The sequence below is a fragment of the Pinus tabuliformis genome, chromosome 9, assembly GCF_031772625.1.
Source record: "Pinus tabuliformis cultivar Carrire ecotype Pingquan chromosome 9, CPIR1, whole genome shotgun sequence".
NCBI classification, from domain to species: Eukaryota; Viridiplantae; Streptophyta; class Pinopsida; order Pinales; family Pinaceae; genus Pinus; species Pinus tabuliformis.
This window is the reverse complement of record NC_142307.1, coordinates 1,072,408,070-1,072,552,248: the sequence shown is the minus strand read 5'-3', so window position 1 is coordinate 1,072,552,248 and position 144,179 is coordinate 1,072,408,070.

Genomic DNA, 144,179 nt, shown 5'->3' with positions numbered 1-144,179 from the left:
TGATGTGGCCCCTTCTGAATCTGCTACTGTTGCACTTCCTTCTCTTGTTGGCGCAGCTCTTGTTCTTTCCGGAGTTTCTCCCTCATCTCATATAGCTCCTTCTATGCTTCTTCCATTCTCTTCTTATCCCTCTACCTTCGCACGATTCACTTTTCACATTGCCGCCTCTTCTGTTGAATAGCCATAGCTTCTTGTTCTACAAGTGGATCTACTTGAAACTTGCAGCTTTCTTCCTCCTCCATGCGGTCGACAATCTTTCTCTTCCTTTTGTCTCACATAGGTATGCTTGGCCCTGTTGCCTCTGCTGCTGCTACTACTACTAATGTTCTCTATGATGCTGCTTCATGCTGCTGTGGTAACCACTCGACAACGAAACCGGCCTGTTCATTGGGACTAGAGGAATTGTAGCAATACCTCCATGAGTCCTCCTTGGCCTAACGACATGCCCCATGGATCCAATTGAACTGAACTCTCATGCAGTGATCCTTCACAATTAAATGTGGGTCATATGGGTTGAAGCTTCGAAGGTCGAATGGGTACTTCTTCATCTGTTCAGCTTTGACATCCACTTGCTCGATTCTTTGGATCTCGTATAACCCAATCCACAATGGAAGAGTGGGCCAAGGTGCCTTCTTCTTCCGCTACAACCTAGTTGTCAATCCTGCTGAGATATGATACACTACTTCCTGCATGATAAGCACATCCAAAGAAAACTTTAGCAGAACATGCTAAGGCTTCTCCGCATTGAACACTCGGATGAATGTGTCGTCCGGTGAGGCATACTAATCTGCAATTCCTAACAATTCCTTCATCGCTTCTTCTGACATGCAGGATGGATTCTGTTCGAATATCAACCTGTACACTAGGGTGACAAGATGGTCAGAAAGCCATATGATCACTCCTCCGAAGCTGCATTCGGACAATACCTTGAAATACGTGCTCACAATAGTCTCTGCCAGTGACCATACCCACTCTAAGCCTAGGAGCTCATGTTGGGCACAAACTGCATCTAGAATGTAGGAGGATATGTAAATATCTGCATGCATGCCTTCAGGTGACTGTTGAGCCTTCGTGACTTGCTCCTTCAGCTGATCAGCCAGTATGTCGAACCAGTTGCATGGTCTTCCTTCTCTAGCCAGTTGGTCCAGTGGGACCACCCAACTCTGAGGAAAGGTCTTAGTGCTCCCTTGGCCACTCAGTTGATATGCGAATATGACCAAGTATTGGTATGCCTTCCTCAATATCTTCATCTTGTATATCTGATTGGGGGTCATCTTGAAACGAGCTGGCTCCTTTACCCAATCCTTCATAATGTCTCTAGAGTGGCCTTTGCTATTGGGAAAGTTGAACAGGGGAGTCATGATAGTCATGGGCTCAGTCATCTGATACATCTCATCGTAATCTCATTCCCAGAAGGTTGCAAGCTTCATCCCACTGACACTGCGCAAGGTCATCATCTCGAGGTCAGTGTGAGAGACGATCTAGTGAATCATGTTTGCGCATGGGAATGTGGGGTATCTGCATGAAATCTAGTACAAGCTAGACTTATGAACGTTCACATACACCTGACGGCCTTCAAGGTCTTCCCCAAATGTACTTTCTAATTTTTCATTCACCCCATGCCACCTCAGTTTGATTTCCTTGCTTATAAATAGCTTCGTTTCTTCATAGATCAGAAAACCAGAGGAAAGCTACTCAGTTGCTACTCCAGCTGCCATACCATAATTTTCTTGAGATCCTATTCTCTTGGAAGCCATTGATATAGATGAACACCTGAAAGATCTGGAAACAAGTGACATGCATGGCAAGAAATATGTCAGTGAAAACAAAGCGAATCCGGGGAAGGACACATCACATACGTGGGAAACGGATGAGCAAGATTGCGCAAATTTCACTGGGAGGCTGAGTGACTAGCTTCCAGAACTATGTAAAATGAATTATGGGCTATCTGGGAGGCTAGACTAGTTACTGGATCTGTGAAATGCACAATCCAGTTGAGCAACTAGCTGTTGGGATTGTGCAATGTGCAATTCTAGCTAGGAAGGATTGCTGGCCTAGGGACAAATTTGCGCAATTTCCTAGGCCAAGCTGCCACTGACCTCCAGGAATGTGCAAAACAATCAAGGAGGATAGTGTTGGGCTAAAATGTGCAAATCTGGAGAGGAAGGTGAGCCTTCCTTCCCTAGATTGCGCAATGCAGTTTTAGTGAAGGTAGAGACCGGGCCAAGGTTGGCCCGACTCGCTGATGGGCAACTGAAAGCATGTAAGTCAATGAAATGCATGGCAACACTAAGTGATAGCAGAAGTGATAAATAGTGCATTCAAAACATGAATGGAAGATTCAACAAATAGATCAACATGCATGTGGATGAGGTCGTTCGCCAGTTGGGCAAACGCCCGTGCAAAATAGTTTCATGCATGCAACAACAGTGAGATAGCAACAAAAATTGAAACAAAGCTAGGACAAGCTAGAATATATGTAAATGACATTAGGTAGTCAAATAAATCAAGAAAACAACACTCACACAACCGAATACACAAAAAGCATCAGAAATGCTAAAAAAGACAAGTTGAGGCCACTTACCTGTGAATAGCTGAGTCGGATGTGTCGACGAGTCCTGGATGTTCTGTGGGATGTTAGAGCTCCAAGATCGATGTTAATGAATGAGCTTTGATGTTTCGAATAAATAAGTTTGGTCTCATGATGTGCATGCCACAAATCTCGGAAAAAGTGACACTTGGAGGGAAACTTCTAAAACAACTTTGCATGTAACCCCTGGCTGCTAAAAATAGCTCCCCGAATCATGGGATGCCTTTTGCATGTTGTCTCTTACTATTCTATGAAGATCAAGTCATGCACGCATGCAAGTCAAGTATCCTTGGTCCCGAGTGGAACTGGTCAACCGGACAGTTCATGCATGCGAGTGCTCAACTGCTCAGGAAAAATGTGCATTCCTAACTAGGCGCTGGGCTGAATACCCAAGGAGATTGCGCAATTTTTGGGCAAAGCAGCTAACCGCTGCCTAGATTTGTGCAAATCCTAGGTTGAACAGCCTGTTGCTGAGAAAAATTGTGCAAATCCTGTTGGGAAGTTTGGCTGGTAGGATTGCGCAATCATGGAGTGCAACAGGCTGTTAGAGAGGATTGCATAGTTCCTGGAGGGAAGGTTGGTTTCCCTCTAGGAATGTGCAATTTTTAAGGGGAAGATTCTTAGCCTGTAGCTAGACCAAGTCCGGGTAAGCAACTGGTGAGGCGAATGGATCAACTCTGATCGACAGGCTACCTTTGTGCGAGGAAAACACTGAAGCTTGAGTACTTGACGAAGCAAGACAACGTGTTGTGTAAGGTTGGTAGGGAGGCTCCAAAACATGCTAAGGAAAAATTTTGGACAGTGGTTGTAGCTGCTACAACAGAGTCAAAAGTGGTTATAGAAATATTCAATACCTCTGATTTATTCTCAGCCTAAACATGAAGCTGATTCTTATCAATAACCTTATTTATCTCTAGAATTACCACAACCCTGTCAACAATGGACATTTCCTCCAAGTCCGCTGGAGATTTTTCACTTAAGAATTTGATCATTTTTCTAGCTCTTTGTTCTTCTTTTTGAGTTTCTTTCTTGCATGCATCTAGAACTTTAGGAAGAGTAGAAATTACTGCCCTTTCTTCTGCAACAACCTAGAAAAAATTCCATGTAGACTATACTTGTTAGATGATATCGTCCCAAATGACCTGTCTAGCATCAATTAGCAACATATTCCCTTTCATCCTATATTTAACTCCTTTCCCTCCTCCTGATTTTTCTTGTACTCTTTAGAAATTTGTTCTACCTCAAATTTGGTTGATTTTAATTACTTTTTCTTAGTAGCCAACTCTGCCTGAAGCAAGGTGATTTGATCTTGAAGTTTTTTCATTTTTTGTTTCAGAAATGTTAAGCTTAGTCATCACCTTTATAAACTTTTCTCAAGGATCATCTGATTTGGTAGGAACTACAATTGTGCAAACATTGTCTCTAATAGTGTGTTATAGGTCTTGAACCTTCTCCTTCAAGGATGCTACCTCTTTGTTCCTATCAATCAACTGAAACTTTACCTTTTCCTTTTTCCACATAAGCTACTTCATCAGTGTGCACAGGATCTACTGTGGTCATCTTTAGCTTATGTTTTATATATTGGACTTCAGCCTTTGTTCCTTGTATTAGGGATTTAATTGCCTCTCTTTCCTCTACATTTACACCTAGTTTGATGATCAACTCTTTGAAACCCTCATTCTATACATACATGGCCCTAGAATGTGCCTTTATTACTTGATTATGTTAGAGTTTGTTTCTAGAAGTTTCTCTACTTTGTTGATTGACAATTAGGCCTTGCTCAAATCATGACATGTCATCTCACCAACATTCTTATGTAAGTTAAGCTTGTCATGCAAAGGGACATCTGCAGTGTTAAGGGATAAGTCCACAGTTTTAAACTCAGCCCCTGTGGGGAGTAATTTAGAAATATGATGCAATAAGGAAAGCTTGAGATGGTTCTTCCCTAGGTCCATTGCTGAAAGCAATCTGGTCTAAGAAGAGTATGATACTTGTTTGGTTAGTTGAACCATCATCACTCCCTTTTCTCTTTGACTAGTTTCTCCAATTTTGTGATAATCTTTTAATGCAACATCTAGAACAGAAGAAATCCCTTCCACTATAGGCACTTTCAGGTCTGTGAAGCAGGATGGTACAATCTACTTTGGGTTTTCCAGGATCATGTGAAAACCTGGTTGATTAGAGGTGCTTCTTGTTAATTTCACCTATATTTACTCTTCATTTTTAGGTTATATCCTAGCATTATTTTATGTTTGTAGCTCCTCCACATCTATATCTATTCATTTAGGAGTATTCCCTTTCAAATTTTTCTCTTTGGTTGCAGGGGTCTCAATCTCCAATTCTAAACTGATGGGCCAGGCCTCTTGATTTTCCTTCCACTCTATTTCAGGCCAGCTTTCATGGGTATATGGGGCTGAGTTGAAGCTCTTTCTCCTATCATAAACAATATTATGGGGGTCATATTTCCATCTTTCTTCCAACTCAAAATGGAACTCCTTAATCTTGTCTTAACAAAAGCTAGAGCTTGGCTAGAATTTACAATGAAGGGACCCACAGTATTTCCTAACTTGGACATGTATCCTTTACACCTATGAAGTAAATGAACTTTGTCCACATATAATCTTTGTATGATAAATTTCAGTGTGGAAACCTTCATGGGCATAAAGATTAGCATTATATAGGGTTTCTCATCAAATCCATATATAGCCCGATTTCAGTAAAATCCTCAAACAAATACAAATCACCCACTTTTGCATCCTTACTCAATTGTAGTAACTTCTTATGTTGTGGGAGGATACTTGGAGGTGGTGTACCATTTAGGATAGTGTAGGTGGTTCCCATAAAAGTGGACAAAAAATAAAATAAAAAAATCCTTGATTTTCATGCTTTCTTTTGACTATCATTAGGAGAATTTTGAGGTCTAAAATGGAACTCCTAAGGAAATTATAAAATAATAGTGGAAATAATAAAATATGATTATATTACTACATCAAAATTTTAGAGGAAAAAAAGAAAAACCTATTTTTTCAACTCGGATTTTCAACTTCTATCCTTGTAGTTTTACTCAAATTTCAAGCAGCAACACTCGTTGGATGCAAAATTTGATTCCTCATCCAAGGAGTATCCATGTTGCATACTTTTGATGGACCTTGCTACATGAAAAATGAGAAATACATGAAAAACATGATTTCAATCACGTTTTTCATGTATTTATCATTTTCATGTAGCAGGGTCCATCGAAAGTATGCAATATGGGTACTCCTTGCATGAGGAATTAAATTTTGCATCCAATGAGTACTCTCTCTTGAAATTTAGATAAAAAATTAGGGATATAAGTTGAAAATACAAGTTGAAAAAATATTTTTATTATTTTATTATTTTTTAATCTTTTTACATTTTTACTCCAAAAATGGTGAATCATCCCCCATGGTTGACATCATCATCTTGAATCCTATTGATTCTTATAAAGTTTATTTTGTTTGTACATTTTTCTTAGGAGGCCCATTTTAGACCTCAAAATTCCCCTAATGATTTGTCCATTCAATCACATATTTTCTCTGGTTTATAGAGTCAAAAGTGCTTAGACCTAGGTACTCAAATTTATCCATATGAACATACAAGAATAGGTAGACTAGAATGGAGGGATATCTGAAGAGATGGGAAATGTGGAGCTTCTGAAATTGGAGATAAATGGATTTAGCTATGAATTCAAGTATGTCTAAATAATCAGTGTGATCTAACATGTGGCTTATGAACCCTAAGGATGACTTAGTCACATTAATGGTTTTGTCTTCCTAAAGTAGCACCAAAATTGAGGCTAAGGCCTTTGGGGAATCTTGAGAAAAGATATACATAGAATAGGTCTCAGTAGACTGAGGATTTGGTGTCCCTGGTAGTGAAGTTATTGAAAATAAGGCCAATTTATTCTCTTCTAATAATTGAGTGAAGTCAAGAGCCAGTGAGCCTTCATTGAATTAATTTCATCTTTGGAGATTAGAGAAATAAAAATCCTTATGAATGAGGTTAGAGGTGACTTCAAGGATAACTTCTTCTATGGAAGATGCAACATAGTTTCTCTGAGGACATATGCAGAACCAAGTCACGAACTCAGGAAAGTGATAAGTGGTTGGGGTTAACATATAATACAAACCAGAATTCGCTATGTCAAAATAATCTCATTTGCTCAAACAATTTCCCCAAGAGTCACAACGAAATTGGTCGAAGTCCATTGGGAACCTTGGGTCATGCATATTTGCTTCAATATCCATCAAGGGTTCTTGAGTGGAGGGGTTAGAGGTTGTAGGCTTTGCGGAGATTTTTTGAAACTTATTTAACTTCAATATGATGATAATTGGGTCTAGTGAGGTGTATAAGTACCTAAAATTGGAGGGGAGTGATGGAAGCTAGACTGTGTTGTTCACAATATGACTTGGACGTTGGAAGTAAGGTGGTTTACAGTCTAAAAGGGATGGGAAATCGTCAAGACTTATAAATAAAACATTTTTCTCATTTTAGTTTAGTAAGAGAAGGAAATTTGATGAAATGAATTTCAGATGGGAGTCATGATGTGATAGGGAAATGATGTGGGTAATGAGGTAGGCAAATGAATTAGGATTTGGATGACGGAGGACATGAGGTGGAGTGGCGCTAATGTGGCTGGTTGAGGTGGCAGGATGGCTCGCTTGGCATGCCTTCCTAGTAAATGGAGAGCCCACATGACAAAAACGGGGGTGGTTTTGAAAATCATTTACCACCCTATGCTATCCCCGCTCGCGCTTTGCCAAAAAATGAGTTAGGTTGGTGCAATAGATCATAACATTTTATTGACTGGTCAACGTGATTACAATCCTCTGTTGCACTTCCCCCTACCCAGCTTAATGGTTGTGATACTTGGTCTGAGGATTTTGCATACGATTCCAACGAACCTATGCCAATCCGTCGTTGAAATTTCATGTGCTCATTAATGTGGACCCATTTTTAGAAACTTGCACTTGGGCATGTTGGTTTGGAAAGAACAAGAAAAAATGCAAGTGCACTAACCCAAATAATTCTCTCTTTATTTTTTATTTATATTCCTCCCTCCTTCCCTTTTAGTATATTTTTTTGGAAAATCTCAAAGACTTAAGTACACCATAATACATAACTCGTAGACAACAAATTAGATTACATGGGATTGATTATGGATGCTTGGGTTCAGAGAAAACTATATGGGATTCATTATGGACTGAAGATACATCTGTTGAGGAGCATGGGATGATTGTCCTGGAAAGCAAGAAGCCTTGTGGTGAAAAGAACTTTACACTTGCAACCTGTTAGGTCCCTGTACCAATAGGTGTCATATGTCATGATTGACTCGATGAGCTATGTAATATGTTCATACCTTTTCTTGTTTCAAAGTTTTTCCATATTTTCAAAAAATCAAAAAAATTAAAAAAATGTAAAGAGGGTATACCCTAAAAGAAAAACGAAAGGGTAAAAAGAAATAAAAGATGGTCAAAAAATGAAAGAAAATGAACCCCAAAGAAAAGATAGACCAGGAAAGTGTGCAAGTCTAAATGCCACTACTTTTTCACTTTGTGTAATAAAAAATTGTGTGCAGCTTGTCACTTATGCCACAATTCATGAATATTCAAACTATTTAAACTTGGCTAATTCATTTTCAGTTTCATGTTGTAGAAATAGAGAATAAATATCTGACCAAACAATGTAATCTTGGCAGATAAGTAGATAGGTAGAGTAAATAAAAGGAGCTCAATAGTTTAATCTGAGCCCTTGGATGTAATAAGTGCAAACTTAGATAGGCTTTGCCATGTAAAAGAAAAGGAAAATTTGATAAGGGTTTGCCAGTCTAAGTGCACCCTAATAATGAAGAAAAAAATGCTAAGTTAAAGTAGGTAGGGTAGGTAGATGATGTTGCAGAATTATATGTGATGAATGATGACTCTAAATATGTTAATCTTTTATTTTCATCACAAGGCCAAGGCATACAGTACATTGAAAGCATCTCAAGGAAAGCAAATTCAGAATAATTAACTCCCCTTCTCATTTTCCCTAATTTTCATTAATTTCCCCAAGTACTAAGGTATTTGCTAAATTGGAGGGGCTCAGAGCATTTCTCTGACTTCTGGAGGGACCGAACCCTCGGCGCAATAATTTAAAAGCCTAATTACTTAAAACCATTCATAAATCATTCATTCACCTTCATAAGTCTTTTCTTAAGTAAAATCCTATTTTACTTAGGAAAATTACATAATTTCTCATAAAAACCCTTTTTCACTTAAGCCTAAGTTAAATACACGAATCAACTGTTTTTACACTTAGCACTTTTTCATTTCATCATCATATTAATTTTTAACTTATATTATATAACTCCCTTATATTGTTTACCCTTTCCCGTATTATGTAAATATGAAAACCCCGAATTTCTATATATCCCGCCCCTAGTTAATTATAATCATAAAGCATCTGTAATTGGGATTAATTAGTTAATCCGTAACTAATTAACGGCCCATAAATCCCCCTGCCACATCAATATGGGATTAATTAACCCTTATGGTTAATTAATAACCTTCCCTGACCTATCCCGCCACCCCCGATATAATTAATTAACTCTTTCATGTATCGGGCCCGCTCCATTATAAACCCGTCATCTCATATCCCTTGTCAACCGTCCGATCAGGTCCTCAAGATCTGATGGCCATTATGAATATCGTGCAACCCTTTGTAATTGTGCATTAGCATGTGATCACAAAGCGATTTTTGCACAGTGCCTCTGCCACGCGTCGAGAGATCTATGGAATCACTGGCTCCAAGTTTATTACCGCCTGTCTCCAAAAGCGGTGCGATATGAAACCACTTATTGCCTTCCCGCATACGAAAAAAATGTCATATCACTCGCCGTTGACATCATCCATCTGGAAACCAAAAAAACCACGCCAACCCTTGACTTTGTAAATAAAACAAACAAGTCATTTTTGCTACTTTGTACTGTAGACCTGCGCGCCCATGCAAAAGAACGTCGAGCTCAATAGTTCGAAGTTTTCAGCTGCCAACCTACTCAAATCGCTTGCAGCCAACACAGCCCAGAGCCTGTTAGCCACTACCAGTACCTGCATTTCACTATTCATCCCCCGAACACAGGCATTTATCCAATTCCCGATGAAACCCTGCAAGTTCTAGTTTTCCATTGTAAATTGACAGAAAAGGACCTAATTTATAATAATTCAGTTACTATTTTCATCAATTAAGTCCCCCATACCCTCTGTGTTCCCTATTTCACAAAGAAAACCTAAATTCCCTTTCTACATCCACAAGAACCAGGAATGGAAACCCCGGTAGCTTTGGATGTTGCACCCATAAATGCTCCTCATCAAGATTTAGACTATTTGCCTCTTGCGGATAAGGACTTCCAGATAAAAGACTTAGCCACTCATAAAAATCACCTCAAAGTCTTTTGGCAAAGTAGAGATAACTACCTGAATGGATCTGATGTCCTAGGACTATGGGAATCTAATATTCCCATGAATTTTCTCCCCTCAATCCATGTTTTCCCTGATATAATTCATCAATGCCATGCCAATTATGACCCTAACCACAGAGCAGTTATGTCTCCTAGCCAAACAGTCCTCTTCCTAACAACTATTGAATCCATAGTTGAGATGTTGCAATTTCACTCCAATCAAGCTCTCACTCCCATTTCCATTGGATATTTACTTGAGAAATCAACTAAATTATCCCAATCAAAACTTAATCGCCTCTGTCAGACTTTCATGTTACAGAAACATCAGCCTAAGGGCCCACCTCCTTATCTGCAAACTTTCTTCATAGATATGGGAAGACTCATTGTTGATATGATATCTTTAGTTATGGGATTCAACACTAGTGAGTATGTTGATGAGTTAACCCTAGTGTTGTTGTCAATTTTTACTCCTGGACAACCCCCTGCTGTTAAGTATGATTATGCCTCCTATATTGCTAATAAGATTCATGACCAGTTCTTGAGACTGGAAAATGAAGGATTTTTCAAGTATACCACCTTCATATATCATCTCATGTTATATTATCAGTCAGAAAACTTCCCTTTCCCTATCATGAAACTTGATACCAAAGGCAATCCAAGGTCTGTCATCTTTTGGAGGCCCATCTTCCATGAATCATTTGTTTCCCCTTACTCCTACAATAAGTTCATTGATTAGTTTTTTCATCCAGCAACCACCTTATTGACAGGGATTTCCCCTCCTAGGATCAGTGGTGATATTAAGAGGATCCTTCAACTCTCCAAGCAGTACAGAATAGGTGATTGGTATTTATACAAGAACCATATAGAAATCAGGGTATATGGGTGTGAGATCTATCCTTTCAAGTTACCAAAATATGTTCCAATGAGACTGTTTGCATTGGAATATTTCAGACAAATGATAAATTCAGATATGGTTCATTTTTGTAAAGCCAAAATGAAAGCACAACTCAAAATTAAGAATCAATTAGGCCCTTTTGTCTGCAACACTAGGGAAGCATGGAAAGAAGCTGAAAGAATTTTAGAAGATCACCTTAAGTTACACAAGAGTTTTGGTTGGATGCCATATGACCCTCATAGCTTCATATGTGATAGAAGAATGAAGAATAGGCTGTCCCCATATATACACCATAGAATCCCAGAGATTAAACAATTTTCCAATATGGATGAATGGAGGGAGGGGACCCTAGTAGAAACTGATAGTGAACAGGTCAATATAGAAAATGTTATGAGGGATCTCGACAAAACACTTGACCTGGATTCTTTTGGGCAGATACGATTTGAATATTCTCAAAGGTCAGGGATCAGTGCCTCTACATCTGAAACCTCTCAGCAGCACTCACAGGATACCAACACACAATTTACAGGAAAATCCAAGGGAAAGGGGCCAGAGACCAGCACTCAAGCCACAGAGCAATCTACAATGTCTAAACAACCTAAAACTTCTAAGGAACAGGCCCAAATGCGCACTCCTCCAACTCAAGGGAATGTGGGAGAACCTCCAATCTTGCAAACTCCTCTGAATGAGGAAAAGAATAAAAAGAGAGACAGGGAAGTAGCTACCCCTGCCAGTGGACCCTCAGAGCAGCGTGGTGCTAAAAGGCATAGGCTAAATCCCCTTTCAGAGGAGGAATTTTTTGAAGAGACTACTGATAGTCAAACAAAAGAAGGTGTAGATAGTCATCAAACTTTCCCAGTGGGTGGAACATCTACTAGCTCACAGAGAAAAGAGCTAGAGAGACAACAAAGTGCAGAGGTATCATCTTTTAGGCCACCAGGAAAATTCACCCCAGATATCAAAAAGAAGTTTATAGAAATAGAATCCAGAAATGATCCATTGAGAATCCAGGTTTACAATCAGTGTTTGAAAAGGGGTCCCACTAATCAAAATAGATTGATGTCAGCCTATGATATCAAAGGAGGTAAAATGATAATGAGTTTTTTCAAACCTAAAGTGAAACAACCTCAATCAGTAGTAGATTGCCTCAAAACCAATTTTGAGGTCATGGAAAAGGACATCCATCCCTTGGACCAAATTGAGTTGCATAAGCAGTCAGGGGAGATGACTTATTCTACATTGACTAGTAAGGCCATGATGGCCCAAAGACTGGAAAATTCTTTGAATATTACAACTGCCCAATTACAGCTGGAGAAAGCCTCCTCACATGCTAAAGATAATAGAATAAAATATTTAGAATAATTGATCATTGGGTTGGGTCATGATTTGAAAGATGTGAAGGCTACAGAAGCCTAAATCAAAAATAAAGATGAAGATATAGCTGCTTTAAGAAAGCAACTGAAATTGCCTCCTTCAAGGCATCCACAGATTGCTAAGGTCATACAACAAAGGTGTAAAGAAGATCTTGTGGGCTTACTCCTAAAGCTTAATGAACGACTGAACGAGACCGAGCAAGAGCTAGAAAAATCATTGAAGAACAAGAAGGGAGAGTCGACCTCTCAGCCTCCCAATGTGATACCAGTAGTCTCAACTACAGTCCCTTCAACCCTTGGAATAGATTTGGCTCCAAATGCCCCCTTAGTCATAGCTGAGGTAGTCACAGGTACAGCAATAGCAGGAACAGCACAGGAAAGTACTTCAAATTTGAGCACAAAAGAACTGATAAGATCAATGGAGGAGATGAAACTCCAAGTTTCAGAGTTACAAAAGGTAAAAGAAAAATATGTTACCTTAGAACAGAGGTATGATCTTTCAAAAATTAATGTTGAAGAAAAGACAAGAGAAATTAAAGGAATAGAAAACAAGCTAAAATCATTAGAAAAAGACCTTACATTTGACAAGCCCTTGGCAGATATTAGAAAGATTCTTTGGACCAACATCACTCAGTCAATAAATGATGTTTGGCCATCAATACAAATAATTTTTGAGCAAATTGATTTGGTAAAGGCAGCCCTAGAAGAAATTCAGAGAACAAAAGCAAAATTAGGAAGGATGCCTGAGGAAGCCACCAGGCTCATAAATTTTTTGAATACCAAGAATAAGTACCAACTTGAAGAACTAGGCATTGAAGATAGAACAGGGAAAATTCTGGAAGTTAAAAAGGTATTAACTAAAAACTCTCTAATGCAAAATCTAGAAAGAAGATGCCAAAACGTGCAAGAGGAAATTAATGCTTTTATGGAGAAATCTGGTATTTTGCAGAACAAAGGGATTCCTAGTCCTTTAGTTATTAATGACAAATAAATGAGGCATATAGATTATGTGGATAAATTGAATCAATATGCAGGTGACCAGGCAAGTTCATCAACAAGTGCATTAGCACCAAAGGCACTGCCTACAGGCAGAGTTCTCTATGACAGTCTAGAGAACCTGTTCTATGTCGAGCATGAGCTAAAGCACTTGTTTCTAGTTCAACCTACCTTTTTTAGGTACACCGAGACTAATGAGATCCTCAGAAAACTTCAAAGAACCAGAATACCACAGCCAAAATGGTGGGAAGAAATGCTAGAAATTTTGTAATTTCTCCTTGGAGAAAGGTAAATTTTGGTTATTTACTACAGTTAATGATGGTAAAGAGGATAAATAGAGATCAGAACAGGTTAAAGTGTATCAGTAAGAAGATGAAAAGCAGAGCAACCAGCACATAATTAGATCAAAGATAGTAAGATGCCACATTATAGGACCTGACTCCAGCACACTCTCAAAAATAGGGATAGCAAACCATCAGTTTGCCTCTATCTACTTCCTACGAGACTATCTGTATCTATTTTCATGTAACACATAGTTAGTCATCTCAGAATATATCTCACTTTTTTATGAGATATTTTATTGTAAAGTTTTTTGTATAAATACTCCCTCATTCGGAGTATTGAGGGTGGATTCTTAGACATTGTTGTAAAACTGATTACTTTGGAATAAAGTGTCGTTGGACAAATCTTGCATGGTTGGTTGGATGAAGAATTAATACAAAGGACTTTTCACAGGATTCATGTGCAATACATCAAACAAATAAGTATTTTATAATTCATGTGTTATTGTTCTCTTGTTTAAATATTTCAATTATGTTTCATATCTAAATATAAAACGAAAAAGCTTAATTCAGAAAGTGCTTCAGTGCAATCTGTTTTCAATCATTTTTATTCTTGATGTTTTCATCTAAACTAGCATAAGCAATGAACTCTTAATTGCTCCTATTTCCTAGTTTACTCATTTTGATCATTTATTAAATAATTCTTAATTTCTCTTTATTGGTGATCATTCAAGTTCTCTTCTCTTAAAACATGTTGAAGGATTCTTAATTTCCCTTCATCCCTTTTAAGTCCATCCCATCCTATCAAGTTATCATTTGCTCCCTATTTTAGCTATCTTGCCCTGTGAAGCCATCCTTTGCTGAGAAACCAAATCCAGTTGAGCCATTTCTTTTGACTCCATCAGCCCAATGGCCTAAAATATTCAGTTCCTACCCTCTGTTATTGAATTTCACCACCAAACCCAATCAAAACCCCAAAGTTTTCATAACTAGCCTAATATATTCGAAAACAAAGCCAAACCTTAAAGAGAGAGCCCTCTCTAGATACAGATTGGCTAGATTCTGTATCTAAAAGTTGGTTTGTGGTTACCTCGGACCCCTTTCCTCTTCTTACAACTTCTAGGAAAATCTGAGTGATAAAATAATGGCAACTCCACTAGGGAACGCAAATTTGTTGTTATTGTTGTTTACTTATAAACTACAGACGGAGCCTGAAGTTAGCCAGGTAGCCTTCAAACTGCTCTTGCTCTGCAAGAGCATAAGTAGATGAATGCTACTTCAGTCTATCTCCGGTCTAGTTTATGAATTGAACATGAACCAGTTCCTCAGTCAAACAAATCTTTAGGAAGGTTTTAAATTCAAATCTGAAACATCTTAAAGAAATCATAGAAGTTGTTGTTGATATTAATTTAGAAAATAAAAACCAAGAAATCTGGCTTCAGAAAGAACTCATTACACTAGGTCAAATCCTGATCCAAATCCACCACCTATGTTTGAGAACCCCAATCTGATTCCAAGAATTCTTAGGAGACAGGAAATCCAAGAAAGTACCGCTAGTTCTTGGCCCATCTACAGATCAAGATCCTATCTTGTAAGGTGGATTTATCTTGAGGACGAACCCTTTGATGAGAAATTTGAGACATTTTTGTTTGTAACATTCTCTGACTCTGAATTGATTCACTTGGTTCCAGACCTAGTGTTTATTGAAGAGTAATAGTTTGAAGGTGTCAGTTCCTCAATTGATAGACATTTGCAAAGTTCAATACAATCTGAGCTTACTTCTGAAATAACACCTGTTCCCTCTACAAGCACTGTTGTTTCTGCAAGTTCCTCACCATTCCCTCATACATCTCAACCCCAAACTACTCCACTGCAGACCCCTCCTTCTACCCCTCCATCCACAACCCAAATCCCCATTGTTACCCCTACCCCAGTTGTTGTTCCATCACTACCTGTAGCCATGGAAAAGAGGTATACCCCTCTGGTTTTACCAGCCAATTTAGGTGCCATGCCTCAAGAATATCAAAGTACAATCACTCCATTTGATGGTACTAGTACCTACACGGCTCAGCAACATACCAAAAAAATGACTGACTACTTTGAAATATATGAGATTGATATTGATGATGTAAGAATGAGGATATTTGTTTAGAGTCTAACTAGTGAAGTCAGAACCTGGTTTAGGGCTCTAAGAGCAAACAGCATAGATAGCCTAGAAACCCTTTATACACAATTCTTGAATCGTTGGGAGAAAAAGAAAGATCCTCTACAGATCTTATCCGAGTATGAAAACCTCAAGAGAGGAACGCAAGAAACTGTGCAAGATTACTGCACTAGGTTCAATACTGTTTACAATGCCATTCCTCAAAACCTCAGACCCCCACCTGATTTGGCCCTAATCAAATTCCCAAATGGATTTAACCCGGATATGGCTTTTCAGCGAAGGGAAAGAGCTCCTAAAACTTTAGAAGAGATGCAAAGTATAGCTGTCAGTGTGGAAGCTAACTTGATGTCTAAACATGCCAAGGTCAGGAGTGAAAGAAGGATACCACTGAAAGAAGAAGCTTCACCTGTTGAACAGAAACTGGATGCTATAATCAAAGGGATGGAAATACTGGGAGATAGAGTGGAAACAATAGAAAGAAAATATCCTTGGGATGGGTAGCCATCCAACACATGAATGAATCCAAATTTCTGGAAAAACCAAAACCATAACCCTAGAAAGACTAGCCTAGATCAAAAAATTAGACCCCCTTTCCAGGAAAATTATGTAGAAGCTTCCAGTTCCGAAGATCCATCAAAAGACACTCAGATAAATATAGTGGGACTTAACAATGAAGAAGAAGTTTTCCTAAGTCAAGATGATCAAGAGGCCCACATTCTCAAACAATTTCAAACTCAGTCAGGTGAGTCGTTTGACTTCAGGGAGGGATATGACATAGCCATCTACGAAGTGCACAAGCAGTATAACTTCAGGAGTAGAAGAATTGATGATCCTGAAAGTAACAAACTGAAAGCTCCAAAACAACCTATCAAAGGTAAAGTAGTCCCTCCACATGTACAAATTTTGTCTAGATCAAATAATAACCCATCTAACCCTATAATTGAATATGTTTCTGACAGTCAAAAAAATAACAGACATTCCTCCACTCCTCCTCCTTCCAAAGGAAATGTGGAAGAACCTCCAAAAGTTGATTTAGGAGAAACTGCTAATCATAACCCTACTCCTGAAAAGGAGAAAAACACAGAAAATATAGAAAACAAAGAGAATCCCACTATTCGAAACACCAAAGCCCAAACAAAAAAACCTTTCAATCTGGAAACTGAAGTAGGCAAGCTAAATATTGTTGTTCCATTGTTAGAATTAGCTAAACATGATGCATATCGAAGTCAAATCAATAGATCACTGAACATCACTGGAACTGAAGATTCTGTTAATTTTTTTGATAACCAACCAGAACTAATCTTTGGCCCTAAAGTAAATGGGAAACATTTAGAAGTGTTCCTCCCTTCTATGTGAGCTTAAATATTCATGATAAAATCCTTCACAATGCCATGTTTGATTCTGGGGCATCTCACAACCTAATGCCCAAGTCTGTAATGGAGAAATTAGATCTTGACATCATTAGACCATATAAAGATATCTTTTCTTTTGATTCAAGTCAAGTGAGATGTTTAGGATTAATAAAAGACTTGTGTGTTTCTTTAGTTCAATACCCTGCCAAATGGATATAGTAGTAGTAGATATACCTCCAAAATATGGAATGTTATTATCTAGGTCCTAGGGTGCTAAGCTTCAAGGATCGCTTCAATTGGACATGTCTTATGCTACTATCTCTGTTTTCGGCCAACCTAAGAAACTATACAGAGAGACATTAATGAAATATGTAGTAAGTAGTTAGGAAAAACCACAAAATTTCCCTATCTACTCAGTACACTCTGATATGGATTCATTCATTCTGTACAATGCCGAAACCAATCCTGCCAACAATGAACAAGTTTTAGCAGCAGAACCAAAAGAAATTAAAAAAGGAAAAACAAGTGTTCAGATTTAGGAAATCTCAGATACCAATGATGATTCGGACAGCAAAGAAAAATCAGATGAAAACAAAAAACTAAATCCCCCTGCTAAACAAATTCCCACCACCCCTGACACTGATTATGTCCATGAAATTCTTTGGCATTTAGAATTTGATGGCTCAGTCAATAAATTAGGGGCTGGAGTAGGAATTTGGGTGCATAACTTAGAAAATGACCATGCTGAAGGCCATGCCTACAGATTAAATTTTAAGTGCACCAATAATATGGCAGAGTATGAAGCTCTTTTGCTAGGACTTAAACTTGTAAAAAGATTAGGAGCAATTAGGGTATCTATCATAGGAGATTCAGAGTTAATCATAAAACAGATCAATGGGAAGTATTTAACTAGGGATCCTAGATTAGGATACTATAGAGGAACAATTATAGAGATTCTTAATACTTTTTTGGAAACTAAGCTTGTTGTAGTACCTAGGAAACACAACTTACATGCTCACAGTCTGGCCACATTTTCCAGAACCTATAAATTACCTTTCAAACCTAATCATCAGTTCACTGCTGAAATTAGGCATAGGCCAGCTATCCCTAACAATCTGAAGAACTGGCAAGTTTTCAAAAGTGATGAACATATTAATAACTTTCTAACTTTAGAGAAAGAATTTTCTCACGGTCACATAGATGTTGATACAAACAGTAACACTAAACACATAGATGAGGTAGATGTCAACATTTTATAAGAAATATCAATTCAAATGCTTCATCCCACAACTTTCACCAAGCAGGAAGTTCAAGACCTAAAACAGATGGACCTTGATGAGATAAATGAAGAAGAAACAAAGGTCATTGATCTAAAAGACAATCATGTACCTAAGGGATTAACCCCTCTGGAGGACCTCTTTGATTCCAATGACATTCCTGAGAAACCAAAGATGGAACCATTGAAGGTAGACATTGAAGAATATAACTTAGGGACAGGAGAAAATCCAAAAATAATAAAACTATCAAACTCTTTACCTCCTGACCAAAAGTTAAAATATGTTGAACTTATGAGAGAATTCCAGGATGTTTTTGCCTAGAGTTATGAGAATTTGAAAATATATGATACCTCAATAACTCAGCATATTATAGCTTTGAAAGAAGACCAGAAACCATTCAAACAAAAACTCAGGAGAATCAACCCTATATTACTACCACTGATTGAATAAGAAATTAAATGTATGTATGAGGCAGGGATAATTGCACCTATAAGATTTTCAGAGTGGGTATCAAACTTAGTACCGACTTGGAAGAAATCTGGGGAAATCAGATTATGTGTAGATATGAGAAATGTGAATAAGGTTTTCCTAAAGGATAATTACCCTTTACCCAAGATGGACCATATTTTGCAAAGGGTCGTAGGTTCTTCTAGCATTTCTTTGTTAGATGGATTTTCAGGGTATAACCAAATTCTAGTTCATCCTGATGACCAAGAAAAAACTTCCTTTACCACACCATGGGGCACATTTATGTATATCAAAATGTCATTTGGACTTAAAAATGCAGGAGCTACTTTCCAAAGAGAAATGGATATTGCATTTGCTAAAGAAATTCATGATTTTCTTGTCATATATCTGGATGACCTAACTATTTTTTCTAAGTCAGATAAGCAACATTTGGACCATCTCAGACAGGTATTTTTCAAATGCAATAAATATGGTATCTATTTAAATCCTAAGAAGTCCTTATTTGGCCTAGAAGAAGGTAAACTCTTAGGTCAAATCATTTCAAAGGATGGCATTCGAATTGACCCTGCTAGAATAGAAGAAATTTTACATATACCTCATCCTACAAGTATCAAAGAACTTCAAGCTTTCTTAGGAAAGATAAATTTTTTGAGAAGATTCATATCTAACTTAGCAAAACTAATTAGGTTACTTAATAACATGTTAAAAAAGGATTCAAGTATAAAATGGATAGTAGAGGCCAAACAAGCATTTGAAGAAATTAAAATGGCTTTAACCAGAACATTGGTCCTTAGAAGTCCCAAATTTGATAGAGATTTCATAATTTTTTCTTTTTTCTCAGAGCACACTATAGCAGCTATTTTACTACAAAAGGACGACCAAGGATGTGAAAAGCCTATAGCCTTTTTTAGTAAAGCACTCAGAGATGCACCACTGAAATACAAGATCATGGAAAAACAAGCATTTGCACTTGGTAAAGCAATTAAAGACTTGAGAGTTTACATATTATATTCTCATGTGATAACCTATGTACCAAATGCTATTGTCAAGGACATCCTGACTCAGGATGGAATTAAGGGCAAAAGGGGCAAATGGATTGCTACCATATTAGAATATGATATTGAAATAAAACCTACAAAACTGATAAAAGGATAGGGGTTGGCTAAACTGATGGTAGAAAAAAAATTTCAAGCCCTGGATATAAATGAACTGTATGACGAGCAAGATATGGCAACTCCACAAATCAGCTAGGCCTCTTCATGTTCACCTTGGTATGCTGATATGATCTATGTATTACAAAACCTGCAGGCTCCTCCAGGGTTATCCAGAACAAAAAATAGGTTTTTAAAGATGAAAGATTTAAAGTTTTGTATTTTAGATAATGCTCTTTTTTGGAAGAATCATGAAGGAGTCTTATTAAATTTTTTGTTAAAAAATGAAGTTGACAAGGCTCTCCAAGAGTTTTATGCAGGAGATCGTGGTGGACACCTTTACTGGAAATCAACTACAGATAAGATCTTAAGGGCTAGTTTCTATTGGCCAACCTTGTTTGCTGATGTGAAGAAATTTGTCACTTCATGCCATAAATGCCAATTTTTTGAGGGCAAGAGAAAACTATTACTTTTACCCCTGAAACCCATCTCTACTGAGAAACCCTTCCAACAATGGGGTCTTCACTTCATTGGAGAAATCCATCCTCCCTCCTCTGGCCAGCATAAATGTATTCTCACTACCACTGATTATTTTACCAAATGGATAGAGGCTATCCCCTCCATGCATTCCAATGACACTGTAATCATAGGTTTCCTAGAAACCAACATATTGTTCAGGTTTGGCTACCTTACTAAAATCATAACTGATAATGTTGCAGCTTTTAAATCAAGAAAGATGATCAGTTTCTGCAACAAGTACCACATTACCCTAGGCCATTCCACAGCCTATTATCCACAAGGGAATGGTTTAGCTGAATCTTCCAACAAGAGCCTCATTAATATCATTAAAAAACTGTTGGAAGAAAATAAAAAGACTTGGCATAAGAAACTAATAAATGCACTATGGGCAGACAGGCTGACAACCAAAAAATCCATTGGCACCAGTCCCTATGAGTTAGTATATGGTATGGAGGTTGTATTTCCTTCATCATTAGGAGTTCCTGTTATGAAATTACTCCAAGAAGCTCAAGAGGAACCTAATGATATCCAAAGGAGGATAAGTTAGACCATCAATTTACAGCAGACTAGAGAGGAGGTGTACCAAAGATCCAAGATATGGCAGGAAAAGCTCAAGAAGATATTTGACAAAAGAACCAAGGCAGAAGATTTCCACATTGGAGATAAAGTGCTAAGATGGGCTTCCAGAAGAGAAGATAAGGGGAAACATGGGAAGTTTGACTTCCTATGGAAAGGACCATACATTATCCATGCCCTACAATGAAACAATACATATTTTCTAAAAAGCTTGGATGGCACAGAAGGAAAAGAAGGACCAATCAATGGTTGAATGTTAAAACATTGCTTTGATCCTACTTATTAGGATTTATCATGAAGATTAACATGTACATACTATATCCTTTGTAATGTTATAGTTTTGATTGGACAGTAACTTTTGGAGTTGAAGCCCGAAGAGAAGGCCCTAAGCTTCAGAAGTACCATTGTCATACATATAATAAAACGACAGGAAAAAGAGGATTGCAGAATACAGTCAAAGTCATTCAAAGGCCATCTGATCTACTGTTCTTGGCTTTCCACCAGGGAAAGCCATCGTCAAGTGGAGCCACTGTTAGGCCCATATACCAATAGGTGTGATATGTCATGATTGACTAGATGAGCTATGTAATATGTTCATATCTTTTCTTGTTGCAAAGTTTTTCCATATTTTCAAAAAATCAAAAAATTTAAAAAATGTAAAGAGGGTATACCCTAAAAGAAAAATCAAAGGGTAAAAAGAAATAAAAGATGGTTAAAAAATGAAAGAAAATGAACCCCAAAGAAAAGATAGACTAGGAAAGTGTGCAAGTCTAAATGCCACTACTTTTTCACTTTGTGTAATAAACAATTGTGTGCAGCTTGTCACTTATGCCACAATTCTTGAATAGTCAAACTGTTTAAACTTGGCTAATTCATTTTCAATTTCATGTTGTAGAAATAGAGAATAAATATCTGACCAAATAGTGTAATCTTGGTAGATAAGTAGATAGGTAGAATAAATAAAAGGAGCTCAACAATTTAATCTGAGCCCTTGGATGTAATAAGTACAGACTTAGATAGGCTTTACCATGTAAAAGAAAAGGAAAATTTGGTAAGGGTTTGCCAGTCTAAGTGCACCCTAATAAAGAAGAAAAAATGTTAGGTTAAAGTAGGTAAGGTAGGTAGATGATGTTGCAGAATTATATGTGATAAATGATGACTCTAAGTATGTTAATATTTTACTTTCATCACAAGGCCAAGGCATACAGTACATTGAAAGCATCTCAAGCAAAGCAAAGTCAGAATAATTAACTCCCCTTCTCATTTTCCCTAATTTTCATTAATTTCCCCTAAGCACTTAAGGTATTTGCTAAATCGGAGGGGCTCAGAGCATATCTCTGACTTCTAGAGAGACTGAACCCTCGGTGCAATAATTTAAAAGCCTAAGTACTTAAAACCATTCATAAATAATTCATTCACCTTCATAAGTCTTTTGTTAAGTAAAATCCTATTTTACTTAGGAAAATTACATAATTTCTCATAAAAACCCTTTTTCACTTAAGCCTAAGTTAAATACATGAATCAACTGTTTTTACACTTAGCTCTTTTTCATTTCATCATCATATTAATTTTTAACTTATATTATATAAATCCCTTATAATTTTTACCCTTTCCCGTATTATGTAAATATGAAAAACCTCGAATTTCTATATATCCCGCCCCTAGTCAATTATAATCATAAAGCATCTGTAATCGGGATTAATTAGTTAATCCATAACTAATTAACAGCCCATAAATCCCCTCACTGCATCAATATGGGATTAATTAACCCTTATGGTTAATTAATAACCTTCCCCAACCTATCCCGCCACCCCCGATATAATTAATTAACTCTTTAATGTATCGGGCCCACTCCATTATAAACCCATCATCTCATATCCCCCATCAACCGTCCGATCAGGTCCTCAAGATCTGACAACCATTATGAATATCGTGTGACCCTTTGTGACCGTGTGTTAGCACGAGATCACAAAGTGGTTTTTTCATAGTGCCTATGCCACGCATCGAGAGATCTATGGAATCGTTGGCTCCAAGTTTATTACCGCCCATCTCCAAAAGCGGTGTGATGTGAAACCGCTTACTGCCTTCCCGCATACGAAAAAATGTCATATCGCTCATCGCCGACATCATCCGTCCAGAAACCAAAAAAACCCCGCCAACCATTGACTTTGTAAATAAAACAAACAAGTCATTTTTGCTTCTTTGTACTGTAAACCTGTGAGCCCATGCAAAAGAATGTCAAGGTCAACAGTTCGAAGTTTTTAGCCGCCAACCCGCTCAAAAAACTCGCAGCCAACACAGCTCAGAGCCTGTTAGCCACTACCAATACCTGTGTTTCACTATTCATCCCCCAAACACAGGTATTTATCCAATTCCCGATGAAACCCTGCAAGTTTTATTTTTCCATTGTAAATTGACGGAAAATGACCAAATTTATAATAATTCAGGTACTATTTTCGTCAATTAAGTCCCCCATAGCCTCTGTGTTCCCTATTTCACAAAGAAAACCTAAATTCCCTTTCTGAATCCACAAGAACCAGAAATGGAAACCCCGGTAGCTTTGAATGTTGCACCCATAAATGCTCCTCATCGAGATTTATACTATTTGCCTCTTGCGGATAATGACTTCCAGATAAAAGACTTATCCACTGATAAAAATCACCTCAAAGTCTTTTGCCAAAGTAGAGACAACTACCTGAATGGCTCTAATGTCCTAGGACTTTGGGAATCTAATCAACCCATGTATTTTCTCCCCTTAGTCCATGTTTTCCCTGATATAATTCATCAATGCCATGCCAATTATGACCCTAACCACAGAGCAGCTATGTCTCCCAGCCAAACAATCCTCTTCCCAATAACTGTTAAATCCATAAATGATATGTTGCAATTTCACTCCAATCAAGCTCTCACTCCCATTTCCATTGGATATTTACTTGAGAAACCAGCTAAATTATCTTAATCAGAACTTAATCACCTCTGTCAGACTTTCATGTTACAGAAACATCAGCCTAAGGGCCCACCTCCTTATCTGCAAACTTTCTTCACAGATATGGGAAGAACCATTGTTGATATGATATCTTTAGTTATGGGATTCAACACTAGTGAGTATGTTGATGAGTTAACCCTAGTGTTGTTGTCAAATTTTACTCCTGGACAGCCCCGTGTTGTTAAGTATGATTATGCCTCCTATATTGCTAATAATATTCATGACCAGTTCTTGAGATTGAAAAATGAAGGAGTTTTCAAGTATACCACATTCATATATCATCTCATGTTGTATTATCAGTCAGAAAACTTCCCTTTCCCTGTCATGAAACTTGATGCCAAAGGTAATCCAAGGTCTGTCATCTTTTGGAGTCCCATCTTCCATGAATCCTTTGATTCCCCTTACTCCTACAACGAATTCATTGATCAATTTGTTCATCCAGCAACCACCTTATTGATAGGAATTTCCCCTCCTAGGATCAGTGGTGACATTAAGAGGATCCTTCAGCTCTCCAAGCAGTACAGAATAGGTGATTAGTATTTATACAAGAACCATACAAAAATCAGGGTATATGGGTGTGAGCTCTGCCCTTTCAAGTTACCAAAATATTTTCCAATGAGACTGTTTGCATTGGAATATTTCAAACAAATGATAAATTCAGATATGGTTCATTTTTGCAAAGCCAAAAAGAAAGCACAACTCAGAATTAAGAATCAATTAGGCCCTTTTGTCTACAATGCTAGGGAAGCATGGAAAGAAGCTGAAAGAATTTTAGAAGATCACCTTAAGTTACACAAGAGTTTTGGTTGGATGCCATATGACCCTCAATAGCTTCATATGTGATAGAAGAATGAAGAATAGGCTGTCACCATATATACACCATAGAATCATAGAGATTGAAAAAATTTCCAATATGGATGAATGGAGGGAGGGGACCCTAGTAGAAACTGATAGTGAACAGGTCAATATAGAAAATTTTATGAGGGATCTCGAGAAAACACTTGACCTAGATTCTTTTGGGTAGGTAGGATTTGAATCTTCTCAAAGGTCAGGGATCAGTGCCTCTATAGCTAAAACCTCTCAGCAGCACTCACAAGATACCAGCACACCATTTACAGGAACATCCAAGGCAAAGGGGCCAGAGACCAACACTTAAGCCACAGAGCAATCTACAATGTCTAAACAGCCTGAAACTTCTAAGGAGCAAACCCAAATGCACACTCCTTCAACTCAAGGCAATCTGGGAGAACCTCCAATATTGCAGACTCCTCTGAATGAGGAAAAGAATAAAAAGAGAGATAGGGAAGTAGCTACCCCTACTAGTGGACCCTCAGAGTAGCCTAGTGCTAAAAGGCATAGGATAAATCCCCTTTCAGAGGAGGAATTTTTTGAAGAGACTACTAATAGTCAGAGAAAAGAAGGTGTAGATAGTTATCAAACTTTTCTAGTAGGTGGAACATCTACTAGCTCACAGAGACAAGAGCTAGAGAGACAACAAAGTGCAGAGGTATCATCTTTTAGGCCACCAGGAAAAGACACCCCAAATATCAAAAAGAAGTTTATAGAAATAAAAGCCAGAAATGATCCATTGAGAATCCAAGTTTACAATCAGTATTTGAAAATGGCTCCCACAAATCAAAAAGGATTGATGTCAGCCTATCATATCAAATAAGGTAAAATGATAATGAGTTTTTTCAAACCTAAAGTGCAACAACCTCAATCAACAACAAATTACCTTAGAACCAGTTTTGAGGTCATGGCAAAGGACATCCATCCCTTGGACCAAATTGAGTTGCATAAACAGACAAGGGAAATGATCTATTCTACATTGACTTGTAAGGCCATGATGGCCCAAAGACTATAAAATTCTTTGAATATTACACTTCCCAATTACAGATGGAGAAAGCCTCCTCACAGGTTAAAGAGAATAGAATAAAATCTTTAGAAGAATTGATCATTGGGTTGGGTCATGATCCGAAAGATGTGAAGACTGCAGAAGCCTTAATTAGAAAGAAAGATGAAGATATAGATGCCTTAAGAAAGAAGCTGAAATTGCCTCCTTCAAGGCATCCACAGACTGCTGAGGTCATACAAAAAAGGTCCGAAAAATATCTTATGGACGTACTCCTAAAACTTAATGAAAGACTGAACGAGACTGAGCAAGAGCTAGAAAAATCATTGAAGAATAGGTAGGGAGAGTCGACCTCTCATCCTCCCAATGTGATACCAGTAGTCTCAACTATAGTACCTTCAACCCTTGGAATAGGTTTGGCTCCAAATTCCCCCTTAGTCACAACTAAGGTAGTCACAGGTACAACAACAGTAGCAACAGCAGGAATAGCACAGGAAAGTACTTCAAATTTGAGCACAGAAGAACTGATAAGATCAATGGAGGAGATGAAACTCCAAGTTTCAGAGTTACAAAAGGTAAAAGAACAATATGTTACCTTAGAACAGAGGTATGATCTTTCAAAGATAAATGTTGCAGAAAAGACAAGGGAAATTAAAGGATTAGAAAACAAGGTAAAATCATTAGAAAAAGACCTTACATTTGACAAGCCCTTGGCAGATATTAGAAAGATTCTTTGGACCAACATCACTCAGTCAATAAATGATGTTTGGCCATCAGTACAAATAATTTTTTAGCAAATTGATTTTGTAAAGGCAGCCCTAGAAGAAATTCAGAGAACAAAAGCAGAATTAGGAAGGATGCCTGAGGAAGCCACCAGGCTCATAAATTTTTTGAATACCAAGAATAAGTACCAACTTGAAGAACTAGGCATTGAAGATAGAACAGGGACAATTCTGGAAGTTAAGAAGGTATTAACTAAAAAGTCTCTGATGCAAAATCTAGAAAGAAGATGCCAAAACATGCAGGAGGAAATTAATGCTTTTATGGAGAAATTTGGTATTTTGCAGAACAAAGGGCTTCCTAGTCCTTTAGTTATTAATGACAAATTAATGAGGCATATAGATTATGTGGAAAAATTGAATCAATATGCAGGCGACCAGGCAAGTTCATCAACAAGTGCATCAGCACCAAAGGCACTACCTACAGGCAGAGTTCTCTATGACAGTCTAGAGAACCTGTTTTATGTCGAGCATGAGCTAAAGCACTTGTTTCCAGTTCAGTCTACCTTTTTCAGGTACACCGAGACTGATGAGATCTTTAGAAAAATTCAAAGGACCAGAATACCACAGCCAAAATGGTGGGAAGAAATTATAGAAATTTTCTAATTTATCCTTGGTAAAAGGTAAATTTTGGTTATTTACTACAGTCAATGATGGTAAAGAGGATAAATAGAGATTAGAACAAGTTAAAGTGTATTAGTAAGAAGATGAAAAGCAGAGCAGCCAGCACAGAATTAGATCAAAGACAATAAGATGCCACATTATAGGACCTGACTCCAGCACACTCTCAAAAATAGGGACAAAAAACCATTAGTTTGCCTCTATCTGCTACCTACGAGACTATCTGTCTCTATTTTCATGTAACATATAGTTAGTGATCTCAAAATATATCTCACTTTTTTATGAGATATTTTATTATAAATTTTTTTGTATAAATAGTCCCTCATTCGGAGTATTGAGGGTGGATTCTTAGACATTGTTGTAAAACTGATTACTTTGGAATAAAGTATTGTTGGACAAATCTTGCATGGATGGCTGGATGAAGAATTAATACAAAGGACTTTTCATAGGATTCATGTGCAATACATCGAACAAATAAGTATTTTATAACTCATGTGTTATTGTTCTCTTGTTTAAATATTTCATTTATGTTTCATATCTGAATACTAAAACGAAAAAGCTTAATTCAGAAAGTGCTTTAGTGCAATCTATTTTCAATCGTTTTTATTCTTGATGTTTTCATCTAAACTAGCATAAGCAGTGAATTCTTAATTTCTCATGTTTCCTAGTTTACTCAGTTTGATCATGCATTAAATAATTCGTAATTGCTCTTTATTGGTGACCATTCAAGTTTTCTTCTCTTAAAACATGTTGAAGGATTCTTAATTGCCCTTCATCCCTTTTAAGTCCATCCCATCCTATCAAGTTATCATTTGTTCCCTGTTTTAGCTATCTTGCCCTGTGAAGCCATCCTTTGCTAAGAAACCAAATCCAGTTGAGCCATTTCTTTTGACTCCATTAGCCCAATGGCCTGAAATATTCAGTTCCTACCCTCTGCTATTGAATTTCACCACCAAACCCAATCAAAACCCCAAAGCTTTCATAACTAGCCTAATATCTTCCAAAACAAATATAAACCTTAAAGAGAGAGCCCTCTCTGGATACAGATTGTCTAGACTATATATCTAAAAGTTGGTTTGTGGTTACCTCAGACCCCTTTCCTCTTCTTACAAATTCTAGGAAAATCTGAGTGATAAAACAACCCATGCTTAGAGAGAGCACCACCCAAGGATTGGTCTCTTGACGTGTATACCTTTGAGAGAGTGCTCTTCACTTGGAGACCTTATCTTGTGCATTAAATCAAATTGCTCGTATAATTATTCCACTTTACCGATGTTGGCCTCCCTCACCTACTTTGTATTGAGGGAAGAGAATATCTCTGTCTACAATGTACTCGATATTCCATATATATAATTTTCATGGGGATTTCTTAGTACTTGTGTGATGAAATAGAGGAAGACCTAGAGTTTGTGATGTAAACCCTGGTATAGAAGAAATGAAGATGATTTCTATCATTAGTGATGATCTTGTGTCTTGGCACTTGTCTTAGAAATTATTTTCCATATGGTAGGATTAAGGGTGTATTGAGGTCTAAAACATTTGTTTTGTAATGATATATATATATATATATATATATATATATATATATATATATATATATAATGAATTAAGAATATGTAGGGACATATTCTTAATAAAAGCGGATCTTTCTTTTGGGGAGCTTGGGATTTTGGTCCCTTGGGGTCCTCTATCTCCTTATTTAAAAGGGAGAGATAACCTATTATCTCATTGACTTGGTCCTCTTGAATTTTCATTTCCAATCTAGTTTAATTGCATTTACACTCTAATTTTATTTCTAACTTGCATTTCCTTGCACTGCTATTTTGTCTGAGCTGGACTTGAGAAACTTGCTTATTGTTGTTGGAAGATCTACAGATTTGGCATTGTGGGTTGAAATTTTAGAACCACTATCCAAGTCCATATTCAGAACTTGATGAAGATATGAAGAGCAATAATATAAATTTATAGTGAAAAGACAATGTATGGAAACCCTAATGGTCAACTATAGCAGAGATGACAAAATAATTTATTATAAGATTTTTATGGTAGTATGTAAATAGTTATCTATAGTAAATAAGGTTTTATATATATATATATATATATATATATATATATATATATATATATATATATATATATATATATAATTAACATATAATTAATAAATAATATTAATGTATAATATTAATTTATGTGACATTATAGTAGTATATAAGGTATTTATTAAAAGTTAATTATTAATTATTATTATATATTATAAATTATTTAATAATACAATATAATATGTATTATATAATTAACATATCTAAAGACATGAAGGATATTAAATAAAGGGAAAAGGGGGGATGAAGGGAAAAAAGGGGGGATAATAGATGAAGGGTATATGGAATAAAAGGGAGGGAAGACAAATGATATAATGAGATTGGAAAGGGAGGAGAGAGAGGGGAAGGGTCAAAGGAAAAGGAATATAGGGAGATTAGGATGAGGGAAATGAATGGGGAGAAAAAAGGAACAAGGGTATGTCAAATTTTATGCTTCATGGATAACAAGGGCCACTATCCCTATTCATATTGTTAGGATGTTTTCTAATTTCCAGGACTTCTAATAATTTACATTTACAATAATGGTTTTCTATGGTAAGATTTTTGGTTTTTTTCCAAGCATACATGATGCTTTGTGTTCATAGCATGTTCAACAATCGCTAACTTTTTTATCCTTTCATGTTTTATGTCAGTTCCATGTTCCTTGATTATTTTTCCTAGGAAGCACCCTGTATCTCCAATGTCACATTTTCCATAGGAGCATTCTATCATGTACACACTTTTGTGTTGAAAGTGGCTAATGTTATCCTTTACAGATTTCATCATTTTTCTAATGGTAATATGAGGTCTAAATCAATTTTTGATCTCTTTTCTTTTCAAAATTTTGGCAATTTTGTCAGTGGTACCTTTAAGGTAAGGTAAAAAGGAAATATTTTTCAGGTTTTGGATGCTTGTGTTGTGACAACTTCTACTATCTGCAAGAGATTTTTTCATAGCTTCATTAATATCCTTCCTTTTATATCCAATATTACTAAATACCTTAAGTAGTTGCTCTTTTTCTTTTTCCTGATGGTTTATACCTAAGATCTTGAAGGCTTGGCAGGCTAGGTTTTTATTACACCAATATTTTGAGAGGGATGATGATGAGTCTGCATGAAGGTAGTTTTCTGTGTGTGTTTTCTTTCGATACACCATGTGATCAAGTTTTCCATCGGGTTTTCTCATAATAAGGGCATCCAAGCAAGGAATACAACTATTTTCTTTACTTTCCATAGTGAATTGTATGTTTGTAGAGATTTTATTGAGGTGTTGCAAAATTTTTGAAAAACTTTTTGTCATGTTTCATTTACAATTGTGATCTAAGTAGCCTTTCTAATCACTGCTAGAAATATAATCTACCATTTAACAATTGCGAGATCTCTATAAATTTCTTACATGTTCAACTAACTAAATAAGTGAGAACATATAATAAACACACTATTACCTAAATCCATTATGGGATTTGCTATAATATTTGAACATCTATTAATGCTACTGTTTCATTGAGGTCATTTCTTATTGTTTCGTTGAGAATTTTTATTTGCTAGAAATCTTGTATCTTTGAAGTATCTATTTCATTTGTGATTACAAACACATTGGAATTAATTCTCTTTAAATCATTTTTTATATTATTGTCTCATTTGAAGCAATTACATTTCCATTCTAGAATTTAGCCTTGCATTGTAAAAATTTACCTCCAAGCCGAAACTTGGTTGATAGAAAGTTTTAGGGCCACCTTATTCATCTATTTTGAGAGGCTAGACACTCATTAATAGTTAACACAGGTGACCTTGCAGTTATCATGGCCACAATCCCTATAGTACCAGAGGCACTTGAGTAGTTAGAAACAAGGGGAGGTATAGTTAATAAAGCACTACATTTCTTCCCTGGACCTTCTCTCTACAGCGTCTGTTTTTACTAACTTCCAAATAATTAAGAATAAGGATTCATATAGACTAGTCATTTAACTAAAAGTAACCATGATCTTGCATTCCACCTAGTTTAGTTTTGCATTTCATCCTTCTAACATTTCATATCTTGTGGCATAACTATCATTGTGGGTGTTGTATCTTCCTTGAAATATTATATTGTTGTTTTAAACTCATCTTTGATTATATTTCTCATTGTCTATTTACATTTTCATTCTTGTCCTAAGCATTTTCTTGAAATTACATGCTATTTATGTTGTGCAAGTTATTTTTATCTGCTCATATTTGACATTGTACCATTTCTAACACTTCTTGCAGCGTTGTTTTTATTGTAAATTGAACATCTATTTAGTCTCTAAATTTCCATTAAGCATTGTTAAGGCATTGGTTTATCACTTTTACATATTATATCTTCCTCATTTGATTTTAATTGAAATCTATTTTAAAACATTTCTTATAAACTCTTAAACTTTCTCTATTTAGTAATCAAGTTGCAATAATAACAATTACGCTACCCTCATATCTCCTAGACTTGTTGTTCCAATAAGTTTCTTCCTTTAGTTTTCACCTTTTAGGGGCTACCCCCCTTGAATTAACTAGGGGAAATTCTAAATAGAGTGACAACCCCTATTCTGAGCATTGTACCTTAGGTGTATGGTTTAGTCGACAACATTTTTTTTCAAACTAGGACTTCAAAGTTTTTGTAATGTTACATTGGGGCACATTCTTGATGGTAGGAGACATGTTCCATGCATTCCCCACACTCCTAGGACATGGGTACTTCAAGCGAGACGTTCCCCACATCTAACCGCATGAGACTTCATATGGAGAAAGTAGACTTTCATATCAAATTCATAATTCAATGGACCTAAAATTTTTCAAGGTTTAAGAAGATGGTTTCTTGGCATAGGAGCACTAGGAAATAAGAGGAAAGGAGGATGACCCTAGGAGAAATGGGATCACATAGAATACCTTAGGAGGATGAGAACTTCGCTTGAGGATTTTTGGGTTGAGATTACATTACATGGTAATGATTATGGACCCAAGATACATGTGTTGAGAAGCATGGGATGAGTGTCTTGGAAAGAAAGAAGCCTTCTGATTCCTATATCTCTAAGCCTGGATCCCTGTCAAAGTTTTGTAATTCCTATATCTATGATCCTATTATCACATTTAAAGTCTTTAGGTAAGATCAATTGGGGCTTTAGGGTCAAAGTTCTGCTAAATTCTTATGAGCACTTCCATTTGATTTGGCAGCGCCAACTCTAACGATATAAAATAAGGCACTACCAAAAAAAAGGGCAACAAATACTATGAATGTTTGCAATGGAGGTGTTTTCAAATGTGTTGACACCATGTGACGTAAAGTATCTCATCTGACAGGTGGAATTATCAAAGTCACGTGCTATAATCATTCTTTACCCATCAAATAAGATTTTCCAATAGAAAATGTTGATGACTGAAGTAAAAATTGGCATGATAGGTATGATGGATGTGCAAGGGGTTTATTCATTTTATGTCCACCTATTAGTTTGAATTTCCATATTTTTATGGCTAAGGTTATAACTCCTTTGTGTTTCTCATGCTTGGTTTCCGTAGAAGTAGATTCGGTTGTTTATTCCAAAAACAATGTCCGAATAGTTGCAATTCTTTGACCATTTTCTAATTTCCAGATCAATTTGCGAAGATGGGAAAGGGAAAACCTTTGTGCAGGGATGAGCTGAACAGAGCAGAATTTATTGAATCTTATTCATAACAGTATGAGATGTTTGTGTAGGTGTGTTTGGAAGATTATTGTCACATGCTCTAGGGGTTCAATTACAATGTTGATAGGTCCTTCATAGAGGGGTTTGATGGGAAGGTGGTTACTCTTGCTGAAATTTAATTTCAAGTTATGGAGGAAGTCATTGTTGAGGAAACAAGCCTGCTAGTTGACGGGGATATATGGTTTAAAAACCAAAACCTTCTGGGTATCAACATCACAGTTTTCCTAAAGGAAGAGCACCAAAATGAAAATTGGAGGATGAATGTGTAGAGAACGTGGCTCAAACCCACTTAGAATGATGCCCTGAAGTTCATACAGATGTATTTTACATGTGAGGGCATGTATGATAGGATTTCCATGTACCACTTCAAGTTTTTGGCTCATTTGGATGGCCAATTAATAATGAACATGCCATTTTTCTTATTAAAGAGTCTTATGAAAATGTTTGCAAAAATTAGAGCAAAACCCAAGTATTCCCCCCATTTCATTTTCGATAAGGGTTTGATTAAAATATTAGTTTTCAATCATTTGAGCAAGATAAGAATAACTTGGGATCATTTTCTATTCTGGGGAAGGATTGTTGAACCAGTCGTTTCCAAACCAAAAATCGTCAAGGGTAAGAAATAGAGAAAGTCCAAGAACCCTATTCAAAACCTTGAAGTTCCAAAGGAAATAGTTTCCTTTGTCCTTACGAGAAGCAGGAGAAAATATTTGTCGGGTAAACAAATAGAAGACCTTGTTTCTTTTCCTATGGAAAAAATAATGTATGTAAGAAGCAGCAGGAGGTTTCTTGAGAAAAAAAACTTCAGCTTCCCCTCAAGAATAGTTTCCAAAGGTGCCATAAGATTACCCTACTGATAACCCTAGTAGTAATAAACAAGAAAGGGGCTCAGGGGTTAAAATCACTGAGACAAAGGAATTAAAAGATCAAACAAAAGCATCCCAACTAGCACAAAAGGAAGACAAGAAAGACGTTACCCTAGTTGAGATTTACAGGATGAGAAGACCCCATACAAGGCCCATAAATAAGCTTAGGCTTAACTCTAAGTTGTAGCAAAACCCATCTTTGAAAGAGAAAGTCATTTTTATTGATGATGTACCTATGGAGGGTTTTCTAATAAACAAGGAGGAAACTTCAAGTTTCTCTAGGAAGAAGAAGATCCAGAAACAAAGTAAAAGAGAAAAATAAGGCCCCAAGGCCAAGAAAAGAAAAAAGAAAATTTATCTTGAAATAAGGAACATGGACCTTTTGTTAGATGCAACAGAAAAAAGTTAAATAAGTATCCCAAATATAGCTTGTTAAATGTTCTAACAGTGCTGATTTTTTATCTGTTTTTCGTAGCGTTGTCAAATGTTTTGATAGCACCAACCTTTGACCTATTTTTGAAAGCACTACCAAATGTTTCAGTAGTGCTTTCACTGTTTTGATTTTGACAACACATATACCCAGATATTGTGTTAACACCTAAATTGTACTCCTTGGTAACACATTTTTAAAGGCAATAAGGATATGGATTTTGACAAAATATTTTTGGAGAATATCTATTACACATCAAGAACTATCTTGATAAGGACAAAACATAGATTAAAGGGAAATTTCCATTTTGAGAAGAACGGACAACATCAAAGCAAGATTTTGAGGCAAGAAACATGGGATTCTCCAGAGTTTGCTGCAATTTATCAGTGACCTATTTCGATCCACATCTTCAACAGAGTTTGGAGCTACATGGCCACTTTTTGTTGTCAGGAATTATTAGACTTCAATTTTTCCTTGTAAATATATTTTCGGTTTTAGTTTTAATAGATTAAAGATATATACATATATATTTAGTATTTTCTAATTAAAATTGCCCAAAAACTATGGATTTCAATTTGTAAACTTCTATAAGATGTGAAAAACAAAGAACCAAGGATTGGATTTTTTGAAAATGGACTTAAATTGTGTATGTTTTATTTTTGAGATTAATAAGATTTTCAAGGCATGAGTATTAAAGATTTCATGTCAGAGATTCCTTTTGTGGTGTTTATCAGTTTGTTTCCTTAGTTATGTTTCTTTTTTGTGCGATATTTCATGGATGTTAAGTATTCATATTGATCTAAAGTTAATTTTCGTGGAATTCATCTATGTTGATATGCTATACTGTTATGAGATTCAAATATTATCACCATTTCCGCTAAATTTGCAGAAAACTAATTATGATGATATGTTTTAATGGTTTGTTCTCTTTTTCTAACTACTAGCTTGATAATCAAAGGTCTAAGTAAACATTATCATCTTTTTTCTAAATGATGACAAACATTGAGTCTTCTTCTCTCATCTTCAAAGCAAACCTATCTTTACCTCATCAAGATGGATGAATATGGATCATTGTGAAAATAAATATAAAATAAAACAATGGTGTCTCTAAAAAACAATGATTGTTTCCAATACAATTCATTAATCTGTTGTTAATGCAATGCAATTCATTTTTTAACAAAAATGAGTACTTTTTTCATTAATTCTGTGCCCGGTCACAACAAATACTCGGGAGAGTTACATTACTTATTTTCTCTTGGGCATTTAGAATTACAAATTCCATCTATCTACCCCATCCCAAATTATAGCAAAATCTTGACTAAGTACTATTATTGTTATATATGTATATACACAAAAAACTTGTTGATTTTCTCTAAGGTATTTGGAATTCGAAATTGCATCTATCTACCCCATCCTAAAATACAACAAAATCCCGAAACTGACTAAGTACTCTTATTGTTCTAGATGTATATACACAAAAAATTGAACATCATCTACATACACTTCACTCCTACCATTACAATTAAATCAAATCAGAATCCTTAATAGAGCAATTGAGAACAAAGCCCCATGGATGATCATCTAGAGGGTTAGGAAGATGATTGAGCTAGAAGTGTAAGTCCATGATAATGTTGCACAAATCCTCCACTTCATCCTCTAGTTGACTAATTTCCTATTGTTATAGACATTTTTGTGCCTTACAACATTGAGCATGAAATGTCCATAATCTAAGGGATCCAAAGTCCCTAAACATGTTGTTCCTACCCCTAGAGGAACAAGGCTAACAAACCACAGCAATTCACAGAAGTTCTCCACCAGAAACTGCTCAAAAACAAGTCAATTCAAGATCAATTCAGTGGCTCCACTAGCTGTCTGCGCTGAATGTCAAAGCCAACACTGGCTACCTGCGCTGAATGTCAAAGCCAACACTGGCTACCTGCGTTGAGTGAGAATTGCCAAATGGCAAGTTCATTCCAAGAGGTGTCAAGACCCAGGAAGCTTCCAAAATCTTCCTCAGTGACACTTGCCTCAGTGAATTCGACTGGTGATGAGTAAGAGGTTACAAATCTCCAAGTGGAAGCAAGAACCTCCAAGTGGAATCAAGAACTGACAGAGGGAGAGGACACTAGTCAAATCTCAAGCTGACTCATCCTCTCTCCAAACATCTATATATGGATCTCTCCTCCATGAGATCTAGAGGCTGGAATTTTGTTATTGCAAAGAATTACTGTTGGTTTGAGATTGGAATCATTGGGTGCTTAATGCTTTGAAGGGGGTGAAGATAGGAATTCCATTTGCTGGGAAGGAGATGCTGGATTGGAGCCCTCTGGGTTGTATCTCTTCCTGAACCTTGTTATTCATCAATAAAGCTATCTTGGTTTCTCCTATCTACTGATGTATTTTTTATGTATGATTGCATTAGTATGTTTAGTTTATTTCTAATCATGAACTAGTTATGAATATGAATCCATGTCTTGTGTAGTGTTCTCTTCTTGTGATCTTGCAGAAACCTCTTGAAGCTGGGCGAGCGAGAAGGCAAGTAGCTGGGAACTCACAAAGAGAAGAGAGACCGGATCAAGGGACAAACGAAAGACACCGGTTAGTCCATATATCTCTCTTCATTCTTAATTTATAAAGGAAGAATACTAGAATAGCTGTCTCTGTTTGTTGCTAAGGCACTGTCACACCTTAGGTGGATAGGATCGTCCTGCATAGGCATTTTTCCCCACAACAAATTGGCGACTCCACTGGGGAAATTTGTTTAGTCATTTTATTTGTGTTTCTATCATTGTTTGTTTCATAGACTCGACAGCAACAATCGAACTGCATCTGCTATTCTCAGATGCAAAGTAGACAGTTGCTGCTTTGATCCAATCACTGGACTTGTCTATGATCTGAAAAATGGACTCACAAATGATTTGATGATCCTTTGTGATAGATCTTAGTACTCCCTCAAAGCATCCCTTTGATTGCACCTTGCTTGTTGCTTTTATTTGGCCTAAAACAGTAGATTAAATAGCAATCTGTGACCCAGAACCCAGTGAGAAACGAGAGTTTCTCCTTCAGCGCAGACCCTGTGAAGGGATTCTGCATTTCAACGCAGGTCCCGTGAAGGCTACCTGCGCTGAATGTCAAAACCCCTGTGTTGAGGTTGCGCTGAACCAGTTTGGCCTTGTGCAGCTGGGGTTCTCTACTCTGTTTTGCCTTGTTTTGATCTCTGATTTTTGCAGCCTGTAACCAGCATAGGTACCATTCTGATAACTCTTTTTCTCTGCTTATATTCCGCCTCCTTTTGTACAAAGAGACTGTGAGTGTTTTTATGTGTTTGTGGCGTCATTTACAGTTTTCCTTTGCAAGAGTGAAATAGTCATCCTGTAGCCCTTGATTCAGATCTGTTGATTGTGATCTTAGGAGAGAGTTCATTGGTTGTTAGCAGTTGGTTATACATTCATTTTTGCTTTTGGTTTGAGTTTGTCTCTTTTAAGTGTCGAAACAAGTGTTCATTTCGAAAATCGTTAAGTGTTGTAATCTCTTCTACCCTTTCTGATTTCGAAAAAGTAAACTTGTTTGTATTTGTCATTTAAAAGCAAATTCAAAGTTGTACAAAAAGCTTTCTTTTTAGGCATCAATATTAAGAAAGCAGAAAACAAACACCTGCATTGTGCATTTGCATTTTGATAGTTTGCATGTCTGATTTAGGAAAAGTGCATTAGAGTGTGCTGATTGCTCTTTGAGAAAAGATGGTGTCTTTCTTTTCCCTTAGTAGCTAGGATTTTCATAAGTTGAAAAGATATAAAGCTTGCTTATCATCTTTAGACTGCATTTAGGAATTGTATCATACATCTCGTGGTGAACCTCAAAAGGCAAACTTCTAAAAAGATCAACCTAAAATAAATTGAATGAACTTAACAACGCTTTGCAACATAACGCACAACATAGAGGTCTAGGCTAGAGACGTGTTCCGGCGTCGTAAAGCCTGGTGACTGTCGATCTCGTTGATGGTGGGTGATTCCTCTTGAGGGCCGATAGCGCCAGTACGGATTGTGCTCCCACGTACCGTCGCGTATATATTGGGAGACCCCTATAGGCATAAAATCTTTATCCTTAGGAAGCCGTGTCGGCCGCCCTACTGATCGCAATGCACTGAACACAGCATTCAAGAAGATCGACTGCTCGTACCCTAAAAAGTATTCTGCGGTTTTGCGAGAAGTTTGGCACACCCTCTGCCTAGAACTCCAGAGCAGTTCTTTTTGGCCTTTTTCATACTCTATAACAGAAAAAGTCCATCCGAGCATTTGTCACTTCGGGCTCGTTAAAACATCGAAGGAGACTAGAGTCATCTTTAGCTTTTTCTCGACTCTTTAAAATTGAAAAAGCAATTTGTGTCCAAGTGTCGTTAAAATTTATTTTAAACGGAATAATCATCACCATTCCCCCGTTGATCTTCGAAGTTAGTCTCTTTTCATCGTAAGTTCTTGTAGAATCGCTAGAAAATCTTTTGGATAGACTAAATATGTCTGAACAACCGTCGACATCCAGGACTGTGTCATCCGACGCAGCAGCGGCAGAGCCTCCTGCTGCTACTCCAACGATGTTTGCTAGTATACCATCTGTCCCGGCAAATTGTCAACAACAAGCTGGAGTCCAAGCAGAGACTGTTTCGACGACATGGTTAGTTCCTATTTCTTCATCTGGATTATCATCTGGTATTTCTTATGTTGAAACTCAACAAATTGATCCAATGTGTCTTCAAAGGCCAATATGCCCTTTAAGTACTGGATTGCCACCATATGGAGGGCAGTATGCCTTTTCATTGTTCCCTCCCAGAGAACAACCATATGGGAGTTTACAACAAAGTTCAGGTCAAACTGGAATTACATCCAGCGGTTGGGTACCAATACTGCCTCAGCAACCAAGGGTTGTATATTCAATGCAACCAGTCCACCCTGTGTCGAATATTCCCACTATACCTGCTATGGTTACTACGTCGCAAGTACAAGCGCTACCTGTTGTATGTCAACCCCAACAGCCTCAGGTTGCAACACAACAGCCTCTTGTCTCAACGACTCAATCACAACCTCAGGTTAGTGCCTCCTTATCTGGAGCGACTCAGGCTCAAACAAGTACTATGACTCCTCATCTTGGTCAATCATCCAGTATTGGACAACAGCAAATGGTCCAACAACCAGGGCTGGTTCAATCTCAACAACCGCAATTCCAGCAATCATATCAAGGACCTGAGCAACAAGTCTTTGTAAGTAATGGGCAACTGCATTTCCAAAGCGGTTATCAACAACCATACTATAATGGTTATGCCCATCAACCTTGTCAAAGTTGCCAGCATCAAATACATTATGCTGGTATGCAAAGACCCACTGCTCAGGCGATTCCATCTTATCCTGGGTATGCTTCGCCTAACCTGAATCAACAGTTGCCCTTTGTAGCAACTCTAGAATTACCAGATCTAAACTGGCTGACGAATGATCCAATTGCTTATGCCCCTTGGTGGCCAGCGATTCTGCATAAACTTCCGTCAAATATTCCTAAATTTAATGGAAATCCGGGTGAAGATCCGTCGAATCATGTGATGACATTTCATCTGTGGTGTTCATCAAACACCCTGAATGATGATTCGATAAGACTTCGCCTTTTTCAGAGGACGTTAACGGGTCCAGCGGCAAAATGGTATATTGAATTGCCTAGAGCTTCGTTCAACAACTTCAGTACCTTAGCCACGACTTTCTTAACCCATTTTCAATTACCGATAAGGTATGAAACGGGAACGGAACTCCTAACCAACTTCAAACAGACAACCGCCACTCACATATCTGATCATATACATGAGTGGCGACGTCGTCGTAGGATGGTAAAAACGTACATTCCCGATCAGCTATTAGCTGAATGGTTTATCAAATCCTTACTTCCTACAATCACGGAAGATGTGGCAAAGGGGGGAGTCGTAACGGAAGAGAAATTCATCGCTCGTGCGCAATATCTGGACTTGGTCTATACTCAGTCTGGCACGCTCTACGACAAAATACCTGACGCCCCTAGACCGGAATTCTCAATTCCTCCTCCTCCTAAATCAAACAATGACTCTCATGCCATTGATGGCGTGATTGGCATGACAGACACGAAATCGACAAAGGCTACATCTAAAAGGGCCCGTAAGATTTCCAGTCAAAATTCAAATGAGGAACTTCTTGCCTCGGAAGTAAATGTCGCGTCGACAGACAAGGGCAAACAACTGAAGCAACCAGGGGGAAAGAAGAAAAACAAAGGGAGAAAAAGGAAACCCCCTGCGGGGTGTCATATATGCGATGAGGATCATTGGACGAGAGATTGTCCACATATAGTTGAAGTTAAGAAACTCTTTAAGAGTTCAAAAACCTCAGCAGTATTGACTGATCCGTTTCCAAGCCCGGGTACCAAACTGGTTGCTAATCAAAATGCTTCCCGATCCCAAGTGCTTATGTTGTCTATCTCAAAGCAACAAAATGATGCTTTGGCAAGGAATAAAGATTACGGGAATCCACAGGTGTCGAATAACGAGGCTAATGAGCAACCTAGTAGTTCGACAACAACTTTGACCAAATTTGTGCCACCCACCATTCCTGAACAAATGATAAAGTCGCCAAAGGGAGTAGTGTACAAGTCGACATTTAATCCTCGTGCAAAAATAGCACAGAATTATAATATAATAGAGGACCTGGCCCAATCGCCGTCCGCTATGTCGATGCTTGAGGTACCGCAAAATTGCCTCTGCCAAGAGCAAGCTTTATTATCAGCAATAGGTGAAATTGACCCAATGGACTCCAATCTTGTGGCCTTTGATCATAAAGGATATGACCCTCAGTTACCAGCTCAACTAGCTTTCCTTATTCAAGTGAAAGCCCTCAACAAAACTGTTCATCGAACAATTATTGATGAGGGGGCATCTACGTGTATTATGTCGATGAGTTGCTGGCAGAATTTAGGCTCACCACCCTTGTCGAGATCGTCAACGACGTTAAAAGCATTTGATGGACGATCATACACTCCATACGGGATTTTAAGTAACTTGCAAGTTGAACTAGGGGCAAAACAGTAGGAATTGATGTTGAAGTAATTGATGGAAACCTCGATTACAACATCCTACTGGGAAGGCCCTGGATATATGCCATGGCCACAGTTGTGTCGACCTACTTCAGGAAGATTGCATTTCCCTTTCAAGGAGGAATTACAGTCATCGACCAACAAACTTTCCTCCCCGACAGTTCACAAGTTACGGGAAGCATTCCAATGATCCATGGAAGCAATCATTCGCTTCAAAATATTGGAGTAGGTCTCCTAAAAGACCCTGCCTTAATAGGTACTTTTGCCCTACCGCCTGCAAGTAATCTGGCGGAAGTGGCCACAGTGGAAACCTACAATATGAAATCTTCTATATCTAATGGATTCGGAAGATTCCTAAACATTTTGTCAGCGCGGATCATCGCCCTGATAGAAATACTGTAAATACAGTGGGCTCCGAGGACGGTTCTAATCTCGTGTCAACCTCGTTAAAAAATGAAACAAGGAGTCATGAGGATAGTTCTTTTACTGTGTCAACCTCATTAAAAAATGAAATAACCCCCTTTCCAAATCTCAAAGGTAAACCTTCATTCCAACCACCAAGTTGAATGCAATGAAGCTTGGGAGGCATGCACCTCGATTTGTGCTATTATGCTGGGGGCACGCAAACTTATTTCGAGCAGTTTTAGCACACAGTTCATGCTCGTTAAAAAATAAACGCAAGATCCGAGCAGTTTTAACGCGGACTTCATGCTCGTTAAAAAATAAACATAAGCAATGAGCAAGTGTTTCCACCAGCATTTAAGCTCATTTTAAAATAAAAAATGAACCAAATTCCCGGTAAATAACCACTGTGAATGTAACATTATCAGCCATTAAAGCCTTGGTCATGTTTGCCCATCACCTCCACTTTTCCATTGGCCGATCGTTCACCTCCATATGATTGTTTACCCATTTTGAGGAACAGCTACGAAGAGTGATTTCGCTAGCCATCCTTGTGACACTGCCGTGATTGGAAAATTCCAACCCTTACCTGGAATCAGCTGCTAACCCCTTTTATCACTCGTTCCTCAAAAGATGAGTCTTCTTTAAGCTCTTTTCATCTGACTCGTAAAATATGAAAAGATTGCCGAGTTTTGGCCTTCCAGCTCGTTAAAGCGACTGGAAGTGCTATCCCTCCTCTAGATTTTAATCTTTTTGGACATAAGGGATTATTGCACAAAAAGATCGAGCGCTTGTTTTGTTCGGCTCGTTAAAATTATCGAAAACTCATCCCTTCTGTATTGTTTTATACTTTTTCGGACTTAAGGGATTAGATGACGAAAAAGGACTTTCGGAGTTGACTTTACGTACCTTTTCAGACTCTCTAAAAATGAAAAGGACCGAGTTATCTTTGTCGTTAGACTCGTTAAAAGCATTAAATAGCGACAAACTTGTCTTTAGACGAGAACGAGTTTCACTATCGCTAGGCTCGTTAAAACATAGCGATGGGCTTGCCCGAAGGGCAAGTTATAGAACAAGCATATGTTATCCTCCTCAAGCTTGACAAAAATAAAGAGGTACTGGTCAACAATGACTGGGGAAAAATTGGGAGAAACTCAAGAAAACTTTGATGGTAGCAAGTCGCTCTTGAACATGACACTTTTCCTCCGTACCACAGTCGGGTTGGGTTGTTTCATTCACCGGTCACATCACCATGGTCTCGCCATACCATCCATATTTGGGGTAATGCTACCGATCCATCGTATAAGTGTCGCCATATGTTCAAGAGAAGTCATTCAGAGGAGTCAACCGTGTCCCATCCACTGCCATACATTATCCTTCATCCTTTCATGACCGCCACCCTGAATCATATGTCATCAGATCATTTCCACCTCCATCAAAATCATTTGCTCCGTTCCGTGTCACTGATGTGGGATTCATTAAGGCCCTCCTTTGACGGATCACTTCTTGTCGACATCAGCTCATTATCCAAGAAGTTGATCTAGGAACAACCCCTTCAGTACTTTGAAGCTTGCATGCCTCAACGGCAAGTTTCTCACTTCCGGCGACAGGTATACATCAATGACCTTCGACCGAAAGATTTTGCGTGGTGTTCGATGTCAAGTCCTTTATTCACACCACGTGAATTGTACTGCAGTACCTTGAGGGTCATTATCATTATCGGTGATTCCTCTCGCGCTTGTTAACGGTTTACCTCATTGACCGGTAATCAAGCGATGTCTTTCCATGTTTGACTTCAGAACATTTCTCACATGGATCGACTTGTACTTAGAGTGAAGATCGAACGAGTTTGAAGACACCGGATCTAGTTTCATCCATCCGGGCTGCGATATATATTCAGGAAAGATAAAGACATTGACATGTACATCATTGCAGCAGATAATCATCCTACTCAAAGGATGATAATTTCATCAAAATTATTAGTCTACCATCAGACGATTGTCTGTTCTATGTACAGAAAAATGGATTTATAAATCTGAGCATGGGAATGCCCGCCTCAGCTAGATCATGAAAGCAGTATGAAAAATAATGTATTGTGTTGTATGTTATTACAGGTCTCCTCCCAGCATTGGATGAACTTCGGATGCCCCTGGTAAAGCATTTCACTCGATAAACGGCCTCATACTTTAGGGGGCAACTGTTATAGACATTTTTGTGCCTTACAGCATTGAGCATGAAATGTCCATAATCTAAGGGATCCAAAGTCCCTAAACATGTTGTTCCTACCCCTAGAGGAACAAGGCTAACAAACCACAACAATTCACAAAAGTTCTCCACCAGAAACTGCTCAAAAACAAGTCAATTCAGGATCAATTCAGTGGCTCCACTAGCTGTCTGCGCTGAATGTCAAAGCCAACACTGGCTACCTGCACTAAATGTCAAAGCCAACACTGGCTACCTGCGTTGAGCGAGAATTTCCAAATGGAAAGTTCATTCCAAGAGGTGTCAAGACCCAGGAAGCTTCCAGAATCTTCCTCAGTGACACTTGCCTCAGTGAATTCGACTGGTGATGAGTAAGAGGTTCCAAATCTCCAAGTGGAAGCAAGAACCTCCAACTGGAATCAAGAACTGATAGAGGGAGAGGACACTAGTCAGATCTCAAGCTGACTCATCCTCTCTCCAAACATCTATATATGGATCTCTCCTCCATGAGATCTAGAGGCTGGAATTTTGTTATTGCAAAGAATTGCTGTTGGTTTGAGATTGGAATCATTGGGTGCTTAATGCTTTGAAGGGGGTGAAGATATGAATTCCATTTGCTGGGAAGGAGATGTTGGATTGGAGCCCTCTGGGTTGTATCTCTTCCTGAACCTTGTTATTCATCAATAAAGCTATCTTGGTTTCTCCTATATACTGATGTATTTTTGATGTATGATTGCATTAGTATGTTTAGTTTATTTCTAATCCTGAACTAGTTATGAATATGAATCCATGTCTTGTGTAGTGTTCTCTTCTTGTGATCTTGCAGAAACCTCTTGAAGCTAGGCAAGCGAGAAGGCAAGTAGCTGGGAACTCACAAAGAGAAGAGAGACCGGATCGAGGGACAAACGGAAGACACCGGTTAGTCCATCTATCTCTCTTCATTCTTAATTCATAAAGGAAGAATAGTAGAATAGCTGTCTCTGTTTGTTGCTAAGGCACTGTCACACCTTAGGTGGATAGGATCGTCCTGCATAGGCATTTTTTTCCCACAACACCTATTTTTGGGCATCCATTGATTCCGTTTGGAATTTATTTTCCTCCTGCTACTCATACATTAGGACATGTAATTCATAGATCTATACATTCATCTCTTGATGGGCCCTACGACAATGGTTGTTGATAGTTGAGATAAAAGAGTCAATATCAGAACTAGAATCCATAGGTGATAGATATCACGACGTAAACCAAATATAGGTAGAGTAGTTCAGAATTAGACGAGATAACCTAGCTACCTGCGTCAAAGGAAAATACCTGACCAATCTAGGAAAGAAATTCAAGACTAGATCACCCCTTCCCAAAACCCCACTTCAACCTTGCTTTGGATTATAATTTATAAATTCATGAACACCAGGGGTTATTCGATGGAGAACCAAGGAAATTGAACCAAGAATGGAGAATTTCACCTTTGAATCAACAAAAACATTGTGCCTTCCACTCTTAACACAACCAATCCATGAATTCCTCCCGATATATGAAATCCACAAAAGCAGAAGAGCCTCTAGAAGCTGCACAGAAAATTTCGAATATTCCCAAGTGTTCACTACTCGGTGAAACGAAGCCACCTTTCTCTAAAGACACAGAGATTTAATGATCCTTGCTCAGCGTTTCTTATTTAAAATTAAGGAATGTGGGCCTATTATCCAACATCTTTACTCAATTCGGAAGAACATTTCCAGGTGTGACTGCAAGCCCACCTCACTTGAGTGAAGTTCCCAAAGTCAGAAAATCAACTTCCAAGATACATTCTCCTCACTCGCCATGGTATCAACCTCATTCCCCTATCTAATATTCTTCATATCCCATGGGAATGGCACACTAGAGAGCATAATTAAAATGAGAGTTTTAGATGTTGAGCGAAGGATGACGAGAGCCATGGTTAATGCTAATGAATGCCACACATTTGCATGTCTTCGAGCCTTGTAGTTTGCCAAGATTTCCAGGTATGGGAGGAGTCCTTCAATCATTATAGATGCCATGATATCTATGAGGACACTAATTAAGTTGTATTCTATGGACACCAATGACTAAAAATTGAGGAATGAGGGGGGAGTGAAGGTATGGAAATTTGGGGAACAAATTTCCACCAGTCAACTTAGTTTCAACAAAATGGAGAAGCCATGGAACGAGGGAGGGGTAATAAATATACTTCGTAGACATCGATTAGGGGATGATAGTTTGGGAAATGATTCCATTGATTTCTACTTTTCCTTTTGTCAAGAGGCAAACTCTATTGGCTAGGAGATCAACATCACTCGAAAGACTTTGGCAGATATGGTAGGGGGAGTAATTAGAGAAAGATCCAAAAATACTAATGGTGCTATTAAATAACATACTTGGCATATTATAATTATGAAGGATTCACCTACAATAGTTATATCATTGACACCCCTTTTGGATGCTAATGTTAGCACCAAGAAAATACCATACATCTCTGCCTGATTGTTGGATTTTCTGCCAAGTCCCCGAGAGAATTTGTCCATAATTATTCCCTTGTGATTCAAAAGAATCCCTCCCCCTCCTACCACCCCTAGTTTAATTAAATTGTTAATTATTAATCACCTAAGAAAAATTGGTAGAACTTGGGATAATTTCTTATTTTGGGGAGGGTTTGTTGAGTCGGTTTCTACTAAGCCTAAAACCAACAAAATAAAGAAACAAGAAAGGTTTACAACCCTGTCCAGACTTCTAAAATTCCAAAACAATCAACCTTCTCTATCCTTACCAGAAATAGAAGGAAAGCTTATGTGGACAAACACATTGAAAAACCTATTTTGATTCCTATGGTAGAAAGGGTATATATAAGAAAGGGTAAGAAGGTTATTCAGGAAAAGCCTTCAACCTCCCATCAAAAATAATTTTCTGATTTGCCAGAATAGAACCTTACTGATAAGTTTCATAGTGATAAACATGAGGATGGTTTAGAAGTAAATCTTAGTGAAGTAGTGGATTTAGAGGGTCAAACCAAATGTTTCAAACCTGTATAGATAAACAAGGAAACATATATTACTTTAGCTTGTTGGCATTATGTTTCTGGTATAGCTATATGTTACAGATGTTGTACTTGATGGCAACTCCCGTGGCAAGGCTCTCAATTTGTTGAAAATTAAGAAGGACGCAGGAAAGCAGTTCAGGAGGTGCGTACCCGCAGGTACACCATGAAGGGACTGCGTCCAGGTACGCAGGGCAGCCGTTCAGGAGGTGCGTCCCCCCAGTGCACACATTTCAAGGCAGAGAAAAGCACACATGGGGTTTCTTATGTTTTACTCTTGGTATTTAGCCGACGGTATTGGGTTATTATGGTGTCGGCTCGTGGTATTGTTCCATGATTTTAGGAGGAGCTTGCCTATATAAAGCAAAGGAGATCATTTGGCTTGAGCATGGTTTTGGTTGAATATCTTATGAGGGCTAGATCTGGTCTAGATCTAAACAAGGCGAATCTACTGATGGACCGAGATCTCTTCGGCGCATGTTTAGATCTGTAGATCTGACTGTCTGGGTTACTTCTGAAGTCTTGAAATCATCTATGCCCGGAGGGACGCAGGTGCAGTAAGGGTTCAGGTGCGCCGGGACGCAGGCGCAGAAGGGTTCAGGTGCGCCGGGACGCAGGCGCAGAAGGGTTCAGGTGCGCCGGGACGCAGGCGCAGAAGGGTTCAGGTGCGCCGGGACGCAGACAGTTCAATAGACTCAGAGCGAGGGACACAGGCTAGCAGTTGAGCAGAGTGCGTCCGGGACGCAGGCTAGCAGTTGAGCAGGGTGAGTCCGGGACGCAGGCTAGCAGTTGAGCAGGGTGAGTCCGGGACGCAGGCTAGCAGTTGAGCAGGGTGAGTCCGGGAAGCAGGCAAGCAGTGGAGCAGGGTGCTTCCTTCTCTTAAAATCTTTGTTTATCATTGTTGTGTTCTGGGTTTGGTCCTATTACTGTTGATCTGGTTACTACAGTTGATTGGGTGATTCTCTCATACTTGATGATCAATTGATGCTTATGGATCCAGTTTGAAAATTTATGAAAAGTGGTCCTTGTAAGAAAAGAAGTAGGGGGTTGTAGCTCCCTTCCAGGAGAGACTGGAAAATGAGAGAGAGTTGTAGCTCTCTGCAGGTTGCAGCCTGCATACTGGTAAAGGACTGCACCAGTACAAAACCATTGTAAAAGGAGTTTCTAATTTGAAAGAAGATAGAGACATATTGCAGCAGGTGGTTTTCACCCACATTGGGTTTCCACCTTACATCTTGTGTTCTTTGGTGTGACTATCTGTTTTCTTTTGTTCATGCTCATTATTTTATGGTACTGACATGCAAAGTTAATTCAAGGAACAAATAAAGAAGATTTATTAAAAGTATTATATAATACTGATTCACCCCCCTCTCAGTATTATTTCCAACAATTGGTATCAGAGCAGGTCCTTCAGAGAAGCTTGATCGCTTGAAGGTAGATCGTTCATCATGAGCAACTACGAGAGAGAAGCATCAATCAGGCCACCGGTTTTTGATGGGACAAACTTCAATTATTGGAAGGTAAGAGTTACTGCATATCTTCAATCTCTTGGTACAGAAGTTTGGGACATTGTAGAAACAGGCTACGCTTTTCCTTCAGCTACTCCTACAGATCTAGCTGAGAAAAAGAAGTATGAAACAAATGCAAAAGCAGTCAGTACTCTGTTAGGATGTATATCCCAAATGGAATTCATGAAGGTAATGCACTACAAATCCGCAAAAGAGATATGGGACAAAATTGTCACAAGCTATGAAGGAGATGAACAGGTAAAGCGTGCTAAACTTCAAACTCTCAGGATTCAGTATGAGACTCTCAAGATGTATAATGATGAAAGTGTGGCTAACTATTTTCTTCGGGTAGATGAGATTGTTAATTGTATGAAAAATTTGGGTGAAGAAATAAGAGAAGCTATAGTGGTTGAAAAGTTTCAAAGATCATTGTCCCCCAAGTTTGAATCTAAAGTATCTGCAATAGAAGAAAAGGAAAATCTACGAATTCTTACTATGTCTCAGCTACATGGAATTCTAACTGCTTATGAAATGAGAAAGGGAGGTCCTTCAGATAGAAGAGAAGCTGCTTTCAAGGCATCAGGCAAAGGAGATTATTATGAAGCAAGACACGTCCCAGAAGAAGAGGAAGGAGAATCAAATTTTGTCAGAAATCTTCAAAGGGGTTCTGGAAGGTTCAGAGGTAAGTTACCTTTTAAATGCTTTGCTTGTGGAAGAGTAGGTCATTATGCTACAAAATGCCCTTATAAGGATAAAGGAAAGGAACCTGCTAGATGGAACAAGAAACAGAACGCAAATAAGAAAAGCTACTACACTCATGAAGATAGTGATGGTCTATCAAACAGTGATGAAGATGAACGAGGTAATGAATATAAGTTGTTAATGGCATTTGAAGATGATGATTATATGGATGCTGTAGATGTGGATAACCTTTATGATGAAATTACTAGACTCAAGAGATGTATAGAAGAAAAGAACATGATCATTGATACTCTACAATTTCAAATTGATGAAAAGGAAAAACATCTTGAAAAATTAGAAGGTGAAATTGTTGGTCTTAGAAAAGAGATTGAGAAAACAAAAGCTATTAATCTCAAGTTTGTCAGAGGATCTGAAACTTTGGATGAGATTATCAATGTGCAGCGATCTCCTCTAAACAAGACAGGTCTGGGCTATAATGGAGAAACTTCTCAAGCATCCACCTCAAAAAGTTATCTTGATGCAGCAAGAAGAAATGAGCAAAAGCAAAATGAAGATCATCAGGTAAAGCAGGGACGAATTACAAACAGAAACTATCAGGGGAAATCCATCTTAAGGGTGAACAAAAGCTACAACCAGCCACAGGTAAAATCTTCTCAATTTAGTTCAAGAATGGATGACAATAGAAATTACAATCATTTGGCCGGTAGATTTGATAACCGCAGAAGTTTCTTCAATGGACAATGCTTTTCTTGCCATAACTTTGGTCACAAAGCAGCACAATGTGTTTCATATAAAACAATCATGACTAGGGAAGCTAAAAAACAAAGAAGTATGACAGGGATTACAAAAAGGACCTATAACAACTTTTCGGTTCTTGAAAATGAAGTTGAATGTTCTATTTGCAATAACTTTGGTCATGAAGACTCTGAATGCAGGAGCAGGTTTCAGCAGAAAAAGGAACAAGCCTCAAGCACCAAAACATGGAGAATAAAGGAACCTCAAACAGAAAGATGTGGGATAGCTTTTTATGCAGAGGGACAGGAAAATCTATGGTACATTGACAGTGGATGTTCGAAGCATATGACAGGTGATAAAGAAAAACTTGAATCTTATTCTGCTCTAGAAAAGGGAAAGAAAGTCTCTTTTGGAAATGATACTCCTGCAACTATAAAAGGAAAAGGCATTGCTCAGTTAAAAGAAAAGGTCAAGGTTGGAAATGTTTTGTATGTTGATGGATTGAAGCATAATCTTCTAAGTGTCAGCCAGATGTGTGATCAAAGAACCGAGGTTATATTCAGATCGAATGGATGTCTTGTTCGTGATCTTGATACAGGTAAAACAGTGCTCAAAGGTAAAAGAACTCCAAATAATCTGTACATATTTGAAGAAGGACAACAACAATGCTATCTGAGCAAGGATGAAGAACACTGGTTATGGCATCGAAGGTTGGGACATCTAAGCTTCTCACAAATAAGGAAAGCATGCAAATATCAGGCAGTTCGCGATCTTCCAGATATCAAAATTCCTGACAACACCATATGCAAATCATGTCAGTTTGGAAAACAAACCAGAACTAACTTTCCAGAGAAAGAAGGATCAGCTAGCATGCCTCTTGAGCTAGTACATACAGATACATGTGGTCCCTTCAGAAAAAGAACACCTCGAGGAGAAGAATACTTGATATTATTCATTGACGATTTCTCCAGGTTTGTCTGGTTAGGACTTATGAAGCACAAAGATGAAGCATTCGAAAAATTCAAATCCTTCAAAGCCTTAGTGGAAAATGAATCAGGTCACAAAATTAAGTGCCTCAGATCCGACAGAGGTGGGGAATTTACTTCAAATGAATTTTTCGATTTCTGTGAAGAACATGGGATAAGAAGATAATTCTCTACAGCAAGAACTCCCCAGCAAAATGGAGTTGTGGAAAGAATGAACAGAACAATCCAACAAATGGCTCGTGCTATGCTTGATGAATCAGGAACTCCCGCTACTTTCTGGGGTGAAGCTGCACATGCTGCGGTTGTTATTCTCAACAAAATGAATGTCCGGGTGAACAGCACTCAAACTCCTCATGAGCTTTGGAATGGTAGGACTCCTTCGGTAAAGCACTTCAAAATCTTTGGGAGCAAATGCTATATCAAGAATACTGATGAGCAGCTTGGCAAACTTGAACCTAGAGCAGATGAAGGCATTCTTCTTGGTTATTCTCCATATAGCAAAGCATACAAATGCTACAATAAAAGACTTGGCAGAATTGTTGACAGCATTGATGTAGTGGTTGATGAGAAGGGATACATTCCTAGGCGAGTACATCATGAAGACATAGAAGAAGATGAAGGCTATCCTCAAAGACAGAATGATGAAGAAGAAGAACCTCAAGAAGAACCAGAGGAGCAGACAAGAATAGAAGAGAAAACCCCATCCAGACATGTTCAGAAGAATCATCCAGAATCTCAGATTGTGGGGCAGAAAGAAGCAGGTGTACAAACAAGAAGAACAGTTGCAGAAGCCTCAAGCTATTTGGCATTACTCTCCTCTACTGAACCACAAAATGTGAAAGAAGCATGCAAAGATGAATCTTGGGTGAAAGCAATGGATGAAGAACTTGAGCAAATCGAAAAGAACAACACTTGGGAGCTGGTTCCTAGACCAAAGGATAAGAATGTTATCGGAACAAAATGGGTCTTCAAAAATAAATTGAATGAAAATGGAGAAGTAATTAGAAACAAAGCCAGACTTGTTTGTAAAGGGTATGCGCAGCAAGAAGGAATAGAATTTGAAGAAACCTTTGCTCCTGTTGCAAGACTTGAGGCCATCCGAATGTTCCTTGCTCTCTCAAGTTTTCAAAACTTCAAAGTATTTCAAATGGACGTGAAATCAGCCTTTCTGAATGGAGACTTGGAAGAAGAAGTGTACATTGAACAGCCAGATGGGTTCATTCTTGGAATTGATCCAAATCTTGTATGCAGATTGAAAAAGGCTCTCTATGGTCTCAAACAAGCTCCAAGGGCTTGGTACTACCGTTTGGACAAATATCTTCATCAACAAGGTTTTTCAAAAGGTTCAGCAGATAGCAATCTTTATATAAAAGTTGAAAATGACAAATTGCTAATACTTGTTGTGTATGTAGATGACATTATTTTTGGCAGCAATGAAGAAGCTATGAGTCAAAGCTTTGCCTCGGTCATGCAGAAAGAATTTGAAATGTCCTTGCTAGGAGAACTGACATATTTCCTTGGTTTGCAAATCCAACAAAAAGAAGGAGGAATCTTTTTATCTCAAACCAAGTATCTCAAACAGATTTTGAAGAAATATGGCATGGAAGATGCAAAACCAGTATGTACACCCATGGTCACAGGATGTAGTCTCAGTGCAAATGATGAATCTGCAGCAGTACATCAACCAACCTACAGATCTATGATTGGAAGTTTACTATATTTGACAGGTACCCGACCGGACATCATGCATGCAGTTGGAATAGTTGGAAGATTTCAGGCAAATCCAAAAGAGACTCATCTTCAGGCAGTGAAGAGAATTTTCAAATATCTTCAAGGGACTCAAAATTATGGCTTATGGTATCCTAGAGATACAGATCTTACACTTCATGCTTATACAGATGCAGATTGGGCCGGAAGCGTGGATGACAGGAAAATCACAAGTGGTGGTGCGTTCTTTATGGGTTCCAGACTGGTATCTTGGTTCAGCAAGAAACAGAGTTCAATTGCCTTGTCTACAGCTGAAGCGGAATATGTTGCTGCTGCATCTTGTTGCACCCAACTCCTTTGGATGATGCAGACTTTGCAGGATTTTCAAATCACTTGTACACCACCAATCCCCATCTTATGTGACAACACAAGTGCAATCAGCATCTCAAAGAATCCTGTTATGCATTCAAAAACCAAGCACATACCAATCAAGTACCATTTTCTCCGGGAACAAGTACTTGAACAGAAGGTCAAGTTGGAGTATGTTCCTTCTAAGGAACAAGTTGCTGATATTTTCACCAAACCATTGCCCAGGGACACTTTTGAATACCTCAGGCAAAAGCTGGGGGTTGTTGATGCATCATCTTATTGTTGAACCTTTTCTGATTGTTGGCACAGGTTCAGGGGGAGCATATAATGCATTGTTGGCATTATGGAGGATGGTCAGAAGGAGATCTTGGAAATAGCTGCAATATGTCTCTATCTCTTTCATGGTGGATTATGGCTCTTTGTTGCAGATCTGGTTCATTTTCAGGAGGAGCATGATCTTAGGGGGAGCATATCCCTTTGCCCTTGATGTCAAAGGGGGAGAATGAAGCTGAAGTTTGTGAGGTTGCCATCAAGTCCAAAGGGGGAGATTGTTGGCATTATGTTTCTGGTATAGCTATATGTTACAGATGTTGTACTTGATGGCAACTCCCGTGGCAAGGCTCTCAATTTGTTGAAAATTAAGAAGGACGCAGGAAAGCAGTTCAGGAGGTGCGTACCCGCAGGTACACCATGAAGGGATTGCGTCCAGGTATGCAGGGCAGCCGTTCAGGAGGTGCGTCCCCCCAGTGCACACATTTCAAGGCAGAGAAAAGCACACATGGGGTTTCTTATGTTTTACTCTTGGTATTTAGCCGACGGTATTGGGTTATTATGGTGTCGGCTCGTGGTATTGTTCCATGATTTTAGGAGTAGCTTGCCTATATAAAGCAAAGGAGATCATTTGGCTTGAGCATGGTTTTGGTTGAATATCTTATGAGGGCTAGATCTGGTCTAGATCTAAACAAGGCGAATCTACTGATGGACCGAGATCTCTTTGGCGCATGTTCAGATCTGTAGATCTGACTGTCTGGGTTACTTCTGAAGTCTTGAAATCATCTATGCCCGGAGGGACGCAGGTGCAGTAAGGATTCAGGTAAGCCGGGACGCAGGCGCAGAAGGTTTCAGGTGCGCTGGGACGCAGGCGCAGAAGGGTTCAGGTGCGCCGGGACGCAGGCGCAGAAGGGTTCAGGTGCGCCGGGACGCAGGCGCAGAAGGGTTCAGGTGCGCTGGGACGCAGACATTTCAATAGACTCAGAGCGAGGGATGCAGGCTAGCAGTTGAGCAGAGTGCGTCCGGGACGCAGGCTAGCAGTTGAGCAGGGTGAGTCCGGGACGCAGGCTAGCAGTTGAACAGGGTGAGTCCGGGACGCAGGCTAGCAGTTGAGCAGGGTGAGTCCGGGAAGCAGGCAAGCAGTGGAGAAGGGTGCTTCCTTCTCTTAAAATCTTTGTTTATCATTGTTGTGTTCTGGGTTTGGTCCTATTACTGTTGATCTGGTTACTACAGTTGATTGGGTGATTCTCTCATACTTGATGATCAATTGATGCTTATGGATCCAGTTTGAAAATTTATGAAAAGTGGTCCTTGTAAGAAAAGAAGTAGGGGGTTGTAGCTCCCTTCCAGGAGAGACTGGAAAACGAGAGAGAGTTGTAGCTCTCTGCAGGTTGCAGCCTGCATACTGGTAAAGGACTGCACCAGTACAAAACCATTGTAAAAGGAGTTTCTAATTTGAAAGAAGATAGAGACATATTGCAGCAGGTGGTTTTCACCCACATTGGGTTTCCACCTTACATCTTGTGTTCTTTGGTGTGACTATCTGTTTTCTTTTGTTCATGCTCATTATTTTATGGTACTGACATGCAAAGATAATTCAAAGAACAAATAAAGAAGATTTATTAAAAGTATTATATAATACTGATTCACCCCCCTCTCAGTATTATTTCCAACATAGCTGAGATGTATGGGATGAGAAAACCCCATACAAGGCCCACAAATAAGCTTAGGCTCAATCCAAATTGTAGCAGAACCCATCCTTGAAGGATCAAGTTATTGATCTTGATGATACACCTTTGAGGGACTTAACATAACACATATAGGAAGCTTCAAGTTTCTCTAAAAATAATATCCATAAACAAATTAAAGGAGAAAAACAGGGCCCCAAGTCCAAGAAAAGCAAAAAGACAAAACAAATTAAAACAAGTAATGTGGACCTCTTGTTAGAAGTAGAAAAAGGATTAAAACGAGCAACGAAAAGGTAGTGATTCCAAATGTTTTAGTAGCGCTAATATTTGATTTTGTTTTTGACAACACTGTGAGATAGTTTGGAAGTACTTTCACTATTTTTATTGTGATAGTGCACACCCAGATATTTTTTTAGTGCCTGAATAATACTCCTTGGAAACATAGGTTTGACAACGATAAGGATATATATTTTGTCAAATATTTCTAGAGGCCATATTTATACAGTAAGCATTATCTTGGAAAGGTAGGGTAAATTCAGGGAGAAGATCAAAAGGAAATTTCTATTTTGAGTAGATCAATCAATATCAAATCAGGATATTGGGGATATTGTTATGTGGAATTTTGCATCTACGGATAAACATAACTTCCCTAAGTGTGTAGCTACACTTAGAAAAACAAAATAAAATAGTTTAACCTTTTTCTATAGAAGATAAATAAGACAAGGGACCTACTTTTTATCTCTTGCTTTCCTTTTTCTACTTTGAATAGCTCTCATCGCTCCCTCTCAAACTAAATCCGCTTGATTAGTTCCTGCAATCATAAACAGAGGACAAAAACCAATCAAAGCAAGAGACCTATCTACTATAAGCAAATGTAATCGAAATATTTTACACATATAATCATCATACATAAAGACAAGAATATGGGAAAAGGTGTAAACAACTTTATTAAGTAGAAGGAAGAGTTACAACCAAAGAACTCTGATTCCATGTCACTCATCCAGCTTGAGTTCCATCCTTCATAACACCAAAAGCACAACACTCCGACGGCATAAAAATACTTGCTTATGATCTCAAACCCCAAAACAACAGTATCTCTTTACAAATTCTCAAAGTCCAGCCCCTGATCACTATGATGAGTGTTCAATTTATAGGGAAATGGAGGTGGTTTTTTCATAAATTGGGCATTGAATGTCTTTCCAATTTGGGAGTTAGTTTCCATGAAGGAAGGGATGAGAGGATAGGAGGTTATTTTATTTTTTCCCTATCCAATTTCGAGCTCATAGGACATGATAAGAGGTGGGAATATTCTAGAATGATCTAGAATGAAGGAATATTCCCAGAACCCTATGAATATTTCGCTCAATCTCCCCCAGTGCAGGTCAAAGTGGGCCAAGGTGCTCTGCAGAGTAGGCTTGAATGGGCCTAAGTTCTCTGTAGAGCACTTACCCCTGACCAAGGCTGCGTTGGTCCCTCAAGGAGTCATTTCAGGATGTCTTCAGGCCAGGAAACTCTCAGGAATGATGGCATTCAATGTGATGACTTTTCTAGGGTATGTAGCAACTGAATTAGGGTTTGATGAGCCCTAATAGTACTGATATAAATGTTGGGAGTGATGTGCCCAAATAGACTTGTAACAGCTACCCCCTAAAGCATGAAGTCGAAAATGATAATGTCAAGTGATATGCTTTACGATGTGATGAGGAGGTTCTGAAGTGAATTGTTACCTGCATCAATTACAATACATAATATCATGATATTTTGGAATTTTCATGAATCACTTAGGGAAGGCATACCCATGCTTAGCATATAAATTTTCATTACATTTACATAGATTGTCGTCTATAGATATAGACCCATGATGGGATGACCATTAGTGTAAATCCATCATATAGATGATTTAGTACTTTCCTGAAATCACAACCCAGATGGATGAAACTAGACCTGGGGTCTTCTATCTCGTCCAATCGTTCACTCAAGTACGAGTCTAACCATGTGAATATGTGATCTAAAGTCGAACATGGGAAGACACCGTCTGATTACCAGCCAATGATGTAAGTTGTTAACAGATGTGAGAGAAACCATCGATAATGATAATGATCCTCAAGGTACTACAGTACATTTTGCATGGTGTGAATGGATTTTTTGATGTTGAACACCATACAAAGTCTTTCGGTCGAAGGCTAGTGATGTCAACCTATCACCGGAAGTGAGAAACTTTCCATTGATGTATGCAAGCCTCAAGGTACTGGAAAGGTGTTTCTAAGTCAACTTCTTGGATAATGTGTTGATGTTGACAAGAAGCGACTCGTTGCAGGAAGGCCTTGATGTATCCCACATCAATGAAATGAAACAAGTGTAATTATTTTTGGGAGAGAATGTGATTGACAACACAAGGTTCAGGAATGGCGGTCATGAAAATGAAGGGGTATGAGTATTGCAAAGGATGAGTTTAACTGAGTGACTTCTCTTGAACATGTCGGCAACACTGAATGAATTGACAGCATTGACCCAAAACCAAAGTAATGGATGGTATGATAGACCATAGGTATCATAAGCATCAAGTAGATAACCCAACCCAAGTAGTCACAGAGATGAAGTGAAAGTTTCATGTTCAAGAGCGACCTACTACCATAAACTGGTTTATCCCTTTTCCCATTTTTCCCAGTCATTGCTGACCAATACCTATTTATTTTTTATCAAGCTTGAGGAGGATAACATATGCTTGTTGTATAATTCCACCCTTCGGGTGAATCCATTGCTATGTGATGTTTTAAGGAGTCTAGCGAAGGTGAAACTCGGTCTTGTCATGATGGACAAGTTTGTCACTATTTGATGTTTTAATGAGTTTAACGACAATGATAACTCAGTCCTTTCCATGTTTAGAGAGTTTCAAAAGGGACAAAAAGAAAATTCCACAAGTTATTTTTCGTAGATTTGTCTCTCAAGTCCGAAAAAGCGTAAAATAATACAAGAGAGAGCCTATTGACCATGTTCGATCAATGTATTCCTTTTTCATAAATAATCTATCTCGTTCCAAAAAAGGGTTAAACTTATACTGAGAAGATGTCATTTCCAATCCGTTAACGAGCTGAAAAGGACAAGCACTTGACAATATTTTCATATTTCGAGAGTCTGAAAAGAGCTTAAAGAGGACTCCTCTTTGAGGAACAAGTGGTGTCTAGGATAGCAACTGGTTCTGGCGATCTTGGAACTTCTCAAAATATGTTGATTTATGTGAAGAGGTTGGCTAATAAGACCACTCATTGCAATTGTTCCTCAAAAAAGGGTAAAACAACCAAGTGAAAGCATATGATGGACCAAGCAGATAGATGGAAGGAGAACAACCAAGGCTCATATGATGGAAGAGGCTGATAAAATGGAAATCACGAGGGTTAAAATGGATATGGGTTCATTTTTACACAAGCTTGAAACATAGGGAACTATGTTTGGATTCAGTTTCATGTCTACACAAGCTTGAAATGAAAAACTATGCTTGGATTCAGTTTCATGTCTACACAAGCTTGAAACAAAAAACTATGCTTGAGATTCGTTTACATGCCCCCAGCATGATGACTCGATTCTAGGTGCATGCCCACCAAGCTTCATTAGGTTAATTGAGATTAATTTTAAGTTGATCTTGATTAAGAGTTTGTCTTTCAAGGTTCACCATGTGATGTCTTTGAAATTCATAGGATGCAACTAATATGATAAGCATTCTTTTCATTCAATTTGAACAATGAAAACCTTAACTAATAGGGATAGAGCAATCAGATTCTTTTAATCAAAGAACAAAGAGCATGCAATTTCCCTAAACTATTCCTATAAGCACACACAAACTTTTCAATGCACAATGCAAGTTTTTCTTTTCAATTCCCTTAATGTTGATATGAACAAAAGGAAGCTAATGCACATACAATCAATCAATATTTTTTCAAAACGAAGACTTCACGACAGTTCCTTTTCGAAATAATTGAAGACTTTTACAACACTTTCTTTTCAGCAAAGATTAATCGACTATAATCTAACTTTGACAATGAATTGATAATGATAAATAAATCATTTAAGAAACACTAAATAATCAGGGCCAAAGTAGGGCTAGGAAAGGAAACACAAATTGATTTCAGAGACACAACAATCATTGATCTTTCAGCAAGAAAAAATAGAAGGAAATTTGGAAAAACCAAGCCAAAGGTTGGATTTTTTACCTAAGGAGGATCAGCGTAGCCCTGAATGGGAGATAGTTCACTTCAGAGCACTCTCATCAAGCTAAGGGTGCTCTGCAACGCTTTGTGTCCAGACCAAGCCTCCGTTGGTGCCAGAGAGGTCACTCAAGGGACTTTCAAGCACAACTTTTGACCAAACAAAACTTCAAAAAGGTTGAAATAAGATCAATGGAGGAAAGTAAAGTCTACTAGGGTGTACTAAGATGAAGATAAACTACCCAAAATGATAATTGTTCCCCAGTTGAGTCACCAATTTGTTATGTGGAATTTTTCATCTATGGATAAACACAACTTCCCTAAGTGGGTAGCTACACTTATAACAACAGAATTAAAGAGTTTAACCTTTTCCTATAGAAGATAAATAAGACAAGGGACCTACTTTTTATCTTTCACTTCCTTTTGTCTCCTTTGAATAGCTCTTGTCGCTCCCTCTCGAACTAAATCCGCTCGATCAGTACCTGCAATCATAAACAGAGGACAAAAACCAATCAAAGCAAGAGATCTATCTACTATAAGAAAATGGAATCGAATGCATTTACACATATAATCATCATACATAAAGACAAGAATATGGGAAAACGTGTACAAACAAATTTATTAAGTAGAAGGAAGAGTTACAACCAAAGAAGTCTGATCCCATGTCACTCATCCATTTTGAGTTCCATCCTTCATCACGCCAAAATCACAACACTCTAGCAGCATAACAATACTTTCTTATTGTTATCACTCAGGTTGTTCCCTGCCTCTTGAAGGGAATACGGCCGAGGTAACCACTAACCAATCTTTTAGCTGTAGGTCCTAGCCTACTTGCAACTAGAGAGGGCTCTCTCTTTCTAATTTAGCTTTGTTTTGGTGTATTTTAGGCTAGTTATGGTGCACAGAGTTTTGTTTAAAGTTTGTTGGATGGTGATTTCAAGCAGAGCTGGGATGCAAGTCCAAAACAGTCTATACTATCGGGCAATGGAGTCAATGATGGTGTACTGTTGAAAGTGTCTCTTGGGTAAATGGGAATGCTACAGAGCAAGATAGGTAGTTTAGGAACAATTTTCAAATCTGGAAATGGATGGAATGAAGTCAGGGAATGAGAGGCAATCAAGAATCTTCCATTATGCTGGCAGAGGGAAAGTGCACGAATATTATTCAGGAGCAGTTAAAAATTCCTAAATAGTATTCAAAATCAAGGAATCAGTGCAAACAGGAGCAGTTAAGAATTCATATTTATGGCTAATCCTAAAGAAAACACAATTAGTAGCAGAGATTGAACACAGGGTGCATTTAAACAAAACATGGGCTATTCTTTCTTCTCTATTACCAAGATTATGGAATATATATGAAATTTGTAAACACAGAAAACATAAAACACAGTTTAGAATAACTTATTGTTCCATTGAATGACACAGGAATTCTGTAGCAGGTCCCAGAACATCATTTTCACATTCAGACGGTGCAGAAACCATGAACTTCAATAGCCATTTGTATTAGAAAGTCACAAAAATATACAGCGCAGTCTAGAAAGAAAATCACCAACCCCAAATACATATTATGGGGAGGTATTTATACAAAAAGGGAGCTACAAAATATCATGAAGATAAGTTTTGGACTCATAACTTCCTTTACCAACTCTTAAGAAGTAGTAAATGAGGGAATAAATGCTGCAATAAATATGAATGTGCTCGCTGTCCAATTTGTCAGAGGTATTTTGACTTTCTGGGCTGAGTGAGTCGGTTGGTTTCTGCGCATTCATTTTGCGTTTGTTGCATTGATGTTGCTATGCTGCTTATCGTTGTCTTGGCTGTGTCACCAGTGTTTGATTTTTTGCATTAACGAGCTGTAGTGACAATTCCATTTCTTCCTTGTGCTATTTTTTATCCTTTGACAAGTGGACCATGCCTCTGCATTTATGACCTGTAGCTGAACAAAAGAAAATAAACATAATTACCTAAGCAATGTCTCCAGCATTCCTTTCAACCAATCCTCTGTAGGCAGCTGATGCCTTTGTATCTTTCTCAGCGTCTCATCAGCTTCAGTGTATTTATAAAAGTTAGGCTGGACTTCAAAAAGATGGTTAATCTCATGCTTAATATAGAACAAATTTTCTAGTTTGTCATAAAGGCTCTCTCCAAAGGGAGGCCCTGTTTCTTCTGAGGTGCTCGAAGATGCTGTGATTTGATTGGAGGCATAGTTGTTCACCCTGTTGGCATATTGCTCATGTGATAGCAGTGTTCCAGCGCTGGTTAATAAACTGGGAAGCCCTCTGCTCTGTAATGCTGCAAACTTTATTCTAAAATCATTTACCTCTACCTGCATTTCTTGGCATTTCCTTTCCAGAGTTTTCACAAAGGTCCTTAAGGTCAGCACCCTTTTTACTAGTAGGATGGTATCTATCCTGTTCTTGATACCTATTGCTGCCAACTTCTCTTTGGTATGAGTGTTGAGAAATTGGATCATTCTGTTGGCTTGCTCAGGCATATTTCCTAAAGATGCTCTAGCCTTTTGATTTTCAAACTGAGCCAAGCCTATCAATTCCATCTACTCATGTATAGTTTCAATGGATTGCCATTGGTCTGTAATGGATTGGCCAATTTTGGCCCACAAAATTTTCTTGACTTCAGCTAGAGTTTTGTCAAGAGTAAGCTCCCTTTCCAGATCTTTTATCCTTTTCTCTAGGGTTTTTACTTCCCTTGTCTTCTCAGCTACATCCATATTTGATTTATCATATCTTACCTCAATTTTGGCCAGCTTTTCTTTGGCCTCTTTCAATTCTGCCATCTGTACTTCCAGAGCCTTTATTTCTTTCATCATTACCTCCATACTCAGGCTGGTATCTTGCTCTGCTACTGCTGTAGTTGTTGCTGAATCTGGTGCTAAAATTGAGGTACCTGCTATGGATGTTGGATCAGTGGGAGGGACTGTTGTGGTGGTCGTAGGAGGTGCAGCTGTAAGAATGTGAGTTTTTTGAATTGGCTAAGAGGCCAACTCTCCCTGTCTCCCTTGTAGCGATGCCTCCAATGCACTCTCTGTTTCTATCAATCTTCTACGCATCCTCATGAGCAAAGTAACCACATCCTCCTCTTCCTATTGTTGTGCCACCTCTGTAGTTTGAGGATGTAGTGTAGCTGGTAGCCTGAGTTGTCTCCTGAGGGCTGCTATGTCTTCCTCTTTCTTTTTGATCAAGGCTTGAATGCCCTTCGGATCCTTGGGATCATGTCCCAACTCTATGATAATCTCCTCCAAGGATTTGATTCTATTATCCTTAGCCATTGAGGAGGCCTTCTCCAATTCTAGTTGGGTAGAAGTGTTGTGCAATGAATTTTGCAATCTATGGGCCAACAATGTTTTGTCTGCCAAGGTAGAATATACCATTTCGCCAGTTTGTTTGTGCAATTCAATCTGGTCCATTGGATGGATATCCTTGGAGAGAACTTCCAGATTGGCTTTGATATAGTCAGCAGCTGATTATGGTTGCTACATTATAGGTCTGAAATGAGTAAGGGTCATTTTCCCTTCTTGGATGTCATAGGCTGCCATTAGCCTTTGCTGATTAGTGGGAGCCATTCTTAGCAGTTGGTTGTAAAGCTGGAACCTCACTGGCTCATTTCTATCCTTGATATCAGTGAATGCTTTTTTGATGTCAGAGCCCTGTTTGCTCTGTTTCCTGATGGATGTAACCTCCAAACCTTGCTATCTTTCTTGCTCTGGCTGGAAGGAGCTAGCTGATGTCTCCATACTTGGGGGAAATTGCTATTCAGTTGGCCCCTCTGGCAATTATTCTTCTGAATAAGGATTTAATATTTGTCTCTTTTCTCCTTGCTGATTTGCATAAGTCCCTGTGGGTGTTTCTTCTTGTCTATCCCTTTTCTTGGTCCTTTCCTCATTAAGAGGAGTCCGTAACACCGGGATTTCAGTTGCCTTTGCTTGTGTTGAAGGGTCTTTCCATTGACTTTGTTCATCTGTTGAAATCGGTCGGTCTGCTATTGTTTCCTTCTACTCAGAATGGTGCACTTGTTGTTCTGAATGTTGCACCTCTTTTCCTTTAGATGTGTCCGCTGGTGGAGCACTTACTTGGGCAGGTTGCTGGGAAATCGTGGCAGATGAGGTGCCTTCTCCAAGGTGCCAAGGACCTGTGAAAAACACTTGTCCAAAAGATTCCAGCTCAACTGATTTTTTAAGGTTTTTGATTGCTTTTTCTGTTATTTCTTCTTCAGTAAGCTCTTCCACTAGTGTGCCCTCTAACCATTCTTGTTGATTGGCATATTGTTCAATTCCAAGGATTGGGAAGTGGACATACCCTGTGAGCTTGCTTTTAACACTTCTAAAGCTTATGAAATGCTCAGGGTCATATGGCGCCCAAAGAAAACTTTGTTTGAGCTTACGTTTCTCTCCCATAATAGTGTCAGCATCCTTCCATGCTTCTTCCCTTTTATTAAAGATAAAAGGGCCCAGTTGGTGTCTTATCTTGAGTTGTGCTTTTTTCCTAGCACCATAGAAGTGATTCAAGTCTGCACTATTGAATTGCCGATAGTACTCCAGGGCAAAGAGTCTCATGAGGACATATTTTGGCAGTCTATAGGGGGCCAATTCATAGCCATAAATCCTTATTACAGTGTGATTTTGGTAGAAGTACCAGTCACCAATGTTGTATCCTTTTAAGAGATGTAGGATTCTCTGCATTTCAGCAGTGAGCCTGGGAGGAGGATCTGCTGACAAGAAGCAAGTGGTTGGGTAGACAAAAAGGTCAATGAACTCACAGTATGTGTATGGGGAGTAATTAACATGATGTAACACTGATGACCAAAATATCACAAACCTTCTCTCCCCCCTGGCATCCAATTTCTTGAGGAAAACTAGGAAACTATCTGATTGATAGTACAGCAGCAAATGATATATATATGAAGTATATTTGAACACCCTTTCCCTCTCTAAGTTCATGAACTACTCATGAATCTTGTTGGCTATGAAGGTAGCATAGTCATACTTGACAACAAGGGGTTGTCCTGGAGTAAACATGGACATCAAAGCAAAGACAGTCTCATCCACAATTTCACTTGTCCTAAATCCTAGGATGTAGGAGATCATGTCAATGAGCATTTTTCCCTCCTCAGTAAACCAAGCATGGTGATAGGGGATTGTGAATCTGGAGTAACACTCTGGTGGCATGAATAGCTTGGCAATTCGATCAACTTCTGCAGAGGGCAACTTTGAGGCTTGATCCAGCAATTGTCTCATGGAAAGGGGAACCAAAGGCTGAGTTGGCTTGAATTGCAGCATCTCATTTATGGACTGAGGGGTAATGTAAAAGAGGACATTCCTAGCAGGGTCCATCACTGCCCTTTGAGAAGGCTCATAATTAGCACAACACTGATGGATGAGGTCAGGGAAGACATTAACTGAGGGTAAGTAATATATGGGCATGTTTGACTCCCATATTCCTAACAGGTCAGCTTTGTTTCTGAAGTTATTCCTTAGTTCACAGAAAACCTGAAGGTGAGGCTTGATTCCCTCCATATCATGAATTTGATAGTCTCTGTCAGCAAGAGGTATCCACTCTAAATCTTTATGAGGTGCATTTAATGGTGCAATATTCAAGGCTACTGGAGCCTCCATGATTGACTGTGATTATAGTGGGATTTGAGTCTTAAGTTTCAATTGGAAACAGAGTCTAGACAATGGATTTTTGGGAAGGGAATTTACAGTTTTGAGTTCTGTGCGAAGATGCCCCTGCTGAGTAGAGCTCAAGGGGAATAAAGAGTATGCGGGGCTCTGCAACAAGGAAGCTTGAGAGGAATGGAGATAGCAGGGATTTTGCAGATTTTCTTTAGTGGTTTTTCGGGTGAACAGTAGCCGGATTTTGAGCTCTAGTGGACAATTTATCAAAGTCACAGAAATTTGCAGGTTTTTGCTTGAAAATATGGTTGCTCAGTGAAGCGGAGCGGAGGAGTTTGCAAACGGGAATGTCTTTAAATTGAATTTAGGTGTATTGGTGATCTTTTGCAGAGGAATTATGAAAAACAGGGTTATGGGCGTTCCCGGGTAAATACCTGTCTTTTTCAAGAGTTTGCTGTGGAATGGGGTTGCAGGTAGAGCCGAGGAGGTCGGGTTGCAGGAGGTGGAACCATAATTTACATGCTCCTATTGTAAAACAATTTAAATGGGCTCATATACCCATATGAGAAGGCATCTTTGTGGGATTACACCATGGGATGAAGGTAAGACTATAGGAGTCAAAACCTATGATAAAGTGCCATAACTATCACTAATGTTGTGTAAGGGATAAACTTGCACACCAATGTAATTTCTTGGTGTTTGATCATCATTGATGTAGTAACTAATTGTATCAATATTTTGTAAATTTTCTAGTTTTTTAAATTTTGGATCTCTATGTCTATTTTTCATTTTCCTATTTGTAATAATTTAGATATATATATATATATATATATATATATATATATATATATATATATATATATATATATATATATATATATATATATATATATATATATAAGATGCCTTCTCCCATGGCATAATCTCGTGTATGCACACCATAGCTATAGTTTTTCATTAAGTTGTTTAATGTCATCACAATCAAAATGTATTACGGAGACCCTAAATCATCAATACTTTAGGTGGGAATGCTAATGACAAATATAAAAGAGGGCAAATACTAGAAAAGTAGATGGAAGAATCTAATAGCCCATCACTATCAATAGTCCTCCAAGTTGAATACGCCCAGGTGGCAGACTGGGACATCAATGGCGGATGGACGTATTTTGCATGTAGATACTTTCGCTATTAGTCACATAAAAAACAAACAAAACATCACTTTCGTTGGTTTTTAACGAAAATTTGTGGTTTTTCAGACTTTTTGGCGCTTTTTGTGCTGATGTCAGCATGACATCACCTAGTCCTATAGCAAGGTACGGCAGGTAACGTGGCGGCTGACGTAGATGGGTGACGGGGCAGACACGGTGGATTGTAATGTAGCGAAGGTGCTGACGCAAAAGCCGGCTTGGGGGTGACGTGCGCGGCGGGGAGGACGAGCGGTAAGCGGTTTCCATCGGACCGCTTTTGGTACGGGGATGGTTTGTGTCAGCGCGGGCCTGATGCAATTGAAACAGGCCATGCATCCCTGCGTATGGTGGCAAAACCGCTTTCTATTGGGAGCTAACCCTCGTACAGCGGGGTGGCTCCGATATCAGCGAGGGTCGTCCGATCTGCTGAGCGCAATCCAACGGCTGACGAGATGCATAGATGTTGGTGCGATATGGTGTGGGGACCCGCCCGTATTTTAATATTATAAAATGCAGCGGGGGGTTAAAAACTTTGTATTGTGGGTTTATATGGTTTATACATTGTGGGCATGGTTATTAATTTGACCAAATATCAAACTAATCCCAAAGGTTTACATGGCGCACCATGGTTTGAATGTGTGGTAAAGTGGGAGGGTTAAAGCGGTTATTCATTTAACCTGAGGTTAAATAAATCTTGAGGGTTCATATGTGGAAGGTTAATATGAAGTCCCGGGTGGACTTAATATTTCCCAAAAACTATATTATATGGCTATAGTGCCAAGGGGTAGGGATATTTAGTATTTTTTGGGGTTTTTATATATTTTTTTGTAGAATAGGGGTAGGAAAATGTTTGAGGGAGCTACATAATAGAGTTAGAGGTTAGTATTACTTTGTGGAATGAAACTGCATGAGTGGGTCCTAAGCTTATAGAGTAGAAAACTTAGGCATAAGGAAAAGGAAGGAATATGGAATGATGATTTTTACACAAGAAATGTGGCTTCTTTTCAGTAAGTCAACTCAGAGTTTAACTTAGTATTTCCCATAGAATGAAGTGAAAGAGGACTTATTGGGCAGATCCCAAGGTCCTTGAGGGGAAGTTAGTAAAAAATTTCTGGGGAAATGATGGGGGAATTAGTCATGCTTCCATTGTTATGCAACCAAATAACAGTCATGGTCCTTGTATCATTGATGAGATGAGTCCTTTCTTGATAAGGCAAACAGATCACCAGCTTGTTTATGCAACCTCAAACTACCTGCCCAGCTTAATGCACCTAGCATTTTTTCTTCCTTTGGATTGGGTGCAATTGGACTAGCAAACCGTGATTGTCCTCTTTTTCTTTCGACTGCCCTCCTATCTAAATCTAGCCTTATTTCTTCCAAGGGCCCAGATTAAGCAGTTGGGCTCTTTAATTTCTCTACATATCTACTTATCTTCCAAGCTTGAACTATTTGGACAGATATTCATTCTCTATTCTACAACATCAAATTTAAATATGGAGTGGTCCTGATTGGACTGTTGGGCCATCCATCAAGTGTGATCAGCAACAATATTTGCACATTGTGTTATAGACATTTTTGTGCCTAACAGCATGGAGCATGAAATGTCAATAATCTGAGGGATCCAAAGTCCCTAAACATGTTGTTCTTACCCTTAGAGGAACAAGGTCTGCAAACCACAGCACTGAAAATCAGTTCTCCACCTGAAAACACACAGAAACAGGCTATTTCTAGATCATGTCAGCTGCTCCACTGAGCATCTGCGCTGAATGTCAACTGCTCCTCCTTGTACCTGCGCTGAAGGTCAAAATTGATGAAGGCTACCTGCGCTGGGCGAGATTGGCCAAGTGGCACAGTCATTCTGCAAGGTGTCAACTGCCCAGGAAGCTTCCAAACTGACACTTGGGTCAAGGAATTCGCCTAGTGATGAGTAAGAGGGTCTTGATCTCCAAGTGGAAGCAAGATTCTCCAAGTGGACTCAAGAACTAAAGATTAACTAAAGTGGGAGAGGACACTAGTCAGCTTTATGCCAGTCTCAAGATGACTCATCCTTTCTCCAAAACCCTATATATAGAGCTCTCTCATGAGGTCTAAGGAGGCTGGAATTTTGTGCAAGTAAGGAAGTGTTGTTGGTTTGTGATTAGAGCTATTGGGTGTTTGCTTGAAGGAGGTGAAGAGGAGATTTCTTTCAGCTGGGAGGTGTTGCTGGATTGGGCCCATTGTGGTTGTAACTCTCTCAGAACTTTACTTCTATTATCAATAAAGTATTCGAGATTCTTCTATGTGCATGTGTCTTTATGATGAATAGATGTTTGTACATTTGATTTATGCTAATCCTATAATCGATTATGGATGTATGCTTCTTGTAGTTTCCTTTTCTTGTGCTTTTACAGGATCTGTGTGTAGCTGGGCCGGTGAAAGGGCAAGGAGCTAGGAGCAAGCAGCAAGGAGTGAAGACTGGATCGACTATAAGCGCAAGATAACGGTTAGTAGATCATCCTTTTCTTCCCTCTCTCATCTCATAAAGAAGAAACTTTGAATAGCTTTGCATTCAGTTGTTGCTGGAGTACTATCACCTTCAGAGTAGGGATAGAGGCATTCTGCATTAGATACTTTTCCCCCCAACAAAATGGCGACTCCACTGGGGAGCGTATCTTGTTAGTTTGTTGTGTTTCTTGCTATTCATTTCATAAACAAGGAGAGTACCGAATCGAACTGTGTTTGAATCCATCAAACACAAAGTAGAGGGCAGCTACTCTGGCTTAGTTTCTGAGCAAGTTTATGATTTGAAGATATGATCCACAAGGACTCTAATAAGCTCTTAGTGATAGCTTTTCATCCTCCTTTACATCCCTTAGTGTGTCCTTGACTGATAGCTTCTGATTTGAGCAAAAACTGTGAATTTTTTAGCAATCTGTGACCCGGAAACCAAGACGGACGAAAGTCTCGTTCTTCATTGCAGGCTGTACACTAGCAGTCTGCATTTCAGCGCAGTTCCCGAAGGGGCTACCTGCGCTGAAGGTCAAACAGGCAGTGTTACACCTGCGCTGGACCAGTCTTGGCTTGAGTTCCTAGGGTTTCCTGCTGTGTCTTGATTTTTTTTCACTGTTGTTTTTGTTGTTTGCTGCCAATCAGTAGGCCTATCTGAAACCATCTTCCTTTGTCATTATTCCGCCTCAGTTGTATAAAGAAACTGTATTTGTTCTTTTGTATTTCTTATGTCATTTGCAGTTTCCCATAACAAAAGTGAACCAGTCTTGCATTGACCTCTTAGATCTAGACCTGTGATTAAGTGTTGTTTCTGATCTTAAGAGTTAGCTTATTTGCTGTTCATAGCTGATTGAGTTTGTCGCTTTCGTTATATGGTTTGAATTTACATATTTCTAAGTGTCGAAACAAGTAAATCGTAAGGTGTCTTTCGATTTTGGATGAACTTGTTTTCTTTCGCTTGAAATTGAATTCAAAGTTATACAACAGCTTTCTTTTTGCATTTCATCAACATTAAGAAAGAGAACAGAAATACTTGCATTGTGCATGTACATTATGACAGTTTGCATGTTGATTTAGGAAAGTGCATTAGTGTGTGCTCTATGATCTGTGTGAAAAGGTGTTATCTTCCTTCTCCCTCAGTAGTTAAGGTTTTCAAAGTTGAAAGATTGAAAAGCTTGCTTATCATCTTAGATTGCATTCAGGAGTGTTTCTATACATCTCGTGGTGATCCATAAAGGCAAACTACTAAACAAGATCAACCTTAAAATAAATTGAATTTACATAACAACGCATTGAAACATAACGCAAACATCTAGAGGTCTAAGCTAGAGACGTGTTCCGGCGTCGTTAAACGTGGTATCTTAGCATTGAGTGGTTGGGTGATTCCTCCACGGTGAAGCGATAAGTATCAATACGGACTTGTGCTCCCACGTACCGTCGCGTATATATTGGGAGACCCCTATAGGATCAAAGCCTTTATCCATAGGAAACCGTGTCGGCCGCCCTACTGATCGCAATGCAGTGAACACAGCATTCACGAAGATCGACCACTCGTACCGTAAAACGTATTCTGTGGTTTTGCGAAAGGTTTGGCACACCCTCTGCCTAGAACTCCAGAGCAGTTTCTTTTGGCCTTTTTCAAACTCTATAACTGAAAAAGTCCATCCGAGCATTTGTCACTTCGGGCTCGTTAAAACATCGAAGGAGACTAGAGTCATCTTTAGCTTTTTCTCAACTCTTAAAAAGTGAAAAAGCAAGTTGTGTCTAAGCGTCATTATAAAATTTATTTTAAACGGAACATAATCACCTCCTATTCCCGCGTTGATCTGAAGTTGAGAACATGGAACGCCCCAACCAAGGAACTCCACATGATGGAAGTCCTAGTCCATTCTCCTCTTGGGGAGAAGTTGGTGCGCCCCACATGGCCACATTGTCGCTTCCAGGACTGACGATTGGCCTGCCTGTTTGGCTATTCTCAACTAGTGTAGTTCAGAACACCATGGTTCCTGAGCAGTCGAGTCAACAGTTATATGAGTCTAGAGCATCCCACCAGCCTTCTACTTCCTCTAACCCTTCCCCCGATCCTTCATCTTCAAAAGGTAAAGCTGGCAAAAGCCAAGCTCCCATGGAGAAGAAGGAAAAGAAGAAGAAAGAGAAGAAGAAGAAGGAGCCTAAGGCGACTGGGGGCAAGCAAAAGACATCTGACAAAAACCCACACACAGCACAGACCGGGCCTAAATCGCCATGTGTCATATGTAGAGGAGACCACTTCCATAGATATTGTCCCTGTATTCCCCGGATACTAAGGGACTGGTCACCTCGTTTGCACAATTCGGGAGCATCAACCTCTGATAGCCATGTTGATTGCTTACCGTCAACCAGCGAAAGTGAAGGTTCAAGACAAAGAGGGGGAGCAAGATCCCCCTGCAGACTGTGTGAAGGCGGTCACGCCATCCACCGTTGTCCCTTCTTAGACGAAGCGAAGAGAGTTTTGGAAGATCGTCCGGTTTCTCCGGTAATACTTCCTCCTGGATACAAAAAACTCGTGCCAAGTCCTTCGTTGGTTGAAAATACAGCTGGCCCGCTCAAGTGGTCAGCTGAAGCATCAGTCATTGAAAATGAACCTACTGAATCCAGACCAGACGAAAGTCTAAAGGTCGATACGGCAGTTGACCCGGTTCTTCCTTCAGAGGTTTCATCCTCAAATGACACCGTCACTGAAGATTCATCTTCAAATGACACCCCCACGGAAGAGAATAAGGATGACACCATCCAGATTCTTTTCGTCAACACAGATTCTGATGAGCATCAGGGCAATGCACCCATTCCTTTATCGCAGGAAGGAACATCGTCAGAATCGTATCCGGCCGTGTATTCGATCCCACCACCAAGCAACCTGGTTGTGTCCTTTGATTGGAACCAACTGGGCAGACCCCGGTTACCAGCCAGTATACCATTCAGAATCATAGTCCAAATTTATAGAATGGTGATGGCTGGAACTATCATTGATGAAGGGGCATCTGTGAGTATCCTTTCCTCTGTTGCTTGGAAAGCACTGGGTTCCCCGGCGCTTTTGCCTGAGATGAGAAATCTCTCAGGTTTTGATAAAGGAACCAGTTGACCATTAGGGATCCTCCCCAATGTGCCTGTTACATTGAAAGGGAAGACCGTTAATATGAACGTGATGGTCGTTCAAGGACCCTTGGATTATAACCTACTCCTTGGACGTGACTATATATATTGCATGGGAGCTATAGTCTCCTCACTCTTTAGAGTAATGTGTTTTCCACACGAAGGAAGGGTGGTCAAGCTCGTAGACCAACTTTCATTTCCGGGATCACGCATCGCAAATAGTCAAATACCAATCCTCAATGGTCTATTCACCCAAGAAATGTCTCCACCCCCAGTCCTCCTTCCCGATGAATGCGAGTGATTCGGAAAGATAGAACTGGAACCCAGGGGGCATGCATCCTGGTTTGCTTCGGGCAGAAGAAACCTTGGGTATAAAGTAGAATTTCCGCGAAAGAATATGACTAGTCCGTACCCCGTCCATGGATGGAAGAGGGGTTGTTCTAGAATAGGATTCTTTTGATAAGGTTACTTGTCTGACAAGTGTCACTCATCTTTGTCTAAAAAGGTAGGCTACCAAGGAAAGAGATTCTATTGCGGCAGCAAATGGTAACCGTCTTTGGGTAAAAGGCAAGCCTCACCCATTAAAACTAATGTTTTAGAGGATAAGTAGGGGCAGCCTCCAAAGAAGGGGACTCCTTTGTTGCAACAAGTAGTAACCATCTTTGAGTAACCTAATGATAGACATCGTCGAAGAAAGAGTTTCATTTGCGGCAGCAAATAAAACCATTCTTTGGGTAACCAGAAAGAGGCAAGCCTCCCTCAATAACATCAATGTTTTGTCTTTGAGTAGTGTTCTTCTCTTGTCGCAAGTAGCTGCTCTCTTGTCGCAAGTAGCTGTTCTCTTGCGATCTTGCAAAAGATCTGTTAAAATTGGGCCGACGGGAAGACAAGTACCGCATAAGACCCGTTAAAATAACGAGAAGACAAGTATCGTTAACATTAGACTAGCAGGACGACAAGTAGCTGTGAACACCCAAAGGAAAACAAAGGTGAGAGAGAGGAGGGGCAGCCTTGAAATTGTATTTTATACCTGGGGGCATGCAAAGATGTGGGGCAAAGGTCAAAAATTGCCAAATTTAGAGCATAGCTTATGTAAGGTGCAAGCTCTATAAAAATTGGAATCTTGCAGGAAGACATTTCTTATCCTATGACTGGTATTTCGAGCAGTTTTAGCATAAAGTTCATGCTCGTTAAAAAATAAACGCAAGATCCGAGCAGTTTTAACGCGGTCTTCATGCTCATTAAAAAATAAATATAAGCAGTGAGCAATGTTTCCCCCAGAGTTTAAGCTCATTTTTTAAATAAAAAATGAACCTATTCCGGTAAATAACCATTGTGATCGTAAATTAGCCATAAAAGCCTTGGTCGTGTTTGCACCCGCCACCTCCATTCCATTTGGCCGATCGTTCACCTCCATATGATTGTTTACCCATTTTGAGGAATAGTTGCGAAGAGTGATTTCACTTAGCCATCCTTGTGACACTGCCGTGATTGGAAAATTCCAACCTGTACCTGGAATCTGCTGCTATCCCTGTTTATCACTCGTTCCTCAAAAGACGAGTCTTCTTTGAGCTCTTTTCATCTGACTCGTAAAATATGAAAAGTTTGCCGAGTTTTGGCCTTCCAGCTCGTTAAAAGGACCGGAAGAGCTATCCCTCCTTTAGATTTTAATCTTTTTGGACCTGAGGGATTATTGCACAAAAAGGTCGAGCGCTTGTTTTATTTGGCTCGTTAAAGTTATCGAGAATTCATCCCTTCTGTATTGTTTTATTCTTTTTCGGACTTAAGGGATTAGATGACGAAAAAGGAATTTTGGAGTTAACTTTCTGTACCTTTTCAGACTCTCTAAAAATGAAAAGGACCGAGTTTTCCTTGTCGTTAGACTCGTTAAAATGATTAAATAGCGACAAACTTGTCTTTAGACGAGAACGAGTTTCCCTATCGCTAGGCTCGTTAAAACATAGCGATGGGCTTACCCGAAGCGCAGGTTATAGAACAAGCATATGTTATCCTCCTCAAGCTTGACAAAAATAAAGAGGTACTGGTCAGAAATGACTGGGGAAAAATTGGGAGAACCTCAAAGCTTTGATGGTAGCAAGTCACTCTTGAACATGACACTTTGTCCTCCGTACCACATCAGGTTGGGTTGTTTCATTCACCGGTCTCATCACCATGGTCCTCGCCAAACCATCCGTATTTGGGGTAATGCTACCGATCCATCACATTAGTGTCGTTATATGTTCAAGAGATGTGTTCAGAAAGAGTCAACCGTGTCCCATCCACTACCATACATTATCCTTTATCCACCCATGATCGCCACCCTGAATCATATCTCACAGTTTGTTTTCACCTCCACTAAAGTCATTAGCTCCGTTCCATGTCACTGATGTGGGATTCATTAAGGCCCTCCTTTGACAGATCGCTTCTTGTCGACTTCAGCTCATTATCCAAGAAGTTGATCTAGGAACACCCCCCAGTACTTTGAAGCTTGCATGCCTCAATGGCAAGTTTCTCACTTCCGGCGACAGGTATACATCAATGACCTTCGACCAGAAGATTTTGCGTGGTGTTCGACGCCAAGTCCTTTATTCACACCACGTGAATTGTACTGTAGTACCTTGAGGGTCATTGTCATTATTGGTGATTCCTTTCGCGCTTGTTAACGGTTTACATTATTGACCGGTAATCAAGCGATGTCTTTCCATGTTCGACTTCAACGCAATTCTCACATGGATCGACTTGTACTTAGAGTGAAGATCGAATGGGATTGAAGACCCCGGATCTAGTTTCATCCATCCGGGCTACGATATATATTCAGGATATAAAGACATTTGATATGTACATCATTACAGCAGATGATCATCCTGCTCAAAGGATGATAATTTCAGCAGAGAATTATCAGTCTATCATCAGACGGTCATCTGTTATATGTACCAAAATGAATTTATAAAGCTGAGCATGGGAATGCCCGGCTCAGCTAGATCATGAAAGCAGAATGAAAAATAATGTATTGTATTGTATTTTATTGCACGGCACCTCTCAGCCGATTGAATGAACTTCGGATCCTCCTAATAAAGCATTTCACCCGATAAACGACCTCATACTTTAGGGGGCAACTGTTATAGACATTTTTGTGCCTAACAGCATGGAGCATGAAATGTCAATAATCTGAGGGATCCAAAGTCCCTAAACATGTTTTTCTTACCCTTAGAGGAACAAGGTCTGCAAACCACAACACTGAAAATCAGTTCTCCACCTGAAAACACTCAGAAACAGGCTATTTCTGGATCATGTCAGCTGCTCCACTAAGCATCTGCGCTGAATGTCAACTGCTCCTCCTTGTACCTGCGTTGAAGGTCAAAACTGATGAAGGCTACCTGCGCTGGGCGAGATTGGCCAAGTGGCACAGTCATTCTGCAAGGTGTCAACTGCCCAGGAAGCTTCCAAACTGACACTTGGGTCAAGGAATTCGCCTAGTGATGAGTAAGAGGGTCTTGATCTCCAAGTGGAAGCAAGATTCTCCAAGTGGACTCAAGAACTAAAGATTAACTAAAGTGGGAGAGGACACTAGTCAGCTTTATGCCAGTCTCAAGATGACTCATCCTTTCTCCAAAACCCTATATATAGAGCTCTCTCATGAGGTCTAAGGAGGCTGGAATTTTGTGCAAGTAAGGAAGTGTTGTTGGTTTGTGATTAGAGCTATTGGGTGTTTGCTTGAAGGAGGTGAAGAGGAGATTTCTTTCAGCTGGGAGGTGTTGTTGGATTGGGCCCATTGTGGTTGTAACTCTCTCAGAACTTTACTTCTATTATCAATAAAGTATTCGAGATTCTTCTATGTGCATGTGTCTTTATGATGAATAGATGTTTGTACATTTGATTTATGCTAATCCTATAATCAATTATGGATGTATGCTTCTTTTAGTTTCCTTTTCTTGTGCTTTTACAGGATCTGTGTGTAGCTGGGCCGGTGAAAGGGCAAGGAGCTAGGAGCAAGCAGCAAGGAGTGAAGACTGGATCAACTATAAGCGCAAGATAACGGTTAGTAGATCATCCTTTTCTTCCCTCTCTCATCTCATAAAGAAGAAACTTTGAATAGATTTGCATTCAGTTGTTGTTGGAGTACTATCACCTTCAGAGTAGGGATAGAGGCATTCTGCATTAGATACTTTTCCCCCCAACACATTGTAAACTTGCAAATAAGATAGCAGTGGAATTTTGACTGGCTACTTTCTTGGTCTTTTGGTTCGGAGTTCATTTTCTTTTCTTTTTGTTGACCAGTTTACTCTTTTTTCCCTTTGATTTTTCTTTTAGGGCATACCCTCTTTACATTTTTTATTTTTCTTCATTTCTTTACAAAATATGGAACCTTTGCAGCATGAAAAGATGAACATATTTGGCACTTCCATAGTCAATCATGAAAAATGAAACCTATTGGTATAGGAACCTAACAGTGGCTCCACTTGAGGATGGCTTTTCCTGGTGAAAAGCCAAGAACAGCAGGTCAGATGGCCTTATTTTTAGTTGGTTGGTGTAATTTAACACTCCCTTCTCCTGGAAACCAATGATCTGAACCTTTGTAGCCTGTATGCAGTCCTTATGAGCTGATCTGTGCAAAATGACAGCTCTGTCTTTGCAGGTTTCTCTGAGTATTTATCATCATCTTTATAACTCCCAAGCCCTTTTCTTAATCTCTTGTGGTAAATTCAAAATATACACCCAAAGTGGTGTAGTTCCTAGTCTTTTTTCTTCAAAATCTACTGCATCTTGTTCCTTATCTAATTGCTGTAAATGAAAAACTGGTGAAAATACAAATATTTATGTACAATATTCAGTTGTGTTGTGTTGATCAAAGGGAATCAAAGTAATGCTTGAGCATTCACCCATTGACTGGGCCTTCCTCAGTATCTGTGCCATCCAAACTCTTCAAGAAATAGGTGTTGTTACCTTGCACAGCATGAATAACAAATGGTCCTTTCCACAGAAAATCAAATTTCCCATGTTTTCCTTTGTCTTCCCTCCTAGAATCCCATATTAGCACTTTGTTTCCTATGAAGAAGTCCTCAGATTTTGTTCTTTTGTCAAAGATCTTCTTGAGTTTATCTTGTAGAACATGGGTTCCCTGATATACTTCTTCTCTTGTCTACTGCAAGTGAATAGTTTGATTGATCCTTCTCTGAATATCATTAGGCTCTGCTTGTATTTCTTGCAGCAACTTGATCACAGGGATTCCCAAAGATGAAGGGAATCTTGCCTCCATTCCATAAACCAATTCATATGGACTTGTACCAATAGATCTTTTGGTGGTCAATCTGTCTGCCCATAGTGCATTCACAAGTTTTTTGTGCCAATTCTTTTTATTCTCCTCCAAGACCTTTTTAATGATGTTGATGAGGCTTTTGTTGGATGACTCAGCTAGGCCATTACCTTGAGGGTAATAGGCTGTGGAGTGGCCCAAGGTGATGTGGTATTTATGGAAAAAGTTGATCATTCTTTTGGATTTGAATGCAGCAGCATTGTCTGTAATAATCTTTTCTGGACACCCAAATCTAGACAAGATGTCGGTTTCTAAGAACTGCATGATGATTGAGTCATTGGCTTGCCTGCAAGGGATGGCTTCTATCCATTTGGTAAAATAGTCTATGGCAGTCAAAATCCACTTGTGTTGGCCAGAGGAGGAAGGATGAATTTCACCAATGAAGTCTAAACCCCATTGTTGAAATGGTCTTTCAGTAGAAATAGGTTTGAGGGGTAAAGGCAACAGCTTTTTCTTGCCTTCAAAGATCTGGCATTTATGGCATGAAACTACAAACTTTTTCACATCAACAAACAGGGAAGGCCAATAGAATCCAGCTCTTAGGACCTTATCAGCTGTTGACTTCCAATACAAGTGTCCTCCACAGTCCCCTGCATGAAGTTCATTGAGGACCTTGTCAATTTCATCCAATGCTAGGCAATTAAGCAAAATACCTTCATGATTTTTCCAAAATAAAACATTGTCTATAATACAAAATTTTGATGCCTTCATTTTCAAGAATCTTTTTTTAGTCCTGGACAACCCTGGAGGAGCTTGCAGCTTTAACAATACAAAACATATGTCAGCATACCAAGGTGATTGTAAAAAGGCTTGATTGATCTGTGGAGTCGCCATCCCCTGTTCGTTGTCTAGTTCATTGATATCAAGGGCTTGAAAATTGGTTTCGGTCATTAATTTGGCTAGCCCTTGTCCTTTTATGAGTTTTGTAGGCTTGATTTCAATTTCATACTCGAAAATGTTGGCTATCCACTTACCCCTTTTACCTTCAATTCCTTCTTGAGTTAAAATGTCCTTGACCACAGCATTTTGGAACATAGGCTATTACATGAGAGTATAAGATATAAACTCTGAAATACTTGATGGCTTTTACAAGGGCATAAGCTTGCTTTTCCATGATCTAATATTTTAAGGAAGCATCTGTAAGGGCTTTGCTGAAAAAAGCAATAGGCTTCTCACACCCTTGATCATCTTTTTGCAATAGGACAACAACGATTGTATGCTCAGATGCAAAGGAAAAAATGATGAAATCTCTATCAAACTTGGGGCTTGTGAGGACTGGTGTTTTTGTTAGGGCTGTTTTGATGTCCTCAAAGGCTTGTTTGGCTCCCATAGTCCATTTGACTTTAGAATATTTCTTCAACATATTGTTTAGCAGTCTTATTAGCTCGGCCAAATTAGGAATTAATCTTCTTAGGAAATTGATCTTTCCTAAAAAAGCTTGCAGTTCTTTAATGTTTCTTGGATGGAGGACTTGGAGGATAGCTTGAATTCTATCCGGGTCAATCCTGATGCCATCTTTTGAAATTATGTGACCTAAGAGTTTGCCTTCTTCTAGGCCAAACAGTGATTTCGTTGGGTTCAATGATATGCCATATTTTCTGCAAATTAGGAACACTTGCATTAAATGTTCTAAATGTTCTCGGTCTGATTTTGAAAAAGCAGTGAGGTCATCAAGGTATATGACTAAGAAATCATGGATCTGCTTGGCAAAGGCTATATCCATTGCTCTCTAAAATGTGGCCCCTGCATTTTTGAGTCCAAAAGGCATTTTGACATATTTGAAGGTTCCCCAAGGTGTTGTAAAGGCAGTTTTGTCTTGATCATCCGGGTGGACTAAAATCTGATTAAATCCTGAGAATCCATCTAGCAATGAGATCCTAGAGGCTCCCACTACCCTTTGTAGGATATGGTCCATTTTTGGTAAGGGGTAATGGTCTTTGAGAGAGACTTTGTTCAAATTTCTCAAGTCAACACACAGTCTTATCTCTCCCGTTTTCTTCCTAGTAAGCACTAGGTTTGAAATCCACTATGAGAACCTGATAGGTGCAATGATTCCAGCTTCATACATTTGTTTAACTTCCTTTTCAATCAAGGGAAGGAGGACAGGATTAACCCTTCTAAGCTTTTGTTTAAAAGGTTTTTTATTCTCTTTTAAGGGTATAGTATGTTGGATGACTGAAGTATCATAAGATTTCAGGTCCTCATAACTCTAGGCAAACACATCTTGGAATGCCTTGAGCAAGTCAATGTATTTCAATTTCTGATTAGCAAGCAATGCTTTGGAGAGTTTTACCATTTTGGGATTTTCTGTGGTTCCAATGTTATAGTCCTCAATTTCTGCATTGAGAGGTTGCATCTTTGGCTTCCTACGAATGTCATTTGAGTCAAATATGTCCTCTAAAGGAGCTAGGCCTGTGGGCAGAAAAATTTCTTTTAGTTCAATTACTTCAGCTTCTGCCTTAGCTATTTCATTAAGATCTGTTTTCTTTAGCTCTTGTAAATTCTTGTCATCAAAAGTTGTTGGGTGTAAAATCAGGTTTGTTGTTTCAGCCGATATATTTTGTTCAATTTTGTCTATCTGTTGTTGCTCATCCATGGTGCTTGTATCAATGTTTATGCTGGAGAATTCCTCTTTCAAAGTCAGGAAGTTATTTATCTGTGTATCATTCTCAAATACCTGCCAATTTTTGATATTATCCGGGACAGCAGGTCTGTTTTTTATTTTAGCAGTAAAATGGTGGTTGGGTTCAAATGGTAGCTTGCAAGTGCTGGCAAAAGTTGCCAAGCTATGTGCATGCAAGTTGTGCTTTCTAGGAATTTTGGTGAGCTGAGATTCTGAGAAGGTATTAAGAATTTCAATAGCTGCCCCTCTATAAGCTCTCAACCTGAGATCATTTGTGACAAAATTTCCCTTCATCTGTTGTATAATCAGATCTGAATCTCCTAGAATTGAAACCTTGGTTGCCCCTAGACCTCTGATCAGTTTTAGACCTAACAAAAGGGCTTCATACTCGGCCATATTGTTTGTGCATATGAAATTTAATCTATATGCATGACCTTCAGCATGGTCATTTTGCATGTTTTGTATCCAAACCCCTGCCCCTGATCCTAATTTGTTTACCGAGCCATCAAACTCTAAGTACCATAAGATTTCTTGGTTATGACTAGCCTTAAGAGTTTTAGAATCTTGTTCAATGGGCAGATTTGGCTCTTGTATGTCATATGATATATCATTTCCCTTTGTTGCATCAACCATATCAACAATTTTTTGACCTTGGGCACTAGATTGTTCTTCTATGCTTTGTGTTTGTGCTACTTCTAGGAGTTTGACATCAGTTTTGGGACACATCCCAGCATTATATAAGATGAATGAATCCATATCGAAATGCATATAATAGATGGGGAAGTTTTGGGGTTTTTCCTGACTACTAACCACATATTTCATTAGTGTTTCCCGATATAATCTCTTTGGCTGTCCAAAGACTGAAATAGTGGCATAGGACATGTCTAGTTGCAAAGACCCTTGGAGTTTTGCACCCCAAGATTTGGACAAAAGCATACCATACTTAGGTGGAATATCAGCTACTACCACATCCATCAAGATTGTCTTAGCTGGATATTGGACCAAGGATACACAAAGATCTTTGATTAGGCCTAGACACCTGACCTGGCTGGAATCAAAGGAAAACAAGTCTTTGTAGGGCCTTATGATGTCCAGGTCTAGTATTTCCATAACAGATTTTAGGATTAGGTTATGGGAAGCTCCCGAATCAAACATAGCATTATGCAGCACTTTGTCATGAATGTTTAAGATCACATAGAATGGAGGAACTCCCCCATCTACCGTTTTACCATTGACTTTAGGACCAAAAATTAGTTCTTGTTGATCATCAAGAACGTTGACTGCATCCCTATTCTCTGGTATTTGTAGTGACCTATTGATTTTTTGTCTGTAAATTTCATGTTTGGCCAATTGAGAGAGAGGAATAGCTATTTTCAGCTTACTTATTTCTGTTTCTAAGTTAAAAGGTTTTTCTATCTTCACTTTTGTGTTGTGGACAACAAACTTTTCCTTTTCAACAGGATTTCTGTGATTTTCTCTTGATTATGAGTGTTGTTTTGAGGTACATCTTATTTGGAATTATTTTCGAGAGGGTGATTCAAATTTTCTTTTGAAGAATGAGGTGTGAATGACTGGCTCTTTGAAGGTTGTAAGTCTGATATATCTTCCACAGTGACTTCCTTTGGATCTGGGTCTGTTTTGGAAGAGGGTTCTATCAGGACAATTTTATCTTTTGTTTTCTTTGGCTGCTTAGTATCCTTCAGCTTCGTCAGTTCAGGCACATCTATGGTTCTGCTTCTCAATTTGTACTATTTGTGAACCTCACAGACTGTTGCATCATAGCCTTCCCTAAAATCAAATGACTCTCCGGATTTGGTTTGAAATTGATTGAAATTGTGAGCCTCTTGGTCATCTTGTGTTAGAAAAATGTGTTGGTCACTGTTTAACCCCATTAGGTTGATTTGGGTATCCTTTATTGGTTCACTGGATGTTGAATCTTTGGCATAGTTCTCTTGAAATGGAGGTCTGATGTTCTGGTCAGGGCCAGCCCTTCCAACATTTGGATTTTGATTTTTTCTAAAGTTTGGGTTTCTTGGAGTGTTACTTGGTTGACCTTCCCATGATGATTTTCTCTCAATAGTTTCCACCCTATCCCCATGTCTGTCCATGCCTTTCATGATTGCATCAAGTTTTTGTTCAAATGCTGAAGGCTCCTCCTTGAAAGTAGTTCTTCTTTCAGCTCTTGCCCGATTTCGTTTAGCAATTAGATTTGCCTCCACACTAATAGCTATATTCTGCATGTCTGCTAAACTTGGAGGGGCTCTTTCCCTCAGTTGATATGCCATGTTAGAATCAAATCCATCAGGGAATTTTATCAAAGCTAAATCAGGTGGAGGTTTAAGGTTTTGAGGAATAACATTATAAACATTGTTGAACCTAGCACAGTAGTCTTGGACAGTTTCTTGTGGGCCTCTTTTCAAGTTGTCATATTCTGTTAAAATGTGTAGAGGGTCCTTCTTCTTTTTCCATCTGTTTAGGAAGGATTGATAAAGAGCTTCTGAATCAGTTATAGAATTTGCAGCAAGTGCTCTAAACCAAATTCTCACATCACCAGTTAGACTTTGGACAAAAATATTCATTCTCACATCATCATCATCTATTTCATAGTTCTCAAAATAATATTTCATTTTCTTAGTGTGTTGTTGGGCTGTATAGGAGCCAGAACCATCAAAATATGTGATTTTGCTCTGATAATCCTGAGTCATAGCCCCTAGATTTCCAGGCAATTGAAGAGAAGCATATCGGTTTGCCATATTTACAAGGATAAATGGGACAACAGGAAGAAATGGGATAGTTGTAATAGCAGGGACTGGAGTAGAAGTATGTGTAGTGGATGGAGGTGTGGAGAAGGTGCTTTGAGTGTTGGATGAAGAACTAGGAGAAACAGCAATAATGTGAGGACGGGCTGATGCTTTAGAAGGAGTTGGGATATAGTTCTTCTTAACTGTTTGAAGGTTTGAATCAGCAGATTTTTCTTGTTCTTCTTGTTTCCTAAGGGTCTTAGAAATTAATTTGGGATTTCCAAAAATAGCTGGAGGATCTGGGTCAGGGTTTGACCTGGTGTATCGGGTTTTCTTCTTTGGAGCCAGCTTCTAAGTTTGTTTTTGGTATTTTCTGGGAATGTTTAAGATCACAGTTTTTCAAAATATTTCTACAAGAGTTTCTTTGAAATATAGGAGGCTTTAGTCTTTCCTTCGAATATGTTGAAACAGAGGAAACTGATAAAATCTTTGGAACAACTGTTTATAGCCTAAAAACTATACTGGAGATTGACTGAAGTAGCTTTTATTTACTCCTGTAAATGCAGAGCAAAGACAGTTTCAAAGGCTACCTAGCTAACTTCAGGCTCCATCTGTAGCTTTAGAAAATAGACAATAGTTGCAAATAACCATTTTCGTCCCCAGCAGAGTCGCCAATGATGTTATCACTCAGGTTGTTCCCTGCCTCTTGAAGGGAATACGACTGAGGTAACCACTAACCAATCTTTTAGCTGTAGGTCCTAGCCTACCTGCAACTAGAGAGGGCTCTCTCTTTCTAATTTAGCTTTGTTTTGGTGTATTTTAGGCTAGTTATGGTGCATAGAGTTTTGTTTTAAGTTTGTTGGATGGTGATTTCAGGCAGAGCTGGGATGCAAGTCCAAAACAGTCTATACTATTGGGAAATGGAGTCAATGATGGTGTACTGCTGAAAGTGTCTCTTGGTTAAATGGGAATGCTACAGAGCAAGATAGGCAATTTAGGAACAATTTTCAAATCTGGAAATGGATGGAATGAAGTCAGGGAATGAAAGGCAATCAAGAATCTTCCATTATGCTGGCAGACGGAAAGTGCATGAATATTATTCAGGAGCAATTAAGAATTCCTAAATAGTATTCAAAATCAAGGAATCAGTGCAAAGATGAGCAGTTAAGAATTCATATTTATGACTAATCCTGAAGAAAACAATTAATAGCAGAGATTGAACACAGGGTGCATTTAAACAAATCCTGGGCTATTCTTTCTTCTCTATTACCAAGATTATGGAATATATATGAAATTTGTAAACACAGAAAACATAAAACGCAGTTTAGAATAACTTATTGTTCCATTGAATGACACAGGAATTCTGTAGCAGGTCCTAGAACATCATTTGCACATTCAGACGGTGCAGAAACCATGAACTTCAACAGCCATTTGTATTAGAGAGTCTCAAAATCTACAGCGCAGTCTAGAAAGAAAATCACCAACCCCAAATACATATTATGGGAGGTATTTATACAAAAAGGGAGCTACAAAATATCATGAAGATAAGTCTTGGACTCATAACTTACTTTAGCAACTCTTAAGAAGTAGAAAATGAGGGAATAAATGCTGCAATAAATATGAATGTGCTAGCTTTCCAATTTGTCAGAGGTATTTTGAGTTTCTGGGCTGAGTGAGTTGCCTGGTTGCTGCGCATTCATTCTGTGTTTGCTGCATTGTTGTTGCTATGCTGCTTGTCGCTGTCTTGGCCATGTCATCAGTGTTTGATTTTTTGCATTAACGAGCTGTAGTGACCATTCCATTTCTGCCTTGTGCTATTTTTTATCCTTTGACAGGTGGACCGTGCCTCTGCATTTTTGACCTGTAGCTGACCAAAAGAAAAATAAACATAATTACCTGGGCAATGTCTCCAGCATTCCTTTCCAACAATCCTCTGTAGGCAGTTGATGCCTTGGTATCTTTATCAGCGTCTCATCAGCTTCAGTGTATTTATAAAAGTTAGGCTGGACTTCAAAAAGATGGTTAATCTCATGCTTAATATAGAATATATTTTCTAGTTTGTCATAAAGGCTCTATCCAGAGGGAGGCCCTGTTTCTTTTGAGGTGCTCGAAGATGCTGTGATTTGATTGGAGGCATAGTTGTTCACCCTGTTGGCATATTGCTCATGTGATAGCAATCTTCCAGCATTGGTTAATAAACTGGGAAGCCCTCTGCTCTGTAATGCTGCAAACTTTATTCTAAAATCATTTACCTCTGCCTGCATTTCTTGGCATTTCCTTTCCAGAGTTTGCACAAAGTTCCTTAACGTCAGCACCCTTTTTACTAGTAGGATGGTATCTGTCCTGTTCCTGATACCTATTGCTGCCAACTGCTCTTTGGTATGAGTGTTGAGAAATTGGATCATTTTGTTGGCTTGCTCAGGCATATTTCCTAAAGATGCTCTAGCCTTTTGATTTTCAAACTGAGCCAAGCCTATCAATTCCATATGCTCATGTATAGTTTCAATGGATTGCCATTGGTCTGTAATGGATTGGCCAATTTTGGCCCACAAAATTTTCTTGACTTTAGCTGGAGTTTTGTCAAGAGTAAGCTCATTTTCCAGCTCTTTTATCCTTTTCTCTAGGTTTTTACTTCCCTTGTCTTCTCAGCTACATCCATCTTTGATTATCATATCTTACCTCAATTTTGGCCAGCTTTTCTTTGGCCTCTTTCAATTCTGCCATCTGTACTTCCAGAGCCTTTATTTCTTTCATCATTCCCTCCATACTCAGGCTGGTCTCTTGCTCTACTTTTGTTGTAGTTGTTGCTAAAACTGGTGCTAAACTTGAGGTACCTGCTATGGATGTTGGATCAGTGGGAGGGACTATTGTGGTGGCCGTAGGAGGTGCAGCTATAAGAATGTGAGTTTTTTGAAATGGCTGAGAGGCCAACTCTCCCTGTCTCCCTTGTAGTGATGCTTCCAAGGCACTCTCTGTTTCTATCAATCTTTTATGCATCCTCATGAGCAAATTAACCACATCCTCCTCTTACTTTTGTTGTGCCACCTCTGTAGTCTGAGGATGTAGCGTAGCTGGCAGCCTAAGTTTTCTCCTGAGGGTTGCTATGTCTTCCTCTTTCTTTTTGATCAAGGCTTGAATGCCCTTCGGATCCTTGGGATCATGTCCCAACTCTATGATAATCTCCTCCAAGGATTTGATTCTATTATCCTTAGCCATTGAGGAGGCCTTCTCCAATTCTAGCTGGGCAGAAGTGTTGTGCAATGAATTTTGCAATCTATGGGCCAACAATGTTTTGTCTGCCGAGGTAGAATATACCATTTCACTGGTTTGTTTGTGCAATTCAATCTGGTCCATTGGATGGATATCCTTGGAGAGACCTTCCAGATTGGTTCTGATATAGTCAGCAGCTGATTGTGGTTGCTGCATTATAGGTCTGAAATGACTAAGGGTCATTTTCCCTTCTTGGATGTCATAGGCTGCCATTAGCCTTTGCTGATTAGTGGGAGCCATTCTTAGCAGTTGGTTGTAAAGCTGGAACCTCACTGGCTCATTTCTAGCCTTGATATCAGTGAATGCTTTTTGATGTCAGCCCTGTCTGCTCTGTTGCCTAGTGGATGTAACCTCCACACCTTGCTGTCTTTCTTGCTCTGGCTAGAAGGAGCTAGCTGATGTCTCCATACTTGGGGGAACTTGCTGTTCAGTTGGACCCTCTGGAAATTCTTCTTCTGAACAAGGATTTAATCTTTGTCTCTTTTCTCCTTGCTGATCTGTAGATGTCCCTGTGGGTGTTTCTTCTTGTCTATCCGTTTTCTTGGTCCTTTCCTCATTAAGAGGAGTCTGTAACACTGGGATTTCAGTTGCCTTTGCTTGTGTTGAAGCGTCTTGCCCTTGACTTTGTTCATCTGTTGAAATCGGCCAGTCTGCCATTGTTTCTTGTTGCTCAGAATGGTGCACTTGTTGTTCTAAATGTTGCACCTCTTTTCCTTTAAATGTGTCTGCCGGTGGAGCACTTACTTGGGCAGGTTGCTGGGAAACCGTGGTAGATGAGGTGCCTTCTCCAAGGTGTCGAGGACCTGTGAAAAACACCTGTCCAAAAGATTCCAGGTCAACTGATTTTTCAAGGTTTTTGATTTCTTTTTCTGTTATTTCTTCTTCAGTAAGCTCTTCCACTAGTGTTCCCTCTACCCATTCTTGTTGATTGGCATATTGTTCAATTCCAGGGATTGGGAAGTGGACATACCCTGTGAGCTTGTTTTTAACACTTCTAAAGCTTATGAAATGCTCAGGGTCATATGGTGCCCAAAGAAAACTTTGTTTGAGCTTAAGTTTCTCTCCCAGAATAGTGTCAGCATCCTTCCATGCTTCTTCCCTTTTATTAAAGATAAAAGGGCCCAGTTGGTGTCTTATCTTGAGCTGTGCTTTTTTCCTAACACCATAGAAGTGAGTCAAGTCTGTACTTTTGAATTGCCGATAGTAATCCAGGGCAAAGAGTCCCATGGGGACATATTTTGGCAGTATGTAGTGGGCCAATTCACAACCATAAATCCTTATTACATTGTGGTTTTGGTAGAAGTACCAGTCACCAATGTTGTATCCTTTTGAGAGATGTAGGATTCTCTGCATTTCAGTAGTGAGCCTGGGAGGAGGATCTACTGACAAGAAGCAAGTGGTTGGGTAGACAAAAAGGTCAATGAACTCACAGTATGTGTATGGGGAGTAATTAACATGATGGAACACTGATGACCAAAATATCAAAGACCTTCTCTCCCCCCTAGCATCCAATTTCTTGAGGAAAACTGGGAAACTATCTGATTGATAGTACAACAGCAAATGATATATATATGAAGTATATTTGAACACCCTTTCCCTCTCTAAGTTCATGAACTGCTCATGAATCTTGATGGCTATGAAGGTAGCATAGTCATACTTGACAGTAGGGGGCTATCCTGGAGTAAACATGGACATCAAAGAAAAGACATTCTCATCCACAATTTCACTTGTTTTGAATCCTAGGATGTAGGAGATCATGTCTATGAGCATTTTTCCCTCCTTAATAAACCAAGCATGGTGATAGGGGATTTTGAATCTGGAGTAACACTCTGGTGGCATGAACAGCTTGGCAATTCAGTCAACTTCTACAGAGGGCAACTTTGAGGCTTTATCCAGCAATTGTCTCATGGAAAGGGGAACCAGAGGCTGAGTTGGCTTGAATTAAAGCATCTCATTTATGGACTGAGGGGTAATGTAAAAGAGGACATTCCCAGCAGGGTCCATCACTGCCCTTTGAGAAGGCTCATAATTAGCACAACACTGATGGATGAGGTCAGGGAAGACATTCACTGAGGGCAGGTAATATATGGGCATGTTTGACTCCCATATTCCTAACAGGTCATCTTTGTTTCTGAAGTTATTCCTTAGTTCACAGAAAACCTAAAGGTGATGCTTGATTCCCTCCATATCATCAATTTGATAGTCTCTGTTAGCAAGAGGTATCCACTCTAAATCTTTATGAGGTGCATTTAATGGTGCAATATTCAAGGCTACTGGAGTCTCCATGATTGACTGTGATTATAGTGGGATTTGAGTTTGATGTTTCAATTGGAAACAGAGTCCAGACAGTGGATTTTTATGCAAGGAATTTACAGTTTTGAGTTCTGTGCGAAGATGCCCCTACTGAGTAGAGCTCAAGGGGAATAAAGAGTATGCGGGGCTTTGCAACAACGAAGCTTCAGAGGAATGGAGATAGCAAGGATTTTGCAGATTTTCTTTAGTGGTTTTTCGGGCAAACAGGAGTTGGATTTTGAGCTCTAGTGGACAGTTTATCAGAGTCATAGAAATTGGCAGGTTTTTACTCGAAAATATGGTTTCTCAGTGAGGTGGAGCGGAGGAGTTTGCAAATGGGAATGTCTTTGAATTGAATTTAGGTGTATTGGTGATCTTTTTGTAGAGGAATTATGAAAAACAGGGTTATGGGCGTTCTCGGCTAAATACCTATCTTTTTCGAGAGTTTGCTGTGGAATGGAGTTGCAGGTAGAGCCGAGGAGGTCGGGTTGCAGGTTGAATACGCCCGGGTGGCAGACTGGGACGTCAATGGTGGATGGACATATTTTGCATGTAGATACTATCGCTATTGGTCGCATAAAAAACAAAAAAAAACATCACTTTCGTTGGTTTTTAACGAAAATTTGTGGTTTTTCGAACTTTTTGGCGCTTTTTGTGCTGATGTCAGCATGATGTCACCTAGTCCTATAGCAAGGTACGGTAGGTAACGTGGTGGTTGACGTAGATGGGTGACGGGGCAGACACGGTGGATTGTAATGTAGCGAAGGTGCTGACGCAAAAGCCGACATGGGGGTGACGTGCGCGGCGGGGAGGACGAGCGGTAAGCGGTTTCCATCGGACCGCTTTTGGTACGGGGATGGTTTGTGTCAGCGCGGGACCAATGCAATCGAAACAGGCCATGCGTCCCTGCGTATGGCGGCAAAACTGATTTCTATTGGGAGCTAACCCTCGTACAGCGGGGTGGCTCCGATATCAGCGAGGGTCGTCCGATCTGCCAGGCGCAATCCAACGGCTGACGAGATGCATAGATGTTGGTGCGATATGGTGTGGGGACCCGCCCGTATTTTAATATTATAAAATGCAGCGAGGGGTTAAAAACTTTGTATTGTGGGTTTATATGGTTTATACATTGCTGGCATGGTTATTAATTTGACCAAATATCAAACTAATCCCAAAGGTTTACATGGCGCACCATGGTATGAATGTGTGGTAAAGTGGGAGGGTTAAAGCGGTTATTCATTTAACCTAAGGTTAAATAAATCCTGAGGGTTTATACGCGGAAGGTTAATATGAAGTCCTGGGTGGACTTAATATTTCCCAAAAACTATATTATATGGCTATAGTGCCAAGGGGTAGGGATATTTAGTATTTTTTGGGGTTTTTATATAGTTTTTTGTAGAATAGGGGTAGGAAAATGTTTGAGGGAGCTACATAATAGAGTTAGAGGTTAGTATGACTTTGTGGAATGGAACTGCATGAGTGAGTCCTAAGCTTATAAAGTAGAAAACTTAGCCATAAGGAAAAGAAAGGAATACGGAATGATGATTTTTACACAAGAAATGTGGCTTCTTTTCAATAAGTCAACTCAGATTTTAACTTAGTATTTCCCATAGAATGAAGTGATACAGGACTTATTGGGCAGATCCCAAGGTCCTTGAGGGGAAGTTAGTAAAAAATTTCTGGGGAAATGATGGGGGAACTAGTCATGCTTCCATTGTTATGAAACCAAATAACAGTCATAGTCCTTGTATCATTGATGAGATGAGTCCTTTCTTGATAAGGCAAACAGATCACCACCTTGTTTCTGCAACCTCAAACTACCTGCCAATCCTAATGCACCTAGCATTTTTTCTTCCTTTGGATTAGGTGCATTTGGACTAGCAAACCCTGATTGTCCTCTTTTTCTTTCGACTGCCCTCCTATCTAAATCTAGCATTATTTCTTCCAAGGGCCCAGATTAAGCAGTTGGGCTCTTTAATTTCTCTACATATCTACTTATCTGCCAAGATTGAACTGTTTGGATAGATATTCATTCTCTATTCTACAACAACGAATTTAAATATGGAGTGGTCCAGATTGGACTGTTGGGCCATCCATCAAGTTTGATCAGCAACAATATTTGCACATCGTAAACTTGCAAATAAGATAGCAGTGGAATTTAGACTGGCCACTTTCCTGGTCTTTTGGTTTGGGGTTCATTTTCTTTTCTTTTTGTTGACCAGTTTACTCTTTTTGCCCTTTGATTTTTCTTTTAGGGCATACCCTCGTTACATTTTTTAATTTTCTTCATTTCTTTACAAAATATGGAACCTTTGCAGCATGAAAAGATGAACATATTTGGCACTTCCATAGTCAATCATGAAAAATGAAACCTATTGGTATAAGAACTAACACTTATGATCTCAAACCTCAAACCAATAGTATCTCTTTACAAATTCTCAAAGTCCAGCCCCTGATCACTATGACGAGTGTTCAATTTATAGGGAAATGGAGGTGGTTTTGTCATAAATTAGGCATTTAATGGCTTTCCAATTTGGGAATTAGTTTCCATGGAGGAAGGGATGAGAGGATAGGAGGTTATTTGATTCATTCCCTATCCAATTTCGAGCTCATAGGAGAGGATAAGAGGTGGGAATATTCTAGAATGAAGGAATATTCCTAGAACCCTATGAATATTTTGCTCAATCTCGCCCAGCACAGGTCAAAGTGGGCCTAGGTGCTCTGTAGAGCAAGCATTAATGGGCCTAAGTGCTCTGCAGATCACTTACCCCTAACCAAGGCTACGATGGTTACTCAAGGAGTCATTTCAGGATGTATTCAGGCCAGGAAACTCTCAGGAATGATGGCATTCAATGTGATGACTTTTCTAGGGCATGTAACAACTGAATTAGGGTTTGATGAGCCCTAATAGTACTGATCTGAATGTTGGGAGTGATGTGCCCAAATAGACCTGTAATATCTATAAACAAGGGGTTTTCTAGATTTTGTTCTAGGTTGTCAGTAACCAATTCATATCCACATCGTCAACACATTCTATAGCTACATGCTTACTTTTTTTCCACCATGGATTATGTTTCAAAGTGTCAACATATCACTTGTTCCTTGCAAATGTAGTTTTAAGGTTTAATTTAAAGTCATCAAGATATATATATATATATTTTTAGTATTTTGTAATTAAAACTTTCCAGATATTATGGATCTCAAATATTATGTAATTTTTATATAAACTATATGAAAAAGTAGAGAGTATGGTTGGGTTTTGAAGAAAAATAGTTATGTTTTATTTGACTCTATTTTGAGATTAATATAGATTCCAAGGTAGAAGTATTTGAACTCTTATATCAAATATTTTTTTAGTGATGCTTATCAGTCAATTTTCCTAGTGATTTTTTTCATGTGCAACTCCATAAGTGTTTTTAATCTTCATATTTGAAACGAAAGTCATATAAGTTTGCATAATTCATTTGGTGCTCTGCTTTACAATTTTCAAGTAATATCACTTTTTCTTCTAATATCAAACAAAATTCAATCGGATATTGTTTGTTTCTTTTTTCACCTATCAACGTGATAATCATATATCTAAATAAGCCTTATTCATCCCGCCTTTGAGCTTTGATTGTTATCCCACCAGATCTTGAAATCTTCATTGGAATGACATCTTAGTTGTAACTTATTTGAAATTTTATTATCATATGTGCACTTCGATATGATGTAATATGATCACCATTTCATTTCATATGTTGTAATATTAGATATATAATATAGAGAATAATTATTGCATGAAATAAATAATAATTTTTCACTTTAAGTGTTTTTTCTGTAGAATAAGGATCCTCCAGAAGATTCAAATGATCCTCATCACATAGATCTAGATCATGTTGGGTCCAATGCTGAGATGGCAGATGATGCTCATGATGACACATATACAAATGACAACGAGGTTGATGTTGATACAAATGATGATGATCATGATCATGATCATGATGGTGATGATCCAATTGTTGGTAGCAACAAGTGACATTCATGATCATATAGAATGCATCATGGATCATTTTTTATATATTGTTATGATGCCAATTTGCATGGTTACTATCATATGTATCATTTTCACAGCCTCTAGTACCATATTATTGAGTTGTATCTTTTTTATATGTATCATTTGGACATGACATATCATATTAACTTGTATCATTTTGATTTACATAATTTATCATTTTTATTTATATCATATGTACATGATGTATCATTTTGACTTATGTCGACTCTTGGACATGTATCATTTACACATGTTACTGATCTACAAATTTCACTTGTTTAATTTATATATGATGATGATCTTATCAATATTCAATCATCAATTTGTATATATTGAAAGTGGTTGATGATTTGGATGCATAATTATTACATATAATGGTTTTGATTTACTGCTCATGATGGATGTTGTCAAATTCACTTAAATTATAGATATTTAACTCATTTTTTCTAATTATAGATTATGATCATGTTACAATAATTACCTTGTTATTTTATATATTTTGAATGTTGTAGATTCTATTTTGATGGAGAATTAATAAGTATAATGTTGTTGTTAATTTGTATGGATGTCTATTTCCCTAAAAATTCTTGATAAACGGTACCCTATAAAATGTTTCAAATGCATTCATATGACTTACTATATAATGCTATAACTTATTTAAGAAACATAGTATATTTAACTAATTGAATTGAAATAAAACATATTAATTTAACTATATCCAAAACAGTAACAATTTTTGGAATCAAAAAAATAAGCAACAATGGAAGCCACACTAGAAGCAAAAATGGAAACAAAATCAAAAGCCAAACTGGAAGCAAACCCTGGCACTATTCTCGGCACTTGGAAGCCGAAAAAGAAGCAACAATGGAAGCAAAATTAGAAGCCACACTAGAAGAAAAAATGGAAACAAAATGAGAAAAAAAAATGGACGTATAATTGGAAGAAAAAACTAAAGCCAAATTGGAAGCAGATCCGAGTGCTAATTAATGTGTTATTCCTGGCGCAACATTTGATGTATTTTCCGATGAAATTTTTGGAGCTATTTCCGGTGCTAGTTATTTCTGGCACTATTTCCATTGCCATTGCTAACATTATTGTCGTCAATATTATCTTTTCTAATTCCGGTGCTAATGTTGTTGTTATGGTTGGTGCTATTGTCATTGATATTGCTAGTGTTATTGTCATTGCTATTGTTGGCTCTATTGTCATTGATATTGCTGATGATATTTTTGGCATTGTTGTCGATGCTATAGACAACACTATTAACGACGCTATTTATGTTTCTATTAACGACGTTATTTATGAAATTGTCTTTTCCTACGCTAAGACAAACGTTATTCCCAGTGTTATTTACTGCGTTATTTCGGGCGCTAAATTTGGTGCTATGATAAACATACCTAGTTTCACCCATTTTTACGCCAGAGAAGGTGTCCAATTGATGGACTGGAATACACTAAATTCTGATGCTATTTTAGGCTCTATTTGTCTTCTCTATTGTATTGATCCCAAAATAAACACACTAAAAATTATAAATGTTGTATTAAAAGTAATTATAAATAAAATACTATCCACAAAGTACAATACTACAATAATTAGTAATATTAATATTAAAGTGAGAAATAATGTTATTATATTAATTTAAAATTTAACAAAACAATCTTTAATCTACAAATTATACATGTAAAATTAGACACAACACTTATATACATCGAACATATACACATACAACTTAAAAATATGATTATTCATGTAGTACAAAAAAATACATTCATAGACGTAGCGTACATGCAAAAAAATACATCTATACAAAAAAACAAAATCAATGACATATTAATAAAATTTACAATTATGATCTATAAATATATTCATGTTGTGTTAGGGTATGTTTTATTGAGCAATAAAAAAAATCATTTAATAATATTATATTGTTAAAAATTATTTTATATTGATGATGATGATTAACGTCCACTAAGACCAATGTAGTCTATCAAAACTCAAGAAAAGAGAGTCTAATTGTCATTCTTCAAAATTTTGTTTCTATTATCAAGGAGCAGGGAAAGAAGCATTCCAAGATCGCTATAGTTGGGTTGGATTAATAAGTCAAGAAGATTGGAGGTGTGGCTGATGATAGCGAATTGAAAGCAAATGTGGGTAAGAGTTGGGCAGTCTAAAAGGAAGTCTTTTTCATCTTCCACCTTCTTAGTATAAAAAATATGACAAATTCTATTGTCCCAGGGAGTCTTGGGAGTATACCAATGCCCGATCTCACTCTGAAGCTCATGAGAGTTAGTTCTAATCCTAGCGATGTTCACTTTCTTATTAGTGCTAGTCAACATAGAGAGATAATGCTGGTTATCAGGGGTGGGGTTAATCACCTCCTTATAGTACCTTAGATTCATTTTACCCTCCAGCTCATTAGCATCCCACATATTGTCCTTAAAACTATAGGTAATAGTATCTTTGATACTATACTTTCTTCCCATGATGATCTCCTCCTTAATCCCCAAAAGGTTGAGCCAAGACTGAGCATCCTAATGCCACCCATGCTTGAGGCATAGGTGGGGGTTTTGAATAAAGTTAGAAGCAATTTTTGGGAGCCTCTTGGATTCCATATTGTGAAGTTTCTTCTTATACATCATATATCTAAACATAGTCGCACTTTAAATAGGGGACAAGCCAACTTTGATCAAGAGGATAGGATAGTGTTACACTAAAAAATGTCACCATGGCTATTTACAGTTAGTATGGCTCTATCAACAGTCATGCTATCCTCCTCGGCAAGTCTTATGCCTCTACTCTCCATGTCAAACTCCAAAAAGAGAGAAAATCTTAGTAAATGTGTTTATCTCTGGGTACGCAGATTCTCTCGGCCTTACCTGCGTGTACGCACCTAATGTTCACAAAAACTGCGTACTTGTACACTCTGTATGTAAAGGGGCAGGTGCATACCCCTGTAAAGGTCAAAAGGCGCGAGTTTCATCTTTAAAAAGTTACTTGTGGTCATTTCTAGAGCATTCTAGAAGGTTGTTCAACGTGTATTGATCGCCTCCAGATGGTTCATGTACCCCTATGAAAGAGGAATTTATCCCATCAAGAGAGGAGCTATCCCATCCAAAGAGGGGATTATCCCATTGATGGTGGACCTGATTAACTTCCTCTTGAGCACTATAAATACAGGCATTGGGCCAGAAGGAGGGGAGGTTGAAAGCTAAACATTTCTAAGGGTAGATGCTGCTGGAATTAGGACTCCCATTTAGAAGCTTGTGAGGAGAGATTACCATCTTTGCTTGTTCTATTTGGAAGTGGGTGAGCTTTGTCAAAGTAAAGGAGAACTCTTGATGGACCCTAGGAGGGACTTGCACAACACCAAGGCTCAGGTTGTAATTGTTCCTTTTGTTTCCTATTAATGCAAATGAGTCCATTCTTCTCAATAACTTGTTATTTATGAGTTGTTTCATGTACTCCTTGGTCTATATGTTAAATATGTTTTATTTTATGAGATAATCAAGTGCTATTTAATCGTTTGATTGTTAGTGAATGCAGGTTTCGAAGTGAAGTAGGAGCTCATCCGGATCGGCGAGTCTGAACTACTACAATAGCGTTGGACTACAGGTAGGATCTAAACACTTGATTTCTCGTATGGTAAATGCATGTTTAGAGAAGGATTGCTCTTGTTTGTCTTGTTTGTCACTAGAGAGTCTTAGGCTCCTAGGGAGGTTGGTTGTGTCCGCACTATCGACTCTTTCTGCCTGACAAAATGGCGACTCCACTGGGCTGTCGCGCCCTCATCAGGATGTCGGGCCATTACCGCAACCCATCTCGTCAACTTAGGCTCTCGAGGAGCCCCAACTGGAACAGTAAGATGCTGGGGGATCAGCATTGGAACTCTCTCTAAGGCAAAGCTCACAACTAGAGGCCCATATCCAAAGGTCTTCAGTTGTCCGTTCTTTGCCCTGGTTAGTTGGCCCTTCATATTGGCCAACACAGCATCGCACCAGTTGAAAATGGTGCCTCGGTAGCAATCTATCGCCATCCGCATTTGGGACCCGGTGGCAATGTGCAAGGCGGCTGCGCCGCAGAGTCTGGTAACAGTAAAGGCTATCACCATAAGTTCGGGCAGGGATATATACTTGATTTCTATCCCTTTCTCCTGGTTCTGATTGTTGCACCACTCTAGCCGGAGGCTAGCAAGGGATTGGCCACCCGGCCTAGTCCCGGACAGAGTCAGTTGCTCGCCCCTATTAAGCAAGCCAGAGAGAAAATATACGTCGGAGGGCTCTATCTCGAGCTGGTTCTCTCCGATGTAGAAGCATTGATCCTGAATGTTCCACCTTTCAACCAGCCACTCAAGGAATGGCACCTGGCCCCTCATGCCAGGTATGGCCCAGTATTTATACAGACCGCATGCTTTTAACGCATCAATAGAAGGTTGATGACCAATTGCGGCCAAATCAACGTCCTCATGTTCTCTTTCTCTCCAATCTAGCATGGTGAATGCCCTACACACCAAAAAACAATAGTTAGAATTCATAAAATAAAATTTGGTTGGTTGAAATTGGAGTTTGGGGTTTCAAAATGCATGTTTCACGGGGTACGCACCCCGCGTTCAGAACACAGAGCGGCGGTACGCAGCTGGTCTGAAGGCGGGCTGCGTACACCGACCTTTTTCCTATATACGAAAAAGGTCGGGGTACGCAGGTCGCCCATGGGGCACCTGCGTACCCCGAGAAACATATCCTAAAACCCTAAACCCCCTAAAAAATCAAACTAAAACTTGAAATGAAATTCTAAACGGATGAAATTGAAGAGGAGGATGTTGTGGAATACCTAAAAGAGACGGCGCTCGATTCTGACGGTCGGATTCTCCGCAATGTCCACGGGAAGTTTTCTTGTCAAAAGCCCTTTTCTCAACCTCAACAGTAAAATGGTAAAAATGACATGGTAAAAAGTCTTTTTATAGGTTTTTTGGATGAATGAATGTTAAGTTTGTTTATTTTTCACCATGGAAAGATGTTTTTCAATGTATTTTTGCCTATCTTAAACAGGTATGAGTAATGTGTTGTTTTTGTGCAGGACAAAAAGGATTTAGAGGGAAAATTGTCATTTTTCATGAACCAAAACATCAGAGTCATCTTTTAAGCCCTTTTCTGACTCCTAAAAATATGAAAAGATTGCCGAGCGTTTCTTTTACACTCGTTAAAACGGAATTAGAAGACGGTCCCCTTATAGCCCTTTTCTGACCGTAAAAACAGGAAAAGATTGCCGGGTTTTTGTCGTTTCAAACTCGATACTGGAAATAAAACGACGTGTCCTTGATCGCTTTTTACTTTTCAGGTCAGTGGCACTAATCATGAAAGTACTCCTTGGTCGCAAGATCAAGCGGTTCTCCCAGGTATTATTTTATACTTTTTCGGGCTTGGGGGACACAAATTTACGAAAAAGTTCAACCTGGAGTCTTCTTAAGTTTTTCAGACTCTCTAAAATTGAAAAACGCCGAGTTTCTCCTATACTGGGCTCGTTAAAATTTCACAGTAAAGGACCTGTTCAATTACAAACAAGAACGAACCACTCCTTCCTAGGGTTCGAATCAAAACTAGGTTACACTCATCTGAAGGATGAGCTTATAATCAAGCATATGTTATCCTCCACAAGCTTGTTAAAAATAAAGAGGTACTTGCCAGAAATGGTGGGGGAAAAGAGAGAAGAATGAACCAATTTGTCATCCTTTGTTACAGAAGAACCTTATCACCGCTCTTGGACACGACACTTTCCGTTCACCTGGGTTGGGAAATCCTTTGCCTTAAAAGTTGATCAAACCACTTTGAAAGTCTTCAACTGTTTCCGGGTATTAACTTTGGGTCAATCGTCACCAAACCATCTGTCGTGTCGTTATGTTTTCAAGAGGTCTCTGCAAATAAACCATTCATATGCAAAATACTTGTCATCCATTTGACCATCCCTGAGTCAGTCCTTACAGCAACATTTCTTCAACTTGAACAATGATTTCGTGTTGTGGGCTTGCCTGCAACGGGTCGCTTTCTATCGACATCAGCACATTATCTGGAAAGATGACTTAGAAATCGACAGTACCTTGAAGTATGCATGCATCAATGGCAGGTTTCTCGCCTTTGACGACAGTTTACATCATTGACTTTCGATCAGAGGATTCCGTGACGTGTTCGACATCAACTCATTTATTCACATTTCATGGATTGTACTGGGTACTTTGAGAACCATTGATATCACTGGTGGTCTCTCTCACACTTGTTAACGGTTTACATCATTGACTGGTAATCAAGTGGTTTCTACCATGCTCGACATCAACTCATTTCTTCGCATGGCTAGAATCGTACCAATTCGGGAAGTAGAAATGAAGACCCTGGATCTAGTTCCCACCATCCAGGCTGCGAGGAGTTTTGTATTCATTATATAGTAGACCAATCATAAACAGATGGCTGCGTCCATACTGTGTCTACAAAAGTCTATGATTATGATGTACTGCAAAATCATTCTTGTATCAGAGCAGTAGTTAGATTGTTAGTTAAAGTTTTGATCTGAGTATGGGAATGCCTACCTCAGTGATGATATAATCTTATACATGTATTTTGTGTTGAAAATTGCATGTTCTGACCAGGCTCTCCATGAGATAATCCTTGAAATGATAAAGCGCTTCACCCTTCCTAGATAATACAAAACCCTAATCTACTACAGGCTTCGCACTTTAGGGGGCAATCTGTTACACTAAAAAATGTCACCATGGCTATTTACAGTTGGTATGGCTCTATCAACAGTCATGCTATCCTCCTGGGCAAGTCTTATGCCTCTGCTCTCCATGTCAAACTCCAAAAAGAGAGAAAGTCTTAGTAAATGTGTTTATCTCTGGGTACGCAGATTCTCTCGGCCTTACCTGCGTGTACGCACCTAATGTTCACAAAAACAGCGTACTTGTACGCTCTGTATGTAAAGGGGCAGGTGCGTACCCCTGTAAAGGTCAAAAGGCGCGAGTTTCATCTTTAAAAAGTTACTTGTGGTCATTTCTAGAGCATTCTAGAAGGTTGTTCGACGTGTATTGATCGCCTCCAGATGGTTCATGTACCCCTATGAAAGAGGAATTTATCCCATCAAGAGAGGAGCTATCCCATCCAAAGAAGGGATTATCCCATTGATGGTGGACCTGATTAACTTCCTCTTGAGCACTATAAATACAGGCATTGGGCCAGAAGGATGGGAGGTTGAAAGCTAAACATTTCTAAGGGTAGATGCTGCTGGAATTAGGACTCCCATTTAGAAGCTTGTGAGGAGAGATTACCATCTTTGCTTGTTCTATTTGGAAGTGGGTGAGCTTTGTCAAAGTAAAGGAGAACTCTTGATGGACCCTAGGAGGGACTTGCACAACACCAAGGCTCAGGTTGTAATTGTTCCTTTTGTTTCCTATTAATGCAAATGAGTCCATTCTTCTCAATAACTTGTTATTTATGAGTTGTTTCGTGTACTCCTTGGTCTATATGTTAAACATGTTTTATTTTATGAGATTATCAAGTGCTATTTAATCGTTTTATTGTTAGTGAATGCAGGTTTCGAAGTGAAGGAGGAGCTCATCCGGATCGGCGAGGCTGGACTACTACAACAGCGTTGGACTACAGGTAGGATCTAAACACTTGATTTCTCGTATGGTAAATGCATGTTTAGAGAAGGATTGCTCTTGTTTGTCTTGTTTGTCACTAGAGAGTCTTAGGCTCCTAGGGAGGTTGGTTGTGTCCGCACTATCGACTCTTTCCGCCTGACAGATAGGGAGTATTTCCCTAGATCTTGAGGCTATAGGTTATGAATTTCTTTTGGATCATCTCAATATTTCTCCACAACTCCCTATATATTTTGCACCCCCAAACTTCACATCTGTATAAGATAACAAGGGTGACAAGAGTCTCAAAGAGGAACCTTTTTATACACCAAATGTAAAGATTGGTTGGCCTACAATCGTTTTCAAGCTCATAATAAGCTTTCCAACCTCCAATAATTTGTTTATCGATGTTATAATTCCAGTTGAGCTGATGAGGAAATTCAATACCCAAATATTTATAAGAAGAAACTTTCTCAAGACAATGGTTATCATAAACAAAACTACCAGGGGTGATCTTTTTGGATTTAATGATCATGACTTTAGTATTGTTGGTATTAACTACCATACCCATCTTGGAGCAGTAGACATGAAGATTCTTAAGTTTCTTGTTTGGGTCATCATGGCTCCTTGCAATAATAATGATATCATCAGAATAAAGGAGAAGAGTAATGATAATACCAACGAGCTTGGTGCCTTTGCAACCCGCAATTTCCAGACACTCCTCTAGTTCATTGATGTAAATACTTGATGCAGGAGCATTCAGCGCAACATTCCCATTGTATTTTAGTATACATAGGGATTCTTGTGTTTCAAGGAAGTTTGTTTCCTAATTATTGAATTAATGTGATTATTGAGAGTTTTGAGTGATTTTAATGAGAGAAGATAGAATAGGACTTAATTAAATATAGTGAGGCATATTTGTGAATATTCTCGAATATAGGAGAATATGAGAGATTTAGGATAGTTGAGAGAAATGAGGGATTTGAGAATTGATCGTAAAACTCAGATTAGGAGTTAGTTCATGATTTTGTGGATTTGAGAGAATCCTTAGGGATGAGGAAGAGATTTTAGGATTTTGTTGAGAAGCTTATGGATCTAAACCAGGAATTGGTTTTAGAATCCTTTTGTATAAGTGCAAGCCAAAAAGGCATAAACAGAGAGGTTGGATAGGTTAGCCAGTTAGAGTGTGCTTGTAAGCCTACGGGCAGATTGTAATAGAGGTCACAGATATTAGAAGATCAAACCAAAGATAAAGAAACTGTGTAAATGTTTATATATATATATACAAAGATAAATTCCAAAACTATGTAAGTGTGTGTGTTTCGAGTATTGAATGATGAATTATGAGGATTCTACCTAATATATGTATGCAGGTAGAGTTTGGACAGAACATAGAGAAGATACAACGACATAAATGATCGAAATGGATTATTGATCCGATTGAAGGACCAAAGTAATGTTCTAGAGCGATCATGATTAAAAAACACATAGAGTTAAGCTCAGGAGGGGTCGCGTAGCGGAACAGTGGAAGGATCAGAACTCTAAAATAAACCGAACCACAAGAAACCACTGAAGGAATGGTATAAAACCAAGTGAAGAAAAGAACGGAGGAGTAAAGAATCGATGCACTGGATCTGTTGGATCTTTACGATCAACAAATAGGATTAAGTCGCAGAGAACGGGATAATTAATATCGCATCGCCACATAATTCAGGAGTGAGTGAAGCGGCCTTAAGCAAGTTGCGATTGCAAAATGCATTCTTATTGTTAACCATTGGATCGGACATTCAGATCAATGGTGGAGAATCATTGTTGAATCCTGCATTGCGACATTCCAATTGTGTATGAACTTCGGCCACAGGCAAGTGTGGTGTGTGATATGTGATATCCGATGCAATCGGAGATTTTATCACATTGCAAGTATTCCATAGTAGATGTTCCATGACTCTTAACCCTTGCGATATGCGACATTGCGACGAGCGGTATTGATCAGGCGAGAAGCTTTGCGACATGCGATGAGCGGTATTGATCGGGCGAGAAGCTTTGTGACATGCAATGAGAGTGGACCCGAGAAGGTAATGAAGCAGTTTATTGTAGTTTGGAATCCAATGTGTTATGGCATATCGGATGCGATGGAGGAATTCATGTGTTAGTGGATCTGCAAGACTACGATTGTGATAAAGGAAGCCTCAAGAAATGTGTAGAGACAAGGAATAATTGGAAAAAGGTATGGTTAGTGTGTTTTGCGTGATTTCTATTATAAAAGGTTCATACTAGAGATGAAGTGTCGATAGATGGTTTTATGTGGAAATTCCAAATATAACCAATGGATAAAGAGTGGGGAAGGTTATATATATGTGCAGCATTAAGGTTATATATGTGCAGGTAATAAGATTTAATGAAGGGTTCATTAAAGTTAATGCGAAGGTTATGAGGGTTAAACAAAGTCTTGATTGCAGTCAGAGGGACCACTTTTGTCCCCATTTTTGAAGATAGGCACAATAAGGCTTTGCATCCAAAGCTTAGGGAAGCCATGCTTTACAACAAAATTGAGAAGCTTGCAGAGATGAGGAATGAGGATGGATTTTCCCATTTTAAAGATCTCAGCTTGGTAACCTTCAATAACTTTGGCTTTCCCATTAGCGAGCTTATTAATCCCAGACTCAACGTCTTCCAGAGAAAAAATATCATCCTTAATAGGAGCATTTAAGATGGTTCTCATGGTGCCTGGAGAGTCATACAACTTCTTAAGATAGTTATCCCAATTTTCTAGGGGGATAGAATGACTATCTTTAGTTTTACGAACAAGCATATTTTGCCAAAACTTTCTGGGCGCAACTTTAGAAAGGTGGTGAAGATTCTCTTGTCTCTTATTAATATATGACCTCTTCTTCCTCTTAATGAGAGATTTGTATATACTTATATTCTGGAGCTTAATACTTTTATTAGGGGCGTCTCTGATTACTTTCTTGGAAATTTTATAGTATTTGTGTTAATTTTAGGATAGCAATGGTATGTTCTATGCTTAGATAAATTTAACTTCAATTTCTTTATTAACCCAATATCATTATCCAATTTAGCAATCACATCAACATGATAGTAGAATGTAGATAAAAAATAAACAATAACAGTAGAAGACTAGCCAAGACAAGAGGACACCATATATGGCACCAGCCAGGGACAAACCCCAATGTGGGGAAACCCTTGATCAATTCTTCTTATAATTCTTCAAAATTTCAACAGAGAGAGAGAGAGAGTACAACATATAATATTCACTTTCCAAATACATTCAAATAGCAGAAACATGATGCTCTACCCAGAAAGTCAACGCTAGCCGACAGGGTAGCATTCTTCCTCAATTCAGCTCAGTCAAACCCAGTCAACTTCAACCTCTAACAGCAAGTCCAAATAGAACAAAAATAGTCTGAAAAAGTCTAGTCAAACCTGGTCAACAAAAGCCAATGTAATAGCCAGCCTTAGCACAATCAAAGTTAGTCAAACAGAGGTAAAACTGCCTCGGATTTCATGCCCATAATTGCGGCCTGCTCAAACATAAATCCTCCACCTAAAACCACACCAAAACAGGTCAACGCTTGGTCAATGCAAGTAAAAAACAACCTCTGAAATCTCAGTCAACTCTCATCAATGGCTGGAATATAAAACCCTTCCTTTTCTTCACATGTGTGGAGAGAAGCCTCTAAATTTCATACCCAAACAAATGAAGGAGAGAGAATATTGTGAGTGAGTGAAGTGTCCAAATGAGGAGGAGGCTCCATGTATATATATGCAAACGTTGAGTATGAATAGATGTGACTATTGGGCTTTAGAGCTTACATGAGTTTGCTAGTCGACTGGTGAGCACCAGTATTGTAGCAATAATGCTGCAACTCTTGGGCTGCCTACTTTACTCTTCTCAACCTAGTAGTTCGTAACAAACTTGGAAGTGACAATGTTGTATGCACAAGTACTAGTTCTTACTGCAAGCTTTCACTTGGTCAGCTGGCACAAGATCACTAGGAGCTCAAGCCAACTTCTATGGATTCCGGAAGAAGCTCTATATGTGATGAAAGAAAGGAAAGCTTACTCTACAGAGGCTACTCTACTTGTAGAAAGGAAAAAGACTGAAATGTAAAGAAAGCTTAGCAAACCCTACTTAACCAACTAATCCTAATTTTGCAGAAAGAGATATGAAAACCATGAAATAAATGCCATTACCTACTCAAGGAAGTAAACAACATCTACTCAAGCTATTTCTAGAAGGAAATAAGGAAAAAACATCTTTTTGGGTTTTTATGTATTTTTATGTGAATTTTCCATGCATGTAATTTATTTGTTTGTGAATGTGGCAGTGAATAGGTGGTGATGGAGGGAGGTTTTGGGACTTGATAGGATGTAGGATGGTGTGGATGGGTCCTAGGAGGTCTCAGGTGGCCTTCTGGAGGCTTTTCCCGCAATCGAACTTCAAAAGGAAGCCTACAGGAAAATCTACAGGAAGACACAGGGGATCTACAGGAGGTCTACAGGAGGATGCCGAGAGCAATTTTGAAGGTTTTAAAGGTGTGAGAGTGGGTGGAAAGGGTAGATGAAGGCTGGGATGATGTGTTAGGGTGCCTAGGGTTCACCAAGGATCACTAGGAGAGGGAAAGATGGTCGGGAGAGAGGAAGAAATCCTATGGAAAAATGCAGAAAACTAAGGCAAATTTGAGGTGAACTTTGGGCGACCTATGGGGCATAGATCAGGGAGAGAATGTGATGGCTAATAGGCTAACCTGCTGTGAGAAGAAATCTACTGCAAAAGAACTGACAGTCAAACAATGAAATCAAGAAAGCAAGGAAATTAAGTACATCAAAAAAACAGAATTTTGCATTAAGCTAATCTAAATTATGAGCTATGGAAAGAAATGTTGAAAAATGCTATAATGAGAGAAAGCATGGAAGAATACTTATTATAAAGACAGAAATGGTCATGGTGAAAGAGATCTAAAGCAAAGCATTAACCTTCTAACAAACTGCAACACTAGAAATCCTATGGAGAAGGAAAATCTATGTTTTTGTGGCAGCAAGAGGGTCTTGGCCTTAGTTCATGGTCCCAAAGGGAGGAAAGGAGGCCAAGGCACTGTTGATGGCCTTTTGTATCTTCTTTCTATCACTATTTACCCTGCTATAGAAAACACAAATGGAAACAAACTTCTAAATTACCAAAAGCAACCTATTCTTAATGAACAAAGAAATTCATCTAACAACAACTAATCCATAAACTGAAACAAAGCATATAAATACGAACAAGAGGAGCTTGGTTTCTTGGATTAGGCCCTAACCCAAGAGCTTTAGCCCTTTGAGGTAACTCAATGCTAGCTCAAGAAGAATCTCATCTTTATTATCAAAATAGTAATAGGATTACATGAAACTATCACCAAAAGTAAGCTCGAAGTTGAGCAGAGAAAAACTACAGCAAAAATTCGACCCTAGTGAGGCCCTAGGCCTCTTTACTTATACAACTGAAGCTCCCAACAACTTCCTTAAAATTAGGGAGGCTTGGCTCCCAAAACTCGAGATAAACATAAGTTATCCTCCACTTGCTCGGATGCCTCCTAGTGCATTTGATTTGGTTGTTTGTGCTCCAAGCTGCATGAAGGAGAATTCGAAGTGGGGGGTAATAAATGAGGGGGATTCCCTCCTATAAATCCTCTCCCTTGTCTACTTCGAATTATTGCTACCAATTGTCCATTGAATCTTTGACTTTGTCTTCAAAATTCAACAAAAATCTGCATTAAACACATATTAGACCTCATGGCATCATAACTGACCCAACTCACTCCATAAGCATAAATATAATAAACAAACATGCAATAAGCTAAGATAATGGTGGATTTAACTATGTTAGGAGGCAAAATGAGCCCATATAATTACCCATTTATGGGGCTCATCATCACCCCCTACTAAAGGTGTTGCTCATCCTCTGAGCAACTTATTCCATCTCCTCATCTTTGATGGCCCTGGTGGTCTCCCTAACATCCCATGCTTCTGATGTGATCTCCTCTTCTTTTTCATGGAATCCTACCTTTCTGTCTACCTCTTCCCACTGTTGTTGCTCTTCTTCCTCTTTTCTGCCTTCTAACATGCCTAGCAACAGTGGGGGACTCAATTTGAGGCCAATCCAATTGACCTTCAAACTCTGCATGGAGCGCTTGTACAGTGGCACTCTCCTTAATGCCTCTTTCATCCTTGTTGGGGAGTGATACTCCCTGATCTGCAAAATGTGTGGTAAGGTGTTCCATCTCCTCATATAAGCATGCACACATTCATCCCCAAGTAACCTTTCCATATCCTCAAAATGTGCAATGGCCTGAGCCTAATCATTGATATATTTAGGGGCAATTTGGGGATTATTTGCAAGCAGTTTATGTGTGTTGATGAGTGCCATGGGATCTGATGGCTCAGATCTGATCATTAAGGGCTCATTCTACTCCTTTATCATCAACTTTCTTAATTCTGCCACCCTTAACTCTTCATGATTCATCCATGAGGCCATGGCCATTAGTTGCGAGTCCCCTAGCCTAGCATTGGGATCCCACACCTTCATGTTTGTGAAGACCATGTTATGCAGATAGAATTCTACTATTTTTGCCTTGTCTTCTGATGAGCTTTGGTCACATAGGTCCATAAACTGTCTATAATCTTGAAAAGGCCTTGTGCCTCTCTGTGCCAAAGTCTTTATCGGAAACTGGAGCCATTGGTCCTTGAGGTATAATCCATAGGATTTTGCTGGTGTTCTAAATTGCAGTGCCTCCATGGACTAGCTAGCCATGCATGCCAATTGGGTCTCTTTCTCTTGCAACTGTCTTCTTAGCACTTCATTTTCTGTTTCCAGGTGAGTTCTTGTGATTGCTTCTCTATGTCTGACAGCACTTAATTCTCTACCCATTTCTCTGAGTTGATTCTCTATATGGCCAATATCCTCAACTCCCTTGGCTTTGGCTATTTGCATCCACCTATGGGTCCTTGTTCTTTCTTTCTCCAACTCAAAGAATAGTGGGATTGCAATTTTTTGTGGAATGATTCTTCCCCCCTCAAGAAGATTGTAGTAAGAGCCAAGACTAGGCTTGGGGTCAAGTTCTTGTGCCTCTTTTGCTTCCTCCTTCCCCTGTGGCTGTCCTTCTATCCGTTTTTTCAATTTTTTCGGTCTCCTGTAGAGCAGTCTGTGCCTCCTGTAGAACTGGTTTTTAGTCCCGTAGTTCTACTTTTTCCTTCCATGTGGGAGATCTAGGAGTCCCCCTTTCATAAGTGATAGGTGCTTTGGAAGGGGATTCCTTTCCTTGGGCATAGGGTGAATCTTCAATAACAATAGGCACTTTAGAAGAAGGCTAGGGTTTCCCTGTTTTGATCCTTGTGCTCTTTCTAGCCCTGAAATACATTGAGGTCTGCCTCTTCTTCTTTTGTTTTGGTTTAATTGGGGTGCTAAGGGTAGTGAGAGCAGTTACTACCTCTCTTCCTAGGGTCTCAGGAGACACTTCTGTCTTTTCTGCCCCTTTTTCTCCTCCTTCTGTCTTTTTCTCTATCTCTATTTTTTTTGTTTCTTCCTACTTTGTTTTGGTTTCTTCCTTCTCTGTTTTGATTTCTTCCTTCTTCCCTTCTTATTCCTCAGTTCCTTCCCCTTCTCCCCCTTGCTGCTCTTCCTCCTCACTATCAGAAGGACTGATATCATAGGTGAGGGCCTTTATGTCATCTCCTACTATCATGTTTCGAAAAATTTCCCATGCTATGGGGATTGTGAATGTATGGAGGGCTTCTTCCACTAAAATTTTAATTAACCCATGGTGAGCCATCTGATCTGGACTCCCTGCCTTGAACTTAATGCTGGAGTCTATGAGGGACTATAGGAGGAAATAGGGGATGTTGAGTTTCTGGGGAGTTGGAGCGTCCATACCATATCTCAGCTCATGAAGGATTCTAAAATGGTAGCCATAGACTATGCTATACCTCCCTTCACAGGAAACATATTTGATGATTTGATAACTGACCTCATCCCAATGGTAGGGTATGCTTGTCCTTCTAATGCCATTTTTATCTTCTACAGGATGTTCATTGTTTTGGAAGAAGTTTTTCTTGGTAGCCTGTCCAATTGGTTTTTCATCTTTGCTCCAAGGTAATCCAAGAGGAAGGGTAGTAACCTTACTGATAAATTCTGGGGTTATTTCCATGGAAATACCTCTAAAAGTGCCAGTGGCATGGGTTCTTGAGTGAGGGACTAAAGAAAGTGAAAATTCCTTAGCAACTTCCTCATCAAACCCTCGGAATTTCTCAAAAAATGTCATCCAGTTTGCCCTGGTGAATATGGCTACTACTTGGGGATGTTCATGGAGCCTGGTTGAATTAGTGGGCTCCTTCCTCATGAATCCTCCTTTCATTATGCCTCTACCCCTTTTGAACACTAAATGTAGAGATGCAGACAAGAATTTTGAAGAAAACAGGAAAACAGAGGAAAACTGTGTTTTTTTAAGAAACCAGGCAAATTTTTTTATGTAATTCCTCTTCTTCTATGGACTCAATTCCTCCTTAAAATGATATCATTCCTTGCACATATTGATAATCAAGGTGGGTATGCATGGAACCTACCTCCTCAAGCCAGAAATCGAGCAAAAAACTTGTGTTTTCTCCTTAAAAATAGCTCACTGCCCCTCCTGTAGAACTGCCTGTAGGTGCTCCTCTAGAACCCGTAAGTGCTCCTGTAGAACACCAATAACAGGAGGATGGATGAGAGCGATGGAGAATGATGCTTTCGATGCTATGGGGTGACAAGGAGCTTGCTGCACCTAAGTGGACAAGGATAGAATGAAAGAAAAGGTGGTGAGAGTGTTTCGAAGAGGAGTACTTATTCCTTCTTTTAGATATTTCTGGTGATGGGGTGAGCTAGAAAATAGGTATGTTGGCCATATTTGGACCATTGGTCCCCACCTGCCTTGTCATCATGGTTTCTTCCTGCAATCACCTCTCATCATTGCATCAGAGTTTGCAAACCCTCCACTACATGTCCTTGGGATCTTTCTCTGAGTTGACTATGCGCACGTGTGGTGACATCTTTGGATGAGTGCAGTCAACTGGATGAAGGTGGCCAAGTTAACTGGCCACCTTTTTATGTTCAACCCTAACCATCTCATTCGCTTATGCATATCTTTCAATTACACAAATGCAATAGAGGAGTGGGTTAGTCACTTACCTATGAGTCGAATGTATGTGTTGTGAGGTATTTTGGCTCCTTTTACTACTGCATGCTTGTATTTCCTTTGTTGCATGCTCTCTGCTTTCTGATGTGTGGTTGTTTGTCTTGTGTAGGTATCCTCTGGCTGGATCTAAGCTTTAGATGTCTCCTTCAATCCCATGATTGCACTTCTTTTGCTGTTGTGGCTTGATTTTAATGGCATCAGCTGCTACAGGAATTCCTACAGGAGCTCCTGTAGCTGCTTCTCCCTTTAAAATTTTAGCTTATTTATGTACTGGAAGTTGTGAGGATGATGCCAAAGATGTTGATGGAGATGGAGAGGTACTAGGTAAGCTGCAGGTGAGATTTGAGGTGTTGCTTCCTTTATTTTTTTGTTTTTTTCTAAAAACTGGTTTTCTGTGTTTTTCTGTGACAAGAAGGGGAAAAAATGATGATGATGATGTGATGCAGGTGCGGAATGGATGGCAAGGAGGGTTGATAGTCTTAGGAGGTTTGCATGTTCTGCATAAAGCTTCCCAGCCCCTCAAACTGCTTTTTGGAACCATTGCTGGCTCTCTGTGATTCTTACAAGAGCCTCCTGTAGAAAACACAGGGCCTCGTGTAGAACACATAGTTTCCGGAAAAAACACAGTGGGGTGGAAGAAAGGTTAGAAATGATGGAGAAGAGTATGGAGGAGGTGAAATAGGCTCTTTGGCATCTTCTCTTGCTCGTTGTGGTCCTCCTGTAACCTACAATACACATTAAAATTCAATTTTCCTTTTCTTCTTTTTCTCTTTTTTTTTTTTTGAAAACAACTAGGGCGCCTCAAGGAGGTTTTCACCCTAATTGCCTGCCCTGGGTGCCTTCAAGGGAGGTTTTCACCCAAGGATCTTATTCTCTTTTTATTTTCTCTTTTTTTTGTGTTTTTGGCATCACTGAGCTGCTTCAAAAAGGTTTTCAACTCAATGATGGGACTCACGTGCCTCATGGAGGTTTTCACTTGAGTCCTTATATTTTTTCTTTTTCTATTTCTTCAGTGAGTGGGTGAAGTGGAGGCTAAGACATGCTCCACTACCATCATTGTCTTATTCAAATCTTCAATGAACTCTCACTTGGAGAGGGGCTTCTTGTAAATTTTCAACCTATGTCCATTGACAAGCATGGGGATGGCTTCCTCATTAATGGTTCTGATCATAATTGAACCATTGTCATTGCATTTTTCCACAGTGTAGGGTCCCAGCCATCTTGTCCTCAGCTTGCATTTGAAGTCTTTATACCTTGAATCATAGAGTAGTGCCCAATCTCCCTCTTGGAATTGCTTCTCCTTGATATTTTTGTCATGCCATATCTTCCTCTGAAGCTGAACTACCTCTGTGTGGAGAAGGGCCTGCAATATTTGTTCATCCAATCCATTGAGCTGGAGTAGTCTTTCCTTCTGTGCATGGCTGAGGTCTAGGTCCAGCTAAGCTACCATCCTTAATGTATTTAATTCAAATTCTATTGACAGCAAAGCCTTCTTCCCATAGACTAGTTCATAGGGTGTGAACCCTGTGGTGATCTTCTTTGTTGTGTTGTAGTCCCAGGTGGCCTCAACTAATCTGTCTACCCAATCTTTTCTACTGCTGCTCACTACCTTGGTCAGAATTCCTTCCAAAGCTCTGTTAGTGACTTCCACCTACCCATTGGCTTGTGGATGGTAAGGGGTGGAAGTCCTGTGCTTGATTTTATGATGTGTGAGCAAGTCTTCAATCAAATTGGAAGTGAACTGACTGCCTTGATCTATGACCAATTCTCTTGGATACCCGAACTTGTAGAATATGTTTTCTCTCAAAAACTCAACTACTTTTTCCTCTATTTCTACTTTGATTTCTTTTGTTTCTGCCCACTTTGTCAGGTAATCGGTGCACACAATGATGTATTGCTTCTGTTTTGAAGGAGGGTTGATAGGACCCACAAAGTCCATGCCCCACTTCTCAAATGGCTCAAAGGTCACTTGAGGTTGCATGGGCATCTCATCCTTTGGAGTAGGTTTCCCCATCCTTTGACACCGATCACATTGGCTGGTGTATCTTCTCACATCTTAATGAAGAGTGGACCAATAATAGCCTGCTTGCAAGATCTTGAAGGCAGTTCCCTTTGCTGCAAAATGACCTCCACAAGGCCCATCATGATAGGTCAGGAAGATGTCAAAAACTTCCTCCTCCCTGACACATCTTCTCAAGATCTGATTTGGGCCAAGTTTGAAGAGATTACCCTCAATCCAGGTGAAAGGGGCGCTCTTCCTCACTATCTTGCTCTTCTCCTTCGAGGACAGGTGTGGTGGGAACTATGCTGAAACCAAGTAGTTTTTTATATCAGCAAACCATGGAGAGATCACTGAGATAGAAAAAAGGTGTTCATCTGGCATTTGATCATCCACCATTCCTTCTTCACCTATAGGAAAATTTACTCTAGACAAAAAGTCAGCAACAACATTTTCTTTACCGGGATTATCAACAATGGTCAAATCAAACTGCTGCAGTAAAAGGAACCATCTAATAATGCGAGCATTTACATCCAGTTTGTTCATAAAATATCTAATTGCAGCATGATTAGTGTGCATGAAGGTTTGATATCCTATGATATAATGTCTGAATTTGTTTAAAGAATGCACAACAGCTAGGAGTTCCTTCTCAGTCACTATGTAGTTTAATTCTACATTTGACAAATTTTTGCTTATAAATTATATGGCATAAGGTAACTTTTCATCAATCTGTCCTAAGGCTACTCCTATTGCTTTGTTCGAGGCATCTATGTGAATGTGGAAAGGTAGGGCCCAATTTGGGCCTCTCAAAATTGGGGCAGTCACAAGTTTACTCTTCAAGGTATCTAAGGCTTCTTGACATTTTTTTGACCATACAAATTCAACATCTTTGCCTAGAAGAACGAACAACGGAGAGGCTAGCTTACTAAAATCTTTAATGAATCTTTAGTAATATCCAGCTAAGCCTAGGAAACTTCTAACATCTCTCACCTTTTGAGGAGGTGGGACCCTTTGGATGATGGCACTTTTTTTGGGGTCTACCTGCAACCCTTGTGGGGATATTGCATGACCTAGCACGGTCCCTTCAGTCATCAAAAATTTGCATTTTTCTGGACTAAGGGATAGGTTCATATCAATACACTTGTCCAAAACTTTTCCTAGGTTAGATAAAGCTTCTTGAAAGTTAGAACCATAAGGAGTAAAATCATCCATATATGTTTCTACTACATCATGAACCAATTCAGAAAATATACTCAATACCGCTCTCTGGAAAGTGGCTGGAGCGTTACACAAACCAAAAGGAAGGACTCGGTATGAAAAGGTACCCCAAGGACAAGTGAAAGTGGTCTTATCTTGGTCCTCCAGGCTGATTTGAATCTGATTGTACCCACTAAACCTATCTAGGAAAGAGAAAAACTTTTTCCCCGCCAGACCATCTAACACTTGATCTATGAAAGGCAAAGGAAAATGGTCCTTTTTAGTGGCTTTGTTCAATTCCTAATAGTCGACACAGATTCTCCACTTACCATTTTTCTTTGGCACTAGCACCAAAGGAGAGACCCATTCACTGTCAGAGATGGGGTACATGAATCCTGCATCAAGTAATTTTTGCAATTCTTCCTTAACAATGTCTTTAAATGCTAGATTCATCCTCCTTTGAGGCTACCTGACTGGTTTGCAATCTTTCTTAATGTATATATGATGAGTACATACTGAAGGGTGCACTCCCTTCATCTCCTTATAACTCCAGGAAAAGGCATGTAAATGTTTTCTCAATAAGTCACACAGCTCCTTCTCCTGGGAAGTGGATAGGGATGGATTGACTTTCAAGGTTCTTCCTGGGCCAAACTCTATATTCTTAACATGGAGAGAGGTCGGGTCAGCCACACAGAGACCAATTAAGGGGTTTTTTTGGGTTTCTTTCACTATGTCATCTAATGGTAAGATACTGGGGGGTGGATTCTGAATTACATTTTCAATGATATCATCCTCATCTTGCGGATGCCCCCCCATGGCGGTTTCTAATGCAAAAATCGGTGCAGAATAGACTTCATCCTCATCCTCCTCCTCCAACCAAAGAGGTAGATCATGTTCTAGCAAGGTTTGGTCAGGAGGGTATAGGATTAACTGCTTGGACATATGCTCGTTCTTGATGGTCATGTTCCCAGCTTGACAGCTGATGTAGGCATCGATAGTAGCCAACCAGGGTCTTCCCAGGATGAGAGGATACCTAGTGATCTTTGCCTTTAGCTGGAGAACTAAGAAATCAATAGGTTACTCCCAAGAATCAATGTAGACTGTTAGAGCCTAGATTGACCTCAGGCTGAAGGGAGGCAATCTTAGGACAGCCACAAACCAAGCTTAACCTGGTAGCTAGCCCTACCAGGTCGAGAGAGGGCTCTCTCCTTGTCAATCTCAGTTGAGATGACTGCAAATATGGATTTTAGGCTAGGTATAGTAGCTCTAGGGTTTTTTTTTTATTTTAAAGGTTTAATTGATAGAAAAAATGGAGTAGACAGCTTTGGGTCCGGGAAATGAAGTCAGGAATGCAGGGTGTTCTGTGGGGTGAGGTAGGTAGAGGTTTATGCACTTGGAATTGAGTGAGATGGTAGGTCTAAGACTGGTGAGGGGTTGAGGAGGGCATGCAAAGGTTATGTATCCTCTTCAGACAGCTGAAAACATCAAAAACTAAATGTATTCCCAAGGCAGAGCACTGTTACCAATGTATTCTACCTATCTATCTTGATTTCATTTAGTTAAGAAGAATGAAATATATTTTGGAACATATAACACATGAGAAAAACTAATGACAGAAGGAGAAACAATGCAAAAACACATTACCACAAGAATCCCACAAAAATAGCTGTAAATCCTAGTTTATTTCCTTGACAAATTGCTGTAGAGATGTACAATATAGCTCAAAGCATCCACAAGAGTCCAGCCTTTACAAATGACTAAGAAAGTAAATAATATAGGGATCAAACAACTAATGCTGACCTTCAAGGGTTGAATCCATGTGAAGAGGGGCAGTTTCAACCATATCTAAACTAAGAATAGGAATATAGGCAGTGGAACAGCTTGCCTCTAAAACCATGGAAACTGATTCATTCAGCCCCAAACCACCTCAAAATGATGAATCTACCCTCTAGAGTCATTGACAATTAAATTTACATAGCATAGCATCATTTACATTCATAAATTCATCCAAAATGAGAGAAAAAGTCAACTTGTAGAAAAACTAGGCGAAATTTGGATTTTTGAGCAAACTGGTCCTATGCATAGCGCCACCTGTCTTGTGCATAGCACCACTTCTTAGCTGATTTTGGACGCCTTTCCCTTAGCCAAATTGAGCCCAAGATAGCTCGTTGGAAAGGCTTACCTGTCTAGTTTCTGTAACATCTTTAATTTTTGCATTTGGAGGTCATTTTCCCTTTAAAAGTGGAATTTCCCAAGACTACTTCCTGTGTGTCCAAAAAGAGGCAGAGAGGGCATTTTTTGATGGTTTTCTGACCTTTAGGTGACCAAGATTTGCTCTACAATTTCTGAAACTTTCAAGGATTGATGTACTCATCATGCTAAATTTTAATATGCAAGAAATTCCTCCAAAAAGTCTCCCAGTCAAAAGCATAGCGCCAGTGGCGCTACACACCTAATGCAATTTCCTATGTTGGAAAATTTCAAAATGACAAAATTTCACCAAAACTTGCCCAGATTTGGCACAAGGCTCCCTCATTAGTTGCTTTGATGGGAAAGTGAAGCCTCGACCAAGACGTTTAGCTTGTCATGCTCCTTTTTTCTCCTCAAGGCCTTCCTCAACCTTGCCTTAAGTTTCCTCATCCTTATATTGCATATTTTGTTCCGGGTCATATAGTGATAGGCCATGTGACGAAGCATATTCTTCTCTTTATTGGCCTTCTCAAGTAGCTTTTCAAGGTGAATGTTGACCCTTTCAAGCCAAGTTTCCTGATCATTCTCTATCTCTTTCTCAATGGAGGTCATCTTGACCTTTGCCTTCTTTGCCTTTTGCAGGTTCTCCTTGTTCATTTGCAACTCCATGAGGACTTGCTTGTCGGTCAAGTACTTGTTTTCTTGCTGAAGATAATTGATGATCCACTTTTCCCTCTCTAAATTTACTGACAAGGCTTGTATATCAGCCTCTTTCTCCTTGATGATCATGTATTTAGCAATATTTGTACCTTCAGTTTCCAAATCAATGGCATCAACTCCTTGTGTCTCCTCATGATTAACCAGCTCAAAGTCCCTCTCTTTCCCATTACTAGGATCCTGCTTATGCATTTTACCCTTGTCTTTACCTTTACCCTTGCTGTGCTACCCAACCTGTACCTATTTAGCTGAAGATGAAGGCAAAACCCCTTCCACTCCTTGTGGAGATAGCATTTGCCTGTGGCCTAAAGATGAAGGTGAGACCCCTTCCACACCTTGTGGAGATAATACTCGGCTGGCAGCTGCAAAACTTTTCCTAGTGCCTTTCTCATAGGTCACAAACACTGGAACTCCCATAGTTTCAGTCTCTTGGAACTTTTACTGTCCTTAAGGTCTAGCTCCTTCTTGAGGAATTGATGAAATTACTTGAGGGCTTTTGAAAACTTCATGAGAAATGAAGGTTTCCCATGTTATGTTAAGTAGATTCAACTAATGTAAGATAATGATTTTAATCACAGAGAAGTGGTAGATGCTTGTTAGTTGCTGAGGGTATGATTTCTTCTTTACAATGAATGTCATCTTCTCTATGTTTCTGAATATGAAGTAGGGGATATTCATCATTCTCACCCTAGTGAAATGCATCAGCAATCTAATGTGGTAGGCATACAGTTTGGAGAACCTACCTTCACAAGTAAAGTACTTGATGATGATCTTCATTAATGGAGCAAACCTGTCCTCCAAGAATTTAAAGGGAAATACTCTGCTGAGTTTGTTATGATATTTAGCCTTAATGTAAGGCTCATAGTACTCCCTGTCAATGTACTGACCCTTGTTCCACTTTTCACCCACATTTGGAATACCTGTAGCCTCTAAAATGACAGCTGGTGACAAAGTGAATGTGACTCCAGCAAGGTTTACCTCATTGTTGTCCTCCAAATGTGTCACAAACAACCTTGCTAATTCATGATGGGATTTTACCCTTTCCACCATTTCACAAAAAGTAAAACATGACTGATGTCTGAAACAAGAAAGGGAAAATGGGTAGGCTTGCAGCTCCCTCAAACTGGTGGGCTCCTCTTTGATATGTTTTCCTCCCTTATGAGGTCTTCTGCCCTGAGTGTCTCTCTCTCTGGAACTGTCACTATGTGTCTCTTCCTCCATTTTATACTCATTGTCCCTCTCCATTATTGTACTATTGTTTGTCTTTATGGTCAATGAGGAGTGATGGATTAGTGAATGAGGGTATGATGAGTATGAAGAGATTTTAGATAGGAAAGTTAATGAGGGTGCACAAGAATGGGATGGAGGTGTGGGAGAATAAGTAAGGTTAATGAAAAGTGTAGGTTTTGGGAATATAGTAGGGTTTCAGAGTAATGATAGGGTTTATGGTATATGAGTATAGGTTTTGGGAGTAATGGTAGGTTTTGGGAGTATTGTAGGAAAAATTTCAGGGAGGGGATTATGTATGGGAGGATGAGTTGTAGGGAAACAATGAAAGATGATATGGGACAGCAGCAATAATGATTGTATTTGATAGACAACAACAATTAGGGTTTAATGATATGGACAACAACAATTAGGGTTTAATGTTTAGAGAGACAACACAACCCAAAAATTGATGCAACAACTCTTGTCTGCAAGGAAAGTGATATTACTTACTTGGAAATAGAGAAATTTGGGTGTTTTGAAGCAATTTGATGTAATTAGCAGCAATTGGCAGCTCAGATGATAGGTGCGTAGTGCACTTCCCAAGTGTGTAGCGCCAATCCTGTGCGTAGCGCCCGTTCAAAAAAACAAAGGAGAGCATGCCCAGGTGCGTAGTGCCGATCCTGTGTGTAGCGTCAGGATTAGGTGCGTAGTACCAGGCAATTTTTCTCCAAAACACAGCAGTTTCTTCCCTTTGCTCAATGATCCCTTAAAATCGCGATTTTACCCATCAGTTTCAATTCAAACAATGAATTAAGCTGAGAAATAAATGACCTTTATATGGCTTTGGGCACTTTTGATTTTTCACTCTCCAAAACCCACTTTATAATGTCCTTTGTCTTTTTTCAAATACTCTGTTTTTGGATGCTTGAATTTTTGCTTAAAATAGGTGAACTAATGCTTGATGATCTTTTGCTTTTGCAGTGCCATGTCTTTGGAAATATTAGCAGGTGACTAGGAGCAGCATGATACTTCTTAATTACATATGAGAAATGATGAAATTACATGAAAATTACAAATAAAAACCAATGCTCTGTTTTCACCTCAAACTAGTTTTGAGGTGAAAATTTTATTAAATTTACAAATAGTGAAATTAAAATTTTCCTGATGATTATTGTCATCCTCATGAGTCTGCTGACACTTATTGGTCAATGGTTACTAAACATTTGACATTGTAAAACCCTAATACCTAATGAAACTGAAACCCTAAGACCTAAAACCTATTTGATGAAATAAGCTCAAAAGGAAACTGGACTTGAAACATTGATTGAATCACATATGAAAAGAGGTCAGCATATATGTGTCATGAGGGAAAAACTAAAATGTGCCTACCATCAATTGATCCATGACCTAATGGAATGCAACTCACTGAAAACGAGACTCTTAATATGAATGCAAAAGAGTGAATTTTGATTATTGATGGCAATGTGAAGACACTAACACTAACACTGGCGCCAATGGGGATGGTAGGTCCTTGGAGGTGCCAAGAACCATAGATCTCTGGGATAAGTAGACTAGTGCCTCTTCCATTGGGAAATATGGTCAATATACTTCAAAGACTGAAACTAACACTAAGAAAATAGACTCAAGACTGAAAAACTGACTCAAGACTCAAAAACTAACTCAAGACTCAAAGACTAATACAAATCACTCAACTTTATAGCCTTCACCTCGAGCCCCAAGCTGAAATGAATTGTAACTTTTGAACACTTGCAATGAAATGAAAACAATATATACAATGATCACTTCAGGATTTCAGAAATCACCTTAGAACAATCTTGTCCTCCATCTCTTTGAGCAAGAATGCATTTTGTCCTCTGTATGCAGCAATCCTATAGGGTCCCTTCCATAAGTTTTCAAACTTTCCATGCTTGCCTTTATCTTCATTCCTAGCATCCCACCGTAACACCACATCTTCAAGCTGGAATTTATCTGCTTTAGTTTTCCGATCATAGATCTTTTTGATCTTCTCCTACAATCTAAAACTATTTTGGAAGACTTCCTCCTTTGTCTGCTGTAAATGGATCATCTGATTGATTCTCCGCTGAAAGTCATCTTCCTCACTGCCAGCCTCCTGTAAAAGTTTCACAACCGGGACTGCTAGAGATGTCGAAAAGATTGTGTCAATGCCATATACTATTTCAAATGGAGACATACCTATAGACTTCTTTTGGCTCACCCCGTCTGCCCACAAAGCATTAACTAACTTTTTATGCCAGCCTTTCTTATTTGTTTCCAACAGCTTCTTGATGATGTTTACCAGTGACTTATTAGAAGACTCGGCCAAACCATTACCTTGTGGGTAATATGCTGTGGAGTGACCTAAGGTAATCTTATACTTGCTGCAAAAATCGATCATCTTCTTGGATTTGAATGCAGTTGCGTTATCTATGATGATTTTACTAGGACAACCAAAACGAGATAAAATGTTTGATCCTAAACTTGAATGATTACTGTGTATTTTGCCTGTCTGGTTGGGATTGCTTCAATCCACTTGGTAAAATAGTCAGTTGCTATTAGGATCCACTTGTGCTGAGTCGATGATGTTGGATGAATCTCCTCGATAAAATCGAGTCCCCACTGCTGAAATGGTGCATTGACTTCAACTGGTTTTAGAGGAAGAGGCAACAACTTTCTTTTCCCCTGAAAGACCTGACATTCATGACAGCTCATGATTGTTTTATAGACATATGAAAATAAGGTTGGCCAGTAGTAACCTACTCTCAAGATTTTGTTTGTTGTTGTCTTCCAGAACAAGTGACCACCACAATCACCTTTGTGAAAGTCACTCATCACCTGTTGGGCTTCATCTTCAATTAAACAGTTCATCAAAAAACCTCTTGGATGCTTCCAATAAAGGGCATTATTCAAAATGAAGAATTTAGCAGCTTTAAGTTTAAGAGTTCTACCTTTGTTTTTTGACATTTCCAAAGGTGGTGAGAGGTGTTGAAGAACATACACAATATCTGAATACCACGGTGACTGAAGGAACATTTCAGACACTTGAATCAATGAGCTTTCTTCTTCATCTTTGGACATGACTGTAATAAGATTTATATCTAATGCATGCAAATTTGATTCTGCCATCAACCTAGCCAAGCCTTGTCCTTTGATCAAATTTGTAGGCTTGATTTCCAAATCGCATTCTAACATTGCAGCAATCCATTTTCCATGCCTTCCTTCTGGATCGGTTTGTACTAGAACATCCTTAACTGCTGCGTTAGGAACATATGCTATGATGTGGAAGTGCAGAATATACACTCAGAAGTCCTTCAAAGCTTTGACAAGAGCAGGAGCCTATTTCTCAATTATGTTGTACCTCAAAGCTGCATCTCTAATGGTTCTGCTGAAGAATGCAATGGGATTTTCTAGCTGAACTCTCTTTTGCATTAAAACTGTTGCCATGGTATGCTCAGTTGCAAATGAGAATAAAATGAAATCTTGTGTATAATCGGGACTAATCAAAACTAGAGCTGTAGATAAAGCATACTTTACCATATTAAATGATTTCATAGCATCCTCCATCCATTTTACCACGTTGTCCTTCTTTAACATATTAGTAATTTCTCTCAAATGCTCAGATAGATTGGGTACAAACCCTTGTAGGAAATTCATCTTACCATTGAATGCTTGTATCTCCTTCTTGTTATTGGGAAAATCTATCTGCTAAATTGCTTCTACCCTTGAAGGATCAATACGGATGCCTTCCTTTGAGATAATATGGCCAAGCAGCTTCCCTTCATCCATAGCAAAGAGGCTCTTCTTCAGATTGAGTGATATCCCAAATTTCCTACATCGTTGAAACACAATCCTCAAATGGTGAAGGTGATCATCATCTGAATTTGAAAACGCTGTCAAATCATCCAAATATACAACCAAAAATACATCCTTTTCATTGGCAAAAGTGATGTCCATTGCACACTGAAATGTGGCCCCAGCATTTTTCAAACCAAATGGAATTTTAGCATAATGAAATGTTCCCCAAGGGGTGTTGATGCAGTTTTATCTTTGTCATCTTTATGCACTAAATTTGATTATACCCTGAATATCCATCGAGTAGTGACATGCGCGATGCTCCAACCACTCTTTGGAGGATATGATCCATCTTCGGCAGCGGGTAATTTTCCTTCAATGACACTTTATTCAAATTCTAGAAATCGATACACAATCTGATCTCTCTGGTCTTCTTTCTCACAGGAACAAGATTAGAAATCCAATCAGAAAATCTGATTGGGACAATTATACCAGCCTTGTATAATCTGTTTACCTCTTTTTCAATGGAAGGCAACAACTTGGGATTGATTCTCCTCAGCTTCTATTGGAATGGCTTCTGATTTGGCTTGATGGGAATAGTGTGTTGAATTATATCTTTGTTATACACCTTTAGATCTGAATAATCCCAAGCAAACACATCAGCAAATTCAGACAACAATCTAACATATTTGGACTTTACCTCAGGAGATAATGTCTTCAACAATTTCACAAACTTGGGCTTCTCGACTATTCCAAGATTCACATCCTCAACACCTTTGTCTGTTGGCACCAAGCTTGGCTTCCTAGCCACATCATCTTGATCAAAAAGTTATTCTAAAGGTATGAGACCTTTAGGAATGACATTGTCCTTCAACTGCAATATTTCCATCTGATTCACTTCAATTTCTGATTCACCATCATCAAGATCACAATCTATGGAAGCATCCTTGTATTTTCCTTCATTCTGCAAAAAATTATTGATCTCCTTATGATCCCAAAACACCTGCCATTACCTTAAATTGTTGGGAACATTCGAGCAGTGCTTGACATGGATTCCAAACTTGTTGTTGGAATTCATCGGGATCTTCAAATTACTTGCAGCAGTAGCAAGTGAATCTGCGATTACATTTTGTGCACGAGGTACGCATGTCAAGGTATAATCTGGAAACATCCTTAAGATATCTAAAACTGCATTTCGGTAGGCCCTCATCTGAGGATGTTTGGCTTGATATTCACCCTTAACTTGCTTGATTATCAGCTTCGAATCTCCATAGACTGATATCCTTTTTGCATTCAATTTTTTAAGGATTTTCAAACTTGCAATCATCACTTCATATTCGGCTTCATTGTTAGAACAATCAAAGGCCAATTTATATGAACAAATTCTAACATTACTAGGGACTTTATTTGGTTGGAAAATAGGGTTGCAAATCCAAATCCCTATGCCGGCACCATCCTTACCCACAGCTCTGTCAAAATCCATGCTCCATAGGCCTGCTTCTTCTTCTAAGTGTTGAAATTTTGTTTCATCCTCTTTCTTACCTTGACTGATCTCTTCAATTTGCTGTTGTTCATTACCTTTCTGTGGCAACCGCAATGTGGACTGCTCGGAGGTACTTGCAATTTTTTATCTTTCTTGATCTAGGACTGCTCTGAAATTTTCTGAGATCTCTGGCACATCTTCTACTTCAACTAACTGACTATCAATATCATTCAAACCACTATCTGAATATAATACAAACGATTCTAAATTTGTATGTACAACATTAATTGGATGATTAAGCGGTTTCTCCTTGCTTGTAATCATGTACTTCATTTTCTTCTCCCTATACAATTTTCTCAATTGACCAAACACAGGAATGGTAGCATAGGAGAAATCTAGTTGTAAAGTCCCTTTAAGCTTTGCATGCCACGATCTGGACAAAATCATTCCAAACCATGGTAGATGTCTACAACAACCACATCCATGAGAACATTCTTTGCCGGAATTTGGTCTAAAGACACCACCAAGTCTTTGATAAGACCAATACAATGGACTCTACCTGAATCAAAAGAATACAGGTCATGATACTTTCAAGTAATGTCAAGGCCTAGTTTCTCCATAATGGCTTTTGGAATTAGGTTATGGGAAGCTCCAGAATCAAACATGGCATTGTGGAGGACATACTCGTGCAATCTAAGGCTTATATAGAATGGAGGAACTTCACTATCCTCAGACTGACCTTCTAAAGTAGGGCCAAAGATGAGCTCAAGGTGATCATATTCCACATTGACCATATCAAATAAATGATCTATATTCAAAATTTTGGACACTTGGTTTTTATAACTGTTGTTCTTCATCAATTCAATCAAAGGAATTGAAACTTTTAACTTAGCAATCTCATTTTCTAAACTAAAAGCTGAAACTTTATCTACCTCTTTGACTGGAGGGTCCTTCTTTTCGACCTTTTCCTTTGCTGCACTTTGTTGATTGGTCTTCTCATTTGTAGATGATACTTTGCTAGAAGTTGGATTAGTAGGCTCCTTCCCTTTCTTCTGAATGTTCAAGGAGTCACTCTTAGGTTGCGCTTCCTTTCTCTTTTGAACCGGATTGATTGGTACATCTCTTCTTCTAAATGAATATTGTTTCTGTTGTGCTATCAATGCATTCATATATCCACACTAATAATCATATGACTTATCGTCCAAAACTGCTTCATTTTCCAATATATAATATTCATCCTTTTGCACATTAGGGATCTCTGAATATTCTTCGTCTTTCGTGAGATAGATAGGTAAACCATCAGTAATAAAGAAATGATTCGCCTCAACGACTGGATCATCATCATCTTCACTCTCCATTCCATGTACATAGTTTTGCTGCAAAGGAGTTTTGACTTGCTGCTGTGATGATTGATCTTATGCCATCTGCTCCCTTTGTTTAATCATGAACTGAGGCTGCTGTTGTCCTCTGAAGTTTGGATTCCTGATTGTGGTTTCAGGCTTGTCTATAATTTTTAGCCGATCAAACATCTTCTCAATTTTCCAGAGTATATGATCTGCCTTAACATCTAAGGATGATGCTTCTTCCTTTATAGTCACCTTCTTTTCAGTTTTCATCCTTGCTCTTTTGGCCAGTAGATTTGCCTCTACACTCACTGTGTTCTTCTGCATATCTTCAAGTGTGGTAGGATCTCTTTCTCTCAACTGATATGCCATATCAACATCGAAGCCATCAGAAAATTTGATCAATGCTAACCCCATCGGTGGATTAATTTCAGCTGGAATAGCATTATAAACTGTATTGAACCTTACGCAATAATCATGGACACTTTCATCTACATTCCTTTTAATATTTTCATACTCAGATAGAACTTGGAGAGGATTTTTCTTTACCTCCCATCGGTCCAGGAATTGTCTATGAAGAACTGGCAAAGTATTGATACATCCGGCCGGTAATGCTTTGAACCACTTGCGAACCTTGCCTCCAATACTATGCACAAATAACCTCATGGACACATTTTCGGCATCTACCTCATGAAGATCAAAGAAGTCGTTCATCCTATCAACATGTTGCTATGCTGTGATACTTTGAGTGGCATTGAACAGAGGTATTTTACTTTGGTAATCAGCGGGCATATCATCCAAATTCTGAGGTAGAACAAGAGGTGCATATCTGGCAACCATGACTCGAGGCGGATTTGAAATTGGTCTTGGAGAAAGAGGAGGATTTATGACAACAAGAACTGTTGATGTGGCAGAAGTAATGGGTATTTGAGGAGTAATGAGAGGCTGATGAGGGAGGGAAGGTATAAACGGAGATGCCGAATGACTTACTGGAATATGGGGAATTGATGATGAAGCAAGAGATGTTGAAGTTGAATCAGAAAGCTCAGGAATTTGATCAGTGGTGATAGATGATTGAGGAGAGTTTTGAAGATTTCGGTTACTTATCAAATTAGCCATTGGATTTCAAGCTCTCTGGTCAATTCTGGGTCTGCGACTGTGTCCAGCAATTCACTATCAGATGTGGTTCTAAACAGGGAGAGACCAAAGTATTCGTCAAAAGGAAGATCATCAAGGAACAACCACTCTACCAGGCATGAATGAGACCTGAAAACTAGTCTAGGACTTGATATACTTTCTTGTCTGAGTATCTGGGGGATAATATTAGGATTTTCAAATATGGGACGAGGATCAAGATAAGGATTGGACCTGGTGTATCTTCTTGAAGCCAGTGTCTTCAAAGTTCTCAAAAGTTTGATGTTACTTGGCAACTTTCCACTTTTCAGCCTACTGAATTCTAAACTCTATCATCCAAAAGTTCAGAGTTTCTCAATTGTACTAGGGTGATTTGTCTTTCTTCCCTACTATGGTCACCACTATGTTAGAGCCTAGATTGACCTCAGGCTGAAGGGAGGCAATCTTAGGATAACCACAAACCAAGCTTAACCTAGTAGCTAGCCCTACTAGGTCAGGAGAGGGCTCTCTCCTTGTCAATCTCAGTTGAGATGACTGCAAATATGGATTTTAGGCTAGGTATAGTAGCTCTAGGGTTTTTGTTTGATTTTGAAGGTTTTATTGCTAGATCAAATGGAGCAAATAGCTTTGGATCCGGGAAATGAAGTCAGGAATGCAGGGTGTTCTGTGGGGCGAGGTAGGTAGAGGTTTATGCACTTGGAATTGAGTGAGATGGTAGGTCTAAGACTGGTGAGGGGCTAAGGAGGGAATGCAAATGTCATGTATCCTCTTCAGCTAGCTGAAAACATCAAAAACTAAATGTATTCCCAATGCAAAGCATTGTTACCAATGTATTATACCTATCTATCTTGATTTCATTTAGTTAAGAAGAATGAAATAGATTTTGGCACATATAACACATGAGAAAAAATAATGACAGAGGGAGAAACAATGAAAAAAACACATTACCACAAGAATCCCACAAAAATTGTTGCAAATCCTAGTTTATTTCCTTGCCAAACTGCTGTAGAGATGTATAATATAGCTCAAAGAATACACAAGAGTCCAACCTTTACAAATGACTAAGAAAGTATATAATATAGGCATCAAACAACTCATGCTGACCTTCAGGTGTCGAATCCATGTGAATAGGGTTAGTTCCAACCATATCTAAACTAAGAACAGGAATATAGGCAGTGGAACAGCTTGCCTCCAAAACCATGGAAACTGATTCATTCACCCCCAAACCACCTCAAAATGATGAATCTACCCTCTAGAGTCATTTTAAAATTAAATTTACATAGCATAGAATCATTTACATTCATAAATTCATCCAAAATGAGAGAAAAAGTCAACTTGTAGAAAAACTGGGCGAAATTTGGATTTTGAGCAAACTGGTCCTATGCGTAGCGCCACTTGTCCTATGCATAGCACCAATTCTCAGCTAATTTTGGAGGCCTTACCCTTAGCCAAATTGATCCCAAGATAGCTCTTTGGAAATTTCTTCCTATCTAGTTTCTATAAAAGCTTGAATTTTTTCATTTGGAGGTCATTTTCCCCTCAAAAGTGGAATCTCCCAAGGCTGCTTCTTGTGTGTCCAAAAAGAGGCAGAGAGGGCATTTTTTGATGGTTTTTTGACCCTTAGGTGACCAAGATTTGCTCCAAAATTGCTAAAACTTTCAGGGATTAATGTACTCATCATGCTAAATCTGAATATGAAATCCATTCCCCCCAAAAGTCTCCCATTCAAAAGAGTAGAACCACCTAATGCAATTTCATGTGTTGGAAAATTTCAAAATGACAAAATTTCACCAAAACTTGCCTAGATTTGGCACAAGGCTCCCTAATTAGTTGCTTTGATGGGCAAGTGAAGCCTCAGCCAAGATGTTTAGCTTGTCATGCTCCTTTTTTCTCCTCAATGCCTTCCTCAACCTTGCCTTAAGTTTCCTCATCCTTATATTGCATATTTTGTTCTGGGTCATATAGTGATAGGCCATGTGACGAAGCATCTACTTTTCTTTATTGGCCTTCTCAAGCATATTTTAAAGGTGAATGTTGACCCTTTCAAGCCAAGTTTCCCGATCATTCTCTATCTCTTTCTCAATGGAGGTCATCTTGACCTTTGCCTTTTGATAGTTCTCCTTGATCATTTGCAACTCCATGAGGACTTGCTTGTCGTTCAATTTCTTGTTTTCTTGCTCAAGATAATTGATGATCCACTTTTCACTCTCTAAATGGACTGAAAAGGCATGTATATCAGCCTCTTACTCCTTGATGATCATGTCTTTAGTAATATTTGTACCTTGGGTTTCCAAATCAATGGCATCAACTCCTTGTATCTCCTCTTGATCAACCAGCTCAAAGTCCCTCTCTTGCCCATCACTAGGATCCTGATTATGACCCTTGCCTTTACCTTTACCCTTTCTGTGTTGCCTAATATGTACCTATTTAGTTGAAGATGAAGGCCAATACCCTTCCACTCCTTGTGGAGATAGCATTTTCCTGTGGCCTAAAGATGAAGACGAGACCCCTTCCACACCTTGTGGAGATAATACTTGTCTTGCAGCTACAAAAAGTTTCCTAGTGCCTTTCTCATAGGTCACAAACACTGACACTCCCATAGTTTCAGTCTCTTGGACCTTTTGTTGTCCTGAAGGTCCAACTACTTCTTGAGGCACTAATGAAAATACTTGAGGGCTTTTGAACACTTCATGAGAAATGAAGTTTTCCCATGGTATGTTAAGTAGATTCAGCTGATGTAAGACAATGATTTTAATCACAGAGACGTGGTAGATGTTGGTTAGCTGCTGAGGGTATGATTTCTTCTTTACAATGAATGCCAACTTCTCTATGTTTCTGAATATTAAGTAGGGGATATTCATCATTCTCACCCTAGTGAAATGCATCAGCAATCTAATGTGGTAGGCATACAGTCTGGAGAACCTACCTTCACAAGTAAAGTACTTGATGATGATCTTCATTAATGGAGAAAACCTGTCACCCAAGAATTTAAAGGGAAATACTCTGCTGAGTTTGTTATGATATTTAGCCTTAATGTAAGGCTCATAGTACTCCCTGTCAATGTACTGACCCTTGTTCCACTTTTCACCCACATTCAGAATACCTGTAGCCTCTGAAATGACAGCTGGTGACAAAGTGAATGTGACTCCAACAAGGTTTACCTCATTGTTGTCCTCCAAATGTGTCACAAACAACCTTGCTAATTCATGATGGGATTTTACCCTTTCCACCATTTCACAAAAAGTAAAACATGACTGATGTCTGAAACAAGAAAGGGAAAATGGGCAGGCTTGCATCTCCCTCAAACTGGTGGGCTCCTCTTTGATATGTTTTCCTCCCTTATGAGGTCTTCTGCCCTGAGTGTCTCTCTCTCTGGAACTATCACTATGTGTCTCTTCCTCCATTTCATACTCACTGCCCCTCTCCATTATTGTAATACTATTTTTCTTTATGGACAATGAGGAGTGATGGATTAGTGAATGAGGGTATGATGAGTATGAAGATATTTTAGATAGGAAAGTCAATGAGGGTGCACAAGAATGGGATGGAGGTGTGGGAGAATAAGTAAGGTTAATGAATGGTGTAGGTTTTGGGAATATAGTAGGGTTTGGGAGTAATGATAGGGTTTACGGTATATGAGTATAGGTTTTCAGAGTAATGGTAGGTTTTGCGATTATTGTAGTAAAAAGTTCAGGGAGGGGATTATGTATGGGAGGATGAGTTGTATGGAAACAATGAAAGATGATATGGGACAGCAGCAATAATGATTGTATTTGATAGATAGTAGCAATTAGGGTTTAATGATATGGACAACAGCAATTAGGGTTTAATACTTAGAGAGACAACACAACCCAAAAATTGATGCGACAACTCTTGTCTGCAAGAAAGTAATATTACTTACTTGGAAATAGAGAAATTTGGGTGTTTTGAAGAAATTTGATGTAATTAGCAGCAATTGGTAGCTCAGATGACAGGTGCGTAGCGCACTTCCCAGGTGCATAGCGCCAATCCTGTGCATACCGCCCGTTCAAAAGACAAAGAGCATGCCCAGGTGCGTAGCACCAATCCTGTGTGTAGTGCCAGGAAATTTTTCTCCAAAACACAACAGTTTCTTCCCTTTGCTCAATGATCCCTTAAAATTGCAATTTTACTCATCAGTTTCAATTCAAACAATGAATTAAGTTGAGAAAGAAATGACCTTTATATGGCTTTGGGCACTTTTGATTTTTCACTCTCCAAAACCCACTTTATAATGTCCTTTGGCTTTTTTCAAATACTCTGTTTTTGGATGCTTGACTTTTTGCTTAAAATAGGTGAACTAATGCTTGATGATCTTTTGCTTTTACAGTGGCATGTCTTTGAAAATATCAGCAGGTGACCAGGAGCATCGAGACTTTTTAATTACATATGAGAAATAATGAAATTACATGAAAATTAAAAATAAAAACCAATGCTCTGTTTTCACCTCAAACTGGTTTTGAGGTGAAAAAATTATTAAATTTACAAATTATGAAATTAAAATTTTCCTGATGATTATTGTCATCCTCATGGGTCTGCTGACCCTTATTAGTCAATGGTTACTGAACATTGACATGGTGAAACCCTAATACCTAATGAAACTGAAACCCTAAGACCTAAAACCTATTTGATGAAATAAACTGAAAAGGAAACTGGACTTGAACCATTGATTGAATCACATATGAAAAGAGGTCAGCAGATATGTGTCATGAGGGAAAAACTGAAATGTGCCTACCATCAATTGATCCATGACCTAATGGAATGCAACTCACTGAAAACGGGACTCTTAATATGAATGCAAAAGAGTGAATTTTGATCACTGATGGCAGTGTGAAGACACTGACACTAACAGAGACTATCACATCTTCCACAATCCCTTCATGGGTCATGGTGGAGCGGCCTGCTAGCTGCAGTACTATCATGGTCCTCCTCAAGGAGCCCTTGAGATTAAGTTTAAGCATTGTTTCCTTTTTCATCACATTACTGGTAGCTCCCAAATCAATCAAGGTATGTGGGATCAGGGTGCCATTGATGTGGACATCAACTACTGGGCTTCCAGGGTCTAGATATTTCAGACAGATTACCTGTCCCAACATCAGGTCGACCAGTTGTCGTATGACATTGATGGTTGGGGCATCTCTCTTGTGCCTTCCTGGATGCCTAAATCACTTCTCTTTGATCAACCTATTGTATATAGGCACATCTTTTATGGCTTGGAGAAGTGGTATCTTCACACATAACTATTTCAATTCTCCCAAAAGTTCAGTTTCTTCTAGGGTAGACTATGTTGTCCTGAATAGTCTCTCAAGAAAGGGTGGAATTGCTTTAGGTTCACTTTCCTCTTTATCTTCCTCAACCTCCCTAGGTAGGGGCTGGCTATCTGGGAGAACCTTCCTAGATCACAGGTTAATCTCCTGAATCTCCACAGCATACATTGGGCATGATGGTTCCCCACTATATACTTGTTGAGCCTGTCTATTGTTCAGGTTCGCATTCGACTGGGTAGGCATTTGCGGTTGCCTTGGTGGAGCAGGAGGCAATGGTTGTGGTTGAGCAGGTGGTGGAGGCAAAAGAGTGAGAGGAGAGTTGTACTGGGGCCTCCACCCCTGATGAGATGCATTCCACTGAGGTTGCGGCTAAGCATAGGATTGAAATGAATGAGCGGCTAGTTGGGCATGATATTGAGATGGAAAGGACCAAGGAGGAGGCATGGACCAGGAAGGATGAGCAGGGGGTCCCCAAGAAGGTATGGAAGTGACTTGGTTGGGATTGTAGTATGCCTGAGATGTCCCTTGCATCCCCTACTGGTATGGTCTAGGTCCATGCGGTCTCCTTTGGTTCATGAAATAGAGTGTTTCAGTGGCTCCTTCGGCCCCCTGGTATATAGCTTTAAGTCTGGGCAAGGAAGGGCACTTATCTGTAGAATGATATTCTTCATAGACTGAACAAACCTCTATAGAGTTCAATGGAAATTCGTTCCTAGGATGCCTCCTAGTGCATCTAGGACAAAAGATGGCCAAAGCCCTCTCTTCTTCCTCTTGTTTCCTTTTGATATACAAGGTATCCATTTGCATGGCAAGAGTCTGCAACATCTTGTTATAGACATATTTGGGCACTGCAACCCCAATCTCATATGTCGATAAACCAAGGGCTCTTTAACCCCTAAAAGTGTTGTTTCATACCCTAAAGGATCATAGTCAACTGATTACATCATTCCCCAGAAGTTCCACCTAAAAAACCACTCAGAACTGGTCAAAACTAGACCATACTGACTACTCCACTATCAAAGTGTGATGCATACTAGCTCCTACACTAGCCAGTTGTGATGCATACTGAAGAGGCCTTCTGTGGGGTGCGATGAGCAAGAATGGACAAATGTCTAAGGCAGATTGCTAAGTGGATGCTCATGGAATCTTCTAGAAACTTCTCCCATGACACTTGCCTCTCTGAATTCACCCAAGGATGAGTAAGAGATCAAAGAAATCTCCAAGTGGAACCAAGAACTACAAGTGGAATGACACTAATCAAAAACCTAGAGATGACTCACACCCTTGCAGACATCTATATATGGATCCCTCATCTAAGAGATCTAGAGGCTAGAATTTTGTAATTTGTAAGGAAGTGTTGTTAGTTTATCTTTGAGAAGGAGCACTGTATTGTTGGGTGATCTTGCTTTTCATGAGGTGAAGAAGGCTTTGATGCTGGGAGGATAATGCTAGATCAGACAGCTGGGTTGTAATTCTCCCTTCTATTTTAATAATGTTCTTTGAGTTTTCCTCCATATAATCGTGTATTTGTGAATCTTGTTATTTGTGAATGCAATTGTGTGTTCAATGTATTTCTGATTCTCCATTGTTTATGATATTATAGATCGAGATGCTTTGATGGTGTTTTGTTACTTTGTCTCTATGGGTATTCTTTAAGTGGGACAAGTAGGAGAGGAGTTGCAAGCTCTATCAAGGGATAGAGAAATCAAGCAAGGAGTCAAGAGGAAGATCTAGGTTGGTCCCTTTGCTTCTCTCTTATCTATCATACATAAAGGAAATCTCAAATTGCTTTGATTGTTTGTTTCTAAGATAGCTGCCAATCTTAGTGGGACTAGCAGATCGAAAAGATACTAGTTTTCACGGAAACAAAATGGCGAATCCACTAGGGAACGAATAGTTTGTTTGTTTGTTGTTGATTGTTTACTTTATAAACTATAGATAGAGCCTGAAGTTAGCCAAATAGCCTTCGAACTGCTCTTGCTCTGCAATTGCAAAGTAGATGAATGTTGCTTCAGTCAATCTCCGGTTTATTTTATGATTTGAACATTTGACTTACAAGCATTCTAGATGCCCTGTTGGTAGCTCAATAACCTCCTAAGATCATACCCCTGTACTTTGTTCTTTATTGTTCATAGTAGCTAAGCTTAACTCACTAAATTTAGCTGCAAATTTGAGCCAAAATCCAACTCAGTTGCACTCCCTGGCCCATTGCATTGTCTGTAACTGGAAACCAGTATGCATTGCACCTCCCGTGTGTAGCAGGTGAGATGCATCCCTATTTTTGTGAAGCATAGGTGTGATGACTGAGTAATCCTATTTCTCTCCTTGAAATTTGGGTTTTTTGTCTTTGTTTTCAGCTCTATTCAGTTGTTTTGCTGGTTATGATCAGTATTTCATTGTTGAAGCCTCCTTGTTGTACATAGTTCAGCCTCCATTGATTAGGATTAGTAAATGTTTTTATGTATTTTTCCATCATTTACAGTCCTTCGTCAAAAAGTTACTTAAATCAAACTGTTGTTTTGGTGCAAAAAGTGTCGTAACTATCATTTTGTGTCAAAAAGAAGAGTGTCATAAAGTCTTCCTCCTCTAGATAGTCGATTGAACTTTTTGTCATGTATTTGATTTGAATTGTTAGTATTTGAAGTGTCGAAAACACTTTTCTATTCTAAATCGAAAAGTGTCGTTTAGTTTTCCTTTCATTTTGAAAAGAAATTGTCGAAATGTCGCTTTGAAGAAAATAGTTCAGATCTATACTTAGTTTTCATTTTTGGCATTCTTCACATTAAGGGAACAAAAAACAAATACATGAATTTGAATTTGCATCTAGAATGTGTGCGAAAAATGATTTAGGAAAAGTGCATTTAGTGTGTGCTCTTTGCTCTTTGTTTGAAAGAATCGTAATCTTCTTTCCTTAGTAGCTAGGATTTTCATTGCTAAAAGTAAACAATGATTGTTTAGCATTTTAGATTTCATATTTAGGAATTCTAAATCTACATCACACGGTGAACCTTGAAATACAAACTTCTAAACAAGATCAACTCTAAAATGAATCTCAATGAACTTAAAAACTCTTTGGAACCTAACGCAACACATCTAGAGGTCTAGGCTAGAGACATGTTCTGGCGTCGTAAAATCTAGTAACTATCGTTTTCATTGAAGGTTGGGTGATTCCTCCTATTTGATACGACAAGTGCTAGCACGAACTTATGCTCCCTGTACCGTCGAGTATATATTGGGAGACTACAATAGGATGATATCCTTTATCCATAGGAAGCCATGTCTGCTGCTCTATCGATCGCAATGCACTGAACACAGCATTCGGGAAGATTGACTGCCATACATAAGTCCTTGGTAATTTCTCTTTAATTTACCACCAAGGTGTATATTGCAGTTTTGTGATTGGCTTGGTAATCCCTCTGTCTAGATTTCCAGGGTAGTCACTTTTGTTCCTTTTCGACTCCTTAAAAGAAAAGGTCCATCTGAGCACTTGTCACTTCAGGCTCATTAAAAATCGAAGGCGTTTAGAGTCATATTTATCTTTTTCTTGACTCTTAAAAATTGACAAAGCAAAGTTGTGTCAAAGCGTCATTAAAATTTATTTAATTTGGAATAATATCCTTATTCCTTCGTTGATCTTAGGTTGAGATAATGGAGTCCACCAATCAAGGAATCCCTCTTGAGCGGAATCCTAGTCCATTTTCTTCTTGGGGAAATATTGGTGCTCCATATATGGCCACATTGTCCCTTCCAGGAATCACAATTGGCCTGCCGGTATGGCTATTCTCAACCTCTGTTGTTCGAAATACCATGATTCCTTAGCAATCGAATTAGCATCCAGTTGATACTGAAGCTTCACCTTCTTCTTCGTTTGTTTCTCCATCCCCTTCTTCCTCTTCACTTGGTGAAAATAGTGATGTTACTAACCAGGTGACTGAGAAGAAAAAGAAAGGGAAGGAGAAGAAGAAGAAGTTAGTTAAGCAAGGGGGCAACCATGCAGCATCTGGTGAAAATCCGCACACCGAACTTTCCAAACCCAGATCTCCATGCATAATTTGCAAAGGGGACCACCTTCATCGAGAATGTCCGTGCATCCCTCGGATCTTGAGAGAATGGTCTCCCCGTTTGCACTGTCCAATGTCATCAACCTCTGGCGATCATGTTGACAGCACACCATCAACTAGTAATAGTGAAGTCAATGGGCAGAAAGGAAAGGTCAGATTTCCATGTAGGTTATGTGAAGGTAATCATTCTCTTCACCATTGTCCCTTTTTGGATGAAGCCAAAAGAGTCTTGGATAACTGTCCTACTTTGCCGCAGCGAATTCCACCTGGATACAGGAAGTTATCCCCAAGTCCTTTACTAGTTGAAAATCTACTGACATGACTCAACCGTCGGTCGAAACACCCATCGTTGAACGTGAATCTTCTAGGTCCATACCAGACCAAATTCAACAAGTCGAGATGGAATTCGACCTAGTTTTGCCTTCAGAAGGTCCACCTTCAGATGATACCATTCCCAAAGAGAGTGAGAACGATACTGTTCAAATTCCTTTTGTCACTTCAGAGTTCGATGAACATGGGGGAAATTCACTCATTCCTTCACAATAGGAAGAAAATCCCCCAATTCCCGCTACTCAATAAGTTCATTCAACCATTTATTCGGTACCCCCACCAAGCAGTCTAGTCGCTTCCTTCGATTGGAATCAACTAGCAAGATCCTGCCTTCCTTCTAATGTACCATTCCGAATCATAGTACAAGTTTACAAAATGATCATGTCTAGCACTATCATATATGAAGGGGCTTCAGCAAGTATCCTTTCCTCAACTGCCTAGAAAGCACTTGGTTCACCATCGCTTATGCCTGTTACTCAAAATATATCAGGCTTTAACAAAGGAACAAGTCGACCGTTAGCGATCCATCCTAAGTTATTGATTACTTTGAGAAGGGAAACTGTTCACTTGAACGTGATGGTAATCCAAGGACTGTTAGATTACAATCTACTCCTTGGATGTGACTATGTTTATAACATGGAAGCTATTGTCTCAATGCTCTTTCTAGTGATGTGTTTCCCACATGAAGGCAAAATTGTCACTGTTGACCAACTTTCATTTCCTGGTTCAAGCATAGCTTCAAGACAAACATCATCCCTAAATGGTCCTTTTGCATCAAGAGTGTCTCTTCAACCTTCATTCCATCCACCTGATTGTGGCGAGTAGTCCGGTGAATGTAATGAAGCTTAGGGGGCATGCAACCTGGTCTGCTTCGGCAGATGAACCCAGCTGAAAAAATAGGTTTCCCTATAGGTTACGTGATTGGAAGTGCCATCCCACACCATTCACCTTTGTCTGCGCTACGGACGAAGCCAAGGAAGCATTTTTCTCTAACCACTAATAAAAACAATATTGATTAACCGCAGTGACTTCCACATGGTTACCTGGAGACTCTCCTTTTCTTGATACCTGGGGGCATGCAAACCTTTTTATACAAGCGAAAAACGACCAATTTCATTTCTTAGCTTTTTAGTGTTTTTTTTAGATTTTTAGCTTTTAGTTTCAACTTCTTAGGTTAGGTGATTGGTCTGATCCACCATTCACCTTTGTCTGCAGCGCGCGGATGAAGAAAAGGAAGTGTTTTGTCTAGACGGAAGACAAAATCATCCTACCTAACCTCAGTAGTTACTTAGCTTTTTAGTTTTCTCATCTTTTTAGTTTGGTCGTTTCTAGCTTACATGAAAAGGAAAAATGAGCATATGTTATCGTAGAGTTCAAGCTCATTAAAAATGAACCTACCAATAAGGGACATCTTTTGACTACTACAACGAGCAATGTTTCTGCAAGGTTCAAGATCGTTAAAAAATAAACCTGCCAATGAGCAATGTTTCCGCAAGGGTCAAGCTCATTAAAAAATGAACCTGCCAACTGAGTATAGTTTCTCTCGGTTCAAGCTCATTAAAAAATGAATCCACCCTCAGTGAATAACCTTTGTGATTTCCCTGCTATCAGCCTTTTGAGCCTTGGTTGTGTTCCTACCATCACCTCCATTCTTTTGGCTGATCATACGCTTCCAATTGATTGTTTACCTTTTTGAGGAACAGCTATGACGAGTGGTTCTATTAGCCACCCTCTTCACATCACCATGTTTTGAGGAGTTCCAAGCTTACCTGGAACTAGTTTCTACCCTAAAACACCACTCGTTCCTCAAAGAGTCCCCTTTAAACTCTTTTCAGACTCGTTAAATATGAAAATATTTTCAAGCTATTGGCCTTTCCAGCTCGTTAAAGTAAGGGGAAGTGCCATCCCTCCTGTACATTTTAATCTTTTTGGACTTGAGGGATCATCCCACAAAAAAGATCAAGCGCTTGTCTTTTTTGGCTCACTAAAGCGATCGGAAAGTCATCCCTTTTGTATTATTTTATACTTTTTCGGACTTAAGGGATTATGCTATGAAAAAGGATTGCTGGAGTTTCCATTTTATCTCTTTTCAAACTCTCTAAACATGAAAAGGATTGAGTTATACTTGTCGTTAAACTCGTTAAAACAATAGCGACAAACTTGTCCGCCCAGACAAGAATGAATTTTACTGTTGCTAAGCTCACTAAAACATAGCAACAGGTTCACCCGAAGGGAAAATTATAGAACAAGCATATGTTATCCTCCTTAATCTTGACAAAAATAAAGAGGTACTGGTCAGCAATGGCTGGGGAAAAAGGGAAGAAAACTTGAAAAATTTTATTGGTAGCAGGTCGCTCTTGAACATGACACTTTCACTCCATCACCATGATTGAGTCAGGTTGGGTTATTCCGTTCACTGGTCATATCACCATTGGTCCTCCATACCATCCATATTCTGGGGTTAATGCTACCAATCCATCTCAGTGTCGCTGATATGTTCAAGAGAAGTCATTCAGAGAATTCGCCATCCAGTTAATGCCTCATCCACTGCAATACCTTCACCCTCCATTTTTCATGACCACCATTCCTAAACCTTGTATCATCATATCGTTTTCACCTCCACAAAATCATTTGCTTTGTTTCACGTCGTAGATGTGGGATAAATTAAGGCCCTCCTATGACGGGCCACTTCTTGTCGACATCAGCTCATTATCCAAGAAGTTGACTTAGAAACAACCCTTTCAGTACTTTGAAGCTTGCATGCCTCAATGGCAAGTTTCTCACTTCCGACGACAGGTTTACATCAATGGCCTTTGACCAAAATATTTTTCATGGTGTTCGACATTGGATCATATATTCACACCACGTGAATTGTACTGTAATACCCTGAGGGTCATCATCATTAATGGTGATTCCTCTCGCGCCAGTTAACAGCTTACATTATTGGCTGGTAATCAGGGGATGTCTTTCCATGTTTGACTTCAGAACATCTTTTCACATGGATCGACTTGTACATCGGGCGAAGATTGAATGAGTTTGAAGACCTCGGATTTATTTTCATCCATCCGGGCTGCAATATATTCAGGAATATAAAGACATAAAATGTACACAGAAGCTGCACAGATCACTAGTTTGTAACTGCAGACGATTATCTATCCTATGTACATGAAAATGAATTTATAAAGTTGAGCATGGGAATGCCCGCCTCAGCTAGATCATGAAAATAATATGATGATGATGTATTGTATTGTATCTTATACAGGTCACCTTCTAGTTCGAATACCTCAGATCCTCATGATAAAGCATTTCACCCGACATCAAAAGATTTACGACCTCATGCTGTAGGGGGAAACTTTTATAGACATATTTGGGCACTGCAACCCCAATCTCATATGTCGATAAACCAAGGGCTCTTTAACCCCTAAAAGTGTTGTTTCATACCCTAAAGGATCATAGTCAACTGATTACTTCATTCCCCAGAAGTTCCACTTGAAAAACCACTCAGAACTGGTCAAAACTGGACCATACTGACTGCTCCACTGTCAAAATGTGATGCATATTGGCTCCTACACTAGCCAGGTGCGATGCATACAAAAGAGGCCTTCTGTGGGGTGCGATGAGCGAGAATGGACAAATGTCTGAGGCAGTTTGCTAAGTGGATGCTCATGGAATATTCTAGAAACTTCTCCCATGACACTTGCCTCTCTGAATTCGCCTAGGGATGAGTAAGAGATCAAAGAAATCTCCAAGTGGAACCAAGAACTACAAGTGGAATGACACTAATCAAAAACCCAGAGATGACTCACACCCTTGCAGACATCTATATATGGATCCCTCATCTAAGAGATCTAGAGGCTGGAATTTTGTAATTTGTAAGGAAGTGCTGTTAGTTTATCTTTGGGAAGGAGCACTGTATTGTTGGGTGATCTTGCTTTTCATGAGGTGAAGAAGGCTTTGATGCTGGGAGGATGATGTTGGATTAGACAGCTGGGTTGTAATTCTCCCTTCTATTTTAATAATATTCTTTGAGTTTTCCTCCATACAATCGTGTATTTGTGAATCTTGTTATTTGTGAATGCAATTGTATGTTCAATGTATTTCTGATTCTGCATTGTTTATGATATTATAGATCGAGATGGTTTGATGGTGTTTTGTTACTTTGTCTCTATAGGTATTCTCTAAGTGGGACAAGTAGGAGAGGAGTTGCCAGCTCTATCAAGGGAGAGAGCAATCAAGCAAGGAGTCAAGTGGAAGATCCAGGTTGGTCCCTTTGCTTCTCTCTTATCTATCATACATAAAGGAAATTGCAAATTGCTTTGATTGTTTGTTTCTAAGATAGTTGCCAATCTTAGTGGGACTAGCAGATCAAAAAGACACTAGTTTTCCCGGAAACACATCTCACTTTTGAAGTCTTCCAGCATGTTTCTGAGTTCACCTTTGATGGATGAATTGGAAGAGGAGGTACTAGCTATGGGTTGACTCCCCCTACCTCTCTTTCTGGTTGCTGTAGAATGGTTTCTAAAGACAGTCTTTATGTCCCCATAAGATCGTTGCTAGACATCTCCCCAGGCTAGTAAATGGAGGGTGTCTAGAAGGTCTTCTGGAATTCCCCTAAGCAGGACCAACTTCATAGATTTAGGGTCAAGTGTGCACCTAACCCATTTGTAACTGAGCTGGAACCTCTCTTCATAATATTCCAAGGATTCATCACTTCCCGTGGTCATTCGGAAGATTTCTTCCTTGGTATCTTTTGACCTACAGTAGTCTCGATATTTTTTATTAAAGGCTTGCTGCATCTAAGCCCAAGTTGTGATGCTATTGCTAGGTAACCCCATGAAATAGCGCAATGCTGCATCGTTGAGAGTAGAAGGGAATAATTTCAACTTTTTCTCATCTTCTGCATAGTCATAGGTTCGACAGATGACAGCAAACTCAAAAAAGAAGGTGTTAGGATCTTCTGTAGTTAACCCATGGAAGTGAGGTAGGGTCGAAGGACTTATATTCTTCATTTTGGTGTCCCCATTGGTCTCTTGGATGGGAATGGTACCCTCTATTCTTTCTCCATTTCCCCTAGCACTTATTTTTTTAGCCATTGGCTCAGGAGGGATGTTTTCTTCTTCTTCTTCCCCTATAGGTTCTTCAAATGTCTCTAGTTGTTCACCTAAAGGTTCTAACTGATCACTGCCACCAAAGAAGAGAGAAGGTTGACTGTGTGATGTAGTGGGGGTGTTGGGAAAGAATTTTCCTGAATTATCTCTATTCCTACGAGGCATGAAAGGAAATCTTTTTAGTTGGTTTTTGTTTTTTTCAATGATTATACCTGCAAAACTGAAATGGATTGAACAATACAAATTGCAACTAACTGATATGAACTTTGCTGAAATGAAATTTGCAGAATTAAAAAGCAAAGAAAGGAAATGCGGAAAATGAAAGAAACAACTATTCTACTTTTGCTGAAATGAAATTTGCATAATTGAAAAGGAAAGCAAGGTAATGTAGAAACTGAAAGAAACAACTATTCTACTTTTGCTGAAATAAACTACTTAGCAGAATGTTGCGATAGAGAATAGAAGAAAGCAATAATAACAAAAATACTCTAACGCTTCCCCGGCAACGGCGCCAAAAAGTGGTGACTACCAGTATTGTAGTAATAATGCTGCAACTCCTGGGCTCCCTAATTTAATCTTATCAACCCGGTAGTTCGTAACAAAGTTACTTGGAAGTGATGGTGTTGTATGCACAAGTACTAGTTATTATTGCAGGTTGTCACTTGGTCAACTAGCACAAGATCACTAGGGGCTCAAGCCAACTTCTATGGATTTGAGAAGAAGCTCTATATGTGATCAAAGAAAGGAAATCTTACTCTACAGAGGCTACTCTACTTGCAGAAATGAAAAAGACTGAAATGTAAAGTAAACCTAGCAAACCCTACTTAACCAACTAATCCTACTTTTGCATAAAGAAATATGAAAACCATGAAATGAATGCCATTACCTACTCAAGGAAGTAAACAACATCTACTCAAGCTATTTTTAGAAGGAAATAAGGAAAAAACATCTTTTTGGGTTTTTATGTATTTTTATGTGAATTTGTCATGCATGTAATTTATTTGTTTGTGAATGTGGCAGTGAATAGGTGGCAATGGAGGGCGGTTTTGGGACTTGAGAGGATGTAGGATGGTGTGTATGGGTCCTAGGAGGTCTCAGGTGGCCTTCTGGAGGCTTTTCCCGCAATCAACCTTCAAAAGGAAGCCTACAGGAAAATCTACATGAGGGCACAGGGGATCTACAGGAGGATGCCGAGAGCAGTTTTGAAGGTTTTAAAGGTGTGAGAGTGGGTGGAAAGGGTAGATGAAGGCTGGGATGATGTGTTAGGGCACATAGTGTTCTCCAAGGATCACTAGGAGAGGGAAAGATGGTCGGGAGAGAGGAAGAAATCCTATGGAAAAACGCAAAAAACTAAGGCAGATTTGAGGTGAACTTTGGGCAACCTATGGGGTATAGATTAGGGAGAGAATGTGATGGCTGATAAGTTGACCTGTTGTGAGAAGAAATCCACTGCAAAAGAATTGACAGTCAAACAATGAAATCAAGCAAGCAAGGAAATTAAGTACATCAAAAAAATAGAATTTGGCATCAAGCTAATCTAAATTATGAGCTATGGAAAAAAATGCTGAAAAATGCTACAATCAGAGAAAGCATGGAAGAAGACTTATTTCAAAGATAGAAATGAGCATGGTGAAAGATATATAAAGCAAAGCATTAACCTTCTAACAAATTTCAACACTAGAAATCCTATGGAGAAGGAAAATCCATGTTTTTGTGGCAGCAAGAGGGTCTTGGCCTCAGTTCATGGTCCCAAAGGGAGGAAAGGAGGCCAAGGCACTATTGCTGGCCTTTTGTATCTTCTTTCTATCATTGTTTACCCTACTATAGAAAACACAAATGGAAACAACCTTCTAAATTACCAAAAGCAACCTATTCTTAACCAACAAAGAAATTCATCTAACAGCAACTAATCCATAAACTTAAACAAAGCATATAAATACAAACAAGAGAATCTTGGCTACTTGGATTGGGCCCTAACCCAAGAGCTTTAGCCCTCTGAGGTAACTCAGTGCTATCTCAAGAAGAATCTCATCTTTATTATCAAAATAGTAATAGGATTACATGAAGTTGTCACCAAAAGTAAGCTCGAAGTTGAGCAGAGCAAAACTGCAGCAAAAATTCAACAAAAATTCAACCCTAGTGAGGCCCTAGGCCTCTCTACTTATAAAACTAAAGCTCCCAATAGCTTCCTTAAAATCAGGGAGGCTTGGCTCCCAAAACTCGAGATAAACATAAGTTGTCCTCCACTTGCTCGGCTGCCTCCTAGTGCATTTGATTTGGTTGTTTGTGCTCCAAGCTGCATGAAGGAGAATTCGAAGTGGGGAGTAATAAATGAGGGGGATTCCCTCCTATAAATTCTCTCCCTTGTCCACTTCGAATTATTTCTGCCAATTGTCCATTAAATCTTTGACTTTATCTTCAAAATTCAACAAAAATCTGCATTAAACACATATTAGACCTCATGGCATCATAACTAACCCAACTCACTCCATAAGCATAATTATAATCAAAAAACATGAAATAAGCTAAGAGAATGGTGGATTTAACTATGTTAGGAGGAAAAATGAGCCCATATAATTACCCATTTATGGGGCTCATCATCAACCTTGATAATTTGTCCATAATCAAAATAAATTCATAATTCCATTTGTACATTTCAGAATGGGATGATCATTAGATCAATCCTACACCTCTCGGAGAGAGGAATCCAAGAAAAATATGAGTTGCCTCATATGAGCTGTCCAATGTGAATTTTGGCCCTAGTTACCGAAGTTAACACTCCCTCTCAACTAGGGATAACTTCACCTACCAAATTGTCTGACAATATGTACCATCATTGTCTTTTCTATTCTCTATTAAACTATGAATAAAGAATAAATGATTGTGAATGTATCATACCATTCTCCACTGAACCAAAACCATTCTCCAATAATAGAGAGTGTTTCATACCACTCTTAACTAACCCAAGTTAGTTTCCATTGATCCCAGATGAATATCAACATCCTAGCATAGGGAGTACAGTAGTACACGATGCATCCATTGGTAGTACTATGGTCCCTATCCTCATTTCCCTACTCATTGGCCAGATGAGAGGTACTTCCCATGAATCTCAAACTGCATGGGTAGGATGTGCTGGCAAGAGAAGGTGAACCACTCATCCTGCTCATATTCCATAGGAGAAGGTGAACCACTCAACCTATGCATATGTCACCATGTGGTATCACAGGGGAAGGTGAACCACTCACCCTGACATTGCGCACCATTAAAGGAACGTGAATCACTCGCCCTATGGTTGCTCATCGCTTCAAGAAGTACCCCAAGCCCCCTGGAGCTCCCAAATCTCAACATCCATCTCATATGAGACCCTCATAAGAGGGTATCTCCACAACTCCAAGTACTTGACGGAAGGTCAAGAATTTGACCTTCCCCAAGGGCTTCGTAAGAATATTGGTGACCTGATCATCAATCCCAATGTGTTGGAGCCTTATTGCTCCCCATTGTACCATATCCTGGATAAAGTGGTACCTGATATCAATATGCTTGGAGCAATCATGAAACACAGGATTCTCCAAAATATGAATCCCACTCTGGTTTTCGCAACAGATCAAAGTGGTATCCATCACATGTCCAAACAACTCACTAAATATCTTTCTCAACGAGACAGCTTGACAGGAGGCCAAACTAGTAGTAATGTATTCAGCCTCAGTGGTGCTTAAGGAAACCAACTTTTGCTTCCTACTCATCCATGATATCGAAGCATAACCTAGAGAGAAGCACCATCCATATGCTCTTTTATGATCCACCACACTGTCAGCCCAATCTGCATCAGAGTAACCATGGAGCCTAACATTCCCGATAATGTATCTCAGTCCATAAATGATTGTGCCTCAAAGATATCTCAAGAGATTCTTGGCAGAAATCTAATGTATGTGATGAGGCTCGACCATAAACTGACTCAATGTACTCACTACAAAACATATGTCCGTATAGGAGTTCTCCAAGAACATCAAGGCCCCTAAGAGTTGAAGATACTCAGAAGGATTTCCCAAATCAGGCCCAGCAGCACTTCTGCGTAACTTCTTGAAGTTAAGTTCCATCAGAGTAGTCATGGACTTGCAATCCACCATCCCAAATATTTCAAGTATCTTCAAAATATATTCTCCTTGATAATGGAAAATATCCCCTAGCTTTTGCCATAATTCCAACCTTAGGAAGTAAGGCATCAATCCTATGTCCTTCATCTTGAATTCGGAAGCCAACTCCTCTTACATTGATGAATAAGAGGGTCTGCATCGGTCAGAAAGAGATCGTCCACATAGAGTACCAATATGGGAGGTCTATCATTCTCAACCTTAAAGTAAAGGTTTGGATCACTTCTTGTAAATCCCAGCTTCATTAGATAGCTATCGATCCTCTCATACCAAGCTCCAAGTGCTTGCTTCAACCCATAGAGCGCTTTCTTCAACCTGCATACACGTGTTTGAAGATCTTGAACTTCGAACCCCTCAATTTGTTCTACATAGAATTCCTCCTTAAGTGAACCATGCAAGAAGGCATTCTTGACATCCATCTGGTGGAGATTCCATCCTTGCAAGGAAGTAAGGCCTATAATCGAGTGGATGGTGGTGTAGCGGGAAACCAGTGCAAATATCTCATCATAATCTACACCTTCCTTTTGAGAGAATCCTCGAGCAATGAATCTGGCCTTGAACTTTTCAGCACTTCCATCAGCTCCATGCTTGATCTTGAAGAGCCATTTTGAGGTGACAATAGATTTTTCCTTGGGTCTAGGAACCATATCCCAGACATGATTCTTCATAATCGACTCATACTCTTCGTTCATTGCATACTTCCAAACCTAGTGTTTGGCATATTCTTCAAATGTGAAAATCTTAGATTGAACAATCGTGCTCATTTCAGTTAAGCACCCTTGGTACCTATTTGGTTTCTTACTTTCACGAAATGTCCCTCTAGGTGTAACATGTCTCTCGGAATCTTCGAGAGTCTCCCTAAGCCATGAGGGTCTCCTTTTTGAGGAGGAGGGCTCATGAGGGGGTGGATCAATGGGATCCATTAGTCCTTCAACATCAGGAATTTTCTCATCCTATGGTTCTCCCTACTTTCCAAAATCTACTTCTTTGTCCTTCCTTTGAAGAGGAAGGTTACTCATCTTCCCAAGGGTAGCATCCTCATCGAAAGTGACATCATGACTTATATCCACTTCTCTTTGACCAGGCACATAGATTCTATATGCCGTAGAAGTTTCACTGTAGCCCACAAATGTTCCTTTATTCCCATAAGCATCCAATTTGATTCTCTTTTCTTTCGGCACATTAAAATATACAGGGTTACCAAAAATTCTAAAGTGATAAACATCAGGTTTCTAACCGGTGAAAACTTATTGGGAGTTTTGGAGTCAATGCTTGATGAGGG